The 121,896-nt window shown below is 40.8% G+C and overlaps 6 protein-coding genes across 6 annotated transcripts; 4 read left to right on the top strand and 2 right to left on the bottom strand.

Moving 5' to 3' along the window:
- Positions 1-1,686: 1,686 nt before the first annotated feature.
- Positions 1,687-12,169, top strand: LOC134800774 (origin recognition complex subunit 6). Its single transcript, XM_063773325.1, has 6 exons — positions 1,687-1,827; positions 2,026-2,152; positions 3,640-3,828; positions 4,433-4,488; positions 9,066-9,229; positions 11,468-12,169. Exons 1-6 carry the CDS (start codon positions 1,754-1,756, stop codon positions 11,914-11,916), a joined length of 1,059 nt encoding a protein of 352 aa, XP_063629395.1. The 5' UTR covers positions 1,687-1,753; the 3' UTR covers positions 11,917-12,169.
- Positions 12,170-13,253: 1,084 nt separating this feature from the next.
- On the top strand, positions 13,254-41,218 carry LOC134800637 (sodium/hydrogen exchanger 10-like). The gene is made up of 14 exons (XM_063773121.1): positions 13,254-14,492; positions 21,172-21,397; positions 22,239-22,398; positions 22,818-22,992; positions 24,803-25,035; positions 31,169-31,290; positions 32,269-32,395; positions 34,530-34,608; positions 35,237-35,337; positions 36,777-36,910; positions 38,260-38,363; positions 38,646-38,757; positions 40,148-40,323; positions 41,090-41,218. The coding sequence occupies exons 1-14, from the start codon at positions 13,254-13,256 to the stop codon at positions 41,216-41,218; spliced, it is 3,117 nt and encodes a 1,038-aa protein (XP_063629191.1).
- Positions 41,219-42,664: 1,446 nt separating this feature from the next.
- LOC134800786 (uncharacterized) lies at positions 42,665-54,251 on the top strand. Its single transcript, XM_063773338.1, has 8 exons — positions 42,665-42,966; positions 45,836-45,939; positions 46,998-47,145; positions 48,670-48,823; positions 51,023-51,099; positions 51,429-51,468; positions 52,042-52,107; positions 53,201-54,251. The coding sequence occupies exons 1-8, from the start codon at positions 42,676-42,678 to the stop codon at positions 53,206-53,208; spliced, it is 888 nt and encodes a 295-aa protein (XP_063629408.1). The 5' UTR covers positions 42,665-42,675; the 3' UTR covers positions 53,209-54,251.
- A 173-nt stretch (positions 54,252-54,424) lies between these two features.
- LOC134800819 (death-associated protein 1) lies at positions 54,425-57,323 on the bottom strand. The gene is made up of 2 exons (XM_063773375.1): positions 57,149-57,323; positions 54,425-56,087 (listed from the first exon to the last, which is right to left on the bottom strand). Exons 1-2 carry the CDS (start codon positions 57,198-57,200, stop codon positions 55,837-55,839), a joined length of 303 nt encoding a protein of 100 aa, XP_063629445.1. The 5' UTR covers positions 57,201-57,323; the 3' UTR covers positions 54,425-55,836.
- A 7,034-nt stretch (positions 57,324-64,357) lies between these two features.
- LOC134800924 (waprin-Thr1-like) lies at positions 64,358-70,247 on the bottom strand. The gene is made up of 5 exons (XM_063773455.1): positions 70,191-70,247; positions 68,553-68,615; positions 67,714-67,869; positions 65,028-66,613; positions 64,358-64,514 (listed from the first exon to the last, which is right to left on the bottom strand). The coding sequence occupies exons 1-4, from the start codon at positions 70,192-70,194 to the stop codon at positions 66,513-66,515; spliced, it is 324 nt and encodes a 107-aa protein (XP_063629525.1). The 5' UTR covers positions 70,195-70,247; the 3' UTR covers positions 64,358-64,514; positions 65,028-66,512.
- Positions 70,248-79,416: 9,169 nt separating this feature from the next.
- Positions 79,417-101,463, top strand: LOC134800636 (uncharacterized). Its single transcript, XM_063773120.1, has 6 exons — positions 79,417-79,500; positions 96,625-96,687; positions 97,414-97,583; positions 97,854-97,965; positions 98,588-98,737; positions 100,635-101,463. The coding sequence occupies exons 1-6, from the start codon at positions 79,497-79,499 to the stop codon at positions 100,736-100,738; spliced, it is 603 nt and encodes a 200-aa protein (XP_063629190.1). The 5' UTR covers positions 79,417-79,496; the 3' UTR covers positions 100,739-101,463.
- The last annotated feature ends 20,433 nt before the right edge of the window (positions 101,464-121,896 follow it).

Raw genomic sequence — 121,896 nt, 5'->3', positions numbered from 1 at the left:
ACGGGAGCTAATTACTAAGACTCCGCTGTCCGTCCGTCCGTCCGCCCGTCTGTCACCAGGGTGTATCTCGTGATCTGTGATAGCTAGACAGCTGAAATTTTCACAGATGATGTATTTCTGTTGCCGCTATAACAACAAATACTAAAAATAGAATAAAATAAAGATTTAAGATTAATTGAATGCAGTGCTACTTAGTCGTCATAGGATCGAAAACAGCGTGCGATTTATTGCAAGACCTGTGGAGCCCTTAATTGATATATTTATATTTTATGAACCTCCAGGTCTTTTTAGTATTAAGATTTATGTGCGTATTACGCACCTCTAACATATGTATCTTATATGACTGTATGTGTTCTGAATAAAAAATAAAAATAAATAAATATATATATTTAAAGGCCCCAGTACACAATGGGCCATCGCCGGCCACTCCAAGTCACGCAGCCATGCGGTAGAATGAGATAGCAATATCACTTGCTCCCTCTAACGTATAAATGCGTCCCTTGGAGTGGCCGGCGATAGCCCATTGTGTACTGGGGCCTTAAGTCTCCATAGAGATTAAAATAAACTGTAATCATCTTTTTTGTCAAATGTCAAATATGTACTAATATTATGTTTATTTTATTTCGTTTTTATCTTGCTAATTCTGTTAAAATCTTAAATTATAAAACAATATTATAAATGTGTAAACCGAGCACTTTCATTGATAACAACCAAACTCGACCATAACAGAATAGCAAGACCCCTCACAAATAACTTTTTAGCATTTTAAGCTCTTCTAGCATAATAACCTCTTGATCGAGCCTGCTCAAAATTTAATGACTAAAATATAATGCCCCCAACTATGCATTCACCCAATTTCTATTAAATTTACTTAGAACAAATTTACTTAAGTTATTGTGTATCAAACTATCCTCTGATAGTTCAGCTTAAAAACATCGAAATGCCGGGACGTGCCCCTAGCCAGCCGTGTGTTCCTAGTTGAATGTAAGAACTTCACTTCGCTTCGCTCGCTCGTTCGATAAGAAGAAAAGTGGTTGATTCGATTGTAAGATTGTGACGTTACCAATCAAATCAGGAGGAGGAACAGATGCGAAATTGTCAAATTTCGATGTTAGTATGCAGGTTTGGGGCAAGTTGTTTATTTCAAGAGCTCGATTGTCATCGTGAATCTAAAATTCGTTATTTAATTTCGTACATGTGGCCGGCAGATGAGACTGATCCATAATTATTATTTAAATTCTGACCTAATTGTCAACTTGAATGTCCAATTTGGGGACTGGTCTTTATCTCTTTACAATCGAAGCAATAGGGATCACAGAGACGATTTATTTTTTGTGTCTACACCTCACAATGTAAATGAGAAATAAATCAGAATCTTAAGGCAGTAAGTGCAATTTAGTTTGTCAAAGGACTGTCTCATTTCAAACATCGACAGAGAGAATCATACTATCTTTGTCTTACACTAGTACTAGCAGTACTAGCACCCAATAGAAAAGGATGAGTATAGTTTTTTTGTTCTTATTTACTGACAAATTTGGTTTGACCAACTATATCTTGTTTATCGATATCATTTATTTTTATCGACATATATGTGACTATTTTTTCTTTGCTATTCCTGGTATCATTCTATCTGTCAATCCAATCTCATGTGTCAATTTAGTTCGCGCCTCGCCGCGGGATTTTGGAGGCGACTTAACTTTTCTTTTCATTTTTAAACTAAATTAGGTTGGAAAATCTGTGATAAACTAAAACAATGGCTTCTTATAACAAGACTTTACAATTACTAGCTTCTAAATTGGGTTTAAGTGAGGAGGAAAAGGTTTTGAGGTAAGTTTAGTATGTATCGTGTTTTAAAAGTATTTTTAGTCATAACTGAATGAATATCTGCTGAAATTCCTTTGATTCTCTTTGATAACACTATGAAATAACACGTATTTTAATATCAAAGTCTGAATAACGGCATAAATAACGTGTTATGCTCAATAGTGTTGTGCTAACATTGCATTTTGTTTTTCGCGATGCTAGCAAAGCGGCAGAGTTCGAACGGTTACTGCAGACCAAAACCGTCGCCGGGAGCACCTTGAGCGACACCAGCAAGCTTGTGATCTGTCTGGATTTGGCTGCAAGCATATTTGGAGCAGATCTTGATGTGGTGAGCGTTATTCATTTACATTTAATACCAGTACCTTGTTTACTGACTTCCACTTGTATTACAAGTTACAAGCTTTTGATAAACAGGGCAATGCTAGTAACTTACAGAGTTATTTAGGAAGGTTATGGTAGGTTCTGCTTAACCTGTCGTCTACCAAGCTGTCAAAAGCACCCTTCTATCTACCCCGGCTGGAGATCTCCGTCAATAATTCTGTACCCCGTATTTGTTACTGACGGAGATCTCCGGCCTGTTTAACCCCAGTTGAAAAGCAGTTTTTAGGGTTCTGTACCCAAAGGGTAAAATGGGACCCTATTACTAAGACTCCGCTGTCCGTCCGGCCGTCCGTCCGTCTGTCACCAGGCTGTATCTCACGAACCGTGATAGCTAGACAGTTGAAATTTTCACACATGATGTATTTCTGTTGCCGCTATAACAACAAATACTATGAACAGAATTAAATAAAGATTTAAGTGGGGCTCCCATACAACAAATGTGATTTTTGACCGAAGTTTAGCAACGTCGGGCGGGGTCAGTACTTGGATGGGTGACCGTTTTTATAGATAATGGTACGGAACCCTTCGTGTGCGAGTCCGACTCGCACTTGGCCGGTTTTTTAAATCCAATTAAAGCTGCTTTTCACCTGCCAATTATCTTGGGTGCAAAAAAAAATGGTTATAACAAATACTGGGTGTCTGGCGCATGTGGGGACAAGGGCAACGACAGGTTAAATGGAATATTTTATCTATTTATTTATAGCCATATATCAGAATACATTTTTCACATCACCAATTCGAAAAAGGGATATTATTCCGTGCTAGGAGGGATCAAAGTAACACTTTTCTGTTCTAGCACACTATTTTTACATTTTTTTGCACATTATTTTTTTAGCTTAAATAATCTGTTTAAGCAACAGCATTATTTATTTAGCTTATATAATACTAATATTTTGAAATAATAGTTTTCTCATAGGTGATGTGAAAAGCAGTATGTGTCACACGGTATCAAAATTATTTCGTCTTGGGCGTTAACACATCCCTCATTACGCTCAGGATTCTATTGTAGAATCCATCGCTTCATTCAGGATTCAATATACGCCCTTGACAGAAATATATCATTTTGATCCCTTGTAACACAAACTACTATTTTTATACTATATCTATTGTTTTTTTCCTTAAGCTACGATAACCGATTCTGTGTGCTTTTGGGCAAAGGCCTCCCCCAATCTTCTCCACTCCTCCTTATTTTGCACTAATCTGGTCCATGTTTATACCTTCCAGCCATGTCTTCGATTTCATCGGACCATCTTTTAAATTGCCTACCTCTGTTTCTTTTATGTCCTCTAGGGTGCCATAGTGTTATAATTTTGCTCCATTTATCTCCTCCTCTAATAGTATGTCCAATGGAATTTATTGTTTGCTAAAAGATCTTTACTCTTACATCTATAGAAAATCTACAAAATATCAACAAATAACTTCTTTGTATTACAGAAAACCGCAATAAAATACTCCGGCTTGAAGCCCATAGCATACACAAGTAACCGGAAGACGGTAGAGAACCTTCTAGAAATAAACAGCAGTAAGCTGACGGTGGCTCAGTTGTGTGTGACGTTGCAGTGCACTGGTATTCAGGAGGTTGCTGAAAAGATTCTCAAGGAGTATCAGAGACATTCTAAAGTGGTATGTTTTATTTATGGCTAGCTAATGCCTGCTACTTTTTTGAAATACAACTTGTCCTATTTTGACATTAGGGAAAAGAATGGGGTTAGAATGCCGACTGGCACAGGCACCTGTTGCGATAGCAGAGGATGCTGGTTCGATTCCAGCCCGGGGCACTGGAGCCTCTGGTCACTTTTTCTTAGTATATGACATTTATTTCAGTTTATATAGTAGCCATTTATATAGTAGTGTTTCTACTTGAAATAAAAACAAATTAAAATATTTTCTAAAAATAATTTAATTTGTCCTAATACTTCTAATAGTATAGGGGAAAAGGGCATAAATACAGGATGTTTTACCAACCCTTAGCCAAATTTTGCGAGATATGTGATACATAGAAACGAAATACCAAAGGAAACTGGCTTTAATTAACTAGAAGTATGCATAAGATAAATTAGACATATATAGGATAGACATTAGGTTTTTAAGTACGTATGTCAATATCATAAACAATATCTAGAAGACAAAAGGAGATTATATGTCAATATGATAGGTGTAAAATAAAGGGTCAAATAATTGTTCTAATACTTTTTTTTTTATTAAATAGTAACCGTTTTCATTGTAGGAGTTGGATATGAGTCTACCACAGTATGTCTGCATGGCTGTATATCAGGCTGGAAGGTAAGAAAAAAGAACTATATTATATCAGTTCTTCGAGCAACACGGAAGGGAGGCGGCATTCGCACTATTTCCCCTCTGCCGAGGTACAAGATTAGCGCGTCAATCTAATCTAGCGCGGGTAATAAAACTAGTTGCACTTGGATTTTTCACTAGACCGAGTCCAGACGCGCGCATGAACACTGCTGCACAAAAATGCCTGTTTGCTCGGTTTTTTGTTATAAAAAGAGGTCGGGGACATCAAATTTACAAAAAGAAAGTGTTACATTTCACATGTAATATTTTTTTTTACATATCATACGTTTAATTACATTCAAACACAATTATTATATTTTAGTCTCATGTAATTGTTGGATTTATCGATTTTGCTCGCTCAGTACAAATTGCGGATCGGTCGAGCGACAAATCCGACTTCTCATCTCTCAGAATACAATAACATACTTCAACGAAAATGTGTTAGTGTGCGTGTTGTGACACTTGTCACTCGTCCGTACACAAAAAGAGATCGAGGTTTGCAAGATTTGTCTTTGACGTGTGTCATTTTCTATGTATTTGTGTCGTCATTACAGATTGGATTTTGTAGGTAAGTGTGTGAGAAGTGCGACTGTGTGCACCTTTCCCCCCGCGAAAAATGGCAGAAGGATTTGTACGGTGAGATATCGCTTGGGCCCCTCCCTTCCGATGTGTCGGAAGCCGGTGTTGCTCGAAGTATCAGTTATTCATAATATAATATAAATTATTTACTTCTAAAGTCCAGAAGATGATACCTGAAAAAAAAATACCTACCTTATATTCTAATTAAGAGCGCTCTTACAAGAAAAGTCGAAATAATGCAAAATTGATGATACTAGTCGACGAAATTCAGGACTTTGCGCTCATTATTAGAAACAATGAGTACGTGTTCCAGTAAAAGCGTCTTCTTATCTTTATAAATATCGTTGTAAATATTAGAAAAAGGACTTATTAAATTAGTAATGATTTTTTTTCTGATGGTCGTTTCCGAAAAACCCCGTGAAGCACTGAATGGCGAGCTCTTATTTGGAAATGTTGAGAATTTTACTCTGCTAAACCTGGCTATTTTGTATTACTAATACCCTGTACTTTAGGCATATCAAACTATATTTTTCCTACATATCTTTGAGAAAGAGAAAATCAAAGTAAAACGAACTCGATTTTCTCTCCGAAACAAGTGTCAATTCCTACGAAAATCTACTTAATATCGAAGTCATTTTCATACTCAAGCAATCTGCAACGTTTGCTTATACTGTTGGTATACATTAGTGTTTATGAAATTCTACTATAATTTTTTGGCAATTTTTTGAAAACTACTCTATATTACCGATGACGCGCGCTGCGCCAGCTCAGTGCCGCGGCAGAGCTTGTAGAGGCAGGACGTGTGTCGGTCGGCTCCGCACATTTTCAACGGCGACGACGAGGTTTTTTTATCATTGTGTGCGGCGGGCGCCGTGTAAAACGCTATACTGTGTGCGTGTAAACCGCAACGAGAGACTTTGATCCTAGCACCGTTTTTATAGTATTATAATTTATAATGGTACAGTTTAATAAACTACCGGACAGGATTAAAAATATTTGAAACGACCTGACATTCTATATGTATTTATTTGACTCAAGATAGTTTGACTCAGGGTCTGATGATGGAGCCGGAAGGTGGTCACCGGTATCAATCAACCATGCAACTAAACCACTTCGTGTTTAGGCTCGTTTTATTCATCTCAACAAGATCTTTGACACAAGATAGTACTCAGGGTCTGATGATGGAGCCGGAAGGTGGTCACCGGTACCAATCAACCATGCAACTAAACCACTTCGTGTTTGGGCTCGTTTGATTCGGCTCAACAAGATCTTTGACTTAAGATAGTACTCAGGGTCTGATCATGGAGCCGGAAGGTGGTCACCAGTACCAATCAACAATGCAACTAAACCACTTCGTGTTTAGGCTCGTTTTATTCGTCTCAACAAGATCTTTGACTTAAGATAGTACTCAGGGTCTGATGATGGAGCCGGAAGGTGGTCACCGGTACCAATCAACCATGCAACTAAACCACTTCGTGTTTGGGCTCGTTTGATTCGTCTCAACAAGATCTTTGGCACAAGATAATACTCAGGGTCTGATGATGGAGCCGGAAGGTGGTCACCGGTACCAATCAACCATGCAACTAAACCACTTCGTGTTTAGGCTCGTTTGATTCGTCTCAACAAGATCTTTGACACAAGATAGTACTCAGGGTCTGATGATGGAGCCGGCAGGTGGTCACCGGTACCAATCAACCATGCCACTAAACCACTTCGTGTTTAGGCTCGTTTTATTCGTTTCTATAAGATCTTTGACACAAGATAGTACTCAGGGTCTGATGTTGGAGCCGGAAGGTGGTCACCGGTACCAATCAACCATGCAACTAAACCACTTCGTGTTTAGGCTCGTTTGATTCGTCTCAACAAGATCTTTGACACAAGTTAGTACTCAGGGTCTGATGATGGAGCTGGACTGTGGCCACGGGTACCAGTCTACCATGTAACTGAACCACTTCGTGTTTGGGCTCGTTTGATTTGTCGCAACAAGATCTTTGACACAAGGTAGTACTGAGGGTCTGATGATGGATCCGGAAGGTGGTCACCGGTACCAATCAACCATGCAACTAAACCACTTCGTGTTTGGCTTCGTTCGATTCGTCGCAACAAGATCTTTGACACAAGTTAGTACTCAGGGTCTGATGATGGAGCTGGACTGTGGCCACGGGTACCAGTCTACCATGTAACTGAACCACTTCGTGTTTGGGCTCGTTTGATTCGTCGCAATAAGATGTTTGACACAAGATACTACTCAGGGTCTGATGATGGAGCTGATGATGATAGACAGGTACCCGTCGCCACCTTCGCGCTCCATCATCAGACCCTGAGTACTACCTTGTGTCAAAGATCTTGTTGAGATGAATAAAACGTGCCTAAACACGAAATGGTTTAGTTGCATGGTTGATTGGTACCGGTGACCACCTTCCGGCTCCAACATCAGACCTTGAGTACTATCTTGTGTCAAAGATCTTGTTGAAACGAATAAAACGAGCCTAAACACGAAGTGGTTTAGTTGCATGGTTGATTGGTACCGGTGACCACCTTCCAGCTCCATCATCAGACTCTGAGTATCACCTAGTGTCAAAGATCTTGTTGAGACGAATCAAACGATCCTAAACACGATGTGGTTTAGTTGCATGGTTGATTGGTAATGGTACCTTCCAGCTCCATCATCAGACCCTGAGTACTGTCTTGTGTCAAAGATCTTGTTGAGACGAATCAAACGAGTCCAAACACGAAGTTGTTTAGTTACATGATAGACTGGTACCCGTGGCCACCTTCCAGCTCCATCATCAGACCCTGTGTATCTTCAGTGTCAAAGATCTTGTTGAGACGAATCAAACGAGCCTAATCATGTTACTACATGGTTGATTGGTATCCGTGACCACCTTAATCATCATCAGATCCTCAGTACCAGTTCGTTTTTAAACCCTCGTTGATACAAACTTTACAACCTATAGGTACCAAATACAATGACGAAACATGTAAATAAGCGAGTAGGTACCTATAATTTCTTTCGAGTAATATACCTTCATAAGTACAAGTATGGGGCTATTCATAAATTACGTCGTTTCAAATGGGAGGAGTGGGGGGGGGGGGTCTGGACATCGGATGATGGTAACATGACGTAGGAGGAAACAGATTCATCCGAAGCTTGATTTTTGGATGATTTGAGGGGGGGGGGGGGGGGGGTCAAAAATCGTCAAAAATAGATGACGTAATTTATGAACAGCCCCTATGTACATTTGCACTGCATTTAGTATTTTCGTACTTACCAAATAACAGTTTTAGAACTTTAAAAGTTAAGTACAGTTAGTGTTGTTATGGTTGATTTCAATATGCTTCGCGAAGGATCAAGAATGTTTAATCCATCATTGTAGTGCGAGTGTGGTAGAAGGGATCGGCGTACTGAGCTCGCACGGCCTGCCGCAGCGCGTAAAATACCTAAACTCGCTCAACGCCGAAATGTAATAGCGCTCTTAAGTTTTTAATCTATTTCAACATTAAATCGTATGTGCTGTATAACCTCGTGCCGCCTGCCTCCGTGCCCTGCCATTCAAAATTATAGCTAGAAGTTTGAAACTATTTGTATTTTTAATTGGGTTGAATTTCATTTGTTCGAATTCATTTTAGTATAAGGTGGCCAGTTATTGAAACCTTATACTGAAATGAATTTTGTTTATAGGTGAATAGAATACATTTTTAGTTTAGGGCGGCCACTTACTAAAACTGGCCAGTTACTGAAGAATTACCCTATTGTTAGTTGAAATTCCATTGAAACAGAGTACCTACATCGTTATAACTAATACAGTCAGTGGCAGATATAGCTGAGCCCCCTGCCAATAAATTTCTATGCAGGGGGTAAGTTATTTCTGACTGCCTATTGGGAAGCATAAAAATGCGAAAATATGACTGAAAATTTGATACTTATCAAACACAAATGAACAGTTTAATCTGATATGATGAGATTGTGACCTGTTTATTTCCAGAATAAACAAAGTGAAAGTGTCCAAAGTGAAGATAAACGAGAAGTGTCGCCTAAAGCCCGCCCAGTGGGCGATGCTCGAAACGGACTGGACGAAATTCGTCAACGAGAAATTTGCGAGTGCCCCTAAAAAAAGAGGACGGCCAGCGAAATCTACCGTGGTAGCTGGTATGAAAGTTTTATCAAACTTTTTTTTAGCACTGCCATAGCTCCTAACGCAGCGTACTACGTAGGCGAACAACACGCGAACGCGAAACGAAGCGATGCGGCGCGGGGTGAATCAATCCTTTGATACCTATAGAAGTGTCCTACGTGGGCGATCTTTATTCTTTATTCTTTATTCTTTATTCAAACACTATGTATAAGTTTACAGCTCAAGCCAAGGCACTTATACTGTTAATTAGGTACATATATGTTGTCAGTATCAGTCAGTATCATAAAATTAGTAGGTACACTTATTGTATTACACACTTATCTTTATAATTGATTGATTATGTATTACTAAGTTACATAGAGATAAAAAAAAGAATCTGATATTAAATAACATAGGTAGAGTTTAAAAAAATCCTGATACTACGTTGTAGGGACGGCCACTTGTCTGCGAATATGTCTGCGTTTTGGACTGTAGCTATGAAGTTATTTAGTAATTCTATTGCTCGGTACGTGGGTGCGTTTGAACCGTGATAGGTGCGAACATTTGGATATGCAAAAAGGTTTCTGGCTCTACGTGCGCTACGCCCTACTGCAGCTATGTAGTTGTCTGGGGTAAAAATACGCACTACTAATTTACGATTTATCTGATTAAGTAAGCAGTGGTTTAGAATGGTCTCAAACACTTTTCCAAACACGGACAATACAGCAATGGGCCTGAAGTTTGTGATATCGGAGGACTTACTTATCTTAGGAATTGGGGTCACTCTTGAGACCTTCCATTGGGATGGATATACGCCCAGCTTGAGTGATAGGTTGTATATGTGAAGTAACGAGTGTTCTAACAAGCATACACAGTCCTTGACTAGAAACGGGGGTATACCATCAGGCCCAGCTGACGACTTAGGTTTGAGTTTCCGAATAGCGGCTCTGATTTCTGAACGGGAACGCCTTGGGCCCGCCGCGCCGCGCCGCGTCGCGTTCGCGAGTTGTTCGCTTACCTAAGACGCAGCGTAAGGCCCAGCCATAAAAATAAAAAGCCAGTATTTGCCATTGAATTTTGAATCTTTAGTGATGAACACAAATATTTGTTCCTAAGTCATGGGTGGTTTCTTTATATATAAATATGGATTTATCTATATAAGTATGTATACATATCGTCGCCTAGCACCCATAGTACAAGCTTTGCTTTGTTTGTGGCTAGGTGTAAGTTGTGCCCTAATATTTATTCATTTCCTAGTTGCAACCTAATGTACTTTTACAGTACATATGGTCCTATTTTCCCGCACTAGTGCGTAGAATAGCACTTTTCGTGCGATGTCAAAAGTTTAAAGGGCCATATGTACTGTAAAACGTTGTACGATACACGTGCGAATAGGTAATTCGTAACTCGTGTCGATTTAAAACACTCCCTTCGGTCGTGTTGTAATTTATCGCCACTCGATTCGAATTTCCTCTTTTCCGCACTTGTATCGTACATAACTATTATAACTTAACTGCATGAATTGGCGCAAGCACTGGTTTTTGCGAAAACAGCTGCTGTTTGACCTTTCCACCCAGAGAGGAAATTAGGACTTGGTTACAGATCATAAATAATGACTTGGTTAACCCGGCTTCGGGGCTATTCATAAATTACGTCATTTCAAATTAGGGGGGGGGGGGGAAATGGGGTAATTTGAAGCATGATTTTTGGATGATTATAGGGGGGGTTGGATGATTATAGGGGGGGGGGGGGGCAAAAATCGATGACGTAATTTATGGACAGCCCCTTCCTCACGATATTTTCTTTCACTACACAAGTTTCTAGACTAAAATTGGGAATCATATGATTTATAAACATGTATGATGTAACTTAAGGTGTGTGAAGTACCCAATCCGCATTGAGTTTGCGTGGAGACTTTAGTAAAAATCATTTCGTATAACCAATAGGAATAAATATACTATAGTTCGTTTTTTTAGTATTAGATAGAAGGTAAGCGATCTTGACACGTTTTTTATTTGAAAAACGCTTGTTAAAAATCAGTAACTATTCCTTATGAAAGCAGAAGAACATAAATGATCGTATTAGATTCATAATTGTTACATATTTGCCGTGACTTATTTTTAAAACGTGTTTTTTAATTAAAAGACACATCAAGATATTTTACCTTTTTTCTAATGCTAAAAAAAACGAACTATGCATATAGGTATTTAAACAATTTTTAAAACTTACTATGTTTAGGCAGGTTGAAAATTTAGCTTTTATGTCATTTTCAGATGAAAACCAAGAAATGGAAATTGACACGAAAGAAGAAACGCCAACGGAGACAGAGACAGAGCCATACGAAGACTGGAGACGGCGAATGCTAGAATCCGCCTACAAAGAACTAGAAATGAGAGAGAAAGAAAATAAGAAATCGCCCAGAAAAACACCTTTAAAAGAGACACAACGTGTCACACCGCAAAAAAAGTTACGTATCGTTTTACAAAAAGAATTGAGTACGCAAAAGGAACGCGGTACCCCTAAAAAAGATAACGGTACCCAAAAAGATGGTACCCCCAAAAAAGATTTAGGTACCTTGGCAAAAGGCGGAACACAGAAAGAAAGTATACCAGAAGAAATAACTCCTAGAAAGTCGCCAAGGAAGACCCCAGTGAAATACTCCCCTTATAAGACCCCCACTAAAGGGGGAGGGGTAAGACTACTGTTCCCTAATTTCATGTGATGTTGTTACCAAAGATAGGATAAACACTATTTTAGAGGTCTAATATTAAACTCGTTAGGTAAGAGGTTATTATGATTAAGGGGCTACCAGAGGTTTTCATCGATTTTTGACAAGTTTTGAATCGTATCTCCTACTATTGCATTTCAGATAGAATTATAAGGCAAACGGCTATCGGTTCTTTAATCTTTTATCTCCATTTTTGTCTATCGGATTTTGAAAGAAATGAATACTTATACTTTATGATTTTTTTTGAAACTAATTAACACAAAAGATATGGCCAGGAAACCAGTTTTTTGGCCTAAAATTGTTTAACTTTGATGCCAAATATCTCGAAAACAGTGAACTTTGTAGTAAATACGGGGTAACATATTGCTTAAAGCCATTGTTCTTAATATGATAAGCTACAAAAAACATTAGAAAACTAAGGGATCCTGATCGAAGGTCATTGGGGGATCTCCTTAACTAAGTTTCTTTCTACGATTAAGCGCGTAATCTCCCTCCGAGTAGAAGAATGTTAAGATATACCCCCTTTTTCATAAAACTTTACGGGCCTTATTTAGTTAAATTATGTTTTATCCCTTTCTTACAAATACATAAGTCAAAATGACAGATAAGGACAATCGATTATTAGCTAATTTAGGTTTGTAGCGCGTTTATGAATAAGGGGGATATAACTTATAAAGAGTACTCTAAAAAATTCCTAAAATCGTTCTTGAGCTAAACTTTATTGTCCTTGTCTGTTACTTTGACGTTTTGCATTTATTAAAAAGAGACAAGTATTTTTTAACTTACAAAAGCTAGTTTCTTTAATAAAAAGATGTAGATTTTTTTTTATGTGAGCGTAACTACGCTTTGTGGAGGGACGCACAGTTTTCATGCATTTTCATGTATTATGACATCTAATTTTGATACTACTATGATTTTCACACCTGTTTTATATATTTTAATATAATTATAATGTTGACTGATTATTTATAAACATTTTAAATAAGTATAAGTGCAACGTATAATTTTTGATAAATTTAGTTTTAGTTGTTGTAATGTAATTAATTGTTAATTTATTATAAATATAGTTACTGAGTGCCTGAACACTATGCTTTTAATTATTTAATTTCGTAAAGTAAACTATTTAAATGTTTATTATCATTTTCATAATTTCTTCGGATTTTAGCAGGTTTTGGTAGCTTAGTTGATAAGGTTTAAGGTCCTATAAGTTGCGAGCTCATCATAAATCCCGATCGATTATTTTTCCATAGAGTACAGAAATATTTTAAAGACTTTTTATAAACCAATATGGCCTAAATATACTTGTCAATAATCTAGTTGGCCTCTTCAAAATGGCACTAACACTACTTTTTATAATTCTAATACAGTTATGTGACGCGCAAAATGTAACCCAAAATGTAACAGTTCTAACCGAACTGCCCCCGGCCTACCCCCTCGCTACATCCTACTTATTCATCTTCGCGATTTTGCTTTTCGGCGTAGTAATAAGAGCGCTCATGTTATGGACGAGTATGTGTTTACCTTATAGGGTCGTCATGTTTGCTATAGGAGCTTCACTCGGCTATTTAGCACATCGATACCCCGAGTTTAAACCTATAGTATCCGTCTGTTTCATAGATGTTGACTATATGCTATTAACTTTTTTACCAATTATACTTTTTAATATATCGTATTCGGTTGACGCGCATTCGTTTTGGAAAAGCTTTCCGCAGATATTTCTAGTGTCTGTTCCTGGTGTGTTGTTAACGAGCACAATGGCCGCTTTCATGGCCTTTTTTGTTATTGAAGTGAATTGGTCTTTTGGTACAGCCATGCTTTTTGGAGTTATATGTTCTCCTATATATCCTATGGAGGTTGTGAAGCTCTTGAAAGAGGCGTCTAGATGCAAATTCATAAGCGTTTTGCTACTTGGAGAAGGGGTTATAGGCGATGCTACCGTAATGATATTATACACAGTTATATTTGGGTATTTAGCTCAAACTGTGAGTAGTCCAGCTCAAATTTCGCTTATGTTACTCCGTTTCGCTGGGGGCGGTATATTACTAGGCATAGTGATGGGAAACGTCGTCGGTACTCTAGTTTCTTTGACGTATTACGACTTGCTCTGCGCTGTCACCGTTACGTGCGCCGGCGCGTATATAACTTACTATCTTGGTGAGAAGTTTCTATATGTCTCTGGGTTACTGGGTACCGTTATAGCTGGGGTGCTTATAAGTAATCGCAAATCGACGATAGCGGGCGATGTCGAGCAGATAGTGACAAATTTCTGGATTATCATGTCGCATGCAGCGAATACTTTAATTTTTACAATGATTGGTGTCGTTATATTTGAAGCTATGGCCGCTTCTTTGACTTTACGTGAGATATCTCTAGTCTTTGTTACTTACACGACCGTGTATGTGTCGAGGATGTTGGCGTACGCGATTATGACACCTGTTTTGAGGTGTTTAGGGTTCGCGATGACGTGGCAGCAGAGCCTAGCGTGTGTGTGGGGCGGGCTGAGGGGCCCGTTGTCGCTGTGCCTCGCCCTGCTTGTGAGAGAGACGCCTGAGGTCGCTGAAGTTGGAGATGTAAGTATCAATATTTTACTATTATGTAATGTACATAGATCGAATTATTGGGATGTTACCCGTCTCAATAATTTCCAACAACTAGAGAGAGGATTATTGGGGTCAACATTACGTACATATACCCGCTGGGATAAAATAGGTATTCTTTAAATTTTTGACTTCCAAGTGACTATAAAAAAAATTACTTTAGTAAAATTTCTTTCTCTGCTTTATCTGGACGCTTTCCGGTTTGCATCCTAAAAAACCCGGAATTGCTTTTTGGAAAACTAATTTAAATTGCTACATAGGTACTTTTTTCGAAAATGTTGCCATCTTATAACCCAAAGGAGAATCTAGGCCTTATTGGAATTAGCCTTTAGCCTAAACATACTTTCCTCACGAGTCTCACAGTTCTACTTGCCTTAAAGGATCGATTAAATATCCGATAATAGTTTGGCAAGCTATGGCTACTGGTGTATCAGAAGGTTTGTAGTAGAAGTGAAACGCTTTGTAGTATGTACAAGAATGATAATTTATTCTCTCTTGCTTCTTTCATGCCTCCCGAAGGGAGGCATGAGATGCCTTCCCATCCCTTTTGGGGATTTTTGGCGGTTTCAAATCGCCGCCCGTAACTACGGGCGGGTCTTCTCAGTGCCCTTATTCTAAGGGCGATGGCTTCTTCGTCATGACTAGCCGTGAATGGCCTGTCATGACTTTGGTTTCTTCTTCTCCTCTTCTATAGCCTGTCAGCGGCTTTGTGGCCGTGGGGCCTCGCAGCTGCTGTGGGCTGACTCCCTCTGCCTCTGGTACCAGCGTCCCGGGGGGGAGGACTGGCGCTGTCGGCGGCTGTCCGGAGGGCGTGCGTGGAGCGGCGCAGTGCCCGTTGAGCGGCGTCTTCTCCTTCGGCTTCTGGCACCAATGCCCTGGGGGGTCTGGCGCTGTCGGCGGGTGTCCGGGGGGCGCGCGTGGAGCGGCGCATTGCCCGTGATAATTTATTTACAAAACTCACGGTATTTATACACAATTTGAGAAAAGCAAGAAAGAGACGTATTTACAATAGAGTGAGATGGAGATATACGGTGCGCGGGCGCGTGCCAGAGCGAGAGCGCGCGCGTGCCACTGCGCAGGCGCGGCGCGTGCCGCGCTGGAATAAAACTAAGTCGACCGCCGGCGACAGTCCTTTCGCTCGCCGGCTGCCGTGGAGTAAACATCGCGTGGTCGGATCGCCGTGCCTCGCTTCGCTGCTACGCGCTCGCAGATTGGAAGACACGACGAGATCGACGAGGATGCTGCAGGCTCCGGATATTAAACTGTCCTTCTCAGGACAATATAAAACTGCTCTTCTCAGAGCACGCAAACTGCCCTTATCAGGGCGACGTAAAATGTTCTTCTCAGAGCAACATAAAACTGCCCTTGTCAGGGCACGTCCTGTTTCTCTGTTTAATCGCAGAGTGTCAGTCGATCGCAACTGTTCTTATCAGAACAATTCTGTGTTTCTGTTAAAACACATGATGTCAATCGAGTGTTCCCACAGGGTTCCCCCTCAAGCGAAGCGTACCGGCAGGCGAATAGTGCGGCCTCGGCGTGTTGTGCTCGTGCTTGTAGGTACTTGCGTGGTCGTGGTTGTGTCTGGTTCATCTCTTCGTTTCAGGATGCCTTTTTTCTGTTGTTGGTTGTTGTTGTTTTGTTGTGATGTCGGTAAACTCGGTGGTACAGTCGGTTGCGTAGTTTTGTTCGATGTTGTAGCTGTAGGCATTTTCGTTGCGATCGTTGTACTCGTCGTTGTAGGTATGTTAGGCGTTTTCGTTGAACTCGTAGCTGTAGGTATATTTGTTGCGGTCGTTAAGGTTGTAGGTATGTCCGTTGTACTCGTAGGTGTTTCTTGCTCGGTGTCTGCGATGATGAATGCGGGTTTTAAGCGGTCGATCGAAATATTCATCTGGCGATTAGGTAGCTGCAGAGTGAATATTTTGTCGTTGCGTTTTAGTACTCGGTAGGGTCCGTCGTAAGGTGCTTGTAGCGGCTTCTTTACGGCGTCAACTCGTACGAATACTTGTTCGCAGGTTTGAAGGTCACGATGCACGAAGATAGGTTTCTTGTTGCCATGCGGGATCATTGCTGTCGGTGTTAGGCTGTGTATGGTCGCTCGTAGTTTTTCCACGAAGTCGGAGTCCATGGTGACGTCATCGCGCGTAGGTAGTAACAGTTCGCCGGGTAGTCGTACACTGCAGCCGTAAGTGAGTAGGGCTGGGCTTACACCGGTGTCTGTGCGTAGTGCGGCTCGTAGTCCAAGTAGAACGCTAGGTATTGTGTCGATCCATGACTTGTCGTTCTGTAGCCTGGCCTTGAGTGCGGCCTTGAGACTTCTGTGGAACCTTTCAATCATACCGTTCGCTTGGGCATGGTACGGCGTAGTTCGGGTTCTTTCGATGCCGAGTAAGCGGGTGAGTGACGCAAATACTCGACTCTCGAATTGCCGTCCTTGGTCGGTCGTGATGGTAGCGGGGCAGCCGAAGCGGGAGATCCAGCCTTCGTATAGAGCTTTAGCGACGTCTTCGGCGGTGATCTCGCATAATGGTGTCACTTCGGGCCATCTGGTTGCGCGGTCAATCATAGTGAGTAGGTATCTGTGTCCGCTGGCGGCAGTAGGTAGCGGTCCTACAAGGTCGACGTGTATATGCTCGAACCTTGTAGTTGGCGGGAAACTTGAAATAGGGCTTGCAGTGTGTCGCTGGATTTTCGCACGTTGGCAGTGAACGCAGACTTTTGCCCATTTGCCTACATCGGCATTTAGTCCGGGCCAAAAGTAGCGTTGAGCGACGAGTTTGCGTGACGTTCTAATTCCAGGATGACTTATGTTGTGTACTGCGTTGAAAGCGGCACGGCGATGCTCTTCGGGTACGTAAGGTCGTAAGTGCGGCGTCGATGTTTCGCAGTAGAGTTTGACTGTAGTTCCGGGAATTGTGACTTGTTTCATCGATAGGTTGTCTTGCTGTGCGAGTGATCGGATGGTGTCGCTATCTCGCTCTTGCGCTCTTGCTAGTTGTTCGTAGTCGATAGGAGATGGACATGCGATGGCTTCTATGCGAGATAGGGCGTCTGCAGCGGCGTTTTGCGTTCCGGGTATGTGTCGTATATCAGTAGTGAATTCACTGATATACAACAGCTGACGGGTGCGGCGCGGTGATTCGTTGTTATTGCTTGTTTTGGTGAATGCGTAGGTGAGCGGCTTGTGGTCGGTGAAAATTATAAGTTCACGTCCTTCGAACATCTTCCGGAAGTGCTTCGTACTGAGGTATATTGCTAGTAGTTCACGGTCGAATGTGCTGTAGCGGGTCTGGGCATCGGAGAACTTTTTAGAAAAGTAGCCAAGTGGTTGCCAAGCTTCGTTCACGAATTGGTTTAGCGATGCTCCCGCGGCTCTGTCGCTCGCATCGCTAAATATTGCTAGCGGGGCGTGGTGGGAGGGGTGCGCGAGCAAAGCGGCGTTTTGGATGCTCGCTTTGCACGCGTCGAAAGCTTCGTCAGCTTCGCCGTCCCAGCTGATTTCGGTCTTGTCGCGCTTCTTCGCATTGTGTAGGTATTTGCAGAGTGGTGCTTGAATTTGCGCGGCGTTTTTAATGTTTTCGCGGTAAAAATTCAGCATGCCGAGGAATCTTCGCAGCTCATCGATGTTTTTCGGCTTAGGGTAGTCGATGATTGCTTGCACTTTCTCGGTAGGTGGTCGTATGCCGTCTTTGCTGACTTCGTAGCCCAGGAACTTGACCGATGGCTGTCCGAATACGCATTTCGACGGGTTGATAGTTATACCGTAGTCTTCGAGTCTGCTTAGTACGGCGCGTAGGTGCTTCTCGTGCGTAGCTTTGTCGGCTGACGCGATAAGTAGGTCGTCAACGAACGGGAACACGAAGTCGAGGTCGCGCAGTACTTCATGTATGAAGCGTTGGAATGTCTGTCCGCAGTTTTTTAGGCCGGGGCACATTCTTGGAAACTCGAATAAGCCGAATGGAGTTATGATGGCGCTCTTCTCGACGTCTTGCTCTGCTATTGGTAGTTGTTGGTAGGCGCGGTTGAGGTCCAAGGTGGAGAATGTTTGTTTGCCGGCGAGTTGGTAGGTAAAATCACGTATGCGTGGGATTGGGTAGCGGTCGGGCTTACTGATTGCGTTAAGCCGTCGGTAATCGCCACACACACGTAATTCGCCATTCTTCTTCGGTACGACGTGAAGAGGTGATGCCCAAGGGCTTTTGCTTGGTCTGCATAGGCCCTGTTCCATCATGTTGGCAAATTCTTTCTTCACGAGTTCGTAGCGGTGCGGTGCAATCGGACGTGGTCTGCAGTGAAGTGGTGGTCCGGTTGTTTCGATGAAATGCTCGACGTTGTGTTTCGGGCTGAGCTTCATAGAGGTGAGACGAGTTGTACCAGGGTAGTCGGCAAGTATGTTGTGGTACGACTGTTGCACGTCTATACTGCGCACGGTAGGTATGTTTGCGGTACAGAGTTGTGCGTTCGTATATAGTAGGGTCTTGCCGTCGATCAGTCGTCTCCTGGTGATGTCGACTATGATGTGGTGGTAGTCCAGGAAATCTGCACCGATGATTGGCTTCGATACTGCAGCGATGATGAACTTCCACCGGAATGGTCTGCGTAGGTTGAGATCGAGCTCCAGCGTCTTCTCGCCGTAGGTGGGAAATAACTGTATTATTGGCGGCGTACAGTTGAAAGGGTAGGGGTTGCGCCTTCGTGCCGGGTGTTCTTGGCAGGACGGAGATGTTGGCTCCCGTGTCAACCAAGAAAACGAGCTTGCTGGTTCGGTCACGTACGAAGAGGCGGTGAGATCTTGTTGTAACGCCGGTTTCCGCCGCATCCAGCGTTACGTCTAGTTTTCCGCTGTTGATGGTGTTGCCGGTATCGGTTTGAAGCTGCACGGCTGTGCGCATTTCTGAGCGTCCATCCCGAAACGGCGGTGGTAATGGCAATACGGCATCGGCGAGCTTCTGCGGCTGCGTGGGCTTCGGTCTTGCGATTGGTTTCGTGGGCGCGATGGGAAACGGCGGTGCGAGCGGCTGTAGCGTTGATTATAGTTTTCGCGCGGTCTCGAACGGAGCTCGGCGACTTCGAGCGATAGCCGTCTAATCTCGCCGATGAGGTACTGTGCGTCGAGAGCTGGCGTAGACGGTGGAGGTGTTGGTAGCGAAGGTGGTAAGACTGCGGGAGTAGAAACTGCGGCGATTTGGTGCGACGCTGATGTTGGCGTGTGCTCCAACATTTTGTCGGCGAGCAGCGCGAGGTCCTCTAACGTCGTTTTAATTTTGAACGCTTCGCTGACGGTGAGCACGGAGCGTACGTGTGGCGGGAGATGATCAAGCCACATCATCTGTATCGTTGTCTCAGGAAACTTCTCCTTGTTCAGCGTCTTCATCCGTCGTAACAGCTGACTGGGTTTCTGCTCCCCGAGCTCGACTTGGGATAGCAGCTTCTTGGTCTGCGCGCTGTTGCTCTCCTCGTACACCGAGATGAGTCTGTTTTTGATGGCGGTGTAGTAATTCTCTTCGGGCGGGGAGTAGATGAGGTCGCTGATATTTTGAATATCTTGTTTTTCTAGCTGCGCGATAACCATCTGAGCGAGCTGCGCCTGGCTTCTCTTCAGATCTGCCGTTGCCGCCTCGAAACTGCAGAACCAGAGTATTGGCTGGTCTCGCCAGAACGGTGGGACGCGCAGGGAGAGTAATATCGCCGCCACATCGTGAGATAGAAGTGCTGCTGCCGGAGATGGGCTGGTGAGGCTGCTGGCTTCTTCCGGAGCATCGCGCGTGCCACTGCGCAGGCGCGGCGCGTGCCGCGCTGGAATAAAACTAAGTCGACCGCCGGCGACAGTCCTTTCGCTCGCCGGCTGCCGTGGAGTAAACATCGCGTGGTCGGATCGCCGTGCCTCGCTTCGCTGCTACGCGCTCGCAGATTGGAAGACACGACGAGATCGACGAGGATGCTGCAGGCTCCGGATATTAAACTGTCCTTCTCAGGACAATATAAAACTGCTCTTCTCAGAGCACGCAAACTGCCCTTATCAGGGCGACGTAAAATGTTCTTCTCAGAGCAACATAAAACTGCCCTTGTCAGGGCACGTCCTGTTTCTCTGTTTAATCGCAGAGTGTCAGTCGATCGCAACTGTTCTTATCAGAACAATTCTGTGTTTCTGTTAAAACACATGATGTCAATCGAGTGTTCCCACAATAGTAACTATCTACTTATTCATTAATGTTAATTTTTAACAAGCAGAAACGTCTGCGAACGATGATATTAAGCTTAGAATAAATTTAAAAGTGGAAAAATTACTGTCTTGGGTGAGACTTGAACTCACGGCCTCTGGATAAGGCCATGGCTATGGATGAGGACTTGGTGGCTTAGATGGCAGAGCGTTGGAGTATCCAGAGGCCGTGAGTTCAAGTCTCAGCCAAGACAGTAATTTTTCCACTTTTAAATTTATTCTGTACTTAGGGGCTGTCCATAAATTACGTCATCGATTTTTGACGATTTTGGACCCCCCCCCCCCCCTATAATCATCCAAAAATCATGCATCAAATGACCCCATTTCCTCCTACTTCATGCTACCGTCATCCGATGTCCAGACCCCCCCCCCCCCCTAATTTGAAATGACGTAATTTATGAATAGCCCCTTATTTAATATTGATTTCTCCAGGTAATGATTATCCAAACCACGGGCCTGGTCATCCTGTCCCTGATAATCAACGCCACCACCATGCAAAAGGTCCTGAAAGTCCTGGGCCTCTCCCAGATATCCCTGGCCAAGAAAGCCAACATGACGAACTGCGTCAAACGGATCATGATGACGAGGGACCGGTGCATTTCGATGCTGAAAATGGATAAGTTTCTAGCTGATGCTAACTGGGATTTGGTGCAAGAAAGTAAGTTCAATACAACTTTTTTGCTCTTGTTTGCTCTTAAGTTGTAACTATACTCTGTATCTTTAGGTATTTAAATAAAAGTAAACAAAATCTACCCTCAAATGGCTCCTTAAGCCAGTTGAGCGTAGATGAAAAATTTGCATGATCAAATAATGTAGGTTAAAGCATGTTAAAGTCAGGTCGTTCACTGACTGATCCAGGCAGTTTTGTATTTGGCTGGTTAACCAATAAATGTTATAACTACCCGAAAATGTAGGTACAAATTCTTTGTTTACTTTTATTTAAATACTTACCTAAAGATACAGACTATATTTGTAACCAGTTTAAGCTTTAACCTCGCTGCTTATAACACCCGCAATGATGTAAATGATGTAATATAACTCAAGATATGTTATAGGCGTTCCAATTGAAGCGCTTACCTTGTGATAAATTGTACAAGTTGCCTTTAGTCGCACCTGGGCAAGCGAAAAATGTGCACGTTCTAACGCGCTCCCAGAAAGAGGAAGAGACAAGCTTATGTCTAACAACGAGTTTGACAAAGATTAATGGAATGTGAAAATTAATCAAAAATAGAGTTAGACTATGGTTAGACCAAGAAAATTTTGATAGCCTACGCGGTGCAAGTGTTATTTATACGTCATAATTTCATAAAAGTTTGACGTTTAAAATAATACTTGCACTGCGTGGGTTTATCAAAATCGCTGCAGACTTTTCTCGGTCTGACTCTAACAGATTTCTTCGTAGGTACAGAAATAAATATGGAAGTATTTTTTGTGCTCCTTATGTATGAGACTATGATGTGTATAACCTGTCTATAGTTATATAATATCATTGTACACAGGCACGACAATAAAGCACCCATATCAGACCCAGATTGTCTCTGGTCGCGAAGAGGAAAGTGACGACGACACGTACATGGGCTATCGGTACACCACGTGCCCGGACTGCGAGAGGGAGATACCTAATGAGCCTACGAAGAAAGAATTCGCTGAGATGATGAGGTACCTAGTATACCTATCCACTATCAATCACTGTTTACAGTATGAAGATAGTTTATTTTTCAAGTAGGCATATTACATACAATGCGCTTATACGGATTACCGATCAGGTTTTTAAAGGGTCGGCAACGCGCATGTAACACATCTGGTGTTGCACCGACGTCAATCTATGCGTCCAAAGTTAAAACGGGCGTTTTTGTTTTGACATCATAGATCCACGAATCCAGCAACATAAAAACTAGTTTAATGTATTTAAAAGTGTACTTAAATACAAAATACAGTACGTAGCGGCCCCCTTATTTAAATATCTGTAGTTAAATTTAAATAATCGCGATTATTTAGCAGTGGCGCTAGTGTGCACGTTGATGGGCTCTTAAGCTTAGTGGTCTTGACACTCTGTATAATGTTCTCCATTTTTACAGGGAAGCTAACCAGCGGGTGCTAAAGTCTCTAAAGATCTCGTTCTGGCGTCAGTACGAATATGGGAAGATCAGTAAAGACAGCGTAAGAATATTGGTGCAGGCCGTGGAAGTGGCGGCCGACTCCGATGATGGCTGGATCAATCTGGACCAGCTCGGGACGCTGTGGAAACCGAAGGTAAGATGCAATATGAATACGGGAATATCAGCAAAGATAGCGTAAGAATATTGGTGAAGGCCGTGGAAGTGGCGGCGGACTCTGATGATGGCTGGATCAATCTGGAGCAGCTCGGGACGCTGTGGAAACCGAAGGTAAGATGCAATAAGAATACGGGAATATCAGCAAAGATAGCGTAAGAATATTGGTGCAGGCCGTGGAAGTGGCGGCGGACTCTGATGATGGCTGGATCAATCTGGACCAGCTCGGGACGCTGTGGAAACCGAAGGTAAGGTGCAATATTTGACGACCGGTCTGGCCTAGTGGGTAGTGACCCTGCCTATGAAGCCGATGGTCCCGGGTTCGAATCCTGGTAAGGGCATTTATTTGTATGATGATACAGATATTTGTTCCTGAGTCATGGTTGTTTTCTATGTATTTAAGTATTTATATATTATATTTATCGTTGTCTGAGTACCCACAACACAAGCCTTCTTGAGCTTACCGTGGGGCTTAGTCAATTTGTGTAAGAATGTCCCTATAATATTTATATTTATTTATTTATTTATTTATAATAAGAATACGGGAAGATCAGTAAAGACAGCGTAAGAATATTGGTGCAGGCCGTGGAAGTGGCGGCGGACTCGGATGATGGCTGGATCAATCTGGACCAGCTCGGGACGATGTGGTAACCGAAGGTAAGGTGCAATAAGAATACGGGAAGATCAGTAAAGACAGCGTAAGAATATTGGTGCAGGCCGTGGAAGTGGCGGCGGACTCGGATGATGGCTGGATCAATCTGGACCAGCTCGGGACGCTGTGGAAACCGAAGGTAAGGTGCAATAAGAATACGGGAAGATCAGTAAAGACAGCGTAAGAATATTGGTGCAGGCCGTGGAAGTGGCGGCGGACTCTGATGATGGCTGGATCAATCTGGACCAGCTCGGGACGCTGTGGAAACCGAAGGTAAGATACGATAAGAATACGGGAAGATCAGTAAAGACAGCGTAAGAATATTGGTGCAGGCCGTGGAAGTGGCGGCGGACTCTGATGATGGCTGGATCAATCTGGACCAGCTCGGGACGCTGTGGAAACCGAAGGTAAGATACAATAAGAATACGGGAAGATCAGTAAAGACAGCGTAAGAATATTGGTGCAGGCCGTGGAAGTGGCGGCGGACTCTGATGATGGCTGGATCAATCTGGACCAGCTCGGGACGCTGTGGAAACCGAAGGTAAGATACAATAAGAATACGGGAAGATCAGTAAAGACAGCGTAAGAATATTGGTGCAGGCCGTGGAAGTGGTGGCAGACTCTGATGATGGCTGGATCAATCTGGAGCAGCTCGGGACGCTGTGGAAACCGAAGGTAAGAATCATTCCGAATTGTCTCCGGCTCACGTGACCACCGCCATAAATCAGGTACAGATGCCTAGAGGTATTCCCATTTATGCGAGGACAACGGACTTTCAATCCGGAGGTTGCGGGTTCAAACCCCGGCTCGTAGCAATGACTTTTTTGGAACTTATGTACGAAATATCATTTGATATTTACCAGTCGCTCTTCGCTGAAGGAAAACATCGCGAGGAAACCGGACTAATCCTAATAAGGTCTAGTTTACCCTCTGGGTTGGAAGATCAGATGGCAATCGCTTTTGTAAAAACTAGTGCCTACGCCAATTCTGGGGATTAATTTTAGTTGCCAAGCGGACCCCAGGCTCCCATGAGCCGTGGCAAAATGCCGGGACAACGCGAGGAAGATGATGACGTAGTTATATACCTAATATATCCTTGCTAAAACGTTTCTTGACGGACATAAATCTATCTTTGAAGGCTCACGCAGTGTGGCTCCGTCGCCGCTTGGTCCACATGATCACGCCGGAAGTGGCCAACGCGCGCATCCCGCGCGCACCGTGGCGCCAGCGTTGCTATCGCTTCGTCACCAACATCCGCTTCGACATATTTATATACGTCATGATTCTTTGCAACACGCCCGTCATACTGAGCGAGGTGGCCTTGACAGAGCCGCGTATTGAAGTCGTCAACACGATCAAGGGGCTTAATGTGTAAGTTACTAGCGCCACTTGCACCATCGCACTAACCCGGGGTTAACCGGTTAAACCGCTAACCTAGTGTCAAATTGTACTGGTAACCATGGTAACTCCAGGTTTAACTGGTTAACCCCGGGCTAGTGGGATGGTGCAAGTGGCACTTATCACTTTTTATCCAATGAGGATGTTGAATGTATTTAAAATGAATTATTTTACACCATGCATTAAATAAAGCACCAGAACCATAGAGAAATCCGTTTTCTTACCAAAACGCGAGTTATTTCGTAGTCTCTCTAACGTCAAGTAGTGGAATTATCAGTACACCGCTACTTGACACCAGATGTCACAGGTGTCGCTGTACTAAATGATAAATGTACTGCTAAAACAAATTATAACTAATATGATAAGCAGAAGGAGTTGAAATAATTGGTCCGGTTAATCCGGTTATAATATTAGCTGAAAATTGTTGGCCATTGGAGTTTTCGTTCGTCGCGACATCTATTATCAACTAGCAGTACTGATAAATTCCGCTACTTGACGCTAGATGTCGACTACGAAATAACTAGCGTTTTGGTAAGAAAACTGATGTATGGAGTTACTACTCTTTCTTTACTCTTTTTTTTTCTTTTTTAGGGTTCCGTACCCAAAGGGTAAAACGGGACCCTATTACTAAGACTCCGCTGTCCGTCCGTCCGTCCGTCTGTCACCAGGCTGTATCTCACGAACCGTGATAGCTAGACAGTTGAAATTTTCACAGATGATGTATTTCTGTTGCCGCTATAACAACAAATACTAAAAACAAAATAAAATAAAGATTTAGGTGGGGCTCCCATACAACAAACGTGATTTTTGACCGAAGTTAAGCAACGTCGGGCGGGGTCAGTACTTGGATGGGTGACCGTTTTTTTTTTGCCGCTTTTTGCATTATGGTACGTGCGCCCTTCGTGCGCGAGTCCGACTCGCACTTGCCCGGTATTTTTCTCTGGCATACATCTGGCTAAATATCACTACACCTTATAAAACAAAGTCCCCCGCCGCGTCTGTCTATATTTACTATTTATGTGTATGTATTTATATTATGTGTTCCGTTCCACGTCGGATATCTTCATTGAGAGAGCAACGGGATCGTTGACCGATAGATGCCGCTAGCGTCTATGTAGTCGCTCCGCCCCACGCCGTGACGTAGTTCCGCTTCCTCCCTGCCAACCATTGCTCGCTTCACGCTGCTCGCCGCCACCATATCTTCATTTGTTTCGTCGACCGTCTGACCGATGGTCCGCAATTTATTTTTTTTGCGTATATTTTTGCAGCATGGTGCTTTAACATTTCCGATCCAAGGCTCGGTCGATTAAATAGTGAGATATAGCAGAGATCGCTACTATTAGTCTTTTGGCGGTCTCGCGATCGAAGTCATCGAACGGTGCTTTTCGATTCTACCCACTTTTTTCTTGCTAAATTAATTTTCACATTCCATGCTGCTAAAATCGTTACCGTTAACTCGCATTTTCGAGATCGAAGTAGGAAGTGCGTCAGTGGTTTTCGTTAACAAGTGGTAACGCAAGTCGCTCCGCATCGGAGAGGGAACGTGCGGTCATCGTGCCGGCGGCGGCGGGGGCGGCGCCCGGGCGGCGCGGAGGCGGACAGCCTGCGCGCGCCGCTGTCGGGTGCCGCGCTTCGCCGATAAGGAGGTTTGGATTGTCTCGAACCATCCGGTGAGCCGGTTTAATGATATTCTAGTTTTATTGGCGTTCAGAAGTTACTTCGACACTAAAAGACGGTTCTCGGGCAGGTCGTATTAACCTGGGAGTACCTCGTGTCGTTAGTTGCGACGCGACAGGGGCTCAGGGGAGGTCGGCCACCGCGCGCCGGCGCCGTCGACTTTCTTCTGCTGTCGTCCAAGGTGACCCCGTGACGCCGCGACGCTGCGGGCCGGAGCCCGAGGTGTCGCGGTGCGGGGTCCGCGGGACGCCCACTCCTGTTGCGGACGCTTCCAGTCTGCGAGAGCAGTCGCGGTGCGAATGCTTCCAGTCCGCGAGAGCAGTCGCGGTGCGGACGCTTCCAGTCCGCGCCCGCTCCTGTTGCTGCAGTCGCGGTGCGAACGCTTCCAGTCCGCGAGAGCACGCCCGCTCCTGTTGCTGCAGTCGCGGTGTGGACGCTAGTCCGCGGGACTCCGAGAGACGTCACACGCCCGCTCCTGTGGCTGCGGGCGCTTCCAGTCCGCGGGACTCCGAGAGACGTCAACGGCGCCTCTCGCCTCACGCACCTGAGCCTGGCTACGGTGGCCGACGCACCAGTGCCTCCCGAGCTGGCCGCCACAATGGCGCCTCTCGCATCACGCACCGACGCCTTCCAAGCCGGCGGCGGCGGCCGCCACAACGGCGCCGCCCGCCACGATGGCACCACCGCCTTGCGCACTTGCGCCTCGATCTGGCCGCCACGATGGCGCCTCTCGCCTCACACCAGTGCCTCCCGAGCCAGGCGGCGGCCGCCTCACGCACCGGCGTCTCCCGAACCGGCGGCGGGGGCCGCCACGATGGAGCCGCCCGCCTTACGCTACAGCGCCTCTAGAGCGGGCCGCCACGACGGGTCCTCGCCTCACGCACCAGCGCCTCCCGAACCAGTGGCGGCCGCCATGATAGCGCCGCCCGGCCTCACGCACCGGTGCCTCCCGAGCCGGCCGCCACGATGGCGCCTCTAGCTTCACGCACCGGCGCCTCCTGAGCGGCGGCGGTTGCCATGATGGCACCGACAATCACGTCGATGCTGTCCACCGATGCTGCAACCACGACGATCGTCCCTTGCAATGGCGCCCATGTTCTGTTCGCAAGAATACCATCGCGAACTTACCTGCCGCCGATCAGTTTTGTCCTGTCCACATGGTCCCATTGAGGTACGCAGGCGCCTATAGCTATGGTGCCACAGCACGAACAGACCGCTAAGCTCTTGTTTTCGGTTAAGGAATCCTCCGGCGACGGCAGAAAAGGTCGTAAGGAGCTTCGTCCTGCGTGGCTCGACTGCCCGGAGTTGAAAGCGGTAAGATATGTCGATACTCAGAGGAAAATACGTCGCGTTCCCGGGCTTCATAAAGGTGCTGATCGACGAGGAGCCGTGCCGCTTCGAGGTTCCTACGACTTCTCGAGGCCATGGAGTGATCCAACCGGAGAACATCTAGCGACAAGTCCCTGTGCGACCGCTCAAAACCGAGGTGAAAGGCATCGAAAAGGTCTGCAGACTTCACAAAATTATCTTTGCTTGCCCGCGCTCTCCAGCTTAAGTTCCGTCTTACAAAGTCTTTCTCGTGCGCCAAGCCCATAATAAACAAAATGGGATAAATAAACCCGCTGCGCCTGAACAAGCTTGAGTTTCCGGTGCTAAGGGGCCAGGAGGACTCCAACAGTTTACATCTGTCTGTCTTCGACTTTATCGAAACAGTTTTGTTACGCAAGCGCCAAAATCGATTTTAGACTTGATTTCATTAGTTCGATTTCCTTAAAAGCATGCGACCATACCCCTATACTAGCTCGATATAGGGTGTTTTTTCGGATAAAGCGAATTAAACTATCACGCTCCTAGACATCACGTGGGACACGCGACACAACACCCCGATTGAAAGTTTTTTTTTTTCGCGACATACAGGCCTGCCTTGCTGCCGAGTTTCTCGCAGAAATGAGACTCAACGCCTCCTGTTCAGTCTCAAACTCGCAAACTTTAGTTCATGGAGGAAGGTGACACCTTCGCAGTCCTCAGCAACACGAAGCCTCGCGTCACTTCCTCCCTCATCTTATGCAAGCAGTCCGTTACAATCTCCAATATTGGTAGACAATGTACGAGGTAAGACCCTTTCAGTGAAGAGTAACCGTTAACGGGCCACATCTGCAGCGCTGACGACAGAAGTGTAAACATACAACCGCACCACTACAGTATACATAAAACGACGGCGACACTACATCCCCTCCGTTACCACGGCTGTCGCAAAAACTGCTGATGCCAGCAGATCGTCTACAGGTCGCGCTGGTTCCTTACTACTTACCAGGTCGGTACAACCCCCGAGGGCGACGGTTTATCAAGAAGTCACTACGCGCCCGAGTGGCAGCTACGCCCAGAAGCCGCCGAGACTATCTTCGCCTGATAGGCGCCTTGTTGGCCAGCCTCCGCTTTCGAGAGTCTTCGCACTATGTCACGGTATTTCTTAACATACTCTGAACTGCTACCACGTCGCGTCTGGCAGCTGCCGGTGATACGACTTGGTATGGATGTCTCCACCTCCCAGCCTAATCTGTTTACTGTGACGGCGTGATAAGGAGAGCCTTCACGCAGCTGTGGTAAGCTTGCAATTTACTGGCTGTCCTGTGAACACAGCATCAGACCGCCCTCTCTTACGAGTCAACGAACTTAAGAATGAGGCGTAGCTCCTGTCAGATAGGACGCTCCAACACCGAGCTGGCGAGATCAGGAGTGACGTCCGCTGTGATGTACCTACTGGCGTGACTGGCGCATGAATGCAACATGCCAAGGGCTAACGCTACGTAGCGAACGAGACGCAACTGTCACTGTCTCACTAATATGGAGGAACCTGGTATTCCCGGTTCCGGTACTATGTTTGTATTGAAAACCAGTAACGGGAGCACTCCCTAGATCGTCCCCTTCTCTAGGCCGCCTGTACACCCACAATGTAGAAATGGTCTTCATGGTGCATCAAAAATAAGATCGACTGCCAGGTACCTCTAATACCCAGTGAAGTAGCTAGCTATCTCAGACATCTATTTCTATTGTCCATGTTAGCTTTCAGAATGATACTTGTTCATAAGCCTGTAACAAGTGCTGTATGTGAACCACTATCGGACACTATGCCTTCTTCCAACGCCATTAATAGCGAAACCAGCGCCTCCCAAACCACCAGCTTGGGACGCGAGAAATCTACTTGCCCTAATTTGAATAGCCCTACAACGTTAGGTACGTTAGAAGAAGTACGATAGAAGAGCTGCCGCACATTTGCTGTTGGCATCAGACCGCAGGGTCAATGACCTTAGTCTACTACACTGTAGCCCGGGTAATTGCATAGTTAATTTTCACGCTATTATTTTGTGTCCGAAATTCGGCTCTAAACCAGATAACGTGTCTTACCGACTTGACACTTAGAAGCTCCGGAATAATGTATAGACCCAGTAAGTAGGTAGTCTGGGTACGTCAGCTTGCGAGAATTACACAAATGTTAGGGGACACTGCGCTTATTTATTTCAGCCACAGTCTCATCTAAGCCGGCCTCGCCTACGATTGCTTTCGATCCACGATGTACTCAATAACTATATTGGCTGGAAAACTATCCACTTAGCGATATTTTGGCTTAAGTTAATTGGGATCATGACTCGCCGAGATTCTGCGGTTCGGATGCGATTTCGAATGAGAAATCTCTCAAACCAGTTTAACGTCAGATTCGAACCTGGGATTACAATTTAAATTCTCAATTTCCTGTAATGCATCATTATAACGAGTCACTGTGATTTCATGGGTTGCAATATGGCGTATATATTTATTCTTTCTCTGAGTTCTATGACAGTAGGTGTAGCCCTAACGCTTGCGCGCCCGCTGACTCGCCACCAGGAGATAATAAACAGGTCTCAATGAAGATATCCGACGTGGAACGGAACACATAATATAAAAATTTTACCTTCCAATAAAATTGGTATTATGTTTCCTTCCACGTCGGATATCTGAGTAATGCCTTCCTGGCAGGCTACTAGGCTACTTTTATGCCGACGGTACTTCTCCTCAACAATGACATGGTGGCGGCGAGCAGCGTGAAGCGAGCAATGGTTGGCAGGGAGGAAGCGGAACTACGTCACGGCGTGGGGCGGAGCGACTACATAGACGCTAGCGGCATCTATCGGTCAACGATCCCGTTGCTCTCTCAATGAAGATATCCGACGTGGAAGGAAACATAATACCAATTTTATTGGAAGGTAAAATTTTTATATTATCTTTATCTTTTATCTCGTGCGTCGCTAGTATGAAGTAATAAGAACTGGAGGCCTACCGCGAACCACGTTCGACGTGTTACCTCTTTGTCGCACTTGTAAATTCGTACGTAAGTGTGACAGGGAGGCAACACGTCGAACGTGGTTCGGTCCCTCTGAATGTCTCGTTGCAGGTTTTTCTTTGCCGTCTACTTATTCGAGATGGTGATAAAGATGTGCGCCTTCGGAGTGCGAGGCTACTTCTCCTCGCACTGGAACAAGCTCGACTTTTTCATCGTTGTCATGGCAACGGGGGGTTTGTAACATTTATTATCACCATATGAGTCGCTTAACTTCAAACTCGGGTAAATCCATCTGTCAGATTATGCGATTTTGGTATTAAGAAAAGGTAATAGGGTAGATATTTGCTGAGAGGGTCGAATGGATTTACCCGAGTTTGAAGTTAAGCGACACATATAAATTGTAAATACACATGTCAATCACAATGAAATACCAACAACGCAACGCATGTCCTCAGAGGTGGTCAAAGGTCGTAAACCGTAGAATGCAGATGTCGCTAGTGCAGCGGTTCTCAATCTTTTTTTTGACGGAACCCTTTTGGAAAGCGAAATACTTGATAGTACAATAGTTTTTAGAAGTGTGTTTTTTGCATAGTAAAAATTTTCGAGGCGACTAAAGCATAGTGTTCTAAATTCTTGCGGAACCCCTGCAGGGGTGTCGCGGAACTCTAGGGTTCCGCGGAACACACTTAGAGAATGGCTGCGCTAGTGAGTTGCCACAGTTGCAATGACTAAATTCACGTCTCTGGCGGAATTGGTAACGCATTGGACCGGCAATCCAAGGATGTTGGTTCTAGTCCCACGTTGGCCAGAGTTTGATCATCGTTGATTTTTTCATTGTGATTTACATCTGTATTTACAATTTATAGACTGTAATAATGTGGTACGACCCACAGTAAAAAAAAGGAAAATATATTAACATTTATTATCACAGTGGAAAAGCTATAAAATTAAAAATTTAAAAATCATTTTGTAAAGAGTTGATAGTCTTCAAATTGCTGGATCGATTTTTATCAAACATAATAAGGATAATCGCATTCTCCTAGGTATACCTTCGGTAGAGTTAGACCAAGCTAACTCTGCAGCGATCGATAAAATGTAGTTTTTGAAACGTTGACTTATATATTACTTCGTCAAGACGGTCACTAGAAGTTGGTGCGCATATCGCGGGCCTCTCTTTACTTTTGAAATGTTTTCGCACACCTCCGTTCCAGATTTCATCCTGGACATGCTGGACACCTGCATAAAGGACTTCAACAAGTACACTTCCAAGTCCAGCATCCTGACCGCGACTAAGTTGCTGAGGATGCTGCGATTCCTACGGCTATGCAAGTTAGCCAGGTACCTACAGTCGAGCTCATCAAAATGTATAAGTCGGCCGATCGTAATATCCGCCAGATCATGAAATAGGGAATATTACGCGAAACTCTGCGTAGGTAGCGCCACTACCACTTTCTGTCACAATCTGGGGGTCTACCGCGAAACAAGAAAATCGAAATTTCGCTATCTAACCTGTCTATCACTTGCATATTCGAGCGATAAAGTGGCAGATAACTAAATTTTGATTTTCGCGTTTACCGGTAGGCTCTTGTTAACAAACCGCCTTGATGCATCAATGTCATATTTTATTGTCTGTGAAAACCTGTCAAAAACAGTTTAAGGCACAGTATGTATTAAGTTACTCTATGAATTTACTAGAGTCGGTAGTGCTGCACTCGGCGGCAGAACATTGCATTAATAACCCCTTTTCCTAGACTCCTTGTTCCCTGAGTCGACGAAGCCCCGCAACGCGGGGCTCCTATTTCTGGACAGTTTGCTATTCGGGCATCTGAAGCAACCTAACGAACCTATCCTACCTATTTATTGGTTTGATGTGACTACCGTCAAAACATACACAGGAACTTTACTATCCTCCTAAGGCCCAAGGTCCTACATATAGTACTTAATCATTTCGATGAAATATTAAAATTGGAATAGAGTTGCAATTGTTTTGTTTCGTTCAATTTTCATACAAAACAAAATCAACTCTATTCCCTGCATTATAGGTTAAAATTTCAGTGGCAAATTTTGGATATTTCATTTGTATGGCTGGGCCTTGATGGCTAAAGGCCGCCGACATATATATTTCTTCGCCTTAATCCATTGTAATAAGGTGAAAAATTGTATACATATTTATGAACTCGACTGTACTTGTAACTGACTCTAACTTTTTCGACGCCGTGTCAAACACAAAAGCTGTCACTCGGACGCCAGGTCACCGAAGTGTCAAAACTGGAATTGAACTTTATGCATATGCACGTAGGTCTATGTTGCTCTGTGGTCTGTGACCGATTAATCCGTCTTTGGCGTTGGACCAGCGGTGCGGATATATCGGTCATTGGCGTCCAAAAGGCTAATCGATCTTCGAGCAACACGGAAGGGAGGCGGCATTCGCACTATTTCCTTTCTGCCGAGGTACAAGATTAGCGCGTCAATCTAATCTAGCGCGGGTAATAAAACTAGTTGCACTTGGATTTTTCACTAGACCGAGTCCAGACGCGCGCGTGAACACTGCTGCACAAAAATGCCTGTTTGCTCGGTTTTTTGTTATAAAAAGAGGTCGGGGACATCAAATTTACAAAAAGAAAGCGTTACATTTCACATGTAATATTTTTTTTACATATCATACGTTTAATTACATTCAAACACAATTATTATATTTTAGTCTCATGTAATTGTTGGATTTATCGATTTTGCTCGCTCAGTACAAATTGCGGATCGGTCGAGCGACAAATCCGACTTCTCATCTCTCAGAATACAATAACATACTTCAACAAAAATGTGTTAGTATGCGTGTTGTGACACTTGTCACTCGTCCGTACACAAAAAGAGATCGAGGTTTGCAAGATTTGTCTTTGACGTGTGTCATTTTCTATGTATTTGTGTCGTCATTACAGATTGGATTTTGTATGTAAGTGTGTGAGAAGTGCGACTGTGTGCACCTTTCCCCCCGCGAAAAATGGCAGAAAGATTTGTACGGCGAGATATCGCTTGGGCCCCTCCCTTCCGATGTGTCGGAAGCCGGTGTTGCTCGAAGTAATCGATCATCGAAACTTTCCTCTGGCCACGTGGTCCTACTGCCTCTGTCTTACCAATTTAAAGTAGGTACATTTACCTGCAATAACATGTTACACAACGAAGGCCACAAAAATATCTGACACGATCTTATTTGTAGAGCCATAAGAGTTTGTCACATATTTTTCCGGCCGTCGAAGAGTAACTTATTATTGCAGGTGACTGTACTTCTAGGAACATAACGCTTTAAATTTGTAGCCTGGCCTAGCGGTAAGAGGTTGCGACTTTCAATCCGGAGGTCGCGGGTTCAAACCCCGGCTCGTGCCAATGAGTTTTTCTGAATTTATGTAGCCAGCCAAATCGCAAGTTGGAAGTTACAACTTTAAATATAAATGCCCTCTAACGAGCTTATATTTTTCAGAGTGACTGTTCCGAAAATCATGGGATACATGGATCGTATGATCGACAAACAGCTGGCGTTCGGTTATGACGTTGGGAAGGTTCGTAGTATTCGTAGTAATCTTATATTAAATAATAAACAGATAAATTAATATTAGAGGACATCTTACACAAATCAAGGTAGTTTGGGGCTAGGTAACGAAACAAAGCAAAAGCAACTCTGTTCCAAGCGAATATGATTTAAATTTCATTTAACTGAATAAGTACTATAGGTTCCTACCAAAGACATATGTAACTTCGTATAAGACGAATAAAGTCTAAGGAAAAAACGTGCCTCGGAATTCAAGTAAAAGTCATTCTCGAATAGATGCCGCACACACCTTTAGCCTATCCTCGACTAGATGGCGTGACGACACCGTTTCATATTTAACAATTTTAACACATAGATATCAGTGAATGAACATGGATCAAAATGATATAAAAATAATAAAATCATTTATCCATATATATACATTTTTTGATAACTTTATACGTTTTCATTTTGAGTTTTAGTCGTGTGTCGATAGATGGCAGTAAATTTACAGTGAATACAAAATTTACAATGACAGGACCCCTCTATACTATCTATTCTTTTTGGTTCCTACCTACCCTTGGCGGGCCTTGGGCCTTAGGATGATATGACACTTATTTCAGTTTGCGTCAAAATTTTGACAGTTTATTTAAATGTAGGGTTTCGTGACAGCAGAGCAAGAGGTGTGTAACCTGTTGCCTCAGCTGGTGGACAACCGAACCATCCAAGAAGCGCTTACTGCCAGGCTAGAGGAAGACAGGTAAGTTAATGGATGAACGCCCTTATTCATAAAACCAAAGAGAATTTGGAATAGAGAGTTAGGTACTGTCATGGTAAATTATGTAGCTACAGTACATTTACTGCCATCTACTCAAGCGTGGGCTGAAGGTTATGGCGCCATCGCTCGAAAACATTGCACCATACCTTTGGCCTACTGTCGAGTAGATGGCGTTAATATTAATATTTAACAAGGTAACACATATCAGTGAAAGAATAAGGAAAGTCAAATGGCGTTCTAACAGTGTTAATCTTCTCTCGAAAGATGGCAGTAAATTTACAGTGGCCACATAATTTACTTTGATAATCCGCCTCTATACACTCTATTCTCTTTGACTTTACGGGCCTGATTTAGTTAAACGTTTTATCTCTTTCTTACAAATACATAAGTCAAAATGACAGATAAAGACAAACGATTCATGGCTAATTCAGGCCAGTAACGCGTATATGAATAATGCTATACGTGTGTAATCAATCCATAACCCTATCTTTAAGCAGCTTGAATAAGTATTATTTTAATCCGATGTCGTATTTACAATTAAATATGTTTATATACAATGATGTATGATGTTTATGTTTATATGTGTATATAGGTTGAAAGTATGAGAATGTTAAGATGGATGTGTGGTGTGACAAGAATGGATAGGATAAAGAACAATTGTATATCCTCCTGAGTCCCGTTGTCCTTTTCAAAGTACCTACATACATATAAAACATACAATTATGAACCTTATTCATAACCAAAGGCATCGTAACCTCCCGAAAGAAAAATTAAGCTCTGACGCAATACGGTTGAAATTTCGATTTTAATTCTTTGTGTCGGGGACTAAGGAAATATAAGAGGAAGCCTGAAAGTTGCACCCGTGGCAGAAAAAGTAAGAGCAAATCACCTAGCGTGGTATGGGCATGTGATGCGGAGGGATGAAAGTCATGTGACGAGAAAGGTATTACGAATAAATGTGGAGGGAAGTAACGGGAGAGGAAAACCGAGAAAATGGACTGTGTGAGAGATGATATGAAACGAACGCAAGTGAATGATGAGATGACGGGCGACAGAGAGGAGAAGAGAAAGACATGCTGCGCCGACCTCAAGTGAATGGGATAAGGGCACAGATTAAGTAATAGTATGTACCTACTACCGTACAGAAAGTACACCTTCCTACAAAACCGAAGTTTGACAGCGATTCAGGTTCGAATCATGATATCCTTTTCTAACTTATGGCACTATCCCTTTCGACTATTTAGGGTTGTCAAAATTCCAGTAATTATCTTATCTGTGGTCGTGCACGCAAAGGGACGTCTAGTTGTGTCAACCCTAATAATTGCTCGAAGCAATGCTGAGCCGAACGGGGCCGAGTTTTCCCGAAGTCAGGAGTGTCTCCCCACTGATAAGGGCAAGCGAATGATGATGATGATTTCTAGGTTGAAAGTGACCCGACAACTAGGGTTGCTGCAGCGCGACCGGCCCTGGACCGCCATCACCGTGAAGACCCGACAGGCTACGACCTCCACTCTCAATAACATGCTGATCGACGCTGCACTATTGAAGGAAGAAGGTTTTGTATTATTCGTTACGTAGTCTATATAGTCTGTTCTGCACCTTTACGGCTCGGCCACGACATTGCGCGACTGGCGACGGCGGCGGTAATGTTAATATTTGTAGGTTGAAAGGGGCCCGTCAACTCGGGTTGCTGCAGCGCGACCGGCCCTGGACCGCCATCACCGTGAACACCCGACAGGCCACGACCTCCACTCTCAATAACATGCTAATCGACGCTGCACTATTGAAGGAAGAAGGTTTTGTATTATTAGTTACGGAGTCTATTCTATTCTGCTCGCTATGAATCTAGTTAACTGGATCAGGCATGAGGGGTGGGAGGAAATGACGGAACAGGATAGTCTTATGTATCTTTCAGCAGGAGTAGCAGCGGAAGAGCTATTATTGTTTGTTCTTGTCACAGTCTCGCATTGCTTTTATTCCCCACCGTAAATTTAGTATGGATTATGATAAGCCAGTTGAGGGTAGATGAAAACATTACACGACCAAATAATGTAGGTTAAAGTCAGGTCGTTCAGTGACAGATACAGGCGGTTTTGTATTTGGTTGGTTAACCAATAAAGGTTATAACTACCCGAAAATGTACAAATAGTTTGGTGTTGAAACTCTAGGTCCATGGGGTCCCAGCGCGCATAAGTTGTTCGCAGAAATCGCGAAGCGTCTGGTTGACGTAACTGGTGACCGAAGAGCTGGCGGCTACCTCGCACAACGTATCAGCATTGCGATACAGCGAGGAAATGCCGCCAGCATCCTTGGTACAATGCCTCAAGGGCCTATTTTAGATTTAAGCTAGTTATTAATTTCGTTTAGTAGTACCACTGTATATATATTGTATTTGACAGTAAGATCGATATTTGAATAAAAAAATAGTTTGTTTACTTTTATTTAAATACCTAAAGATACAGACTATAGAGTCTGTTCGGAAAGAGAAGAATCGTAGAATGTATTGGATTCCTTACATTTCACGACTCTTCTCTTTCCGCACAGACTACAGGTATGCCTGGAGTAATCGAGATGCTAGGTAGTTAGTGTAATCCAATTGTTTGATGCTGTTTTGTATTCCAGGGTTTCTTGATGGCGGTTTTGTATTTGGCTGGTTAACCAATAAATGTTATAACTACCCGAAAATGTACAAATTGTTTGTTTACTTTTATTGAAATACCTAAAGATACAGACTATAGAGTCTGTTCGAAAAGAGAAGAGTCGTAGAATGTATTGGATCCCTTACATTTCACGACTCCTCTCTTTCCGCGCAGACTCTACAGGTATGCCTGGAGTAATCGAGATGTTAGGTATAGTTAGACTAGTTAGTGTAATCTAATTGTTTGATAATGTTTTGTATTCCAGGGTTTCTGGATGAAGTGGAATACCGTTTGCTAGTGATGGCTATCCAAGAAAAGGTGCAGTATGTCCGCCACAAAGCCAGTCTGGTCGCCCCATCATCCCCAGAGGTAGGAATATTGAAACTTTTATCAAAAGGGTACCTATCTTATTGTTTTTGACTTATGTCATTTTTATCGCTAAACTTATGTCGTCTAAATGTGGATTTCCATCACAGAAGGGTCCTTATGCTCCAAGTGTAATAAGGATATTTCCATCTCAAATTCCAATAGAAATCCTGATAAAAAGGTCTTTATTGCAGGTAAGCATAAGGACCCTTCTGTGATAAAGCCACAGGTGGAGTGTTTTTAAACTATAGTGTTATCAGTAAGATTATATGTATTATTTTCCAGACCCAGTTGCGAGCCATTTCCTGGCTACAGGGGAACGAGAGAGTTGCCGATTATTTTATAGAAAACTCGGAAATAATCAACTACAATTTTAATGAAATTCTTATTTCTAGAGGTTAGTTTACAGTTTAGTAAAAACAGCAACACTCCTAACTCCTGACGTGACTCTGATGACCTTCGAGCAACACGGAAGGGAGGCGGCATTCGCACTATTTCCCCTCTGCCGAGGTACAAGATTAGCGCGTCAATCTAATCTAGCGCGGGTAATAAAACTAGTTGCACTTGGATTTTTCACTAGACCGAGTCCAGACGCGCGCGTGAACACTGCTGCACAAAAATGCCTGTTTGCTCGGTTTTTTGTTATAAAAAGAGGTCGGGGACATCAAATTTACAAAAAGAAAGCGTTACATTTCACATGTAATATTTTTTTTTACATATCATACGTTTAATTACATTCAAACACAATTATTATATTTTAGTCTCATGTAATTGTTGGATTTATCGATTTCGCTCAGTACAAATTGCGGATCGGTCGAGCGACAAATCCGACTTCTCATCTCTCAGAATACAATAACATACTTCAACAAAAATGTGTTAGTATGCGTGTTGTGACACTTGTCACTCGTCCGTACACAAAAAGAGATCGAGGTTTGCAAGATTTGTCTTTGACGTGTGTCATTTTCTATGTATTTGTGTCGTCATTACAGATTGGATTTTGTATGTAAGTGTGTGAGAAGTGCGACTGTGTGCACCTTTCCCCCCGCGAAAAATGGCAGAAAGATTTGTACGGCGAGATATCGCTTGGGCCCCTCCCTTCCGATGTGTCGGAAGCCGGTGTTGCTCGAAGCTGATGACATATGGGGCATCATCTATAAAAAGGGACCTTATTGTCGATGGCGCTTACGCCGCACAGCGTCGCGCGGCATTGTACTTATATCGGAGCATCGTTAATAATGTCGTAAGCGCCATCGACATAAGGTCCCTTTTCATAGATAACGTCACATATTATTGCAATTACAAAGCGGTACACGGCGGGAAGAAGTTGATAACTTGAGATATAAAATTGAAGTAATTTGAACTTAAACTAGAATTACATAAGCTTCAAATTTCTTCAATCGTGTGTCTCGAGCTGTAAATTTTTTCCCGCTGTGTATATTTATTTAAGATATTAAAATAACTCTTCGAAAAAAACGAGAGAATTCGTTTGTTAGGTCGCGGTTGCGATGCAACTTACAAAGCTTTTTAACCTTTAATTTGACAGAAAAAAAGGGAAGGTCTTGAGTTCAAACCTCCCTAGCGCTCATAAAGATTCTGGTTAAGAAAAATATGCAAAAAGGGGGTTGAAATTGAAAGGTTATATCTAGTATTTTGCATAGATAGATCGTTTATTGATAAAAATATAAAAAAATATGTGTCATTTTTGCTGTAATACTTAAAAAAATGCATTATTTATTACATTAGGTAATATTAAGATAAGGAGGGGATATTAATTTTGTTTATCACAGGCGACGAGCCGAAAGGCCTCTACATCCTGGTCTCCGGCCTCCTCGAGGCCTCCTACATACCCCCGGACGATGACATCGACGAGGCCATACCTAACTACGAGTTCCTGACTGATTTGAAGTTTGGGGAGCCGAGCAAAGACTATATTGTGTCTGGGAATGCCGTTGGAGTACTTGGGGCAAGCATATATTTTAATACGTTCACTGTTTCTGTCCATACAAAATAATATAGAGTTAGACCAAGAAAAGTCTGCAACGATTTTGATAGCACACGCAGTGTAAATGTTTTTAAATGTCAAACTTCTATGAAATTATGACGTATTAAATAACACTTGCACTGCGTGTGCTACTGTGCTATCAAAATCGTTGCAGACTTTTCTTGGTCTAACTCTTTCAAAGTCACACGTCCAAGTGTGCTTTCAATTTGATGTTGTGAACCCATAGTGGAAGCAGCGGCCTACTCTTATCATGAAAATAGACCTTTTCACGGCGAAGCTTAACGCGAAGTTGAACGATTAGTCTAAAAAACTATCTAAACTATACACTGCGTTGAATCTGACCGTCGAAGATGGAATCCGAAACTTTTAATTCAAATGCTAAATGACTATGGATTTTAGAGAATTCGAGTCTGAATGCTAATAAATCAATTTCTAAGAATATCAATGAATAGTAACGGAAAATAAGGATTTAAATTCTATCTGACAGGTTTCCATTAAGAATTGATGACATACTTTCAGAATCTTATACTTTATTCCACGATATGAAATTGTATGTACCTACAAATGGCGGATTTGTCAGGGTCTATTCTTTGATCTTATATTAGGTTAGCTTATATATTAGGATGTATCTTATCTGGCTGTTATCCTACCCATTGGACATTTACCTACTGTTTATCTGTACTACGAAGGTTTAGGAAACATGTCTAGCCGAATTTCTACCATACAGGTTTTGACCAACCGGCCATACAGCTACACGGTGCGCTGCGACTCCGCCGTGCAAGCGTACTACATCACTCTGTCCGTCGTCAAGGAGGCCTTCAATCTCGCACCCCATCCTATTATGGGGTATAACTAATATACCTACTTATACATCTTGGGTCCCAATAAGCATTATTACCTACTACTTATACATTTTGGGTCCCAATAACCCGCCAACCGGCCATAGCACTACACGGTTCGCTGCGACTCCGCCGTGCAAGCGTACTACATCACTCTGTCCGTCGTCAAGGAGGCCTTCAATCTCGCACCCCATCCTATTATGGGGTTACTAATATACCTACTTAAATACATCTTGGGTCCCAATAAGCATTATTACCTACTACAAGCTTATACATTTTGGGTCCCAATAACCCGCCAACCGGCCATAGCGCTACACGGTTCGCTGTGACTCCGCCGTGCAAGCGTACTACATCACTCTGTCCGTCGTCAAGGAGACCTTCAATCTCGCACCCCATCCTATTATGGGGTAACTAATATACCTACTTATACATCTTGGGTCCCAATAAGCATTATTACCTACTACTTATACATTTTGGGTTCCAATAACCCGCCAACCGGCCATAGCGCTACACGGTTCGCTGCGACTCCGCCGTGCAAGCGTACTACATCACTCTGTCTGTCGCGAGGGAGGCCTTCAATCTCGCACCCCATCCTATTATGGGGTAACCATTATGTTTAGACATAAACGAAAAGTGGAAAGACGAGACTCTGTCAACTGAACCAGTGGGGTGACACTTCTCCTTTCGAGCATTCTCGGCTCCGTTCGGCTCAGCATTGCTCCGAGCAATTATTAGGGTTGGCACAACATGACGTCCCTTAGCGTATACGACCACAGATAAGATAATGACTTGAATTTTAACAACCCTAAATAGCCGAAAGGGATAGTACCATACATTAGAAAGGGACAGCATGATTCGTCCCTGAATCGCCGTCGAACTTCGGTTTTGTAGGAAGTGTCCGTTCTGTACGGTAGTACTATTATTTATTCTGTGACTGAACTACCGGAACTTACATACATACATATTATCATGCCTATTTCCCAGGGGGGTAGGCAGAGACCACGGATTTCTACTTGCTACGATCCTGACATCCCTCTTTTGCTTCCTTCACTTTCATAACATTCCTCATACACGCTCGCCGGTTTAACCCTAAGCTCTTGACCTGGCCTTTTTTCAGGACTACCCGGACTTACCCGTTGATAAGTCTGCAATACCACAACCTTATACTTTATTTCTAAGGATTGTGGTATTGCAGACGTTTCTGCTTAGCAAAACTATTCAACTCCATTTTACCTACTCTAGTTTAGAAGCAGCGATGTGGCGTGAGATCGGCATCAAACTCTCCATGATGGTGCTACCAACGGTCCCCGCGTACCACAACTGGTCCGTGGAGAAGATCAGCATGCGACTAGAGCACGCCTTCGTACCCTGCCTCAAGGTCATCAAAGTAAGTATACTATTAACTATTGAACTCCATTTTACCTACTCTAGTTTAAAAGCAGCGATGTGGCGTGAGATCGGCATCAAGCTCTCCATGATGGTGCTACCAACGGTCCCCGCGTACCACAACTGGTCCGTGGAGAAGATCAGCATGCGACTAGAGCACGCCTTTGTACCCTGCCTCAAGGTCATCAAAGTAAGTATACTATTAACTATAGAACTCCATTTTACCTACTCTAGTTTAGAAGCAGCGATGTGGCGTGAGATCGGCATCAAACTCTCCCTGATGGTGCTACCAACGGTCCCCGCGTACCACAACTGGTCCGTGGAGAAGATCAGCATGCGACTAGAGCACGCCTTCGTACCCTGCCTCAAGGTCATCAAAGTAAGTATACTATTAACTATTGAACTCCATTTTACCTACTCTAGTTTAAAAGCAGCGATGTGGCGTGAGATCGGCATCAAGCTCTCCATGATGGTGCTACCAACGGTCCCCGCGTACCACAACTGGTCCGTGGAGAAGATCAGCATGCGACTAGAGCACGCCTTTGTACCCTGCCTCAAGGTCATCAAAGTAAGTATACTATTAACTATAGAACTCCATTTTACCTACTCTAGTTTAGAAGCAGCGATGTGGCGTGAGATCGGCATCAAACTCTCCCTGATGGTGCTACCAACGGTCCCCGCGTACCACAACTGGTCCGTGGAGAAGATCAGCATGCGGCTAGAGCACGCCTTCGTACCCTGCCTCAAGGTCATCAAAGTAAGTATACTATTAACTATTGAACTCCATTTTACCTACTCTAGTTTAGAAGCAGCGATGTGGCGTGAGATCGGCATCAAGCTCTCCATGATGGTGCTACCAACAGTCCCCGCGTACCACAACTGGTCCGTGGAGAAGATCAGCATGCGACTAGAGCACGCCTTTGTACCCTGCCTTAAGGTCATCAAAGTAAGTATACTATTAACTATAGAACTCCATTTTACCTACTCTAGTTTAGAAGCAGCGATGTGGCGTGAGATCGGCATCAAACTCTCCCTGATGGTGCTACCAACGGTCCCCGCGTACCACAACTGGTCCGTGGAGAAGATCAGCATGCGGCTAGAGCACGCCTTCGTACCCTGCCTCAAGGTCATCAAAGTAAGTATACTATTAACTATTGAACTCCATTTTACCTACTCTAGTTTAGAAGCAGCGATGTGGCGTGAGATCGGCATCAAACTGTCCATGATGGTGCTCCCAACAGTCCCCGCGTACCACAACTGGTCCGTGGAGAAGATCAGCATGAGGTTGGAGCACGCCTTCGTACCCTGCCTCAAGGTCATCAAAGTAGTATTACAATATTTACAATTATATTTTCACCTCAACAGCTCGAAAAAGGGTACTTTGCTACTTAAAATCAGTGAGCCAAATCGCATTTTGCTCATCGTAATGTTATAGAATCTTTCTCTTGCGCGGGACTCAAAATCAGCACTCGAAGAAATATCATACTTTGCTCTCTTGTTGTACAAATAACTATTTTCTTTCTGTGTAATGACTTTACAAATAACTCAGTATGAGTATGATTAAGTTTGAGTTACTGTTCTAATACGGTCCACCACATAACTAGTTTACAACTACCTGATCTATAGATCGGCAACAAGTTCTATTACCACAACTATAGAGTTGAACCAAGAGAAGTCTGCAACGATTTTGATAGCACACGCAGTGCAAGTGTTATTTTAAACGTTAAATCTATGAAATTATGACATATATCGTCGGGTGACAAGCAAAAGTCACTAACACCATTGAAATTATTGGACAATAAACCGTGTTACAAGTGTAATAAAGTGCATTGTTACTTAATTTTTTTGATAGTATGTACTTAGTGACTTTTGCTTGTCACCCGGCGATATATGACACTTGCACTGCGTGTGCTATCATAATCATTGCTGGCCTCTTGGTGTAACTCTACCTCGTTATTTTAGCATTAGGATAAAGGTAAACAATCTTGACGTGTATATATTATTGAAAAACGCTTTTTCACTTCTCATGCTCAAAAAGTGCACCTTTATGTCGTGCGTAGACGACATAAAATCGCATTTTATGCTCTAGAGCATAAAGTAAAATTATCTATTACGACCCTTATTGACTTAGCAATAAAGTCCAAATTCTGCCATACAAACTGCCAGCCCTGCCGGCGCGCCCCCGAGCGGCGCTCTCCCGATCGGCGTGCCCCGCGTAGGGTTGCCAGATAGTCGGGATTTGGCGGGATTCTCCCGATTTTTAGCATGTGTTCCCGATTCCCGACAAAGTGAAAATTGTCCCGAAAAACAGCTTCACGTTATAAACCAATAATTTCAAGTTCCAAACTGTCGTCGAGCGAGCGAGCGACCCGCGTCGAGCGTAGTTCCAATATTGTAAAAATCGTTGTTTTTAATACAATTACTTTAATTTGAATGTATTTTTTTTCCCGACTTAAGTCTCAAAATCCCGAAAAATTTATATTTTTTCCCGATAATAGCGCCTTTCGATCTGGCAACCCTAGCCCCGCGCCTCCGACCGGCCCAAGAACAATTTTCTTTAGTCTTGAATAAATACGTTAAAATAACCTAAAATATTTGATTTTTTGTATATTTTCCTCGCAATCGAAGTGAAAAGCAGAGTGTACAACAAGGGCATAAATGTCCATTTTTACTCTCTTCTACTATTTTGGTCTTCGCTTCGCTCAGACCAAAAAATTGCCTCGGGTAAAATTGGGTCACTTTATGCCCTTGTACAATCTACTATTTTGAAATCTTACTAATTTGAAAGCAAAATAATGTAAATTATCGTATAAGACTTATAATTGTTGTAGTATAATAGGATGTTCTACTAAAAATACCCAGAGATGTAGTGCATAATTATTTTCTTCGTATTTTCTCGGAAACGTTCGTATTTGTCATGCTACTTCAATCAACCTCAGTACTTTTTGTACCGAGACTGACTGGAATATCAAGACAAGTTCGTACGTTTCCGAGAAAATACGAAGGAAAATAATTATGTATTACATCTGTAAACACATACTGGTACTTTTAATATTTATATTTAAATATTCGGGGCATCATCTATAAAAAGGGACCTTATTGTCGATGGCGTTTACGCCGCACAGCGTCGCGCGGCATTGTATTTATATCGGAGCATCGTTAATAATGGCGTAAGCGCCATCGACAATAAGGTCCCTTTTCATGGATAACGTCACATTTGTTGAGAGGTTAGGGCTTGTGGGTTCCAGGTGTTCGTGGTGAACGAGCTGATGGAGGATATAGTGCTGCTGGATGGCATTTGCCAGGACGCGGCCACCAGGGAAGTGTTCCAACCGCCTTGCTACATACCAAGGTAATATGTGACGTTCCACGGGTAAAGGTACCGTATGGCGGTTGGCACTTACGCTATTATTAACGACGCTCCAATACTAATGCGGTGCTACGTGACGTAAGCGCCGATCGTCATAAGGTGCCTTTTCCCGTGGAACGTCACATATACTGGCTAAAAAAATAACTGCATTTCCGTTGCCGGGGAGATTTTGGGATTATACTGAGCAACTTTTACTATGGGACCAACACAGAAATCGCGAAATATATTTTGCCAGTTTCATACATTTTGGCTGGTCCATTTTCTATGGGAGGGTAATTTTTTTTTCGCGATTTCGTGTTTGGTCCCATAGTAAAAGTTGCTCAGTATAATCACAAAACCTCCCTGACAACGGGAATGAAGTAATTTTTTAGCCACCGTGTATATTTACTGTTTCAATATTTGCACCTTAAATAGGCGCTTGGTGCGCGAAGCAGCTTAGTCGGTGGAGATGTGCCTCGCCCAAGGCAATGCGGCCGCGAGTGGTTTTACTTCGGCCGAGGCACGTCTACACAGGCTGAGTAGCTTCGCGCGGCAATTTCCTCGCGAGGCGGCTCGTAGGTATGGTGAACCATACTAAGTATTTTTTTAATAGTGAGCTTTGCTTGTCACCTGACGATTAAAAAAAACCGGACAAGTGCGAGTCGGACTCGCCCACCGAGGGTTCCGTACTTTTTAGTATTTGTTGTTATAGCGGCAACAGAAAGACATCATCTGTGAAAATTTCAACTGCCTAGCTATCACGGTTCATGATATACAGCCTGGTGACAGACGGACGGACGGACAGCGGAGTCTTAGTAATAGGGTCCCGTTTTTACCCTTTGGGTACGGAACCCTAATGATTGTCTTAAGTTTCCCCTCTGGATCCCACAGGACGGTCCATCGGCTGATATTCCCGAAGTCATCTCAGCTGGTGGTGAGCAGCGCATGTCCAGAAACCAAGCTGCTGCTGGTGCCAGCCAAGGACACAGACGAGCTGGAGATCATGGAAGACGAACTCGACGATATGCAGTGCGAGCTGGTGAGTTCCATCAACTTCACAGGACAGTCCATCGCCTAATATTCCCGAAGTCTTCCCAGCTGGTGGTGAGCAGCGCATGTCCAGAAACCAAGCTGCTGCTGGTGCCAGCCAAGGACACAGACGAGCTGGAGATCATGGAAGACGAACTCGACGATATGCAGTGCGAGCTGGTGAGTTCCATCAACTTCACAGGACAGTCCATCGCCTAATATTCCCGAAGTCTTCCCAGCTGGTGGTGAGCAGCGCATGTCCAGAAACCAAGCTGCTGCTGGTGCCAGCCAAGGACACAGACGAGCTGGAGATCATGGAAGACGAACTGGACGATATGCAGTGCGAGCTGGTGAGTTCCATCAACTTCACAGGACAGTCCATCGCCTAATATTCCCGAAGTCTTCCCAGCTGGTGGTGAGCAGCGCATGTCCAGAAACCAAGCTGCTGCTGGTGCCAGCTAAGGACACAGACGAGCTGGAGATCATGGAGGACGAATTGGACGATATGCAGTGCGAGCTGGTGAGTTCTATCAACTCCACAGGACGGTCCATCGCCTGATATTCCCGAGTCATCCCAGCTGGTGGTGAGCAGCGCATGTCCAGAAACCAAGCTGCTGCTGGTGCCAGCCAAGGACACAGACGAGCTGGAGATCATGGAAGACGAATTAGACGATATGCTGTGTGAGCTGGTCAGTCCTATTAGCTTCATTAATAATAAATATTATAGGTCAACCCTACACAGACCGGCCCAGTCCCACAGCAAGCTCAATAAGGCCTGCGTTGTGGGTACTAGATGACGATATATATAATATGTGACGTTACCCGGGTCACAGAGTAAATAATAGTACTAGGTACAGAAGACTCACTCTCTAACAAAACGCGTCTCTTACGATCAGGACAGATATGGCCGCTAGGTGGCGACAGCGCCACGCGCGGCTTATGGCAAATCCCAAAATTTGGGCCGAACGGATGTACTTTTAGCTACCTGTAGCAAAGCGACGAAATCGCGGAGTGAGCCACGCCTGCCCGGGTAAAGGAAATCTTATGGCGGTTGGCACTTACGCTATTATTAACGACGCTCCAATACTAATGCGGTGCTACGTGACGTAAGCGCCGACCGCCATAAGGTATCTTTTCCCATGGAACGTCACATATACACATATACACTTAGGAACAAATATTTGTGATGAACACACAAACAAATGCCCTTACCAGGAATCAAACCCGGGACCTCCTGCTTCGTAGGCAGGGTCACTACCGACTAGGCCATTATGGATTATCGCTAAAACAATATTTTTATATTGTAGATCACAACTGACTATATGCAAAGTAGGTTTATTATGTGGTGTTTGATAAACATGACAAGGCGTTTGCTTTGTTGATTGATTGAGGTCGGGTAATCATTAGGTACCCGTTAAGGCAAGTACCTATACTATATTCCACATCATTGCCTTTTACTTGAAAATATGTTGACAAAGTTCCGCGTCGTTTTTGACGGTATCTCTTTACTACTACTACTTTACGTTCGTATTTGTCATGCTACTTCAATCAATCTCTGTAGTTTTTGTACCGAGACGGACTGAAATAGCAAGACACGTTCGTACGTTTCCGTGAAAATACGATGGAAAATAATTATACACTAGATCTGTACAATATTTGTTCGAGTAATAATAATAATGGTTATTAACTTATTTTTGGTTTCAGATATCAAACGCATCATCCCGCTGCCTGTACCACAAGTCTGTCAGGAAGCTGTCGAACAACGACAGTCGGCAGAAGATCGGTGCGAGGCGGAAGCGCAAGCGTGGCGGCGGCGTGCGACGCGTCAACATCAGAGAGTCTGTGTGGAGCCGCCCGTGTGAGTAACATCCTCCAGACTTAGCATAGTCGCGCTACCCCCTCTGCCACGCATACGGTAATTTTACTCCATGTTCGAGTCAAAAGTGTCTTTGCGTGACGTCCGTGAACTCGTTCGTCGTTTGAACGGACCAATCACGGCACGGGACTTCGCTCACCTCGTCCCGCGCACCCCCGCATTTTTGGCATCATCGGTTGCATGAAATAATTGCTCTAAACTCGGTCTAGAGGATTCCTAGTCTATGTGTGAGTATATATCAATCAATCAAAGCATTTATTTTCAGGCTACTAAGGCCCATAGATACATAGGTACCTTACAAACTAATATATACCTACAATAATAAAAAACTCGTTTTTCGTGACGCAGTTTTCTGTTGCGGCGTCATTTGCTCCAAAAGCTGCTTGCTTGCTTGTTGCTTTGCTTGGTTGCTTGCTTGCTTGTTATATGTGACGTTATCTATGAAAAGGGACCTTATTGTCGATGGCGCTTACGCCGTTACTAACGATGCTCCGATTAAATACAATGCCGCGCGACACTGTGCGGCGTAAGCGCCATCGACAATAAGGTCCCTTTTCATAGATAATGCCCCATATGACAGTTATTGCTTTTATTTAGAGTCAGACCAAGACAAGTCTGCAACTATTTTGATAGCACACGCACTGCAAGTGTTATTTTAAACGTCAAACTTCTAGGAAATTGAAAAATTTTACGGTTTAGACTCACTTGTTTTTAGTCACTCGCGCGACATGTTTCGGAGAGCCTAGGTCTCCTTTCTCAAGCACTAACAGTGCGAGCAGCGTTCATGACGGCCGTGTATCGCGCACGTGTAGTGCTAAAAACAAGTGAGTCTAAACCGTAAAATTATTCAATGTTAGTATGTCTCACAACAGTTTAAATTCTAGGAAATTATGTTTATGTAATTGTGTGCTATCAAAATCGTTGCAAACTTTTCTTGGTCTAACTCTATTTTACTTTAACTTCCTATACATAGAATAAAAAGGCCTTCAAATATTTATGCCTAAAAATGGGAAATTGAAGGCAGGCTTTAATGATTTATCATGAATCAGAGGGCCTACCACAAACACCCAAGTTCTCAAATTGCGGGCATCTTTCTCTGTCAATCTACTTACGCCTACATTGGAGTAAAAGAGAAAGATGCCCGCAATTTGCGAACTTCTATATTCGCGGTAGACGTCTATGTTTCGTCAAGTTATCATCGTCTCGAAAAAGCAGGAGACCTAAATGTATAAAATTGGACATGTTTTTATTTTACGACGAACGTTGACGTTAGAGATGCACTGGATATTCGTTTATTATCCGGTATCCGGCCTATCCGGCCTATATTTTAACATCCGGCCGGATACCGGATATAGTCCTACTATCCGGCCGGATACCGGATAGTAACATTGCTTGATTTTAGTGTAGACAAAATTGGAATAAGAAACAGTCACGGTCATAATCGTACTCGTTTATTATTTTAAAGCAATTTAAACATTCCACTCACATGCACGCGCACTCATTTCGAACCTAGAAATGAGTCCGCGCGAACGTTCACTACGAAACAGCTCAAAATCTGCACAATGCGCACCTGAAAAACTGAAATGTAGGTATAGTTCCGCCGGCCGGATACCGAATATTCGGCCGATGGTCAGTCCGAATATCCGGTATCCGGCCAAACAACTATCCGTTGCATCTCTAGTTGACGTATTCACGTCCTTTTGTTACCGTCCACGGTGAACAACACGCTTGAAAAGCTGGTATCGCAGCCGAACGAATCTAACGATATTTCAGCGTACGTCTCATTGTCAGAATAAACAAATAAATACATATGTAAAACCGGCCAAGTGCGAGTCGGACTCGCGAAGGATTTTGTACCATTACCATTACTCATAAAAACGACAAAAAATCACATCTGTTGTATGGGAGTCCCACTTAAAAATTTTTATATTCTGTTTTTAGTATTTGTTGTTATAGCGGCAACAGAAAGAAATCTGTGAAAATTTCAACTGTCTAGCTATCACGGTTCATGAGATACAGCCTGTTGACAGACAGCCATACGGACAGTGGAGTCTTAGTAATAGGGTCCTAGCTGTTTTTACCCTTTGGGTACGGAACCCTAAAAAGTATAATAAAGTAGGTATCTACTACTACAATAGAGTCAATTAAAGATTGAGTTGTGATGTTTCTTTTATTTTACAGATGCGTCTACGCACAATACAAGTGAAAAGGAACTTAAAGAAATCAGTTCTAAATACTTCAAGCCCGGCATGGACAGTGTAAGTATATTGAAAAACTACACACTCGTAATACCAATACAAATATGTGGTACAATCTAGGCATTCACTAGCGATCCGCCCCGGCTTCGCACGGGTTACACAAAACCTTAACAAATTATACATCTAAACCTTCCTCAAGAATCACTGTATTGATAAGTGAAAACCCCATGAAAATCTGGTCAATAGTTTTTGAGTTTATCGCGAACATACATACACACAGACAGACGCGGCGAATAAGGTGTAGTGATAAATAACTTATATTCTGCGTTTTTCGACTTAAAATACGTGAGTGACCCGTTCTTAATATATTTAACTTATATTCTTTCCAGGTTCAGCCTGATAAACGCGAGCTGTCCCGAGTCAAAATGTGTAAGTTTCTTCTTATATCTTTTATTTACTTAAAGTGCTTACAGACGGCCGCACTGGACCGCGATCTCTTTCTTGCTCTCACTTATAGCTGCGTCCTTAACGAACGTCCGGCGGACCACCTTACACACGATCGAACGTGCGCCGGGCCGCACCAAGGTCGCGGTCCCGTGCGGTGGTCTGTAAACACTTTTAACTATGCGCTAAGTTAAGCCCGTTCCAGACGGGGACAATTTTTCCCCAATGTGATTAAATGGTCCGATCAAATCAGGCTGTGCGGATGGAAACGCCAATTTGGCTCGCTGAATTCGACCGCCGATTAATCCGATTATGACCGATAAAATCGGGTGCGGACTCAAGAATACCAATGTGTGACGTTAGTATTCGCGTTTGGGGGCATTGTTTTAATTTAGAGCGCTCAAATATCACCAGAAATTTAAAATTGGTGAAAGTGGCCAAATTGGAGTTTGCATCCGCACCACCTGATTTGATCGGCCAATTTAATCAGATTAGCGAAAAATTGTTCCCGTCTGGACTGACCTTTATTTTTAGAGGTATACATGTATCTGTTTTCAGACGATCCGGTGGAAAAAGCTCGTGAACGGGAAGACAGCGAAGTGGAGCTAGAAGTGAAGAGCACAGGTCTGTCAGATATTATAACTAGCTTTTATAGATGGTCAAGCAAATCTTGTCAGTAGAAAAGGCGCGAAATTCATATTTTCTATGAGACGATCGATATCCCTTCGCGCCTACATTTTTCACATTGGGCTCCTTTTTCTACTGACAAGATCTGCTTGACCGTCTATATAAAAGAGAATTAAATCACTACGTTGTCTATATTTAACGCTTTGACCGCCCACTACGTCAAATGACGCGCTCGGCCAGGAGTGCGAAACTCCTCCCTTCGGACAAACTCGGCTCCGTTCGGCTTAGCATTGCTCCGACCAATTATTAGTGTTAAACTGTTGACACAACTTAACGTCCCTTTGCGTGCACGACCACAGATAGATAATTGCTTGAATTTTGACAACCCTAAATAGCCGAAAGGGATAGTGCGGTATATTAGAAAGGAACAGCATGATTCGACCCTGGGTCATAACCGCGAAAATCGAAGTTCGCAAATTGCGGGCATTTTTCTCTGTCACTCTTATTACGCCTTCATTGGAGTAAAAGAGAAAGATCCCCGCAATTTGCGAATTTCGGTTTTCGCGGTAGCCCCTCTGAACCGCTGTCAAACTTCGGTTTTGTAGGAAGTTTCCTTTCTGTTACGGTAGTAGGTACTAAGGTACTATTGTTTATTCTGTGGCCCTACCTGTAATTACGGCTGCCCTATTTACATCACAATTTATTCATATCTACTGGTAGATGAGCGTTTTCCAAAAAAAATGTACATTTCATTCATGTGTACAAAATATTGACTTCTTGGGCTCATTTTACTCAGAATCATTTGTACATTCACGCCTCATACATGAAAAAATGTGACCCAGAATTTCCTTTCCAGATCGTCACATTTTTGTATGAAGTTTTTTTACTTGTATGAACGTGATGCCCTGGAAAAATATTTTTTCATACACAATTTTGGGGCACATTTTTTCATGTATGAGGCGTGAATGTACAAATGATTCTGAGTAAAATGAGCCCAAGAAGTCCATATTTTGAAGACATTAATGAAATTTACATTTTTTTTGAAAAACGCTCAGATGCAACTTGAAAGTACATTCTACTGTCTTTTCAGATATTTAACACAATCGGACGTAAAAAGTCGGTAAAGGATGTAAGCTTTCGTCGGATCGGCGATGCGACTTGAAGCCAAGATCGCAGAAGAATTTCTTATTTATAGGCATACCTTCTACCCCTTACTTATAAAACTTACAAAGCGTTTGTTAAATTTTGTCTCTTTCTAACAAACACAAGTGTCAAAATGATAGATACGGACAAACGATTATGAACGGTTAGTGTTGACAAACGTTCACATTTGACTCAGATGGATAGTGAGAAGTTACCTATTATGGTTAACTACAAAGTGGTTGAAGGTTTAGTTCAGCTATGCGCGTCTGTTTTTTATGCCCAGTAAGTAAAATTCCATGTTTGAACTAGAATTAGTCTGAAGTACGTTACTTTCTACTAGAAAACCGTCGCGCAATGATGTGATAGGGCTGACTTTGATAGGACTATTACCCCACAAACGCACTCCCTAGCAGGCAAGACAAGGTGACGTGAGCGTAATACTATCTAGCGCTCGCTTTTTCGTGTCATCCCTCTATCTGCTCAGTGTTGTGTGAGCGTATAATTTGACAGATGTCAACTGTCCAATAACAAGCACACAGCCATTAGGGAGTCATAGAACGATACACAGTGCAGGTAAAGTTGTATGATTTTTTTCTTATGTAAGTGTATAAAAAATGTCAGAAGTAGATACCTGGATTTCTGGCCATGTATTTTTCATCCTGTATTAAATATTGGTGGTTTATCCTGTTTTTACGCCAGACCAATTTTGTGAATCTTGTATTAGAAATAATTATAAGTTAGATCACTTGAAGAGTCACTTTGTGCGAAAGTCTATTCCAATTTAAACTTTAAAATCAGAATGCTAAAGTTGAAATTCTATTAACACAGCGCATATACGTGGTCAAAAATCGTAACAAACGAGCTGTTCTTTATTTAAATACTTTTTATAGGAGAATTTTCTATATGTACATATTGTGACTGTTTATTGATCTCAAATCTTAATGATATTAAATTATTAAAAAAATAAAACATGTTTTATTCAGATAGGTACTAAGGGATTCCTAAATTGTATAGTTGCCATCGCGGCCGAGGTGCTCAAAAATATCTGAAACGCACTCTTAACTCCTTGACAATAGAGGCGTGTTTAGATATTTGTGAGCACCTTGACCGCTCCGGTATATCTGATGGGGACTGTACATGCAAAATATTAGGCACACAAATAAGAGCCGAATTATTTCATAGTTAAGTTTATTAATAACTAGGAAGAAATATAAAGAATAAAGACAAAATAATGGTCCCAAATACGAAGAAACAAACAAGCACCTCCACTTTTTAATAACAATAATTAAATTAACAAGAATATATTGAAGAATGTTTATAAAATGCAACATGTGAAGTGCGTAACTGCATCGAAAAATCTAATATAAAAGTATAAACTCTTAAATATAAATATTAAAACACGTCATAATTTAATTTAAAATAACCGAATAATAATTTAGAAGTACGAATAAAACAATCCAAACCCTGTGAATATTTTCTGCGATAATGAAATAAAAAAATATTATGAGTTTATACATTAAATGTAATAGCAAAAATAATATAAAGTAGAAAGAAAATGTGTCATCGTCAGAAAAGGAACCATAGTGTGGTCTACCACACTAGGCCATTTTTATGGAAAGACACTAAACATAAAATTACAATTATTAAATGATTTTTTGTTACACTTTTTTAAACATTTATTACTTTTTTTATGACTTATCATTTTTATGTACATGTATGTATTGTATGTACTGTAAGTCTTGATTATATTTCTATTCTAAACACATTTCTTATTTGTAAAAATTATGGTACCATTTACTTGGATCTATTTATTATACCATTATGTATCCGAGGTTAGAAAATAATGTATCCAAGTAAACGGAAACATATATTATAGTTGACTTGTAATGTTGTAATTATCTATAGTTAGATAATATCAAACATTGATATTTTATTTTCTAAATGAGCACACAGTTTTTCATACAAATGTATAAATAGCCTTGCATTGATTAGGTTGTTATAAAATAGTATATAATATCTAAATTGAATTCAATAGAAATTGATTTTGTTAAAAATTAAATGCATAGGTGAAAACAAATAGTTTGATATAAAACTTGGATTGTCTTTAAGTGAAATAATACTGTGTAAAAAACTCAGTACTATATTTACCAAAGCAAGCAATACTTAATAGTTCAACTATACCAATCTAATCACTAGGCTAGTGAGGCAGGCAGTTCACATTAGGTGTTCAAATTGGTCGCCAACTGACGCACAGGACAGGAGTGGCGTTCAAAGGGGGGTTCACCTTGACTTTATTCATTTATATTATAATAAGCTCTAAGATTTTCAATACACTTAATAGTTGAATTTGCATCTTCAGTAAAGATAAAAATTACCCAGGAAAATAATATTCATATGTAACTTACCATGACTATTTTGTTGATGTATAATGGATTTTGCAGCAAGATCTATTTGCTACAACGAAAATGTAACTATTGTTTGTACCAGTGCTTCACTCCAAAAAAAATCTTGTGCCATTTCAAGAGAGCACCTAATGGTAAACTGACAGATGTTGATATGCTCATTTGTAGAATTCCAATGTATCTACTTCCTCGGTTGTTGGATGTTGGGCTTCGGCGCAACATTAATGTGAGCGGGAGGCTTTGGACTGTGAGCCACCTGCGCTGCAACCGGAGTGAAGTCAGCGTTCCCTCGGTTTGGTGCCCCGGAGATGGACACTGGGTTGGACGGAACTGGAGATGGTCCGGACAGGCCTGTCAGGTCTTCATTTGCTGGTTCTTTAGGGTTGGCGTGAGGAGTCTTGTGTTGTGTGATTCTCATGCCACCAGCCTTGACTGTGAAAGAAACATTTATAATTTGAACCCACTAAAATGACAGTACGAAGGATATAAATTACAACTAAAAAATTATTGAGTTCTGAGCAGTGGCGGATTTGCCTTAAGGCCTAGCAGCAAATTGTGACAAAAAATTTGCTGATGATAACAAGAAATAACATAAAATGTAGTCAATATGATGGGTGCTGCGAAAAAGGCGGCTAAAGGGTCTGGGGCCTAGGGAGGCAAAGACTGCAAATCCGCCACTGGTTCCGAGGTAGGAGCAAGGACATAGGATAGTGGTTATCAATCATCATCATCATCAATCCAGACAGACAAACTTGCGGGTAGAAGCTAGTTATTTATAGTTTAGGGATGTGAATGCTTTACTGCCATTTTCCTGGTTGCATTTTAACAGAGTCAATAAGTCTGCTTTAGCTATATAAATTCTATAATTTGCTATAGTATCATAATACTTAATAATATTCAATTTGATATAAATCAGTACATTTCTAAAGTGGGGTGTCTCCATGTTAGTTAGTTTTTTGGGTAAAAGAAAGCATAGAAAAGGACTAAGGAGTATGTTCAATATAATGCAATTAAGAATATTACATTTTGTAATAATTAAATATATAACACAAAGTAATAACATTCTTATCTTAATCCAAGGTTGTAATAAATGATGTTGATGCGTGCTTCTGCTGCGCCATAATGGCAATAGATCAGTATAATTTTCACACTTAGAGCAGCCCGGGTTACTTTGCTTAGAAAAGCAATTAATAAATACCGGCGACCACTCATTGACCTTGAAAGTACGTTTTGTTTATAACCTTCGTGTAAATGTCGTAAAAAGCATTTACAAAAATTACGTCATTAAAATCTACTCCAAGTATTACAAACAAAACATACGAGCAGATTTAGGTGTGATAACATTATTAAAGTAACATAGAACAAGATGATCCCCATTTTGAATAACACCATATGCTTCCTACGTGGAATGGATATAAAATAAACACGTTCCAAAATAAAATTCACGTAAAGATTACATGTAAACAAAGAACTTTTTAAACAGGTGAACTCACCTGCAGGAGGGTGTCCTGCCTTCAGTTGAGCACTTTCATCAGGGGAAGACATTGTTAATTACTTAAAATGTACCACAAAATGCACTGGAAACGTAGAAATCTGATAAGATTGTAGCGTAAATACGAGAAATTTGGCAACGTGTAAGTACACGACAGGCACAATGACACAGGCGCGGTGAAACGTCAAACATATTTTCAGCTGGCAACATAAAGTGTCTAAGTTTATGGCATAGATTTATAATATATAGAGATACCGTCTCAGCGAGCTGTCACTGTTACCACTTTTGTTTAGTGTACGATTAACAATTTAACACCACCTTGCTGTAGCCATGTTGATAAAGTCATATGGATAAACTATCGACATTTCTTGCAATTTTAATTTTACTTCAAAGGTTTAACGATACCTAAAATGAACAAAAACGCTTTAATTCTTTATTCTGGTTATCAGATCACAATTTTATCGTCACGCCGCAGGGAACCAAGGGAAAGTTCAGATATTTAATTAAAATACATAAATACCTACAACTTGTACTACTTGTACTAAAATATGTGTTCCGAAATATTTGAATTATTTTATTATATTTATTATTCATAAGCATTTCAATTATGTTTATGTTTAACGAAGATATTGAAGCTTCAATTAATAGCTATTTCGTTCCGCTGTGTAGCGTTTATCGATATATAACATGATTAAAATCGACTTTTCACCTCCCTAAAAGAGCACACATACACAGCCTGGATGCACCAAAAAAGGTAACACTTTGATTTGAAGTTCGTATTGTCAACAGTATGGTTGTCCTTTTTTGACAAATGGCATTTTTAAAAGAGCGAGGAGAGAGAAATGATACTAGTTGCTGCGCCGTCAAAGAGAACAGAAAACGTTGGGGCCTTGGTTTATGGTATCAACAGACGACCGCACCAGACGGCTTATAGTGTGGTCAAAATATCTCTTTCTCGCTCTCACATATAACTGCGTCCTTAACAGACGACCTTACACACGATTGAACTTGCGCCAGACCGCACTAATGTCGCGATCCAGTGTGGTTGTCTGTAAAAGCGGCAAATTTAAAAAAAAATTAGGCGCCGCCAGAAGTAGTACAGCGGCCAGGGGGCCTCCAACACTAATCGATGTGACTGGACAGTATACTACTGACAAGTGGTATGGTTGTGTTCGGTAGAGTGTACTGAGTACGAAATAAGGACTTGTCACTTTCTAAGACTGTGGGGGGGTTAACTGTGACGTCACAAAGATGGCGGTCCCGGGTTTCAAAGTTTAGATAATTACTCGGCAAGTTATTATCAGATTTTTAAAAATGAGGTGTCCTATGAAAGCTGATGAAATGTAGAATAAAACATGCTATATAACTAAAAGTGTAATTCAATTAATTATTTTATTATTTACAAAAATCCGAAAACTTAACATCTGTCTTTTTTTTCTCATTCAAAAAACACAATGAAAACGGCCACTTAGATAAAAAATATGTTATATAAATAATTTAGGTAGATGATTAAGCTGCACGTTACTTCTTGAATTATGTGAATCCGATAATAAATAAGTAAACTACGATGATTATACCGTGGGCGCGGCGCAGCGAACCGCGCGCGCTCGGTTCCTTGGAGGTGCGGCGCGACTGAGAATGCTGTACTGTATATCAAAATCTACCTAACATTTTTAAACGAGTCATATATCAAATGAAAGATATTTAAATAACCAATAAAACGTGGTTATAAACTGGTGCTTGTCATCTAATAATAAGTATATAGAAATAAGCAAACAATAAAAAACCAAAAAGTAGTCACTTCAGTGTCGATTGGACTCATTGTATTATATGATTTATATGCCAAGCATGAAAAGGTAATCTAATAAATGTGCCTAAAAATAGTTTACGGCGTTTTGACGTAAAAAATTACTTGATTTATTTTTGTAGATTTGAGATATTTAGTAGACGGTCAGGGCTGTCAGCACCGCTGCTTTCTGGGCATCCACTGTTTAGAGTTTTAGAGGAACTTCGACACGAGACAAGTAGAAATCCGCTGGATCTACAAGGCAATGATATGTACTACCCAGGGTGGTATATGGGGAACGAGAACGACCCCGACACATGCAATTGGAGGTAATGCTAGGTTTGAAGCTTGGAATGGGGTGGAGAAGAGCTACTGAACATCAGTGATATAGAATGAAAGCATGTAAGGAATGGAGAAGAAGCTACGTGGACAAGAGACACGCGCTGATACAAAGAGAGGCACTATAAAAATTTGAGATGTTGATGGCTAATACCGACCTAATAAAAAGGCAGGAGATATTTGATAAGAAATACAGGGTACAATATAGGAGAGAGAGACAACTGGAAGGTGGAAGTCAGACACCCGACGACCATCTGCTTTACGAATGGCTCAAGAAGAAGCTCAACGAAACTAGCATAGTGATCCCTAAACTGGGAGAGCAAGTATCAATATCACTGTGCAGATATGCGAGTTCCAAGCAGAGGTATGTGCAATAGCCCGCTGTGCACGTATAGTTAAAGAGAGTGTGCAGCAAGAAGGCGCTATTGTAATATATACAGATAGCCAGGCAGCACTAAAGTCACTAAAGAAAATATCGGACAGGTCCTCTCTCGTAAGAGAATGTCGAGAGGAGCTTAACTCGATAGGCAAATAAAGAAGTGTCACGGTGGCATGGGTACCTAGGACACTAGGGAGTGACGGGAAATGAGACGGCGCACGAACTGGCGAGGATTTTTTTTTTATTTATTTATCATGAAGTATGAGAGAGACGGAATATATGGGTCCGGAACCGGCTCTGCCTATGTCAGCGCTGCCATGTCACGCGTATCTCATGTAACTTTAAAAGTTGAGTTTCGAGATAATTACGTTTAAAGTTTTAAAGATTCAAATGCTGTTATCGTTGACGGTTCATTGTAAGTAATTTTTTTATTTTTTCTAATCTACATGTAGGAAACATGGTCACAGAATAGGTAGGCCCTTTAATTTTTTTTTCGCATAATTTAATAGTTTTCATTTTATTCGAATTAAATGGTTCCGCATGATCAACTCTTCCATACTATTATATAGTGGTCACCCGAAGTCATGTAAGTCAAGTTACATGACATACGCGTGATCAGACGTGGCACGTACTACTTTACCAACCTGATTCAAGTCTTCGTCGAACTCAAATTTATGAACAATTTAATTGATCCTTTTGTGTTACGCATAAAATGTCATGAATTGTGCTTGAGTTTAGTAAAAGGTACCACTTCGTCGATTGTTGATTGTTGACAAAGTCGTGCCTTTAGCCAAAAACGTCACAATTTATGGGTTTTGTTAAACAACGGAATCAATTAAATTGCTAACAAATAGGAATGTAAATTTATAGAAATCTAACACTTCTTATTAGAATTGCGTTAAGCAGAAAGGATAATTCCGCTTGCGCATAAACCGTACCGTAGGTATTTACTAGATAAAATGTGTAATTTTTTCATAATCAAGTGAAATAATATTGTTGTCGTATAAACCAAGCGCTCGGCCATAGTCATGCCTAATTCCGGTAACTTATGCAATGCAACTCAAGTTAACTGAGTTGTGTCTGACGCCATCGGCAAAAAAATGAAGTTACATGTGTTAGCCATATGCTTTTCTCAGTAAATAATTAAGTAATTCAAAATTTTCTTTTAGCGGTTATATTTAACGGTTTTTAAATCGTCTGATTTAGACTGGTTATCCGTAACTCATGTAACTCGAGTTAACGGAGTTTGGCGTGACACGGCAGAGCGGATGTTACGAAAGGAGTCATAGAAAAAGTAAATGGATGGAGATGGAAGCACAGTCGAAGATGATGACTAAAGGTACATAGATCACAGGAGAACCAGGTATCTTTTGAAACTAGGTAAGAGCAGTCTGAGACTACTGACGGGTATCATTACTGATCATAACACACTCAACAGACCTCTTAAGATAATGGAAATTAGTAGAGACACCTCCTGTCCACACTGTGGTAAGGAGGAGACTAGCTTACACTTACTACCTTACTAGCAGAATGTACTATGTATGCGGCACCGCGATATAATACATTCGGTAGAGACACACTGAAAGAAAACGAACTAAAGGACGTCGAACTTAAAGATGTCATCTGTTCTGCAGGAAAACAAAAAGATTTGAGGAGAATGGCGTGGAAATGACCTAAATAAGTAAAGCCTAAAACAGTATGTAAAGAGAGGAGCCTATTTCTGCCAACAAACTGTTATACAGTTTGGCGGAGGTTGTACCTATTATGTATATGCTGTTTCCGTGAATAAACTGTATATTTATTTTATTTTTTATTTTTCTGAGTTATAGAGATATCGCTTACCAGGATACTTATGCTTAATAACACGAATTTGGTTCATAATGATAATTATTTTCGATAACTCTCACTAATAATCGTTATTTTTTAAATATAAAAGTAAAGTGAATACTTCTATGGTTTTTTATTTTATGTTTATTTCTATATACTTATGTATAAGATGACAAGCTCCAGTTTATAACCACGTTTTATTGGTTATTTAAATATCTTTCATTTGATATATCACTCGTTTAAAAATGTTAGGTAGTTTTCAACCGACGAAAAAAAAAAACGGAGGAGGTTCTCAAGTCGACGCGTACATTTTTTTTTTTTTTTTTTTATGTATGATTACGCATAACTTTTTACAGAGGTGTTCGATTTTGATAATTATTTTTTTTATTGGAAAGGGTATACCCCAAAGTTGGTCCCATATAAATTTGGAAAAAAAAATCCAACCTTAAGGGTAGGAAAATAGGGGATGATTGATTTTTTCACTCACCGATTGTAACGTATGACCACGCATAACCTTTTACAGAGTAGTCGTAATAATAATAAAAATTTGGAAAAAAATCCTACCCTAAGGGTGGGAAAATAGGGGTAATTTATTTATATTACAGAACATAATAGTTAAAGTAGGATTATTAATATAACAGTTAATAGCTAAAGCAAGGTAGGTAGCTATTTTAAAAGTAATCAAAAATTAAGCATGTAATAATTTGTATAAATTATAGCCACAGAAAATTATAAAATAAAAACTTTTTAACAAAAAAAAATAACCGCCGAAAAAAAACTAAAAGGAAATAAAAAAACCGGCACTAACACGAAACGAGTCGACCAACAAAAACAATAGCACACTGAAAAGAAAAAAATAATTATTTTGTCTTCAATAACGCAAGTGAATACCTATGAACTATGTATATACATACTTCTGAAATCAATCACACAAATCTGCGTATTTATATATTTACAATCTGTTATTTTTGGAGTCGGTGCAGTTGCTTCACTAAGGTGCTCAAGTTTGTTTGAGGCTGGCATACGTTAACATACGTGCTCCGATGCTGTCCTTTGTGGAAGAATCAAGATCTTTTTTCGCGAGTAGATGATTTAATTAAAAATAATTTAGAGAGAGTCCTTAACATTAAGTTTAGTGACCGGTCTTGGTGTCAAGGGTCCCTTCCCATCAGGCACGGTGGCTTAGGCATCCGTAGGATGTCTGGTGTAGCTTTGCCAGCTTTTTTGTCGTCTGTCCACAGTTCGTTGGGTCTCATAGGTAAAATCCTTCGCACAAACTATGAGGTCTCGGGCTTGGAAGTCGCAAAAAATGCGTGGCTGCGTGCGTGTCCCGGTCAAGACATCCCTGAACATCCAGAGTCACAAAAAAATTGGGACGATCCAGTATGTAAATTGGCTGTAGCTACCCTTCTCGACCAGTGCGGCGGCGCTGCGGAAAGAGCTAGACTTTTGGCAGTAGGCACTAGAGAGGCTGGGCACTGGCTCCGCGCGCATCCTTCTCCTAAAATCGGAACTTTTTTAGAGCCCAACACGCTCCGGCTCTCGATTTGCCTCCGTTTAGGTATCCCGGTGTGTGCCCCTCATCGTTGCCCCTGCGGTGCGGACGTAGACCAGTTAGGTCACCACGGTCTCTCCTGCCAGAGGAGCGCGGGCCGCTTCTCCAGGCATGCCGCCCTTAACGACATCATCCGTCGGTCTCTTGCATCGGTCAATGTGCCTGCTCTATTGGAGCCGACCGGCATATTGAGAAGTGACGGCAAGAGACCCGACGGGATGTCTTTGATTCCGTGGAGTATGGGGCGGGTGCTAGTGTGGGATGCAACCTGCGTAGACACGCTGGCCCCGTCACATCTCCACGGAACCTCTGCGAGGGCGGCAGCTGCTGCAGAGGCGGCCGAAAACGCAAAGGTTGGGAAGTATCGCGGTCTCGGCGCCGAATATTGTTTTGTTCCTTTCGGCGTCGAGACCCTGGGTCCGTGGGGTCCTGGCGCCCTGAGTCTCTTTGGAGACCTTTCAAAGAGACTCAGGGACGCAACTGGGGACCCAAGAGCTGGCAGTTACCTCGCTCAACGCTTCAGTCTGGCAGTTCAGCGGGGTAACGCAGCCAGCATCTTGGGGACCTTGCCACAGGGGCCTTTTTTAGATTTAGTTTAGTTTAGTTTAATTTTATTTTAGAATAGTTTGTATTTAGTTTAATTGTAATTTTAAGTTATTTTATTTATTGTTTTTTGACTTGTTTTTGTACCATATATATGAATAAATTTACAATTTTGCATTCAACCTAAATTATTTACATAACATATTTTTTATCTAAGTGGCCGTTTTCATTGTGTTTTTTGAATGAGAAAAAAAAGACAGATGTTAAGTTTTCGGATTTTTGTAAATAATAAAATAATTAATTGAATTACACTTTTAGTTATATAGCATGTTTTATTCTACATTTCATCAGCTTTCATAGGACACCTCATTTTTAAAAATCTGATAATAACTTGCCGAGTAATTATCTAAACTTTGAAACCCGGGACCGCCATCTTTGTGACGTCACAGTTAACCCCCCCACAGTCTTAGAAAGTGACAAGTCCTTATTTCGTACTCAGTACACTCTACCGAACACAACCATACCACTTGTCAGTAGTATACTGTCCAGTCACATCGATTAGTGTTGGAGGCCCCCTGGCCGCTGTACTAAAGAGGGTTATCGTGCGTTATCGTTATTCTGCTATACTTGCGAGACTTGTCTTGATTTGTCTTGATGTATCTGATTTAATAATGAAGTGGATAATTTGGAGGTATTTCTTATGTTTGTGTGGATTAAAAAGTTCTCTTCTATACTGTGTACATTACATATCAGCTAGTAGGAAGAATAAAACGCGTAAAAATAAACATAAAAACGTTATTAATATTTGGCATTAAGTAGTATGAAATTTATTAAGTTACAAAGCGAATGTACCTATACCCTCACCATAAGTTTTACGCGGCCTTAAGCGCTAGCGACTGCGTCAACTTAAACGAAGTGCATCTTAAGCCCCCTCCTCACTCGTGCGCGAATCGCGGCGCGAAGCCGCGAACGCGGGTGTGGCGTCGATTTTCGCAGACAGCGAAATCGACTCCACACTCGCATTCGCGGCTTCGCCCGCGATTCACGCGCATAGTCTGGAGGGGGCTTTACTTGCACCATTTAAGGGTGGAATCACATCTGTCAGCATCGAGCCGCATTTTATATATGAGAAATTGCTCGTTAGTATGGAGATGCGTAGGGGCTGTCCATAAATTACGTCATCGATTTTTGACGATTTTGGACCCCCCCCCCCCCTATAATCATCCAAAAATCATGCATCAAATGACCCCATTTCCTCCTACTTCATGCTACCGTCATCCGATGTCCAGACCCCCCCCCCTAATTTGAAATGACGTAATTTATGAATAGCCCCGTACGCATCGAAAAGCTGAAAGCATGCGTACGCATCTTCATACTAATGAGCAATTTCTCATATATAAAATGCGGCTCGATGCTGACAGATGTGATTCCACCCTTCATTCTGTCAGTACGAGGGAGATGAGTTAGTTTACGGCGTAGTCGCTAGCGAATATGTCAGTGTCATACTCGTGGTAAGGTAAGAATACTGATTGATTACATAAAAAAATCATATAAGTAAGTAAATCAAACTAACCGGGAGCCTGGCCAATAACACAATCGTACAGATACCACACGGGATAGTTATGCTATTTAGGGTTCTTGCTAAATTGGAAATTCAATAGCGTAAGTATTGAACACTCAATTTAGCTAGGACCCTAAATGGCGTAACAATCGCGGAGCGTGATGGTACATCGACTAACGTCGGTCTAAAAGAAAAAAAAATAAGTATCGGGATATGAGATGCACAGATGTCAATTTGACTTTAGACTTTTTTCAGCGAGATCAGGTCAATGTGTACAGTTATTATATTCCTTTTCAAATAGCTTGGCCTCTGTGACAGCTGATGGCTCCTCTACACCACTCCAAGGGATGCATTTATGCGTTAGAGGGAGCAAGTGATATTGCTATCTCATTCTACCGCATGGCTGCGTCCCTTGGAGTGGCCGGCGTTGGCCCATCGTGTAGAGGAGCCATGACATCTCAATACAACTTTTCGTTTTAAGGTTATAAAATGTATGGAGATGACAGCTGTCACAGAGGCCAAGCTATTTGAAAAGGAATATAGATACCCCACGCCACAGACAAGACATCCTTCAGACTGAGCATAGTAGCGCTACCCCCTCTACCACAAATATACGGTAGTTTTACCCCATTTTCGAGTCAAAGTGTCTTTGTGTGAAGCTCGTGTCTTTGAACGGACCAATCACGGCACGGGACCTCGCTCACCTCGTCCCCCGCACCCCAGTATTTTTGGCAGTATCGGTTTCATGAAATAATTGCTCTAAACTCCGTCTAGAGGATTCCTAGTCTATGCCCCACGCTAGCGTCTTTTAAGCGTCGGCGTCTATTCAGCACTATGGAAAATGGTGTCGCTGCGCAGTTTCATTTCATTTCATTTCATTTCATTTATTGCATAGTCATGAACATAAATTACATAATAAGATGTTACAGTTAAGTTGGCCAATTCATGACACCCTGTTAGGGCACACAACATTTAACTTACTAGCTAATACCTATTAAACATTTCATTATAATATATTTACCGTATAATTAGCGTGTATAAGAAAAACAATAGTCTAATAATAGTAACATTGTAAAAGTCAACAAGTTGCTCCAACGTTGCGCCGAGCCAATAAAGTTGACAAGATGCCGATGCTCGGAAGCTAGCGTCTTCCGAGCATCGTGGGATGTCGCTATGTTAGTAGGTCAGGGGCGTATTTTGAAATTTCGCGCCCCGGGCCAATACGTTTCGCCGCCCCAGAAGTCAAGGAAGAAAAACAAAATGCAATTCGCCAAGGGCGCCATACGGCCGATATACCGCCCCTGGCGGATTGGCGCCCCGGGCCATGGCCCGGATGGCCCTAGGGTAAATACGCCCCTGTAGTAGCTACTGTAACTTATTTTCGGACGCATCTCTTCCTCTTGGTTTTCGGATCAAGCTCGCACACCTCCCCCATTTCGCATTTCCGACCTTCGCAGAGGACACCGTTGTTACCCGCTGAAAAATAATACATAATTTAAAAACTTCGATACTTCTACCAAAAATAACTAAAAACATGTTTAGTGATTCATAGTCAACTAGGAACCCTTAGAGCAGGGGTCACCAAATTGCGAACCGCCGATCTATTTTGTGCTGTACATTACATTTGATTAATTAATAAAGTCAAGTAGAAGCGGACCGCGATGGTCATTTTATTTTAATAACCGGACCCATGACGAAACTGACCAAAACTAACTGCCCATATGTATGTAGAAAACATATTTTTTTAGGGTAGGACGGTGTTGGCGGAGGATTCTAAGGATTAGCTAAACAGAAAGGAAGACGAACGAAGAGGTCCTGAGCATGGCGGGAGAGAAGAGATGCCTGTTAGACGCAATAGCTAACAAAAGGGGCAAGATGGTTGGCCACCTGATACGGCACGACAGATTCTTTTTTAACATCCTGGAGGGCAAGATTGAGGGGAGTTTCTGTCGTGTTGTACGAGGGAGTTAAAAGGCTGGCCCGGTAAAAAGAATAGTGGCGATTACTCCACCGACAAGAGCATAGCTCTTAAATATTGATGATGAGGTACCTCTAGCACGTAAAGCTGAAATCGTGAACCTTGTCCGAAATTCGAAATGCACGAAGGGCCTGTAGCCGCGCGCGGCAGTTGACGTCTTTGGCGGTCAATGGGTAGAAACTAATAGAAAGAGCCCATCAACGTGCACACTAGCGCCACTGCTAAATAATCGTGATTATTTAAATTTAACGACAGGTATTTAAAAAAGGAGGCCGCTACGTACTGTACTGTGTATTTAAGTACCTTTTGAATACATCCAACTAGTTTTTATGTTGCTGGATTCGTCAATCTATGCGTCCAAAGTTAAAACGGCCGTTTTTGTTTTGAGTTCATAGATCGACGAATGCAGCAACATAAAAATAAAAACTACATAGTTGGATGTATTCAAAAGGTACTTAAAACATACACAATACAGACCGTAGCGGCCTCCTTTTTTAAATACCTGTCGTTAAATTTAAATAATCACGATTATTTAGCAGTGGCGCTAGTGTGCACGTTGATGGGCTCTTAAATCAAAACTATTTATTTAAGAACTTACGTTCGTAATGTCCAGCGCCGCCATGGCTGACGGGCTCGAAGCAGGACTTCTCGTTGCTCTGGTTGAGGCAGCAAAGCTTGCCGCCTTTGCAGTCGTAATCATCCCTACATTTAGGGGTCCGACTGGTCACCTTGTAGGATGGGGGGCACTGGCGGCCTGGAAGTTCAAATCAAAATAAATTAGGTACAGAAGGTTCACTCTCTAACAAAACGCGTCTATTACGACAGATATGACCGCAGGGTGGCGCAAGCGCGAGCAGGGTGTCCGTTCCGTAGCGGTGAGCGGCAACTACTACTGCTAGACACCAAAATTGGTGTAGCCGCATGTACTTGTAGCGACGCGACGAAATCGCGGAGTGAGCCACGCCTGTCAGAAGTCAGAGCGAATGGAATTGTTTAACGTTTAACCCTTTCCGCGGCGCACCATCGGAACCTTGTCGGAATCCACGAAGGTTGATATTGGGCTGTATGTAGCCGCGCGCGTTAGTTGATGTCTTGGCGGTCAAGGGGTTAAGCAAATAAAGGGTTATTAACTATAGTTAATACACGCTGTGTTACATCACCAACTTTCCTCCGAGTAATTCGAAGTTTAATATTGTTATTATGCAGGTAGGTACCTACCATTCCTAACCATTAAGCTACCATTTAGGTAGCTTAATGTTTGGTACCAAGGTGCAAGGCTTTAAGAACGTGATAGCCGAGGTATTTATGAACATTTTAGCCATTATATGTTTACAATTTGATTAAAACTCAAGGTAAATACTCTGGATTGGATATTTACGTGTCCATAATAAATAAAAAAAAAACACCAAACTATACGATATCATTTAGTCCTTTTACCTGCGTCCGTGTAAGCGACGGCCAGCAAAAGCGCCAAAGCAGAGAACACCACAGTTAGGGATCCTGAAAAAATCACCAAATTAAACCTCTCATGTCGGATTATAACGGATTATTTATTTAATTGTAAAAGGTTAGGGATAAACAGATTAAGGCTCTCATTCCACTGAGGCGAAGAAGATTAAGAGACGGGCGAGAATCAACCATTAAGCCCGCTCCACACTCGTGCGCGAATCGCGGCGCGAAGCCGCGAACGCGAGTGTGGAGTCGAGTTCGCAGGTCTGCGATTCGCGCACGAGTGTGGAGCGGACTATTATAGTATTGGGTGTCATCTAGCGGAGCGGAGAAGAGAACCAATAGTATTGGTTATTCCCGCTCTTCTCTTATTTCTTCTGGTCTCTGCTTTAATGGAAAGGTACCATATTATTGTATTGTCATCAGAACTACATACAGCTGCCAATTTTCATGACGCTACGATCCTTGGAAGATGGTTAAATTAGTTACCTTAGATTCCATTACAGTTAGTTACATACAGGTCGAGAGTTCCTATGGCCACCTCCTGTCTCCATCATCAGATCAGTTCGACAGTACCATATTATTGTATTTTCATCAGAACTACATACAGCTGCCAATTTTCATGACGCTATGATCCTTGGAAGATGGTTAAATTAGTTACCTTAGATTCCATTACATAGTTACATACAGGTCGACCTAATAAAAGCTTGTTAAAAATGATCAATCCGCTCCCGGTGCAAACTGCCTAATTGACCATTTCCACACAATCGATCAGGGGGCCTACGCGAACCACGTTCGACGTGTTGCTTCTCTGTCGCACTTGTAAATTCGTACGTAAGTGTGACAGGGAGACAACACGTCGAACGTGGTTCGCGGTAGGCCCTCTGCATGCGGATTCACATGCGCGTGATAACCATGCTGATTCTCAGTGTAAAAACTTCTACATATCTTATTACAACAAATGGCATTTTAAATACTGCTGGCTAAGTAGGAGCAACTAATTCAATCGATTATTAAATGCTCTAAGAATCTATCGACCAAATGGCGCAATGTATCGCAAATCGCATGCGATTATCGTGACGTTTGTAGAGGCCATAAAACGATGTAGGCGATTCGTTATTTATGTATTTCGCAAAAGTTTACACTGTACAGACTGTACTAAGATATTGGACACAAATGATTTCCAATAAACACAGAATAACACTATTTTCGTACAGTTCCACATGTGTTTTGTTTGGGGCATTATCTATGAAAAGGAACCTTATTGTCGTTGGCGCTTACGCCGCACAGCGTCGCGCGGCATTGTATTAATACCGGAGCAATACTACTTCTGTGGAAGTTTATATCTGACGTTATCTATGAAAAGGGACCTTATTGTCGACGGCGCTTACGTCATTATTCGATCGAACGATCGTTAATAAATAGTATAAACTTCCACAGAAGTATTTTTATACAAAAGTTAAGTAAATTGATAGTTCAGTAACGATAAATAAATGTTAATAGTTTAGTGTAATGTTAATACAAAACCTCGACATTTAACAGTAAGTAGATTATGACTAAAATTAATCTTTACATTTCTTCTAGACTTTATTTGTAAATATTGTAACAGCTAAATAAACAATTTACCCATGTTATGCAACGTAGACACCTCCACCACTTCTTAAAGTCGCCAGGACACTGCCAGTCAGGTTTACATCCGTCGTTTAAATACTAAAATACCTGAGTCATAAGCACTGAAATAGGTATCAGGTTAACCTAGAGGGAATCATGTATTATTGTGTAGGGATTGCGGTTTTTGGTGGGTTTACCATATAGGGTTTTCCCGTTGAGTAATTCAGCCTGTAACAAAAATACATGTTGGGCCCACGACAAGCAATGTTCAAGTTGTAGATGAATTTCTGGAAACTTTCATGAGAAATTCTTATGCAAGTTTCCACTTAGAAAGTCCCCGTTCAAATTAGGGATTATTAGTATTATTACGGTAAACGTACTGGTGATGGTGCTCGACGCGGTCCCAGTACATGTCATCTTGAAACTTAAGTCATTGTCATTAGAGGTGACAGCAAGGTGTCATCTATTGGGCATTAGCATGTCGAGCACTAGTACGTTTACCTTACATTTATTACTCAATGTTCTTGACTGTTGACGACTGAATTATCCAAACAAGTGTAATAGCGTTTTATCACGCTGTTACGCAGACAATAACGACCATCATATCCCTACCGATCGAAAAACTGTTACAATGAGTTTTTCTTTATTGATTTAAATGCCATCTAGTGAGTTCCCCTCTAACTGGTACTAATATAACTTGAGTACTAACAGTGATGTACATACCTATTCACGCCTCAGAGTTTGGTCAGTAATATAAAAAATTTACCTTCCAATAAAATTGGTATTATGTTTCCTTCCACGTCGGATATCTTCATTGAGAGAGCAACGCGATCGTTGACCGATAGGTGCCGCTAGCGTCTATGTAGTCGCTCCGCCCCACGCCGTGACGTAGTTCCGCTTCCTTCCTGCCAACCATTGCTCGCTTCACGCTGCTCGCCGCGGCCATGTCATTGTTGAGGAGAAGTACCGTCGGCATAAAAGAAGCCTAGAAGCCTGCCAGGAAGGCATTACTCAGATATCCGACGTGGAAGGAAACATAATACCAATTTTATTGGAAGGTAAAATTTTTATATTATGTGTTCCGTTCCATTCCACGTCGGATATCTTCATTGAGACCTGTTTATTATCTCCTGGTGGCGAGTCAGCGGGCGCGCAAGCGTTAGGGCTACACCTACTGTCATAGAACTCAGAGAAAGAATAAATATATACGACATATTGCAACCCATGAAATCACAGTGACTCGTTATAATGATACATTACAGGAAATTGAGAATGTAAATTGTAATCCCAGGTCCGAATCTGACGTTAAACTGGTTTGAGAGATTTCTCATTCGAAATCGCTTCCGAACCGCAGAATCTCGGCGAGTCATGATCCCAATTAACTTAAGCCAAAATATCGCTAAGTGGATAGTTTTCCAGCCACTTTAGTTATCAAGTACATCGTGGATCTAAAGCAATCGTAGGCGAGGCCGGCTTAGATGAGACTGTGGCTGAAATAAATAAGCGCAATGTCCCCTAACATTTGTGTAATTCTCGCAAGTTGACGTACCCAGACTACCTACTTAATGGGTCTATACATTATTCCGGAGCTTCTAAGAGTCAAGTCGGTAAGACACGTTATCTGGTTTAGAGCCGAATTTCGGACACAAAATAATAGCGTGAAAGTTAACTATGCAATTACCCGGGCTACAGTGTAGTAGACTAAGGTCATTGACCCTGCGGTCTGATGCTAACAGCAAATGTGCGGCAGCTCTTCTATCGTACTTCTTCTAACGTACCTAACGTTGTAGGGCTATTCAAATTAGGGCAAGTAGATTTCTCGCGTCCCAAGCTGGTGGTTTGGGAGGCGCTGGTCTCGCTATTAATGGCGTTGGAAGAAGGCATAGTGTCCGATAGTGGTTCACATACAGCACTTGTTACAGGCTTATGAACAAGTATCGTTCTGAAAGCTAACATGGACAATAGAAATAGATGTCTGAGATAGCTCGCTTCTACATTGTGGGCGTACAGGCGGCCTAGACAAGGGGACGATCTAGGGAGTGCTCCCGTTACTGGTTTTCAATACAAACATAGTACCGGAACCGGGAATACCCGGTTCCTCCATATTAGTGAGACAGTGACAGTTGCGTCTCGTTCGCTACGTAGCGTTAGCCCTTGGCATGTTGCATGCATGCGCCAGTCACGCCAGTAGGTACATCACAGCGGACGTCACTCCTGATCTCGCCAGCTCGGTGTTGGAGCGTCCTATCTGACAGGAGCTACGCCTCATTCTTAAGGTCGTTGACTCGTAAGAGAGGGCGGTCTGATGCTGTGTTCACTAGGACCGCCAGTAAATTGCAAGCTTACCACAGCTGCGTGAAGGCTCTCCTTATCACGCCGTCACAGTAAACAGACTAGGCTGGGAGGTGGAGACATCCATACCAAGTCGTATCACCGGCAGCTGCCAGACGCGACGTGGTAGCAGTTCAGAGTCTGTTAAGAAATACCGTGACACAGTGCGAAGGCTCTCGAAAGCGGAGGCTGGCCAACAGGCCTATCAGGAGAAGATAGTCTCGGCGGCTTCTGGGCGTAGCTGCCACTCGGGCGCGCAGTGACTTCTTGATAAACCGTCGCCCTCGGGGGTTGTATCGACCTGGTAAGTAGCAAGGAACCAGCGCGACCTGTAGACGATCTGCTGGCATCAGCAGTTTTTGCGACAGCCGTGGTAACGGAGGGGATGTAGTGTCGCCGTCGTTTTATGTATACTGTAGTGGTGCGGTTGTATGTTTACACTTCTGTCGTCAGCGCTGCAGATGTGGCCCGTTAACGGTTACTCTTCACTGAAAGGGCCTTACCTCGTACATTGTCTACCAATATTGGAGATTGTAACGGACTGCTTGCATAAGATGAGGGAGGAAGTGGCGCGAGGCTTTCGGCAGCTTCGTGTTGCTGAGGACTGCGAAGGTGTCACCTTCCTCCATGAACTAAAGTTTGCGAGTTTGAGACGGAACAGGAGGCGTTGAGTCTCATTTCTGCGAGAAACTCGGCAGCAAGGCAGGCCTGTATGTCGCGAAAAAGAAAACTTTCAATCGGGGTGTTGTGCCGCGTGTCCCACGTGATGTCTAGGAGCGTGATAGTCTGATTCGCTTTATCCGAAGAAACACCCTATATCGAGCTAGTATAGGGGCATGGTCGCATGCTTTTAAGGAAATCGAACTAATGAAATCAAGTCTAAAATCGATTTTGGCGCTTGCGTAACAAAACTGTTTCGATAAAGTCGAAGACAGACAGATGTAAACTGTTGGAGTCCTCCTGGCCCCTTTCCCTTAGCACCGGAAACTCAAGCTTGTTCAGGCGCAGCGGGTTTATTTATCCCATTTTGTTTATTATGGGCTTGGCGCACGAGAAAGACTTTGTAAGACGGAACTTAAGCTGGAGAGCGCAGGCAAGCAGAGATAATTATGTGAAGTCTGCAGACCTTTTCGATGCCTTTCACCTCGGTTTTGAGCGGTCGCACAGGGCCTTGTCGCTAGCTGTTCTCCGGTTGGATCACTCCATGGCCTCGAGAAGTCGTAGGAACCTCGAAGCGGCACGGCTCCTCGTCGATCAGCACCTTTATAAAGCCCGGGAACGCGACGTATTTTCCTCTGAGTATCGACATATCTTACCGCTTTCAACTCCGGGCAGTCGAGCCACGCAGGACTAAGCTCCTTACACCTTTTCTGCCGTCGCCGGAGGATTCCTTAACCGAAAACAAGAGCTTAGCGGTCTGTTCGTGCTGTGGCACCATAGCTATAGGCGCCTGAGTACCTCAATGGGACCATGTGGACAGGACAAAACTGATACTGAGGCGCCCATCAGCAGGCGGCATCGGCGGCAGGTAAGTTCGCGGTGGTATTCTTCTATTCTCGAACAGAACATGGGCGCCATTGCAAGGGACGACATCGTCGTGGTTGCAGCATCGGTGGACAGCATCGACGTGATTGTCGGTGCCATCATGGCAACCGCCGCCGCTCAGGAGGCGCCGGTGCGTGAAGCTAGAGGCGCCATCGTGGCGGCCGGCTCGGGAGGCACCGGTGCGTGAGGCCGGGCGGCGCTATCATGGCGGCCGCCACTGGTTCGGGAGGCGCTGGTGCGTGAGGCGAGGACCCATCGTGGCGGCCCGCCCTAGAGGCGCTGTCGCGTAAGGCGGGCGGCTCCATCGTGGCGGCCGCCGCCGCCGGCTCGGGAGGCGCCGGTGCGTGAGGCGAGACGCGCCATCGTGGCGGCCAGCTCGGGAGGCACCGGTGCGTGAGGCGGCCGCCGCCTGGCTCGGGAGGCACTGGTGTGAGGCGAGAGGCGCCATCGTGGCGGCCAGCTCGAGGCGCCAGTGCGCAAGGCGGTGGTGCCATCGTGGCGGGCGGCCCGTTGTGGCGGCCGCCACCGCCGGCTTGGGATGCGTCGGTGCGTGATGCGAGAGGCGCCATTGTGGCGGCCAGCTCGGGAGGCACTGGTGCGTCGGCCACCGTAGCCAGGCTAAGGTGCGTGAGGCGAGAGGCGCCGTCGTGGCGGCCAGCTCGATAGGCGCCGGGCCGATGGCTGGTTCGTAGTTGCACTCATCATCACGGCGACACTGCTGCCCTCGGCGGCGCCATCGTGGTGGCCACCACCGGCGCGTAGGTGCGGCACCACGGAGCGACGTCATGACGGACGGCAGCCAACGCGGCGATCGTCGCTATACTCGTAGCGTTTCCACTGCTTCCACGTAACTTACCTTCCTTCCACACGAGCAGTCGGGACGCAGAAGCGGTCCGCCTTCACCTTGGCGCCAGGACGGGATCGAGAGGTTCGCTATCCACCCGCGCCGTGACCGCAGCAACAGGAGCGGGCGTGTGCCTCTCGGAGTCCCGCGGACTGGAAGCGCCCGCAGCCACAGGAGCGGGCGAGTGACGTCTCTCGGAGTCCCGCGGACTGGAAGCGTCCGCACCGCGACTGCAGCAACAGGAGCGGGCGCGGACTGAAAGCCTCCGCACCGCGACTGCAGCAACAGGAGCGGGCGCGGACTGGAAGCGTCCGCACCGCGACTGCAGCAACAGGAGCGGGCGCGGACTGGAAGCGTCCGCACCGCGACTGCAGTAACTGGAGCTGGCGCGGACTGGAAGCGTCCGCACCGCGACTGCAGCAACAGGAGCGGATGCGGACTGGAAGCGTCCGCACCGCGACTGCTCTCGCGGACTGGAAGCGTCCGCACCGCGACTGCAGCAACAGGAGCGGGCGTGGACTGGAAGCGTCCGCACCGCGACTGCAGCAACAGGAGCGGGCGCGGACTGAGGAGCGGGTGCGGACTCTCGCGGACTGGAAGCGTCCGCAACAGGAGTGGGCGTCCCGCGGACCCCGCACCGCGACACCTCGGGCTCCGGCCCGCAGCGTCACGGCGTCTCGGAGTCACCTTGGACGACAGCAGAAGAAAGTCGACGGCGCCGGCGCGCGGGGCCGACCTCCCCTGAGCCCCTGTCGCGTCGCAACTAACGACATGAGGTACTCCCAGGTTAATACGACCTGCCTGAGAACCGTCCTTTAGTGTCGAAGTAACTAGCCAATAAAACTAGAATATCATTAACCTGGCTCACCGGATGGTTCGTGACAATCCAAACCTCCTTATCGGCGAAGCGCGGCACCCGGCAGCGGCGCGCGCAGGCTGCCCGCCTTCGCGCCGCCCGGGCGCCGCCCCCGCCGCCGCCGGCACGATGACCGCACGTTCCCTCTCCGATGCGGAGCGACTTGCGTTACCACTTGTTAACGAAAACCACTGACGCACTTCCTACTTCGATCTCGAAAATGCGAGTTAACGGTAACGATTTTAGCAGCATGGAATGTGAAAATTAATTTAGCAAGAAAAAAGTGGGTAGAATCGAAAAGCACCGTTCGATGACTTCGATCGCGAGACCGCCAAAAGACTAATAGTAGCGATCTCTGCTATATCTCACTATTTAATCGACCGAGTTTTGGATCGGAAATGTTAAAGCACCATGCTGCAAAAATATACGCAAAAAATATTTGCGGACCATCGGTCAGACGGTCGACGAAACAATGACATGGCCGCGGCGAGCAGCGTGAAGCGAGCAATGGTTGGCAGGAAGGAAGCGGAACTACGTCACGGCGTGGGGCGGAGCGACTACATAGACGCTAGCGGCACCTATCGGTCAACGATCGCGTTGCTCTCTCAATGAAGATATCCGACGTGGAACGGAACACATAATAACAAAAACACTCTGTATATATAATAATTACTAGATGTAGACGTAGCGTAGGGACGCCCGGCCAGAAGCAGGTGGGCTGTCGATCTCGTGTTGCGTTCATTCAGCCCTGTTCCCTGAAGTTGGAGCTGCAGGTAACGGTCCCGGCGGCATTACCATACTATTCTCCTCAAATCTTCTTCAAAATAATTATTATCTCTCTCTCTTCCTAGCTATTTATCCCACATGGTGGTGGGGTCATCTTTCCTGCTTAATCTTCTCTACTTCGCCCTGTCCACGTAATCGTCCTCGGATAAATTGCACTCACTCACATCCTTCCATCTTGTTCTGGGTCTGCCCCTAGATCTTCGACCTGGGATGGAAAGTTGTAGTGCCAATCCTACGTAGTTAGAAGGCCTTCTTTTAACCAAATAATTACTATCAACAAATAGTAAACAAATAATTACCAGCGGTTGGTTCAAATGCAACAATCGGACTATCATTTTAGTAAGCATTATCACGGTTATAAAAACAATGGTATAGTATTAAATTATCACTGCGGTCGTTACTAAGTCCCATTTACTAAGTATATTAACCTAGTTAGGTTTTATCTGGCTAGTTAATAGGTAGATTAGAAAAATATCAATAAACGGAAGACAGTAGGTACAGACAGTAACTCTAGTAAACTGGTAACTGCATATTATTTCTATAGGTACTTAAGTTAAATAGATTACCCTACCGCCAAATAAATGCATTTTTAAAGACATTTCGTCAGGTGACAAGCAAAATTCACTAATTACCACTACAAGTTTATAGCCATAGTGAACCATATTAGTACTAAAAGAAGGTCGATTTTTGTTTAATTTTTTTTAGTTATTAGTGACCTTTGCTTGTCACCTGACGATTTGGTCATTTTTGGTCACTATATTTAGTTTTGGGACAGTCTAGGCCAGGTGGGGTAAATAATAATACCTATAAGACACACGGGTAAAAAAAGTACTGTGTATGTTGTCTTATATTAGGCCTCGGGGTAAACGGTACGGTACACGGGTAAAAATACCAACTGAACTAGACTGTCCCACAGCTAAATATAACTATATATTTACCCCAACTGACCCTAATGGTATTATCGCTCTATCATACTTTATGGAAATAGGTAGGTTTAATATTCTTATGCCCAGAGCAAGAGTATAGCGGATCATGTTCGTTCACTGTATTGTTCCGTAGCTGCTACTACAAACAAAACTCTGACTGTACAACGCCAGTGGCAAATAAGCACACGTCCCGCCTGTTTATAAGCGGTCACCGTAGCCTATGGACGTCGGGATGAAAAATGTAAGCGCGCGGAGGGAGATTAACGCTCATATGATTTTGGACTTTGGTGCCTTTTTCTACTGACATATGGGTTTGTTGTCAGACTTTAATAATAGGGGAGACCGTGTATGGTTGTCTCAGGGGTTGGTTCATGGTTGTCACACCAATAGTAAGTAAATAAATAACTAAACGAACGAAAAAGTTCATCTACCGCCGTCGAAAGATCACAAGACCTTCTTTACTTTACTTTACTTCTTAGTGGTTTATTATGGCCCCTGTAACAATTAACCTCTAAGACAATCATACTCGGTCTCCTGTACATAATATTAGTACATTACGATACAACTGCGAAAAGTAGGAATTAAGGGAGTGTTTTAAATCGACACGAGTTACGAACTATATACCTTTTCGCACGAATATTGGAAACCGTTTTACAGTAGGTACATATGGCTCTTTAAAGTTTTGACATATGCACGTATTGTGGTAATTACCGCACTAGTACCGTAAAGTAGCACCATATGTACTATAAAAGTATGTTACGTACACAAATTAAGTTTATAAGGAAAATTTGATGCGGTATTTATATTACGTACCTATAGGTACGCCGATAGGTCGCAGTACTCGCAGTGACGGTAATTTAGCAATTTGCCGATAAGTATTCTTGGCATGAGAAACAAAATGAGGAATAATATAACAGATATGCCAATCTCATTAAGGATGACGTTTGACCGGGCCGGAGCTTCCGGCGCATCGTTTTCTATGGGATGCATCACGTGATCGCCTGTCATGTCATAGAAAAGTAAGCGCCGGAAGCTCCGCCTGGACACGGCCCGGTCTAACGTGTCATCCTTTATAGCAGCGGTTGGCAACACGGCCCGCGGGCCGCATGCGGCCCTTGAACCTCTCGCTTGCGGCCCGCGAGCCTCCCTGGTTTTTTTGTATGTAATATTGACAAATGACAATGTCTGCTAAAGTCACAAATATTACCAAAGTGCGGCCCGCGTCAACTTCGTTAACTACTATGTGGCCCTTGGCTGCTAAAAGGTTGCCGACCGCTGCTTTATAGTTAGATGTAAGAGCCTGTTGTAGGACAAAGGTGTGTAGATATGTATAATATTGCTTATTTATAATATTAACTAACGACCCGCCCCGGCTTCGCACAGGTTAACAAATACACCTAAATCGTCCTCAAGAATCACTCTATTGATAGGTGAAAACCGCATGAAAATCCGTTCAGTAGTTTTTGAGTTTATCGAATATACAAACACACAAACAGACAGTCGCGGCGGGACTTCGTTTTCTAAAGGTGTAGTGATTAGCAATTTTCAAAATTACTTCGCCTTCAAAGTGAATTGGTAGCAAGGTGCTTTCCCCTCCCATAATAATTGTTCAAATATCAGTACGAGCCGATACTCAATCGAAAAATTGAAAATACGATCATTTAATTCGCTCTTTACGTACTTTATTAATCGTACTTACAAAGATTAAAAAAAATACTGATTAAACGTACCGTATTTTTCTACCCAAATTTTTTTATGAACTATCTCTTATTTGCATCACAGAGGCAGTGAACGATTAGGTATAAAACACAGTAAAACCCAAAACGCTGATAACAGTTTACCACGACTAATCTTTGACACGCAGCGTTGTTATTACAATTCGATCTTCTTGCTCCGACTTTAAGGTTGATAATTGAACGAACTGTTTAAATCTTGTTCATCTTGTTATTCAAAGTACATAGGCTCGTCGAACCAGTCTCATACTCGTTGTGACTTTTGTAAGTTGAGGACCTGTGGAAAACTTTTGAAATAAAATGGGTGCGTATATTCTTATTTGTTTACATTTACAAGATTAAATACAAAAATAACTATTTATTCATTTTATTTTACTATAAACAATTACCAAAACAAATTTTGTATTAATACTAAACGTATTAATGTGATATTACAATTTTTTTTTGTAATTTAAAAATATTACTTAAAGTGTAAACCGGGTGAAAAGACACAATTTTCAACTTCAAGGAAGATTTTCACCAATAATCCAAATGATAATAGCTAAACATTTTGACATAATTTTTTTTAAGCTCATTAGTTCTTCAATTGGTTATTCGTGAAATCAAATTTTACCTGTCCAATTCAGAGAAAATCAAAGAAAACTAGGTATAGCTACCCGTTTTCTCCACATCCTTAAAACGGGGTCGATAGACACAAGAAAGGGGTGAATAGAAATATTCGGTTTATAGTCGCATATGTATGTCACATAGGTACCTACATCTAATTTGGTGAATTCTAGAACGTATTTCTTCAATAACAGGTTCGTTAATAAAATTGCTTGTACCTAAACAGTAATATATACTTGTATAATTGATAATAATATACTTTTGTTTGTCAAGGAGGTATATATATTTATTATCTGTCTAGACTGTCTCGCACGGTCTTGACCTCTTGCCATTTGTGATGCAAAACTGAAATGATAAATAGCCTATATGGATATATTTTGCAACATTTTCGCTGGCGACCAATAAATAATATAGACTTGCGTTCCTCACTAATAGTAGATTCAATATTCTTTATTCAAACAAACACAAGTATAAGTTTACAGCTACCTATGCCAAGACACTTAAATATACTGTTAATACATAGCCAGTATCATAAACATGTAGGCTTTTCCAACTATACCTATCTAGGATCTTAAATTAAACATACATATTACAAATACATTGTAACAATGTGTTTTAAGCTATGCAATATAGACAACATTACGTATTTACAGATGTAAGTGGTAAATAATATTTTCCCATCGCATTTTCTCGGATAAGTTCTTACTTGTCATGCTACTTCAATCAGCCTCAGTAGGTACTTTTTGCAGTGGTGTGTTAAGGATTTGATTTTCTAAGTTAGATTTATAATTTTTATAAATACCGTGATGGATTGATGATGATTAGGGATTACGAGGGCAGTTGGGTTATGAATGGGGTGAGGAGAGATGACAGAGGGGTGAGTTGGTTTTTACAGGCTACTGCTACGTAAAATTATATATTCTAATAACAAATCAAGCTATTATAATGTTCAAAATCCCAAAGTGTCGATCCAACAAGCTAGGATTTCAGTAGAAACTATTCCCCGATTCTGGCCCCACCTCTCAGTGGTCACCGATCCTGACCCCAGGGCCGATCCACCGCTCCCGGTGAACCTAAAAAAAAAAAAAAAAAAAAAAAAAAAAAAAAAAAAAAAAAAAAAAACAAATAGCCCCCCATTTGAATTGATTGCGCTAGGTCTCAGCAGTGCCCGGCGCCTCCTTCAGGTACTTACGAAATACGCTAATTAAACAATACACCTTGCTCACCACGGTAACAATAGGCTTATCGACCCTTTTCTATTGTTCGATCTCGACTCGGGCGCGTTATTGTGTTACCGAGAATACTACCTGGACCCTTCACCCACCGACGTCTTCATTCATGCCTTCTTTATGTGTGTATTATACTGTAGGTGTTTGTGATAGGTATTAGCGATAGGTATTTGCAATAGGTATTAGCGATAGGTATTTGCAAAAGGTACTTATTTGCGATGCATTATCTTATTATCTTACAACCTCTTGGAGCTATTTCGATTTATAAGGAATACAGTTCTAACCTAACCTAACCTAATTAGATTTTACACAAGTAATCCGTCGGTAGCCTAAACTAACCTAAACCTTCTTTTACCAAACCTAACTTGACCAAACCTAACTAAAATCAACCTAACTTCTCATTTCAAACTAACCTGATTTCACCTAGTCTTCATTCAAGTTATGTTTTAACCTAAATACCTAAACTTACCTATCCAAACTAAAGCATCCTACATATCGTATACATACTTACCTATATTGTGCATATTGTATTGTGTTATTTTATTAATTTTACCTATTTCTAACTCATTATTTTTGTCTGCGATAAATGCAATTCAACCTAATGTAGCCTTTTTTTATTCTTTAACTATTCTATCTTCTTAAACTTAGTATGTAAGTATGTCTCATTATCTAATACTATATATTTACTATACATTTTTATGTTCTTTGTAACACGATAGAAAGTAAACTCGTAGCTACTTGTTTCTTTGTATTATTAAAATAATAACGAGGCGTGTGAGGCATTTCTTGTGCACTTGTTTTCATTGTTATAACAGCTTAATTACTTTATTGATAGACGTGTATTATATTTTATGCTGACAATGGATTATTATGTGGATATAATTTGGGTTTGAGTACAGGGAGCGTCTGTTTAGATGAACTTGTTGAGACATGTTACTTTGTATGATTTAAAAAAAATAACGAGACGTGTCAACTGGTTTCAACATGATTTAGTCTAATACGTCGGCATTTCTTGTGTGTTGGTATTCATTGTTATAACAGCATAATTGCTTTATTGGTAGACATCTATTATATTTTATACTGACAATGGATTTATTGTTTCCTATTATGCTTTTGAATTTCGGTTTTAGTAAAGAGAGCGTCTGTATTAGATGAACCTGTTGAGACATGATTTGAACGATACTGTATCCTGCTCACTATCACAGTATAAAAGCCGAAGAGAAATGGCTTTGAGTAAGTATTACTGTCGTGGCAGTCCTCTGTATCAGAGCTCCTTGTATCTACTGCAGTATATAGAAATATAGTGTTAATTCAACAGTGAAGTGTTTAAGTGTTTATAGAAAGACCCAACAATGGATGTAAGTATGTCTTTTATTACCGTAACTTACTTTGTTTTGTTTTCACTTGTGTTCTTTGTGTTTTAATTATCAAGATTGTAGACAGTGTGTAAATTATTGTTTTATATTGTTTCAGTTCACTGAAAATACTTTCAAGAACTATTACTACCCGGATGATAATAAAGACGAATCAAGCGATGAAGAGGGTACGCTTGGTCTCAAAGTTAAACAAGCCATCGCAAAGAAACGTTCAGGAAACAATATCGATAGCTTCTTTGAACGACCTAAAAAGCAGTCTAAAGTTGTGAAACGGTCTTCAAATGTGAGCAAAAGTTCACCAGACGGTGTTGCAAACTTGTCATCCGGACAAGACGACGGGGCCTATGCATCACATTTGATTAAAATCGAGATATATGATATGCATAAAATCAAAAACGTCCCACCCATGGAACACTGGAAGCATGCGGACTTCAGATTGAAATATTTTGCGTTGGAAGACGATTTGGAGCTACAAAATACGCGAAATATTATTTATAACATAACAAAGCAATTAGCTTCTAAGGACAGTAGTGTGAAATATTTTATAGATAATAAGAAACAGTGATAGTTATAATTATTAATGATAGTAGTAGCTTAATGATTGTGTTAACGTATTTCTCATTTTTTACCTCTCCTTAAGTACATTTTCCATGTAACAGATTATTTTTATTGTATCACATTACAACAAGTTTTAATTTAATACTTCTCATTTGTAAAGATTACAGTCCCCACTCTTAGAAATCTTATACCTGTAGTCAACTATTTAAATGAAAGAAAGCACTGTATGATTTCTCATTTCATAATGGACTCTTTGAGTTGTGATGTCTACGATCTTGAACTTATCAGACTCTGTGAAGAAATAGAAGAAAATGAAGATCTATGCGAGGCTGCCCGTCTTGTGAGCCAACTACATCGAGAGGCGTAAGTAAAAGTATTCCTGTTCATACATGTTTATAACTCTTAACCAGTACCTGTTTAACAAAGGATGGGTTCCTCCTAACTTGTTGTGACCAGAACTTATTGTTAGGATAAACGTGGGGTGGGAGAGTGCTGGTTATATAAGCGGGGTATCTCGAGTTCATATCATTCAGTGTTTTGGTGCCGTGCTTGTACTGTGATATCCTTTTCCTTATTATCATATAATGGTGTTTACTTACTATCATATTGGTCTCACTTTGCCTCGTGATAAGATTGAGGAATTAAGTAAAGAATTTATTTTAGCATATTTTCATAGAAATATAAGAATGTGGTATATATCAAACAAATTACCTCACTCGTTACTGGAAGATTCTGATATTATACCGTATTATACACCATGTGATGGGCATATCAAAAATTCCAAGGGGAATACTCAGTCATCAGATGTGATTGATGGAGTTTTGATGATGCGGGCCTATTGTCAGCAGTGTCGAAAAGACTTACGTTAGTATATACAACCAACCGTTTTAGTAATTATTTTTATTTTATCTGACATTAAGATATTTATGTTTATTATGTATTGTTATAGATCTTCTCAAATAGGACGGGGAGTAAAAAGGACAGCTGGAGTTTTGGAGACCGAAGAATTCTTGGTGAAGAAAAACCGTTCAGCAGCTGCTGAACCTGTAGCATCAACATCATCCGAACCAGTTCCCGATGTCATTGTGAGTACAAATAATAATCATGAAATTGAATGTTCTGTGTGTAATAAGTTTGTTTCTAAAAGATATTTTAAAAATCATTTAAATAGTAATCTTCACAAAAATAATGTTTTAAGGGCTGACATTGAATGGGTTAATGTTCAGTTAATTGAAAATGCTTTTAAGAATAGGGTGGCCACTTACAGAATACTATTAAATGAAAATGTTCACCAACTATTTACTCCCGAATCCATTTTACTAGGAAATAAAGATAAAATCTTTGCATTATTGGATCGTTCCCTCACTGATCACCATGCTTTAAAAGTAAACTTTATTTTGAATGCGGATTTTACTCAAGAGAGCAAACAAGTAAATAATACATTTGATTTCCAATTATGTAACAATGTAGTTGATGTTAGCAGCGACAAAGATGATATTTTCGAGTCAGTTGTTAAAGATATATTAACAAAATTATTTAACTTTGAGAGAAAAGACAGTGGATGGAGTTTAGTAAAATTTAATTATCTAGATGTCAATGTAAACAAATTTAATCCATTGCGTGGTTCTTCCTATATCGAATTACCACGTGATATTCAGAACAGAAAAGCAGTTATTAATGTAAAAAATAATGATCATGAATGTTTTAGATGGGCTGTATTGTCAGGCTTGTATCCACCTACAAGTCATCGTTCAAACACTACGAAATCGTATATAGCGCATAAAAATAAATTAAATTTTAGAAATTTAACTTTCCCACTTAAGGTTGGAGATATTCAGAAATTTGAAAAAATGAATGATATAAGTATAAACGTTTTTGGTCTTGAATACAATTCGAAAAGTAAAAAACATGACGTAGTAGGCCCATTACACTTAACAAAGTGCAAAAAAGCTACCCACTTGAATTTATTGTACATATCCAAAGACAGTAAGGGGCATTATTGCTATATCAAAAATTTATCTAGGTTAGTATCTAAACAATTATCAAATACACAGCATGCTGCACATATTTGTGATGGTTGTTTGTCGAACTTTACAACTCGCGACAATTTAATGAATCATCAAAGAAACGATTGTTTCCATGTTTGTACACATTTACCTTCAGAACAGGATAAAAAGAAAAACTGGTTCAATGAAAACGTTTCCTCCAATATACTTACTTTCGATAATTATGAACGTAAATTAAGGGTACCTTTTGTTATTTATGCTGATTTCGAGGCCTTTCTAAACCCGATTCAAACAGGTACAATTAATCCTACTACATCCTCAACAACAAATGTACAAAAACATGAGGTATATAGTTTTGGATACTACATTAAATGTTCTTATAATGATAAATTGTCAGTGTACAGAACATATAAAGGCAAAAATTGCACCCAGGAATTTATGAAGTATATGGAACAAGACTTAAAGGCTATTTGTAGGAGAAATACTTTTGTAAAAACTCCATTGCCTTTATCTAATGCAAATAATGTGCATATTGCTCAGAGTAGTACATGTTATATTTGTGATAAAAATTTAAACGAGGATTCAGTCATTTCCTATAATTACCATACTGGTCTTTATGAAGGAGTGGCACATAAATTTTGTTCTGAAAAATACAGGGCACCTAATTTTGTACCTGTATTTTTCCATAATTTGTGTAACTATGATAGTCATTTTATAGTGCATGGGCTTGGTTTGGCGGAAGGCGACATTGAACTGATTCCAGAGAACAAAGAGAAATACATTTCATTTTCTAAGAGCTTACAAATAAATAATCGCACAATTAAATTGAGATTTGTCGATTCACTTAAATTTATGTCCAGTAGTCTTGACAAATTGGCAAAAAACTTGTTGCCTGAACAATTTCATGAATTAAAATTGAATTTTTCATGCGAGGAGGATTTTAAACGCTTATTACGAAAGGGTGTCTATCCCTATGAACACATGTCATCATACGATTCTTTAAACTTAACAGCTCTTCCCTCTAAAGATGATTTCTTTAGTTCCTTGTCTGATAGTCACATCTCAGAAGAGGATTATGATCACGCAAAAGATGTTTGGTCTCATTTTCAATGCAAAAATATGGGTGATTATTCTGATTTATATTTAAAAACTGATGTTCTATTACTAACTGATATATTTGAAAATTTTAGAAACCTTTGTCTTAAGACGTATGGATTAGACCCCGCTCATTATTATACTGCTCCGGGATTAAGTTGGGATGCAATGTTAAGAACTACAAAAATAAAACTAGAACTCCTAACTGATATCGATAAAATAGCTTTTATATCAAAAAATATTCGAGGTGGCATATCACAATGTAGTAATAGATACGCGAAGGGTAATAATATTTTTTTGGAAGATTATAATCAAAATATCCCATCGTCATTTCTTATGTACTTTGATGCAAATAACCTTTACGGGTGGGCTATGTCTCAATGTCTTCCTACCGGTAAATTTGAATGGGTAAATACAGATACTGACTTTAATATATCTGATGACGCTGATCATGGTTTAATTTTAGAAGTTGATCTCGAATACCCTAACGAGTTGCATGACTCTCATTCAGATTTGCCATTTTGTCCTGAAAACGTTTGTTTGGGTAATTCCAAAGAAAAAAAATTAATTCCTAATTTAAATAAAAAAACGAATTATGTCATTCATTATAGAAATCTAAAACAGTGTTTGAAGAATGGTTTGAAATTGAGTAAAATCCATCGCATTCTTAAATTTCAGCAGTCTATGTGGTTAAAAAGTTACATAGATTTGAACACCCACATGCGATCACAGGCATCATCCGATTTTGAAAAAGATTTCTTTAAACTAATGAATAATTCAGTGTTCGGTAAAACCATGGAAAATGTTGCAAAACGCGTAAATGTCAAATTATTAAATCACTGGGAAAATCGAGGAAAAACGCAGGGGGTTCAATCTTTGATAGCGAAACCTGAGTTCCATAGTTTATCCATATTCTCTGAGAATTTAGTGGCCGTTCAATTGAATAAAACTAAAATATTTTATAATAAACCGATTTATCTGGGATTTTGCGTATTAGATATATCGAAAACTTTGATGTATGACTTTCACTACAGCTACATGAAAACCAAATATCCAGACAACCTTAAGCTTCTTTATACAGATACTGATAGCTTAGTATATCAAATTTTCACGGAAAATTATTACGCAGATATAAAATCAGATCTTAATTTATATTTTGATACATCTGACTATCCTCCTAACAATAAATATGATTTGCCGTTAATAAATAAAAAGCGATTAGGGTTTTTCAAAGATGAAAATAATGGTAGAATTTTAAAAGAGTTCGTAGGTCTGAGATCTAAAATGTATACCTTAGATGTTGAAAAATATGACGAGAATGATGAAAAAACTGAAAAATACGGTGTTTTATCAAAAGCCAAAGGAGTCAATAAATGTGTTACAAAAAAATTTACTCTTGACAATTACAAAACGTGTTTATTTAATAAAAATTTGCAACGCGCTCAAATGCTAAGATTTAAGTCTATAAAACATATAATATTCACTCAAAAAATTAATAAAATATCATTATCGCATGAAGATACAAAACGGTACTTATTAGAAAACTCTTCTGACACTCTAGCGTGGGGTCATTATAAAATACCGCAATAATGAAAAAGTTTCAAAGTTGTAATATAATCACACAGAACATTCGAATTCCAAATTATTGTTTGTACATTGTATATTTTTAAGGTATTACTTGTAAACATGTAAAAAAATGTATGAATTTTATTTTATTGTATCTTTTAAGGTATTTTTGCAAATATGAAACAAAAAAATAATGTTAAAAGTGTGATCATAAATAATAAAAAAAAATTTACGTAATCATTTTGTTTTGTTTTTTTGTCTACTATATCTGAGTTGTTTAAATAGTAATTATCTTTCTGAATATTACCATTTAAAGTCCATCCGTTAACATATCAACACTCACCCACACACATACACACATAGACATAGATTACGATATTTAATAATGATTCACTTTTATCATCCTTTCACCACCATTGTCGCAGGTCCTAGTGGGTGTGGTAAAACGCAATTTGTTACAAACTTTTTGAATAACTCCAAAGAGATATGTAATGTTGAATTTGATGAAATTATTTGGTGTTATGATGAAATGCAACCTCTCTACAATCTGGAAAATATAAATTATAGTCAAGGAATACCAGATTTTTCAATTTTTGATGGGAAGAAACCTAAACTTCTTATTATAGATGATTTGATGAGAGAATCGGATGGACGAATCGTTGACATTTTTACGAAAGGTAGTCATCATAGAAACTTAAGTGTTTTTTATATTACACAAAACGTATTTCATCAAGGTAGAGGTCAACGTGATATTTCATTGAATACAAGCTACATTGTATTTTTTAAAAATCCCAGGGATAAAACTCAAATACGCTACCTGTCACGACAAGTTTACCCAGAAAACTCAAAGTTTGTGGACGAAGCCTACAAAGATGCTACAAAGGAGGCTCATGGTTACCTCATGATTGACCTGAAACAAAATACAAATGACATATGCCGTTTTAAAACAAAAATATTTCCGTTTGATGGGCATTGCACAGTGTATGTACCTAAAAAGGGGTTTAAATATGATAAAAATCACCATATTTTAGTCAGTTCTACATGATGCATGCAAGAGTAAACACATATAAACATTTACTTGAAGCATTGCAGTTGCTTAAACCCAAATATCGTACTGCATTACTTAAATCTTGTGACGATGAAGAGATCAACATTATTTGTGAGTGCATTTATAACGTCCTAAATGGGAAAATTCCATTAGAAAAAAAAGAAAAGACGAAACTAAAAAAATATAAAGATATTTTAAGAAAATTAGTTTCGAAAGGGAAACATAAAATAAGAAAAACTGTTATAGTTCAAAAAGGAGGTGCATTTCTACCTATTATTTTAGGTGCAGTTTTAAGTGCTTTAGTGAACTCTTTATCATAAACAAAATGGAAAACACAAAAAAAATGTTATTAGTTGAATCAGATTTTATTGAAAGGCTGAAACGGAATGAGAGTCCACCCGAAAATTCCTCATCTCGGCTAGATGGAGAGATGCAAAAAATCCTTAAAAGTAAAATGAATGATCGCGAAAAGTGGACGTTATATTCTCAAGCATTACAAAGATTTCTACATTTTATTGAAACAGATCGAAAACCGTTTAGAATACCCATCGTGATGGAGGGGGTAGATCAAGTCATCAACGAAAGTAATGATATTATAAAAACAAAAGTGAACAAAAAGGAGGAGATTGAAAATAATGAGTCAGTTACAGATAATGTAACTGAAGCAGCCACACCGTCATCGTTTAATACAACACCTGGCGAAATAAATCAAGAACTAATGCCAATTAGTCCGTCAAAAATTATAAACATATTACCTAAATCTTATGAAAAAAAAGCTCGAACGTTGTTAGATTACATTGTTTCAAGTAAACCGAAAATTTGGTGGAAACAGACTGGTGAAGTTGTTATAAATAACCAAACCATTCAAAATAGTAATATTACTGATTTGGTAAGCGACACCGTTAGATGTCTTAAACGTCCTAAGCCAATTGGATGGGAAGTGTTTGCTTTACTTTTAAAAGATATCGAAGTTCCTAGGTCATGCATAGGTAATCCTACAAATTTAGCATTTATTAATGGTACTCCTTTGATTGAACCCTTTACCCCCTCCACATCTGTGAAGACGAGAGCCTCAACAGATAAAGATAATAACACTTCTACGCCTCTTGCTACACGGGAGCAAAAGCGATCCGGAAAGAAAATAGAGTGGGAAAGATGGACTCCTTATTAGATATTAACAGAATCTATTATGACGTCTCTAATCCAGCTGGCTATAGCAGTTTAAATAATTTATCAAAGGAAATGAAAGGTCAAATGAACAAAGAGGAAGTGAAAAAATGGTTACAATCTCAAGATACGCACACGCTGCATAAACCTATTCATAGACGATTTACTAGAAATAAATACATTCTCTCGAACTTTAATGAACTTTGGCAAGCTGATTTAAGTGATATGAGTACTTATAGTCAATATAATGATGGCTACAAATATATTCTTTGTGTTATTGATGTGTTCAGTAAATATGCTTTTGCAAGAGCCATGAAGAAGAAGGATTCAGCAACTGTTAAACAATGTTTTGAAAGCATATTTACTGAAGCCAACTCTGTTCCCCGTCACATCCAATCTGATAAAGGTACAGAATTTGTTTCAAAGGCGGTTAGAGATTACTTTAAGAGCAAAAATATTAATTATTATACCACTAATAACCCTGACATTAAAGCAAGTATAGTAGAAAGATTTCAAAGAACACTTAAAATGAAAATGTGGCGTTACTTCACTCATAAGAATACATATAACTACACAAATATATTACAAGATCTTCTACATTCTTACAACCATAGCTATCATTCTAGCATTAAAATGCGCCCAGTTGATGTTAGCTCTAATAATATTATGACTGTTTGGTGTAATTTATATGATCGCAAAAAAGATAGGCAAATTTCATTAGAAACTAAAAAACTAAATGTAGGTGATCATGTTAGAATCACTAAATATAAGCATGTGTTTCAAAAAGGTTATGAAAGTAATTGGAGTGATGAAATATTTATTATTGATTCGATTATTAACAGATCGCCACGAGTTGTTTATACAATAAAGGATTTAGAAGGTGAACCCATCATTGGTACATTTTATTCTAAAGAATTACAAAAGGTAACTTACCTCCCCTCCAACGAGTATAAAATTGATAAAATAATACGCTCGCGTCGAGTTGCTGGCAGAAAGGAAATACTAGTTAAGTGGCAAGGTTATCCTAATAAATTTAATTCTTGGATACCTGAATCAAACTTAAAGAAAATATGAGTGAAAATAGTTTTTATCTAACTTTGTTAAGTAATAGTTCATCAGATTACTACACGGATAACACGACTGCACATTTCTTAACTAAATTACCAAAGACCATTAAATTGGATGGAGAATGGGTAGTTGGGTTGGTGGAATTTCAATATCCTTGTTCCATGTATAATGTTCAAGAGCACGAAAACATCATTTATTTAAAGAAAAAGGTGTTATCACCCACCGATAAAACTACAAAAATAGTAGATATAAAAACTCATATACCAGCCACTACATATGATAATATAGATCATTTTCTTCAAGCGTTTAATGAAAACCCACAGTTAAAAAATAACGTAAAATTTCGATATGATGGATTAACAAAACTGGTTGGAATAGCAACAACAAATAAAGAAATAACATCTATCATTACAACTCCGATACTAAGTCTGCAATTGGGTTTTAAACCGAAAACAAATTTAAAACAAAATACATTAGGAAAAAGCCCTGCAAATTTATATTTAGGTTTACCATCTCAAATATTTGTTTATACTGATATAATACACCCACAAGTAGTCGGAGATGTTATTACTTCATTACTCAGAATAATACCTTTAGATCCAACTAAGTTCATTTATGGAGCTTATAAAACTCACATCTTCTCACCCGCTCATTATGTACCAGTTTTACGAAGAGAGTTCGATACCATTGAAATAGATATAAGAACAACGACTGGTGTCAGAGTACCATTTCAATTTGGATCTTCTTGCGTGAAGCTACACTTTCAACGAGTAAAATGATTTACAACAGATCGTCAGTCTCTTGTCCTTACGAACATTATTATTCACACCAAGCCGGCTCTGGGATAGGTATTGTCTATAAGGGAGTTCCATATCAACGAGGACATGGTATAGGCAGTTTTTTGGGTGGACTATTTAGATCAGTGCTCCCTTTGTTATCTAGCGGTTTAAAAACCATTGGAAAAGAAACCTTAGGGGCAGGGGTTGGTTTGTTAACTGATATGGTAAATTCTCGTCCTATGGATAGTTCCATTCGATCACGATTTAAGGAAGCGAGCGCTAACCTAAAAAGAAAGGCTGATGAAAAAATTGATTCTCTCATGTCAGGATCTGGGTATAAAATGTCGAATAAAAGAAGAGAACCGCTCATTACTCGAAAAGCATCGCAACGAAGAGGAAGTAGAAATAATAATAAAAATAACGATATATTTTCAAGTTAAATAATGTCATTTCTACACAGTCATTCATGTGAATGTGCAAAATCTGAATTAGATATATTTGCCCTTCCATCAACTCAAACAAGTATTGAAAGCGGACATTGGATTCATTACAAACCAATTTCATCTTTAAGTGATGATGGCCCCATTGAATTTCAAGTACCTGGATCAGGAGATGACTACATTGATCTATCACACACAATGTTACATATTACTGCTAAAGTATTGAATCAAGATGGGACAAAATTAAAAGCAGATGCCGGAGTTGGACCCACCAATAACTGGCTACATTCCCTTTTCAACCAACTTGATGTATATTTAAATCAAAAACTCATATCACCCCCAAACAATACATATGCTTACCGTGCTTATATGGAAAATCTTCTCAACTATGGACCGGCAGCCAAAAAAACCCATCTTACTTGTGGGTTATGGTATGAGGATACCCCAGGTTTTATGGATACCGTTGATGCCAACAACAAAGGATTTCAGAAAAGACTAGAATTTATCAAAGAGAGTAAGGAAGTGGAAATGATTGGACATTTGCATGGCGATATATTTAACCAAGAGAAATTCTTGATAAATGGTGTTGAATTGCGTATTAAGTTAGTCCGATCAAAAGAATCATTTAATTTAATTTGTCATCAAGATAAAAAACTTAAAGTACAAATAACAGATGCTAGTCTCATTGTTAGAAGAACAAAAATCAATCCTAGCGTTTTGTTAGCCCATCAAAAAGTATTGGCAACAACGACTGCGAAGTACCCCATTACGAGAGCAGAAGTTAAGGTTCTCACAATACCAACAGGGGTCCAGGGTAAAACATTGGATAATATATTTCTCGGACAAATTCCTAAACGCTGTATTATTGGATTTGTATCAAATTCAGGTTTTAATGGAAATTTAGCTTTGAATCCATTTAATTTTCAAAATTATAATATGAATTCATTTAGCTTGTTTGTAGATGGTCATGAAATTCCTTCTAAAACATTACAACCGTCATTTAGTTCTGGTTTAATAGCGGCGGCATATCACACCTTATTTTCTGGAACTGGTATTCATTTTCACAACGAAGGTAATGGAATAAGTAGAACAGATTATGGTGGAGGATATTGTTTGTTATGTTTTGATTTAACCCCTGATTTATCTGCTAGTTCAACTTCCCACTGGAATCTTGTTAGACATGGAAGTGTTCGGATAGAAGTACGCTTTGATTCGGCTCTAACTAGCACCATTAATTGTATCGTGTATGCAGAATTTGACAACATTATTGAAATAAACAAAAACCGTGATGTATCTGTAGATTATAATAGTTGAAAAACATAATTATATAAATACAATGTTTTCTTTCGTTTACTTTATTTTGTTGTAGTCATTGTTTGCAGCATCATCAAGACATAAATTGTTATTAATTAAGTAATTATGGATACTAATGAGATTCAATTTTGTATGAAGAAATTAAACCCACTTTTTGAATCAAATGTTTTTGCTGCTAACAAAATACCTATTTGGGTCGATCTACCTGTCTTTATTGTTAGTAATTTGGACCCTGACACGAAACCAGGCTCCCACTGGGTTGCCATACACATTGATGTTACTGGTATAGGAGAATATTTTGATTCCTTCGGACGGAAACCTTCAGGTTACCATAACTTATTTTTAAAAAGAAACACCAGACAGTGGTTTTATAACAATAAACCTCTTCAAAACCATTTTACTTCAGTTTGTGGTGAATATTGTCTAGTTTATTTGTATTTTAAATATCATGGAAAAACTATGACAGATATGCTAAGTTTGTTTTCTGATAATTCTGTATGTAATGACCTTATATTAAGGAATATGTTTAAAACATTTTTTGTGAAATAAAATAATACGTGTACTTAAATAAGATTTTTTATTTTTTCATATAATACAAAGACCTTTTAAACCACACATTTTTTTTTAAATTTTATTATTTACAAAATATTTCTTAACATTCTTTGTTACTTAAAAAACGAGACGACACAAAAAAAAATCTGTTACATGGAAAATGTACTTAAGGAGAGGTAAAAAATGAGAAATACGTTAACACAATCATTAAGCTACTACTATCATTAATAATTATAACTATCACTGTTTCTTATTATCTATAAAATATTTCACACTACTGTCCTTAGAAGCTAATTGCTTTGTTATGTTATAAATAATATTTCGCGTATTTTGTAGCTCCAAATCGTCTTCCAACGCAAAATATTTCAATCTGAAGTCCGCATGCTTCCAGTGTTCCATGGGTGGGACGTTTTTGATTTTATGCATATCATATATCTCGATTTTAATCAAATGTGATGCATAGGCCCCGTCGTCTTGTCCGGATGACAAGTTTGCAACACCGTCTGGTGAACTTTTGCTCACATTTGAAGACCGTTTCACAACTTTAGACTGCTTTTTAGGTCGTTCAAAGAAGCTATCGATATTGTTTCCTGAACGTTTCTTTGCGATGGCTTGTTTAACTTTGAGACCAAGCGTACCCTCTTCATCGCTTGATTCGTCTTTATTATCATCCGGGTAGTAATAGTTCTTGAAAGTATTTTCAGTGAACTGAAACAATATAAAACAATAATTTACACACTGTCTACAATCTTGATAATTAAAACACAAAGAACACAAGTGAAAACAAAACAAAGTAAGTTACGGTAATAAAAGACATACTTACATCCATTGTTGGGTCTTTCTATAAACACTTAAACACTTCACTGTTGAATTAACACTATATTTCTATATACTGCAGTAGATACAAGGAGCTCTGATACAGAGGACTGCCACGACAGTAATACTTACTCAAAGCCATTTCTCTTCGGCTTTTATACTGTGATAGTGAGCAGGATACAGTATCGTTCAAATCATGTCTCAACAGGTTCATCTAATACAGACGCTCTCTTTACTAAAACCGAAATTCAAAAGCATAATAGGAAACAATAAATCCATTGTCAGTATAAAATATAATAGATGTCTACCAATAAAGCAATTATGCTGTTATAACAATGAATACCAACACACAAGAAATGCCGACGTATTAGACTAAATCATGTTGAAACCAGTTGACACGTCTCGTTATTTTTTTTAAATCATACAAAGTAACATGTCTCAACAAGTTCATCTAAACAGACGCTCCCTGTACTCAAACCCAAATTATATCCACATAATAATCCATTGTCAGCATAAAATATAATACACGTCTATCAATAAAGTAATTAAGCTGTTATAACAATGAAAACAAGTGCACAAGAAATGCCTCACACGCCTCGTTATTATTTTAATAATACAAAGAAACAAGTAGCTACGAGTTTACTTTCTATCGTGTTACAAAGAACATAAAAATGTATAGTAAATATATAGTATTAGATAATGAGACATACTTACATACTAAGTTTAAGAAGATAGAATAGTTAAAGAATAAAAAAAGGCTACATTAGGTTGAATTGCATTTATCGCAGACAAAAATAATGAGTTAGAAATAGGTAAAATTAATAAAATAACACAATACAATATGCACAATATAGGTAAGTATGTATACGATATGTAGGATGCTTTAGTTTGGATAGGTAAGTTTAGGTATTTAGGTTAAAACATAACTTGAATGAAGACTAGGTGAAATCAGGTTAGTTTGAAATGAGAAGTTAGGTTGATTTTAGTTAGGTTTGGTCAAGTTAGGTTTGGTAAAAGAAGGTTTAGGTTAGTTTAGGCTACCGACGGATTACTTGTGTAAAATCTAATTAGGTTAGGTTAGGTTAGAACTGTATTCCTTATAAATCGAAATAGCTCCAAGAGGTTGTAAGATAATAAGATAATGCATCGCAAATAAGTACCTTTTGCAAATACCTATCGCTAATACCTATTGCAAATACCTATCGCTAATACCTATCACAAACACCTACAGTATAATACACACATAAAGAAGGCATGAATGAAGACGTCGGTGGGTGAAGGGTCCAGGTAGTATTCTCGGTAACACAATAACGCGCCCGAGTCGAGATCGAACAATAGAAAAGGGTCGATAAGCCTATTGTTACCGTGGTGAGCAAGGTGTATTGTTTAATTAGCGTATTTCGTAAGTACCTGAAGGAGGCGCCGGGCACTGCTGAGACCTAGCGCAATCAATTCAAATGGGGGGCTATTTGTTTTTTTTTTTTTTTTTTTTTTTTTTTTTTTTTTTTTTTTTTTTTTTTTAGGTTCACCGGGAGCGGTGGATCGGCCCTGGGGTCAGGATCGGCGACCACTGAGAGGTGGGGCCAGAATCGGGGAATAGTTTCTACTGATTTCCTACTATTTCGTATTTACCATTAAAGTTATGAAATGGAACTACACAAAATCATAAAAAAATTAAAATTCAAACGACCGGAACATTTATTATGTATAAAAATCAGTTTGCTACATGTAAAAATAAAGTTTTATCGAGGTTTGAATGTCAGTTTTGTGCCTACTCACCCCATTTTACGGTAATGTTTTTGTTTCAGGTTCTCTCACAATAGCGTTGTCTGTTGTCGCGGTTCTGTTAGCCATAGGTTACTCGGAAGCAAGTAAGTTCTACAAACTGTCTTATCAACTAGGTACTTACCATGGTATAATAATATACTCCGCCTGGTACTCCATTCCCGTCTTTTCTAGGTCACCTAACTGACACGGGCCTACGTCATCATGCGACAGCGCTATATGATAATATGCGATAGCGCTATATATAGCGGCCATGTTGTTGTGACGTAGGCCCGTGTCACTTTGGGAATGGAAGACCATGTTTTATTAGACTATGGTACTTACCTACTGAACTTGGAACTTAGGTAGTTATAATTAAGTCCATTGTATAAACGTGTTTTTACCAAAGTTACCTTATTTATACTTCTAGAGGCTCTGTGAGGTGTGAACCTCGCGGATTTTGCCCACCCACCTTAATTTTAAAACTGCGCCATATTACAACTATACTGAGCCAGTGAGGACTTAATAGATAGTTTTAGTTCCGAAAATAATTGAAGTTATTTCGGGGCATTCCACAAAATGACTTCTACTTTGTTGGCGACGTGACGCGTAGGTATGGTAGCTACCTTAATAACCTGCATAAATCAATATTATATACAATATAATACCGCGGAATTAAAAGCCAAGTTACCAAACGTTATTATGCTAAACACCGGTTACTTATCTTTATCAGAAGTTAAAAAAAAATCTCGTACTCGACAATTCTCTGGAATGTCCCTCACACGGATGGAAATTAACAGGGTGAACATTTTATATCTGTCGTTTTCATCCAGGTGGCAGCTGCCCCGTCCCGTCAAAAGTGCACAGCTGCAGCCCTAAGTGCAAGGAGAACTACGAGTGCAGCAACGGCAAGCTGTGCTGCAGGAACGGATGCAACGAGAAGTCCTGCGCCGAGCCTGTTGGCGGCTCGCAGGGGGCTGGCGGGAACAAGTATGGAGGTATGTAACGACACCAGTGTAACTACGAGTGCTGCAACGGCAAGCTGTGCTGCAGGAACGGATGCAACGAGGAGTCCTGCGCCGAGCCTGTTGGCGGCTCGCAGGGGGCTGGCGGGAACAAGTATGGAGGTATGTAACGACACCAGTATAACTACGAGTGCAGCAACGGCAAGCTGTGCTGCAGGAACGGATGCAACGAGAAGTCCTGCGCCGAGCCAGTTGGCGGCTCGCAGGGGGCTGGCGGGAACAAGTATGGAGGTATGTAACGACACCAGTGTAACTACGAGTGCTGCAACGGCAAGCTGTGCTGCAGGAACGGATGCAACGAGAAGTCCTGCGCCGAGCCTGTTGGCGGCTCGCAGGGGGCTGGCGGGAACAAGTATGGAGGTATGTAACGACACCAGTGTAACTACGAGTGCAGCAACGGCTAGCTGTGCTGCAGGAACGGATGCAACGAGAAGTCCTGCGCCGAGCCTGTTGGCGGTTCGCAGGGGGCTGGCGGGAACAAGTATGGAGGTATGTAACGACACCAGTGTAACTACGAGTGCAGCAACGGCTAGCTGTGCTGCAGGAACGGATGCAACGAGAAGTCCTGCGCCGTGCCTGTTGGCGGCTCGCAGGGGGCTGGCGGGAACAAGTATGGAGGTATGTAACGACACCAGTGTAACTACGAGTGCTGCAACGGCTAGCTGTGCTGCAGGCACGGATGCAACGAGAAGTCCTGCGCCGAGCCTGTTGGCGGCTCGCAGGGGGCTGGCGGGAACAAGTATGGAGGTATGTAACGACACCAGTGTAACTACGAGTGCAGCAACGGCTAGCTGTGCTGCAGGAACGGATGCAACGAGAAGTCCTGCGCCGAGCCTGTTGGCGGCTCGCAGGGGACTGGCGGGAACAAGTATGGAGGTATGTAACGACACCAGTGTAACTACGAGTGCTGCAACGGCAAGCTGTGCTGCAGGAACGGATGCAACGACGGCTGGCGGCAGTGGCGTAGCGTGAACTAATCTAGCCGTGGGCGAAGTCGCATCTACGATGCCCTTTTCGTTCACTGTGCCCGAAAGGGCCTCGAGCAAGGCCCCCTTGGGGCGTGAGGCCGTGGGCGACGGCCCACTTCGCCCACGCCTAGCTACGCTACTGGCTGGCGGGAACAAGTATGGAGGTAAGTCATTTTATACTAGAAAACATTAAGTGTTGATCAAAATAATATACCCGTTTCAAATATACAATACTCAAAACTGCGTGATTTCGCTGAGATAAGATCTCTCTAGATCTCTTATTAGATCTATTTTTGGCTCCCGAAAACCCTCGTATAGCAAATTTCATCGAAATCGTTAGAGCCCCGTTCAAAGGTATAAGATTGGTATTGGTACTTTGTATGTAATTTCGATAGTGAAGATACAAAAAATAATTAGGTAGGTCCCAGAGGTAGGTACACAAGAGTACCTATATATTTCTTCAAAAGTACGAAATTAAGGTAAATGATTCAGCTATCGAGCTCTATGTAATATATTACACTGAATTGTGGTGTCATATAAAGTCTCTCGGATTCTCATACAGGGACTATATACTAAATATACTGGAAGGAATAAGTAGTTACCTATGGCGGTAAGTGGTAAATCACATACAATGTTGCGCAAAGTAGGCCCCTCATATACCTATGAATGGTGACTTCAGTACCTACCTAACAAGTCTATTGAGATTTGTGTGCTCTAAAATACTTTAAAGGATGACTCACGTTAGACCGAGCCGTGTCCGAGCTGGAGCTTCCGGTGCTTCTAGGATTCCGTACCCAAAGGGTAAAACGGGACCCTGTTACTAAGACTCCGCTGTCCGTCCGTCCGTCCGTCTGTCACCAGGCTGTATCTCGTGATCTGTGATAGCTAGACAGCTGAAATTTTCACTGATGATGTATTTGTGTTGCCGCTATAACGACACATACTAAAACCAGAATAAAATAAAGATTTAAGTGGGGCTCCCATACAACAAACGTGATTTTTGACCGAAGTTAAAAAGCAACGTCGGGCGGGGTCAGTACTTGGATGGGTGACCGTTTTTATAGATAATGGTACGGAACCCTTCGTTTGCGAGTCCGACTCGCACTTGGCCGGTTTATTTTATGACATGAGCATGACAGGTGACACGTGATGCTTTCCCTAGAAAACGATGCGCCGGAAGTTTCGGCCCGGACACGTTCCGGTCTAACGGGAGTCATCCTTAAAGAGACTGGTACAAACAACACTCCCTTGTTTCCAATATTTGCAATTGTCTACTTTCAATAATTCCATGATAATAGTTTCTAAAAATTTTAGATTGTTTATTTAGATTGTATCTTAAAGTATTTTTTCAATTTTAATGCAATAACCAGTAGTTTATTATTATATTATATGTACCTACTCGGGTCTTCGAGCCTTTATAAGGCGTGCGTGGGGATATAGATCCAACACGTAGAGGCCGTTTGGAGAGATTTGATATCATGTAGAACACTGATTTAAACTTTCACGATTATTAAACATTATCAAACGAAACGTCGGAAGTAAATCTTAAAACTAAAATACACGCGATTAGTCCCATTGTGTAGTTTGATAATCATGTAGAACGCCTACTAGACCCGATTCACGGGTACATCAAAAATACCCGTGAACCAGTTTCAGCATGCATTGGAAGCTATTATAGAGAATATGGACAGAGTACTGGTATATGGTTATTAATTATACCAAGTAGGAGGAGGAGTGTATGGTTACCAAGAAGGAGTTTTGGCCGAAGGGTGTCAAGTTTCGGCGGTTCCGCGGCCGGCTCCCTGACACTGCGGGGTTGCGTAATGCATCGCAGCCATAATGTGATTTGTAGTGTTTAGTTTTAAAATATATTTTTGTAATATGTATGCTAGTGTTAAGGTATTATAATGGTATGGTATATGTATGGGCCACTAGTTGCCTGAAATAAAAAAATTCATTTCATTTCATTTCATTATTTAGTTTATTTATAGTAGTTTATTTTCATTTATAATAGTTGCTTGTAAGTTTGGCAGATATTTTATAGGTATAATATTGTTGCAGCGGGCACGAACAGCGGCATATACTGCAACAACCAGAAGTGCAGTCCTCAGGAGGTCTGCAAGATGGACCCCAACACTAAACGCATGAGATGCGTACGCTCTTAAATATACGACAATGTTAAACTCTAGCCGCCCAGAGACCTATAACGAGGTCTCCCGTTCCATTCTAATTTGAATCTTTGTTTTGACAAATCAAAATTGCATTTTTCTTGGCAAGTTTTGACGTCTGGGTGGCTAGAGGGTAAAGATGCAATAGGCTAGTTTACTATGGACAGAATAAATAATAGTACTAGGTACGGAAGGTTCACTCTTTAACAAAACGCGTATATTACTATGACAGCAAGGTGGCGCGAGCGCGAGCAGGCGTCCGTAGCGGTGCGCGGCAACCACTACTGTTAGACACCAAAATTGGTGTGGGACGCATGTACTTGTACCGACGCGTCGAAATTGCAGAGTGAGCCACGGCTGATATGATCAAATTAAATTGTTTTACGGCAGTCGCGCAATTAGGTTTACGAAAATACACGGTAAATACATGGTCAATAATTAATTACATAATTCGTATGTTTTCAACGATTTTTATCATCAAAAATGATGTAAAACAGGTCCATTCTGTGACGTCACACGATAAGTCTCTCTATAACTCCATAATTAAAATCGTTTTGATATTTAGTAAAGAGAAACTGATTTGTTTTCTTAGTAAAATAGCCTATTGTCAATTGGTACACCTACGACACCTACTCATTTTATAATTTTATTGTAAGTCCAAGTAAATGATTTAAAAACTTTGATTTTTGTAACTATAATAAGTAATAAACTTGTTTTTAATATTAACTGTTTCAATTTTATGTTCCAATAGATTTCTAAATAACGCACTTAGAGCTAAGAAAAGGTTATGGGCCTTTTGTCAGAATAATATTACAGAGTGATCAAAAAACTCGGGATAAAACTTGGCTAGGGGCTATTCATAAATTACGTCATTTCAAATTAGGGGGGGGGGGTCTGGACATCGGATGACGGTAGCATGAAGTAGGAGGAAATGGGGTCATTTGAACCATGATTTTTTGATGATTATAGGGGGGGGGGGGGGTCAAAAATCGTCAAAAATCGATGACGTAATTTATGGACAGCCCCCTAGTGTAAAAATGGTTACTTAGTGAAAAGTTAAACAAAACGTTTTCTCAAGAATTAAACCCCACCTCCCTACCTCACCTCACATCCTTACCTCGTTGTCTGAGTACCCACAACACAAGCCTTCTTGAACTTACCGGGGGGCTTAGTCAATTTGTGTAAAAAATGTCCTATAATATTTATTTAAACCGATCTGACCAAGGCCAATCTAAAATGTTCCGTTAATTTGTACCTTATTAACGCACCCGTTTAATCGTTATTGAGTGTAAATTCCATTTTTGATTCCCCGTAACAATAACAAGCCCTTTTACAGATTGTACTTAACAACTTAACATAAATGTCATAAATCGAAATCGAGTGTCAGATCGTTTCGAGAACTGATTTACCCACCTAGTATAAGTACCTACATAATACAAATTGCCTAGAATCTAAGTATAAATACTTAAATAAAATGCCTAGAAACTATTTCTAAAGGAACGGAATAAATAGAAATGTGCATTTGCAACCCCCAGAATATCTACTTATATCAATCATGCAAAATGTCCGCCTACACTATCAATTCTCTATTATTACCTACATAATGTGCGTCCATTGACAAACCTAACTATTGCTCTTTAGTTTAATATTTAAGTGGAATCGAACAAGTACAGTATACAGAAAGGCTTTAAGAATCATTTTATTTAAAGTTTAACACAACATTTTATTTTTATTTTTTTATGTTATTTCGACCCAGAATCGTGAGCTCTTTCGACGCTAAAAGGAGAAAAAAGTGTCCCATTTTATTGCCATTTTTCATACACTTTTTTACGGTAACAGAATGGAAGTCGGTTAAATTTTTAACAAATTAAAGGTAGTTATGGGAAGTGTCGATTTGACCGTGACGTAACACACAAACGTGACACAAACGTCCGTAGTTGTAGACCAGCGGGCGTATGATGGTAGCGGTTACTATCGTTTTACTTCGTGGCCGTAGCCCTCACGTTCTAACAATTAATTTAAGTGCGAGAGTGGCGCATTACACGAGTCACGACATACGACAAAAGTGACCCATCATATCCCTACTGGTTTTCGTGAATTGATCATAACTATCATAAGCTATAGGAGGTACCTCTAAACTATCCAGAATAGGGTCACTTAATCAACTCGTCATTGGTAATGGGGCATTGGGGCAATTTTCCACTTGAATTTCTGGACTTTGGCCTCAACTATTTTCGGTGGGACGGTGAAGATGAGATACCTATTTATCAGAACTAGTTATTGTTGAGCTAAGTCATTTATTAGGTAGGTACTCTACCTACCTATAAAAATAATAATAATTCAGCCTATATACGTCCCACTGCTGGGCACAGGCCTCCTCTCACGCGCGAGGGCTTGGGATATACCTAGTCACCAACTCCCCACGCTAGCCCAATGCGGATTGGGGACTTCACATACCTTTGAATTTCTTCGCAAATGTTCGCAGATGTTTTCGGTGAAGGAAAACATCGTGAGGAAACCTACCTATATATATACTATGAAAATAATAACAAATAGGCCGATTCGAACGTACACTGACATCGGAATGATATTTGAATCATGTTATTTAGTTATCGTGCTCTCGCCCGCGCCAATACATGTACGGACAAGTACGAATAAAATACATGATAACTAAATAACATAATTCAATCAACGTTTTGATGTCACTGTACAGTCATCTGCAATAATATGTTACCTACTCTTCCAAGGCCGCAAAAATATGTGACACGCTCTTAAAATTGCTCAACAAATAAGATGTGTGATTGTGTAACATATTATTGCAGGTTGTACGTTTGAATAGGCCTGAAAGCAGAGCTCGGTACCGGTTTTTAAATCCCAAAATGATCCAATATTTTTAATTATTTTATGCTTTTTCCGTAGGACTGAATCATGTATTTAGGTAACGACTTCGTATTAGATTGGCCCATCAAAAATGAAATAATAAACCAAAGAACGAAATATTACGTAACAATACCGGTATTTTTTGTATGAAGAAATAAACCGGTTCCGATCCTTGCCTGAAAGTCATAATGGAGCATTCCATGAAATTGTCTACCGTTTGTCCCGTACAAACGCGAATTTTCTGAAGATTTGTAGATATAAAGGATGACTCACGCTAGACCGGGCCGTGGCCGGACCGGGACGGGCCGGAGCGAGCCGACACAGGGGCTGTCAGGAGCGCCACCGTGACCGGGCCGTTCCGGGACCGGGGCGTCAGACCCACCCGACACTAGTATATTACATTAACAATAGTGCTGTCCGAGCAAAGTCCGAGCCTCTAGTGTTTGTAAGAACTCGAGTCCTTTGAGTCTGAATTTGAGAACAGCTCGTTTTTACAAGACTCTGCGCTTAAAAAACTTCTCCCGAGTGGAGTTCTTTGTAGTATTTTTAAGAGCAACTTAAAAGGACTCGAGCCTCCAAATAAAGACTCCGTGAACAATTTTATAGGTTTTTCCTATATAACAGTAAAGAAATTAAGCGTTATTGTATGATTTATGTAATGTACAAATTATACATAAAGACAATGTATTTCGATTTTTTTTGTAAAAAAAACGAGAGTTCTCTGAAAAGTAGTCAAGTCTCTACAAGAGACTTGGGTCTCTATCTAGTTGAAAAGAACTCGAGTTTAAACTTAAATATAAGAGTCTGTAAATTGAGTAGAGTCTTCAAGCAGAGGACTCAAAGGACTCGAGCTTACCCAGCACTATCCGAGCCGACCGGGACGTCCGGGCTGACTGTTCATGACAAATGTCATAATAAATGTCAATCAGATTGAAAAAAATGGTTCGATCGGAAGCAAGCGGATATGGAAGGAAATAATAAAATCAAAATATTGGCCCTGGCTGCCTTAATGAGTGATGAAGAGGCTACTGCATACTCTAGGTAATGGGGCGTACATCCACTTTGGTCGACGCGTTCGAAAAAATGAGAATACACAACATGATGTAAAGAGCTTTATTTACATATTATGACCGAAGACTCTTTCGAAGCCGTTCACGGCAGAATTAAACAACGTTTGGTAAAACAAAAACAAGATTTCAGAAACCAATATCCAGCAGTCACCGTTTGGCTCTCTGCTTAAGGTAAGATATGGAAATACAATGCTTATACCTACTAATAAATATGTATAATCATGTGCCGAAGCATATTAAGCTATTAAGAGGAAAGGGGATGACCGGTTCTCCAACAAACTAGTTCCCGTTTTCCTCATTGGATATTGATATTATGGAATATTTAGATAGCCATCAGCAAACTGTAGTGATACCCAACTCATTCATCATTCTACAAATGTAGATTTTTCAGCTTATCGGGTTTTGACATTATTTTCTCCCATCAATCCCACGTTCTTCAGTGTTCATGTGTTCAGTTCAGATTTGTTCAGTTTCAGAAACGCATGAAAAACGAGTTTAAAAGAGAAAAATATCCAATGGTTGCGAGAATCTAACAAAAAATTAAAGTATAGATATAAGATAATAAGATAATTATCTACAAGCTGTTTTCGGCCACAGCGAATACAGTACAGCACTAAGAATGTCGGTGGTGCGCTCTCAATAAAATAAGTAAGTAAATAAAAACTATTCAACTGCCGCCTGCGCATAAACCGAATTTTGTCTGATATTGTCTTAAACTAGGAAAAAAAGTATAATTCTTGCACTTTCTTCAACGTACTTCCTTTTCTAGAGTGTTTAAACTTGGCGCCACATTTAGTACCTGTACTAAAAAAGTGACAGAAACGTTTTAAGGGTTAATGAGAGAGTGAAACGCAATGACATTGGACAGAGAAATTGGAGTTTCCTTTTCTATGACAAATGGTCAAAAATATGCACAGAAAAATAATCGCCTGCTTTAAAGCCGAAAAAAGTAGCAACACAGGAAATAAAACGCGTTTGTACGGGACAGCCCGTGGAATGCTCCTTATAAGAAAGTTTTCTTGTAGACCGTAGGCCACCCCTAAACGCTCCCTCCATCTAAAATCTAAAGGTTGTATAGTCGATACAACGCAGTCGTCTCTCGGCATTCAGCCACGTCGCAAGGAGGTTTGTTTGCGAAGTCGTAGGCTTTTCGCGAAGTTACGCTCGGTATCGAATTCTGTACATCCGAAAGTGATTTTTAATTTGCCTCCGCTCGCGATAAGTCGTCAAAAACGAACATCAACATTAACATAACCAACCAAAGACCAACATAAAGTTTGACATAATTTTGCAAAATTCATGGTTCTGTAAAGCGATAAAAATTGAAACGGTAAATAAGAAAGATTAAATTTAATTTTGATGAAATTTAAAATAGCAAATAATTATCTTTTTTAGGGTTCCATACCCAATGAGTAAAAATGGGACCCGGTTACTAAGACTCCACTGTCCGTCTGTCTCTCTGTCTGTCCGTCTGTCTGTCACCAGGCTGTAGTATCTTATGACCCGTGATAGCTAAACAGTTGAAATTTTCATAGATGATGTATTTCTGTTGTCGCTATAACAAAAAATACCAAAACAGAATGAAATAAATAACAAAGGTGATTTTTTTTGCCGTTTTTGCGTACCTAATTAATTATATAAATGTGAACCCATTGGTCTCGGTCTACCTACCCTACGCGAAAACTAGTGCTGCTATCATTTAGTGTCTGTTGATGTTGAACAACCGAGATGTGTAGTTGTTGACCTAAGATTTTGTAATTTTAAGGAAAATACTCAAATACTGAAAATATTTAAAATCATATTACTTACACACAATACACTACACATAAAACATATAGGCAACAGTATATAAAATCACTAAGATCTCATAAAACAAACTCCGCCGCCGCGTCTGTCTGTTTGTGTTTTTGTATGTTCGCGATAAACTCAAAAAATACAGAACGGTTTTTTTGCGGTTTTCACCTATCAATAGATATCAATAGAGTGATTCTTGAGGATGGTTTAGGTGTATAATTTATTAACCCGTGCGTAGCCGGGGCGGGTCGCTAGTATCTACTAAACCAGAATATACATACAGTTTAGTGAAATATACAATTTCCTTCATTCTGTATATTTCTTAGCATTCACGCACTTTGCTTAGACTTAAGCCATATTCACATGTGGCAGAAAACTAGTGCCTTCGCCAATTCTTGGGATTAGTTGCCAAGCGGACCCCGGGCTCCCATGAGCCGTGGCAAAATGCCGAGATAACCCGAGGATGATGCACATGTGGCAGACAACGCAAGACATGCATTTTTACAATTAGTATGATCTAATTTGAAACTATTAACTATCAAGCAGGGATCGGATACCGGTATTTTTTGGATGGCAACGAAAATGGTATTTTTTCGTTCTCTGTTAATTATTTCATTTCTAATTGGGAAATCTAATTATACGAAGTCGTTACCTAAAAACACAACTGATTCGAGTATAAAATAATCCGAAAAATATGGTTATTTCTAAGTTTTTGCAAAAAACGGTTCCGATTCCTCCGAGCTCTATATTTCAAGGCAATAAGTTTCATTTCACCTTGGCAATAAGCTCGTTAATTATTGTAACAGCTGTAGCCATCGCTTTACGATCAATATCTGATCTTTTATTCACAATTGCACCGCAATTGTACTGGGTAATGACGGAAATAACTATTTATAGAAAGAACTCTATAGTTACGCTGTTTTTCTTTTGGGGTCTGAAATACAATTCGATTTTGTAAGAAATTATAGCGCCGAATGTAAGATAAATATATTTTTCACTTCTCATGCTCAAAAAGTGCACCTATATGTCGTGCGTAGACGACATAAAATCGCATTTTATGCTCTAGAGCATAAAGTAAAATCATCTAATACGACCCTTATTGACTTAGCAATAAAGTCCAAATTCTGCCATACAAACTGCCAGCCCTGCCGGCGCGCCCCCGACCGGCGCTCTCCCGATCGGCGTGCCCCGCGCCTCCGACCGGCCCAAGAACAATTTTCTTTAGTCTTGAATAAATACGTTAAAATAACCTAAAATATTTGATTTTTTGTATATTTTCCTCGCAATCGAAGTGAAAAGTAGAGTGTACAACAAGGGCATAAATGTCCATTTTTACCCTCGTCTACTATTTTGGTCTTCGCTTCGCTCAGACCAAAAAATTGCCTCGGGTAAAAATGGGTTACTTTATGCCCTTGTTGTACAATCTACTATTATAGGATGGATAGTATGGTATATATTTTTTTTAATTTTCAACATGTGATCAGAGTTTCAGACGCTTGGTTTTCTGCCAAGTCAAACATTTCGGAGCATTTTTGAACGATAATCGACTCCTATTTTATGTGATTTACTAAATTTAATGACAGAAAATACGGATTTCTAATAAATTGTACCAAAAATAAAATAATATAACAAGTTTTGTCATCTACACAATTTTATTGCTCAGTAAAATTGTGCAATATGTTTTAACTGTTTGGCTGTTGAGACCGATTACCTTAGTCTTAGAAGAAAATTTTACTTTTATGCTCTAGAGCATAAAATGCGATTTTATGTCGTCTACGCGCGACATAAAGGTGCACTTTTTGAGCATGAGAAGTGAAAAAATATATAAACGCAGCTTTCGAAGTTTCCCTATTCACAATACGTACCTATAGGTATACAGAGACTATACAGTACAGTACAGTGTCGTTTTTGTACCTATTGCTTTATAAGTAGTTACCAATTTAATGTATAGTCTCAAACCTCCTTTCCTCCTAGTCCTTTTGTCACTTCTCTTCTCTTCTAAGTTAGAGATAACTCCTACTTTCCTAAAATTTATCATCTTCCTCACGTTGGCCCGGCATTTTGGCGCGGCTCATCGGAGCCTGGGGTCCGCTTGGCAACTAATTCCAAGAACTGGCGTAGGCACTAGTTTTAACGAAAGCGACTGCCATCTGACCTTACAACCCAGAGGGCAATAGGCTTTATTGGGATTAGTCCGGTTTCCTCACGTTGTTTTTTCCTTCACCGAAAAGCGACTGGTAAATATTAAATGAAAATGCTCTTCTACTCTGTTAACATTCGGGTAAATCAAACATGATGTCGGATTGTCGACTATATAGTTCGTTTATTTAGCATTAGAAATAAGGTAAACAATCTTGATGTGTCTTTTAATTGAAAAACACATTTTAAAAATAAGTTACGTCAAATATGTAACAATTATGAATTTAATACGATAATTTATATTCTTCTGCTTTCATAAGTAATACTTACTGATTTTTAAAAAGCGTATTTCAATTAAAATACTTGTCAAAATCGCTTACCTTCTTTCGAGTTCTTTCTAATGCTAAAAAAAACGAACTTTAGGTACACACTCGTCGAGAGCCTATATAATATTTCGTACATAAGTTCCGAAAAGCTCATTAGTACGAGCCGGGGTTTGAACCCGCGACCCCCGGATTGAAAGTCGCACGCTCTTACCGCTAGGCCACCAGCTCTTCTACTTTCTTAAAAGTAGTGTGGTTTAAATGGCAGCTGAAGAAAGCTTAAGCGGACAGTGACGAGGAAAAGCTCATTTAAATAGCGACCAGTAGGTATAGAAAATGATCATTGTAGAAAATGTCTATAAAAGCCAGATTACAACACTGTATAGACAAGTTACACAATGTACAATTAGATGATGCAATGAAGTGAACATTGACCAAAGTGATCCCATAAGTGCTCCGTGAAATTTGTATGGAGCGCTAAAAATGGAGGATGAGAGTTCGTGCTGCGGGCTGTGGAGAAGGGTGCGCGGGCGCCTGTGTCACCGGCGGCGTCGCGTGGCGCCTGAGCGGACCAATGGCAAAGCAAGCAGGTTAGTATTAAGTTAATGAACTACAGTCATTGACGTATATGTCAGGACGGGCACAAAAAAACAACGGATTGCACTCCGGGAGTGCCGGCAGAAGTGAAAACTCAATGACGCACTATGTGTAATTGAGGTTAACGCCATCTAGCGTTATTTCGTCGCATTACTTGAAACCCCTAAGCACATCACTGTTAGTACTCGAGTTATATTAGTACCAGTTAGAGGGAAACTCACTAGATGGCATTTAAATCAATAAAGAAAAACTCATTGTAACAGTTTTTCGATCAGGTCACGTGTCCGTCTTACATCTTACGGTCACGAGACACCTGTTACGAGTTTAACATTTTTTCCCCATCACTAAAAGTGCACAGCGCCGCTAAAGAAGTTTTCACTTCAAAAATGGTACTAGTTCAGCGGTGTCCGTCACGAATTCGAGCTAATCGTGCAGTCTAACGCAACTAGTTGCGACCAATCGCGCGCGTGATACGAACTCATCAACTAATCGCGTTGTAGCGATGTCACACAGCGGTATTTTGGCCCCATGCATGTCCCATTCTTATTGCCTAGGCCAGTCCTGAGATATAGGTACGTCAATGATTACAGTATAGAATTATACTTTTTCTTTTTTTTAATAAGCGAGTTGCACCAAACTCTCCCCCTACACCCCTTACAAATGCAAGCAATGTTGTAGTACAAACGAAACCTGGACAGCACCAATGTCTAAATAACCCCTGGAGCGCCCCAGATTTACCGTAGTATGGAACTCCTATACTAGTTACCAGCACACGTGTCTGTTTAGGGCGCTCCACGGGATAGAGATGATATTCGCGATGTAATACAAACTGAGTGGCGCAATCTATTACTATCAGATATAAGCAGCATGTTGGAAAAGAGTGTATCAACGTATCTGCAACCTATAAAAGCTGATATGGACAAATTAAAACAGGACATGGCGTCCGTGAGACAATCTATGGATTTCATAAACAAAGAATTTGAAGAAATCAAGGTTAATTCATCTAATTCGTCGAAAGAATGCGATCGGTCGCGGAAGGAAGTAGAAACCCTCAGAACGTCAAACCTTGAGTTGAACAAGCGTATAAGCCAAATGGAGCAACATTCCCGAGCGTGTAATGTGGAAATTCAATGCCTACCAGAACATAGATCTGAGAATTTGGTAACAATGGCTATGCAATTAGCTAATAAAGCAGTATCCTGTGACATTAAAGAAGAGGACATCCATCACTGCACGAGAACCGCCAAGCTCGACCCGAGTAGCACACGACCTAGAGCGGTAATATTGCAAATGAAGAGTCCCATAGTACGCGATAGATTACTTGCCTCCGTCGTTAAGTTTAACAAAGCTCACCAGTCGGACAAGCTCAATACGAGCCATCTTGGTATTGGGGGTGATAAGAAAGCAGTTTATGTCGCGGAGCACCTTTCTCCATATAACCGGGATTTACATAGAGCTGCCAGAATGGCAGCAAAAGATAAAAAATATAAATTTGTCTGGGTGAGAAATGGAAGAGTTTTTCTTCGTAAAGATGAAAATTCACCAGCTATAGTTCTGAAGGACTTGGACTCAATTCTTAAATTATAATTAATCCAGACTCTTTCTTTTAACCTAAATTAATGTAAGATATTTAGAATATTTTTCTTAAAATTCACTATTTTATCTTGTTATTATCAAAATACCAGAGGTTTGAATACTAAAATACATGATTATCATTGCAAAGTTTCCGTAAATGAGTACGATATTATATGTATAACGGAAACCTGGTTACAGGACAATATAAGCGATACGGAATTATTTGATGATAGATATATTGTTTACCGCCGAGCTCGAAATGTCAACAGTCCCTTTTCCAAAAAAACAGGTGGTGGTGTGATGATAGCGATACATAAAAAGATTACATCATACAGATTATACGAATATGACACACACACTGAGGATTTATGGATTGTTATAGAGACCCGTAACAAAAACCATGTAACAAAAATGTGTATTTGTTGTGTATATCTACCACCACCTGTGAAGTTAGCTGATCTCGAACAGTTTGTAGATAAGGCATCTGCGGGCTTATCAACATTTAGCGACGTTGTGATATTAGGCGATTTTAACTTGTCCACTGTTGATTGGACACCTAGTAACTCCGACACACAGAATTTGCAGGCAGTAGCTGACTCCTCGTGTGGCATTAAACATGTTCTTACCGATTTTATGGATTTTTGCGATCTTAAACAATATAATTACGTAAGGAACTGCAAAAACAGAATATTAGATCTCATATTGTCTACTAGGCTAGTCTCAGTGGAAGAATGTGATGATCCATTAAGTAATGTTGACCATTTTCATCCTCCTCTAGAAATATTAATAAATTTAAATCAAGAAAGTACCTTGTCACCATGTCCACACCCTAGGCCTAACTTTTATAAAGCAAATTATGAACAAATAATTAAATATCTTAACGAATTTGACTGGTTGGAGATAATGGAATCCTGTTGTGATGTTAACGAGATGGTGCAGAAACTTTACGAAACGCTACAGTTAGCTATTAAAAAGTTTGTTCCTTTAAGTAAGCCAAAAGGAAACAAATACCCACCGTGGTTTACAAAAAGCCTTATAAGAACAATTAAGGAAAAGTATAAGATTCGTCAACGGTATAAGAAATATCGTAATCCCTTAGATTTGGTTAGTCTCAATTTAATTAAAAAACGATGTAACGACGGAATTATTAGTTGTTATAACGATTATTGCAAGAATCTTGAAAATAAAATAGCCCAGAGTCCCAAATATTTTTGGTCATATATAAAGCAGAAAAGAAAAAATAAAAGTACGATACCATCTAAAATGAACCTAGGCAGTGATCATGCTATGGATAGTGCCAGTATCTGTGAATTATTTGCAAAAAATTTCTCATCTATTTACAAAACACCTGATGTCAATATGGTAAATGCAAACACTATACAAAGAGATTCAACTTTGACACACTCATTAGGTATTTTTTCAATCGCGGAAGATACGATCTTCTCTAAAATAAAAACGCTAGACTTGTCTAAAGGCCCAGGGCCTGATCATCTTCCCCCTATTTTTATAAATAAATGTGCAAAATCCCTTTTGATACCACTTAAAATCATCTTCAATAAATCTCTCGAAACAGGCATTTTTCCAACCACTTGGAAGGAAACCAAAATTGTACCCGTTTATAAAGATGGTCCTAAAACTGATATTAAAAACTATAGGCCCATAGCCATCTTATCCATTATCCCAAAGATATTTGAGTCACTGGTTTACCCAAACCTATATGCTCATTTTAAACAACAGTTAACCGACAAGCAACATGGTTTTATTCAGTCGCGATCGACCAACTCGAATATGGTAGCTTTTGTTGAGAAGCTTGCTGAACACATGGATAACCGTGTACAGGTAGACGCGGTATATACTGATCTCAGCAAGGCTTTCGACAGAGTGAATCACGCTATTTTGTTGAGCAGACTTTCTGAATGTGGAGTAGGTGACCCCTTACTGGCGTGGTTCAAATCATACCTAACAAATCGAAAACTCCATGTTTCTATTAACGGAGAGTTATCTAAACCGTTTTTTGCAACATCTGGGGTACCGCAAGGTTCGTACCTAGGCCCCTTGCTGTTTCTGATCTTTATCAATAGTATCGTGAATTGTTGTTCATACTCGGAACCATACCTGTACGCAGATGACCTAAAAATAGTGAGGCCCATAAAAACTGATGTAGATAGGTTGCTTCTACAAAGCGATATCAACAGACTGCACAGCTGGTGCTTAGAAAATAAAATGGAACTAAACCCTAAAAAATGTTACCACATTAGCTACACACGTAACAAAAACACTATAGATTCAAAGTTTAACATAAATGGAGAGCAGTTGCAAAAAGTAAATACCATACTTGATTTGGGTGTTATAATGGATAGTAAACTAACCTTCAACGCTCACTATGATAGTATCATAATGAAATCGTCTCGAATGTTAGGATTTTTGATAAGAAACTCTATACATTTTAAGCACGTTCGTACCAGAAAGATACTTTATTTTGCCCTGGTGAGAAGCGTTCTAGAGTACTGCTCACAGATATGGTCACCCATCTACGAAGTCCATAAGAACCGCATAGAAAAAATACAAAGACGCTTTTTGACTCATTTAGGGTTTGTATCGCGTAATGGACATAAACTACGGTCGTACCAACAACAGCGTCTTAAGTTCTTCAATGTTTCAACGCTAAATAGTAGGAGAAAAATGCTTGATCTAACGTTTTTTTACAAACTAATAAACCATAAAGGAGTGGATTGTCCAGAACTGCTTGCAAAGGTTAACCTTGCCGTTCCTTCGAGATTGCCGCGCCCTGGTGTTTACAAGCTGTTCAAAGATAGGTTGAGAAAATCAAACTTGGGGCGCAACTCGCCACTATCTAGGTTTTATCAAACTTACAACCATCTCCCGAACTCCTTGGAAGTTGATATACTTGGTAACAGCCTCATAGATTTTAAAAGAAAAGTGCTGAAGTATTTCAGCTCCCTGGACTCCGGGAGACGGTAATGTGCATATTGTGCATGTTATGTTATACTGCAACATTTAAATTTAATAAATTTACACTGTATTTCCATCTTCCTGCATGTTTTCCTCATAATTTTGTCTCTGTTCTCAAAATAATGTCAATGTTATTGTTAATGATGTCCTATTTCGTCGCTTTTCTGTCGCAAAGTGCGAATGTATTCCAATTAATTAATTCATTCATTTATACATAATACTCTTCTATTTAAAAAAAAAATATATATATTTGTTAAATTTTATTTATTAATAGTTTAAGTCTAAATGTCCTATGTACCTATATTGTATGTCCTAAGATACTGGAGCAAGCTGTGGTTACCTATAATTGGACAAACGTCTACCTTTAATGTTATGTAAGCTACTGATTCTTTTTTCTTGATGTATTGTCTGTTGGTGATCCTAAATAAATAAATAAATAATAAAAATATATAGTTCGTTTATTTAGCATTAGAAATAAGGTAAACAATCTTGATGTGTCTTTTAATTGAAAAACACATTTTAAAAATAAGTTACGTCAAATATGTAACAATTATGAATTTAATACGATAATTTATATTCTTCTGCTTTCATAAGTAATACTTACTGATTTTTAAAAAGCGTATTTCAATTAAAATACTTGTCAAAATCGCTTACCTTCTTTCGAGTTCTTTCTAATGCTAAATAAAACGAACTTTAGGTACACACTCGTCGAGAGCCTATATAATATTTCGTACATAAGTTCCGAAAAGCTCATTAGTACGAGCCGGGGTTTGAACCCGCGACCCCCGGATTGAAAGTCGCACGCTCTTACCGCTAGGCCACCAGCTCTTCTACTTTCTTAAAAGTAGTGTGGTTTAAATGGCAGCTGAAGAAAGCTTAAGCGGACAGTGACGAGGAAAAGCTCATTTAAATAGCGACCAGTAGGTATAGAAAATGATAATTGTAGAAAATGTCTATAAAAGCCAGATTACAACACTGTATAGACAAGTTACACAATGTACAATTAGATGATGCAATGAAGTGAACATTGACCAAAGTGATCCCATAAGTGCTCCGTGAAATTTGTATGGAGCGCTAAAAATGGAGGATGAGAGTTCGTGCTGCGGGCTGTGGAGAAGGGTGCGCGGGCGCCTGTGTCACCGGCGGCGTCGCGTGGCGCCTGAGCGGACCAATGGCAAAGCAAGCAGGTTAGTATTAAGTTAATGAACTACAGTCATTGACGTATATGTCAGGACGGGCACAAAAAAACAACGGATTGCACTCCGGGAGTGCCGGCAGAAGTGAAAACTCAATGACGCACTATGTGTAATTGAGGTTAACGCCATCTAGCGTTATTTCGTCGCATTACTTGAAACCCCTAAGCACATCACTGTTAGTACTCGAGTTATATTAGTACCAGTTAGAGGGAAACTCACTAGATGGCATTTAAATCAATAAAGAAAAACTCATTGTAACAGTTTTTCGATCAGGTCACGTGTCCGTCTTACATCTTACGGTCACGAGACACCTGTTACGAGTTTAACATTTTTTCCCCATCACTAAAAGTGCACAGCGCCGCTAAAGAAGTTTTCACTTCAAAAATGGTACTAGTTCAGCGGTGTCCGTCACGAATTCGAGCTAATCGTGCAGTCTAACGCAACTAGTTGCGACCAATCGCGCGCGTGATACGAACTCATCAACTAATCGCGTTGTAGCGATGTCACACAGCGGTATTTTGGCCCCATGCATGTCCCATTCTTATTGCCTAGGCCAGTCCTGAGATATAGGTACGTCAATGATTACAGTATAGAATTATACTTTTTCCGATCTTTCATTTATTTGATTTTTTTTTTGGAAGGTATTTTTTTTTATTTTGACTAGCAATTCAAGCAACAAATTCGCGCCAACGTTCGTAGTTTCTACTGTATTTAACATTCGGAGAAATCAAACATTAAGGGGCCCACAGATTACCAGTTCGCCGGACGATATCAGCCTGTCAGTTGGGCCTTATTCGAAATGCCTTACTGTCAGATTTCACATCTATATCATCAACTCGTGATTTAATCGCATGTTGATTGTATCAAATTATGATTCGATCAATTGTTGATAATATCATTATCTATTAGTACAACCAAAACTCTGCTCTGAACTCGGGGTGGTTCGATTTGGTTGTCACCTAACTGTGGATTGCTAATGTCAAATTTTGACAGCTGCACGTATTCGACAACTCACAATTTTTCCCACATCAACGGGAGATCAAATTGTGACGTCAGTTATCGACTTATCGCTAGTCAAATAGGGGTCCAGGGCGTCCAGCAGGCGTATTATGGATCGCTTTATCCACATTTATTAACGTGATAAAATGTGACGTCCCACGGTCAAAGGTACCTTATGGCGGGTATGGAGTTATGCATACCCCAGTAATCTACAATAAATAAGCTATCGATAACACAAAAGATCAACCTTCTAGGTTGCGTAGTTACAGAGATATGATTTTTTGAAAATAATGTTGTGAAATGAGCAACTTTACGATAGAGAAGTTTTAAGTTTAGCCGCCTAAAAAACTATGTTCCTGAAGTAAGTTACATAGTTGACTACAAATAATAATGCCTTATATATCTGAGATTAAAAAAATATTGCGACTTGTTCTGTAATGCAAATAGAAACTTTTGATATCGACTGATTTATGTGCTACTAACCAATCTCTTGAAAATAAAGTTTTATTTCATTTTCACGATTGATTGCAATGAGCTCTCAAGATTTAAATTTTATCTATTAGAAAACGACACTGACAGACAGTTTAAGCAAAAAACAATACCGATTTAGAGGTGAAAATGTATTTTCTGACTTTTTCATATAAAATCACAAAATTGAATATTTTTACTTTTAATGTGACACACAATCAATTTTTCTGAGCACATATGAAAGAAATTCTGTCATTCAAATGAAATAAATCCTAAAACCCCAACTAAATACTATATTTAACCCCTTATGCCACTTTAAACTTACATAACAATAACAGTATTTGCTCCATACATTTACGAAAAGGTACCTTATGGAAATAAATCTAATAATACATCACTACAAAATATCAATCATATTATAGTTTATCTTTTATGAATAGAAAATATTAATTTACATTAAACTGCCCCCAATTTAATTAGTTCTTCGTCATAATAATCTTAAAAAAGACCAATAATTTGTATGTAATGAAAAGGTACCTTGTGGTCAAGTTACATGATGAGGCATGATGATGATGGAACAGTTAGGATAAACTAATAATATTTTGGGGTTAAGATGGTATAAATCGTCTATTTCTTATCAATAATATATTTTGGTTGCTATTGAAGATAAGCGGCATTGAGGTTCAATGACCTCAGATATTCCATAAGGTAATGCGTCGGGTATTGGCATTTTTCAGCAAACCAATGGCTGATTTACTGCATGCGACCAAACCAAATGAAGATTATTCTAGTTAAGAAAGACTTGACGAGAGTAACTTTGGTATAATAGCAGTCTACTTGGATTTGTGATGTCGGTCTATGTACGGTTATAATATTTGCGAGGCGCCCCAACCAGAACTGAAATTATCAAATTAGTTTTGCAGAATGCTAATACAGTTCTCTACCAAACTTCTTTTCCCGTATTGACTAGTTTTTTTGGGAATTTTCAATCTTTTTTCCATAAGGTACCTTTTCTACTAAACTCTGAGACGACATTACTAGGCTTATAACTAACTTATAACAAAAATAAAAACAGGTAAACAAACGTTAGGCATTAAGGTTTCAGATCACACAATAAAAAAAAATTGAGCATTTTTTCACCTCTTTACAAAACATTTAATATCTCCGAAACTAGAAACCCTCATAAGGTACCTTTTCCCGTGGAACGTCACAAATAACTATCATTTTTTAACTCCGCGGGATAGAAAGTGACGGACACCGTTTTACCACGCTGTCACGTAGACAAAAACGGCCATCATATCCGTCCAGGCTGATATCGTTCGACGAACTGGTAAGTAATCTGTGGGCCCCTTTAAACCTAAAAAAAGAAAGACAATTCTGTCCATGTTTATTGTTCTTTTAAACAAAGACTAGGTACTTACTTTGCCACAGCTAGGTAGTAGGTAGCTGTGGCCTATGTGACTATATGTCTATAGGATATGTTGTTATTATTGTTTTTTCCTAAGCTTGCGTGTATATTGTAGGTAATAATGGTAGTTAATAACGTACGGTTTTCCTTAACCTATGATTACTGCGATTACTGCGACTATAATTAATAATAATAATTACAGTTCGGTCAAATGGGTCCGGGCGTAGGTAATATATTGCAATATTTTCATTTATGTAGCTATTCGTCCCAAGACTCCTAACATTAGGTATACCTACTTATTTAGTTTCGCTATCCAGTGGTCTGTAGATTTGTGACACATAAAGGACGACACACGCTAGAACGGACCGGGCCCGGGCCGAGGCGTCTGAGGGCCTACCGTGAACCACACTTACGCACGAATTTACAAGTGCACTCATAATTTAATTCATGGTTCCTGTTACGTTCATTTAAATGTAATTTAAATTTTTAGTTTTGTTTTTGGTTTTTTAGTTTTATTTTTGTTTCATTTAACTTTTGTTTTGGTACTTAGCAAACCAGTAAGGAAGAGCGGTGTCTCTTGATACAGGTATCTTGTATAGGTAAGTACTTAAAAAGAGACACCAACCTGCATATTGTTAAGCTATTAAGTTACTGAATAAATCATTTTTTTTATGTAAAAAAATATTACTCCCTTTTGCCTCCATGAATCGAGTAAAAACAATCAAGTACGGCCCACAAGTAATTGCACAGTGGGTTAATGTCGTGACCAAGTTTGTTGAAAAACTCCTAATTCTACTAGAAAGCGAGCTGAGTCGAGCTTTGCTCGATCTTGATACGCTGCACAGTGGGTGGTCTCATCGTCTAGACAAAATATTTGTAATATGATTCAGCCAAAATGTAATTAGTATAATGCGATTTTATTGTTGACTGTACCTACTTTTACGCCCTCAAGTAAGTATTAGACTTTTAACAACATTATAAAAAAACCGGGCAAGTGCGAGTCGGACTCGCGCACGAAGGGTTCCGTACCATAATGCAAAAAAAAACGGAAAAAAACATGCAAAAAAAAAACGGTCACCCATCCAAGTACTGACCAAGCCCGACGTTGCTTAACTTTGGTCAAAAATCACGTTTGTTGTATGGGAGCCCCACTTAAATCTTTATTTTATTCTGTTTTTAGTATTTGTTGTTATAGCGGCAACAGAAATACATCATCTATGAAAATTTCAACAACAGACAGACGGACGGATGGACGGACGGACAGACGGACGGACGGACAGCGAAGTCTTAGTAATAGGGTCCCGTTTTACCCTTTGGGTACGGTACCCTAAAAACGGGCTTATAGTTAATAAATACATTTTTAACACTTCTAACATAAAATATACCAGATTGACGGTAGTTGACATTCGATTTCGAATTGCCAAGAATTGCATATGTCTATGGCAGAAGTACTCGTACCTTAATGCCAACCTTTTGGTTAAAAACTACACATTTTGTCCATGTTTCCATGGGGGGTTCATGGGGGGCCTTAATTTGACCACCCTCGCATGACACCTGCCCAATGTCATAACACACATGAGAAACTTAGGCACAACACATATAAAAATATGGCGGTGTTTACGATGACTTTTCGTAAAGTTACTTTCTATAAATGTGCAAAAAATTTACGATCACGAATCACGAAGTACCATATTGTCGGCTCTCAATATTCAATTTCGAATTTAGCAGTATTAGTGTCCTAGTGTACCGTCATTATGTAACTAAACGTTTGTTTACTTTGTAATGTAAAATATATAAAGATAAAAATATAGATAGAAGATTTTTATTATTTATATTAAATACCCATTTTTTCCAAATGCAAGTGCAAAAGCCCTGGTGGACTAGCGGCAAGAGCGTGCGACTTTCAATCCGGAGGTCGCGAAGTTTTTCGGAACTTATGTACGAAATATCATTTGATATTTACCAGTTGCTTTTCGGTGAAGGAAAACATCGAGAGGAAACCGGACTAATCCCAATAGGCCTAGTTTCCCCTCAGGGTTCGAAGGTCAGGTGGCAGTCGCTTTCGTAGAAACTAGTGCCTACGTCAAATAATGGGATTAGTTGTCAAGCGGACCCCAGGCTCCCATGAGCCGTGGCAAAATGACCCATTTTTTCCAAGTGCTCTTCGTACCGAGCCCACTGTGCCTCTAACAAGGCCACGCTCGCGTGACACCTGCCTACCGCCGCGGCTATAACACCACACACATAATAAACCAAGCACGCACCCCTGAAAGAAATATGGCGTTATTTTTAGATGAGTTCATTAATAGGTACCGTTATTACAAAGAAAGGTGACTAATTGCTTTGTTATAAACAGGTTTAGTACTTGATTTTTTTCAACCAACCATTAATGGCTATGCGCACGACTGTGGCGCCAGCTTGGTGGTTATAGGCTTATAGGACGTATTACACGAAGGTTACTTTATATATGTCGCGACCGTCGTTTTTAGGGTTCCGTACCCAAAAGGTAAAACGGGACCCTATTACTAAGACTCCGCTGTCCGTCCGTCCGTCCGTCCGTCTGTCACCAGGCTGTATCTCACGAACCGTGATGCCGCTATAACAACAAATACTAAAAAGTACGGAACCCTCGGTGGGCGAGTCCGACTCGCACTTGTCCAGTTTTTTTTAGATCCCAAACGACACATTTTCTACATTGGTCGTCAGGACGTCGTGGACCTGCTAAATAACAGTAGGAGAGACCGAGGTACCTCAATATGCGTCATTGCCTCAAGACCATTACGAGTATAAATACCTACCACATAATTGACATTGACTTACCTCTGTTTCAATTCACCTCGGTCACCGTACCCATACTTCCTGGTCCCTGTTTCGTCAATATTACGTCCTTACTTATCCCTCGGAAATGTACAGATACTAATTCATATGTCAGTTGACGGTGTGGCGAAATAGGCGTCAATTTACAAGACTAAGGTCTCAAGGTAAGGTCTTCAAAAGAGGAGTGGAGTAGTGGACAATTTTTAAAGGGTCGGCAACGCGCATGTATCTCCCCCGGGAATTGCAGGCATCCACAGGCTACGGTGACCGCTATCGCTATGCTTGTTATCCATCGACGTGGTATGAAAAAAAGGTGTGTTGAATCTGAAGAAACCGTAGCGGAAATCTATAGATAATTAAGGCCAAGTAGGCCCGGGCCTAGGGCGGCAAGATATGTATTAGGGGCGGCAAATAGTGACAAATAATTCGCTGATGATAATCCATACTAATATTATAAAGGCGAAAGTGTGTCTGTCTATCTGTCTGTCTGTCTGTTACCTCTTCACGCTTAAGCCGCGGAACCGATTTAGTTGAAATTTGGTATAGAGATAGTTTGAGTCCCGGGGAAGGACTATAGGATAGTTTTTATGTCGAAAATGATCCCAGAAGAGAGTGCAAAGGGGGTGGAATTGAAAGAGTTAATGAATTGCCTAATAATTGAAGTAACCAATGCGCGAATTGAATGATTGCTATTAGCATTATCCAGGCGCTATACCAACTTTAGCTGCTGTCACTAATTCCACGCAGACGAACTCGTGGACAAAAGCTAGTAAGAAATAACTCAAAATGTAGTCAATATGATGGGTGCTGAGAAAGGGGCGGCTACAGGGCCTGGGGCTAGGGCGGCAAAGACTGCAAATCCGCCACTGGAAACTAGAACAAATAGTAACATATATACACACCTAAATTAAGGGAA

The sequence above is a fragment of the Cydia splendana genome, chromosome 20 (genome assembly GCF_910591565.1).
Source record: "Cydia splendana chromosome 20, ilCydSple1.2, whole genome shotgun sequence".
Lineage (NCBI taxonomy): Eukaryota > Metazoa > Arthropoda > Insecta > Lepidoptera > Tortricidae > Cydia > Cydia splendana.
The sequence above is the reverse complement of the archived record's forward strand: the minus strand, read 5'-3'. Positions and strand labels throughout refer to the sequence as shown.

What these genes read in the sequence shown, in the direction of transcription:
- LOC134800636 (XM_063773120.1), top strand. An exon ending in CATAGGTTACTCGGAAGCAA is followed by an intron (nt 96,688 to 97,413) that starts GTAAGTTCTACA and finishes GTTTTCATCCAG; the next exon opens with GTGGCAGCTGCCCCGTCCCG. An exon ending in GGAACAAGTATGGAGGTATG is followed by an intron (nt 97,584 to 97,853) that starts TAACGACACCAG and finishes TAACGACACCAG; the next exon opens with TGTAACTACGAGTGCTGCAA.
- LOC134800637 (XM_063773121.1), top strand. Translation starts at nt 13,254, where the DNA reads ATGGCACTAACACTACTTTTTATAATTCTAATACAGTTATGTGACGCG. An exon ending in CGTTGTCATGGCAACGGGGG is followed by an intron (nt 31,291 to 32,268) that starts GTTTGTAACATT and finishes CCTCCGTTCCAG; the next exon opens with ATTTCATCCTGGACATGCTG. An exon ending in GCCAGGCTAGAGGAAGACAG is followed by an intron (nt 35,338 to 36,776) that starts GTAAGTTAATGG and finishes GATGATTTCTAG; the next exon opens with GTTGAAAGTGACCCGACAAC.
- LOC134800786 (XM_063773338.1), top strand. Translation starts at nt 42,676, where the DNA reads ATGATGGTGCTACCAACGGTCCCCGCGTACCACAACTGGTCCGTGGAG. An exon ending in CCGCCTTGCTACATACCAAG is followed by an intron (nt 45,940 to 46,997) that starts GTAATATGTGAC and finishes TCAACTTCACAG; the next exon opens with GACAGTCCATCGCCTAATAT. An exon ending in GTCTGTGTGGAGCCGCCCGT is followed by an intron (nt 48,824 to 51,022) that starts GTGAGTAACATC and finishes TTTATTTTACAG; the next exon opens with ATGCGTCTACGCACAATACA.
- LOC134800774 (XM_063773325.1), top strand. Translation starts at nt 1,754, where the DNA reads ATGGCTTCTTATAACAAGACTTTACAATTACTAGCTTCTAAATTGGGT. An exon ending in GAGGAGGAAAAGGTTTTGAG is followed by an intron (nt 1,828 to 2,025) that starts GTAAGTTTAGTA and finishes TCGCGATGCTAG; the next exon opens with CAAAGCGGCAGAGTTCGAAC. An exon ending in TTGGAGCAGATCTTGATGTG is followed by an intron (nt 2,153 to 3,639) that starts GTGAGCGTTATT and finishes TTTGTATTACAG; the next exon opens with AAAACCGCAATAAAATACTC.
- LOC134800819 (XM_063773375.1), bottom strand. Translation starts at nt 57,200, where the DNA reads ATGTCTTCCCCTGATGAAAGTGCTCAACTGAAGGCAGGACACCCTCCT. An exon ending in GGCAGGACACCCTCCTGCAG is followed by an intron (nt 56,088 to 57,148) that starts GTGAGTTCACCT and finishes TTTCTTTCACAG; the next exon opens with TCAAGGCTGGTGGCATGAGA.
- LOC134800924 (XM_063773455.1), bottom strand. An exon ending in CGTCGCTTACACGGACGCAG is followed by an intron (nt 67,870 to 68,552) that starts GTAAAAGGACTA and finishes TTGAACTTCCAG; the next exon opens with GCCGCCAGTGCCCCCCATCC. An exon ending in CGGCGCTGGACATTACGAAC is followed by an intron (nt 66,614 to 67,713) that starts GTAAGTTCTTAA and finishes ATTATTTTTCAG; the next exon opens with CGGGTAACAACGGTGTCCTC.